At 41.4% G+C, this 144,179-nt stretch overlaps 2 protein-coding genes and 1 pseudogene across 5 annotated transcripts; 1 reads left to right on the top strand and 2 right to left on the bottom strand.

Annotated features, from left to right (window-relative positions):
• The first annotated feature begins 41,171 nt into the window (after positions 1 to 41,171).
• On the top strand, positions 41,172 to 118,135 carry CNOT6 (CCR4-NOT transcription complex subunit 6). 4 transcript variants are annotated; one of them, XM_042932347.1, is made up of 12 exons: positions 41,172 to 41,571; positions 63,570 to 63,683; positions 93,273 to 93,459; positions 95,630 to 95,715; positions 104,597 to 104,701; positions 104,782 to 104,850; positions 106,218 to 106,375; positions 107,167 to 107,321; positions 107,914 to 108,068; positions 108,997 to 109,227; positions 111,025 to 111,227; positions 114,106 to 118,135. In XM_042932347.1, exons 2-12 carry the CDS (start codon positions 63,572 to 63,574, stop codon positions 114,316 to 114,318), a joined length of 1,674 nt encoding a protein of 557 aa, XP_042788281.1. In that variant the 5' UTR covers positions 41,172 to 41,571; positions 63,570 to 63,571; the 3' UTR covers positions 114,319 to 118,135. The 4 variants fall into 4 exon arrangements, 3 of the variants coding, with proteins under 3 accessions (XP_042788281.1, XP_042788272.1, XP_042788290.1); XR_006200694.1 differs by lacking the exon at positions 41,172 to 41,571 and having other exon boundaries at positions 114,106 to 114,387; positions 115,918 to 118,135; XM_042932338.1 differs by lacking the exon at positions 41,172 to 41,571 and having other exon boundaries at positions 104,597 to 104,686.
• Positions 76,337 to 76,996, bottom strand: LOC122224515 (annotated as a pseudogene).
• An 8,491-nt stretch (positions 118,136 to 126,626) lies between the features above and the next one.
• Positions 126,627 to 128,134, bottom strand: SCGB3A1 (secretoglobin family 3A member 1). Its single transcript, XM_042905425.1, has 3 exons — positions 128,038 to 128,134; positions 127,095 to 127,384; positions 126,627 to 126,771 (listed from the first exon to the last, which is right to left on the bottom strand). Exons 1-3 carry the CDS (start codon positions 128,090 to 128,092, stop codon positions 126,748 to 126,750), a joined length of 369 nt encoding a protein of 122 aa, XP_042761359.1. The 5' UTR covers positions 128,093 to 128,134; the 3' UTR covers positions 126,627 to 126,747.
• Between the last annotated feature and the right edge of the window lie 16,045 nt (positions 128,135 to 144,179).

Below are 144,179 nucleotides of genomic sequence, written 5' to 3'. Positions count from 1 at the left end.
TTTGTGTGTATTAGCAATGAATTATTGCAAATTAACATAGTAATTCTCCTCAAGTTAAACTATAGATTCAATACAATCCCAATTAAATTCCAACAGGCTTTTTGTAGAAATTGAGAAGCTGTTTCTAAAATTCACATACCAGGAATAGCCAAAATAATTTTGAAAAAAAAAGAAACAAAATTAGAAGATTAACACTACCTGATTTTAATACTTCTTATGAAGCTGTATGATCAAAATTATGTGATATTCACATAATAGAGAAATAGATTAATGGAACAAAATAGTTGAGAAATTAGACTTACATATATGAAGAACTGATTTTTGACAAGTATGTGAAGACAATTCAGTGAAAAGTGGATAATTCTTTTAACAATGTTGCTGGAGGGGCACCTGGGTGTCTCAGCTGGTTAAGCATCCAATTCTTGATTTTGGCTCAAGTCATGATATCACAGTTCATCAGTGTGCCGATAGCATGGAGCTTGCCTCAGATTCTCTGTCTGCCCCTCCCCTCCGTCTCTCTCTCTCTCTCTCTCTCTCTCTCTCTCTCTCCCTCTCTCAAAAATAAATAAATAAACATTAAAGAAAAAAAATAAATGTTGCTGGAAAAATTGGACGTACATATGGGAAAGCAAAAACATCAACATATACCTTACAACTTACACATAAATTAACAAAAAACGCATCAGAGACATAAGTGTAAAATGCAAAACTATAAACCTTCTAGAGGTAATGTTTGTGACCTTGAGTTAGGCCTAAGGCTGAGTAATTAGGTATTTCCCAGTTTTGTATATAAACAATTCTGAGTTTTTAGTTAAAGATGGTGGATTGAACACACACAATGGACCTCTTCTCCAAACAGACATCTCACTACATGTAAAATAACTACGCTTTTAAAAATGCAAAGATTAGCAAATTAAATGCGAATAAAATAGAAGGAAGGAAATTATACTGATAAGAGCAAAAACGAGTGAACGTAAAAGAAACATACACATAGTGAGAATTTGCAAACTCGAAATAGAGCTATTTGAAGACTATGGCATTGATAAACCTCCAATGAAATTAAGGAAAAAAAGGGAAGAGACACAAATAACCAGCAACAAAAAAGAGAATGTCACTACATATTCTTATTTTGAAATACAAATTGTGTATGCTTAAGGTAAACAATATGACATCTTTATATACATGTATATAGTGAAATGATTATTATAGTCAAGCTCATTAATATATGCATCTCCTTGCATGGCTACCAGTGTGGGGTGTGTGTGTGTGTGTGTGTGGTGAAAGTACCTGAAATCTATTCTTGGCAATATTAACTATAATCACCATGCTGTACATTAGACCTCTAGACTCATTCATCATACATAACTTTGTACCTTTTAACTAATGTCTTCTCATTTTCCCCCATTTCCTTGTCTCTGGTAACCACCATTCTACTTGCTGCTTCCATGTATTCAACTTTTTTAGATTCCACATATCAGTGAGATCCTGCTGTATTTTTCTTTCTGCGTCTGGCTTATTTCACTTAGCATAATGTCCTCCAATTCATCCACATTGTCACAAATAGCAGGATCTCATATTCTTTAAAAAAATTTTTTTTAACGTTGACTTATTTTTGAGACAGAGACAGAGCATGAACAGGGGAGGGGCAGAGAGAGAGAGAGAGGGAGACACAGAATCTGAAACAGGATCCAGGCTCCGAGCTGTCAGCACAGAGCCCGACACGGGGCTCGAACTCACGGACCGCGTGATCATGCCCTGAGCCGAAGTCGGATGCTTAACTGTCTGTGCCACCCAGGCACCCCTCATATTCTTTAGACATTAAAAATATCATAAGATGTGGGGCGCCTGGGTGGCTCAGTCGATTAAGCGTCCGGCTTTGGCTCAGGTCATGATTTCGTGATTCGTGAGTTGGAACCCCACATCGGGCTCTGTGCTGACAGCTCAGAGCCTGGAGCCTGCTTTGTATTCTGTGTCTCCCTCTCTCTCCCTGCTCATCCCCCACCCCCATGCACTCTGTCTCTCTCTCTCTCTCTCAAAAATAAATAAGCATCAAGAAAAATTTTAAAATGTCATAAGATGTTATATAAAAGTTCATGACAATAAATTTGAAAAATGAAGACAAAATAGATTCCTGGAAAACCACACATACAACCCAGCAAAATAGAAAAAGGAAGATCTAGAAAATTTGAAGACTTTAAATATTAAAGAAATTTCACTCATAATTTAAGACCTTTCTACAAAACACTCTAGGCCGGATGGTTTTGCTGGTGAATTGTCCCATTTAAGGAAGACATTGCAACCATCTCTCTTCCAGAGAATACAAAAAGATGGAACACTTATATGAGAAAAAATAACAGCAGGTGGCGCTGGAGTGGCTCAATCGGTTAAACCTAACTACTCTTGATTTTAGCTCTGGTCATAATCTCAAGAGATTATGGGTCCAGCCATTGGGTTCTGTGCTGACAGTGCAGAGCCTGCTTGGGATTCTCTCTCTCCCTCTGTCTCTGCCACTCCCACAAATGCACGTATGCTCGCTCTCTCTCTCTCTCTCAAAATAAATAAACTTAAAAAAAAAAGATGGGGCACCTGGGTGGCTCAGTTGGTTAAGCATCCGACTTCTGCTCAGGTCATGATCTAGCTGTTTGTGAGTTCAAGCCCGGTGTCAGGTTCTGTGCTGACAGCTCAGAGCCTGAAGCTTGCTTTGAATTCTGTCTCCCTGTCTCTCTGCCCCTCCCCCACTCATGCTCCGACTCTCTCCCTCTCTCTCAAAAATAAGTAAATATTAAAAATTTTTTTAAAAAAAGAGAGAAAGAAAGAAAGAAAGAAAAGAAAAGGTAACAGCAGGCCTGGACCCTTTCTTCACAGAAGTAAGCCTGACTGGAAAAACGACCTGGAGTTTCCTTCCTTAGAGCAGTGTTTCCTTGGAAGATGTGGAGTCAAGATACAAGTGAAATGCCATTCATGAACAATTGTTGATGAACCCTGTTTACAGTGAACCACCCCCCCCCCCGTCTGTGTGACTGTGCCTGGACCCAGAGAGCTGTGAATTGGCATGGGGGGGCCAGGACCACAAGTGCCTGGAGGAAAACCAAGGTGGTGGCTTCTCTGTGTTGAAGTGTGGTGGATTTGCATCCCATCAAGTTAGCTGAGCTAGAATTGCTTCCCAGAATTCCCATCCCCGTGAAGTTCCAGGTCCGTGTGGGCTACAGAGACATTTCACCAGAGATCATGGAAGTGGAAGTGAAACAGCAGCCATATTCTTTTTTTTTTTTAAGTTTTTAAGGTTTATTCATTTTTCAGAAACAGAGAAAGACAGAGCATGGGAGGGGCAGGGGAGAGCAGAGAGAGGAGATACAGAATCTGAAGCAGATTTCAGGTTCTGAGCTGTCAACACAGAGCCTGATGAAGGGCTTGAACTCACAGACTATGAGATCATGACCTGAGCTGAAGTCAGATGCTTAACCAACTGAGCCATCCAGGCGTCCCAGCAACCATATTCTTTGATGCAATGCCCTGTTGTGGCCCTCACAGCATGCTTATCTGCTGGCTCACTTGGTTGGTATAGGCAGCTGTTCCAAGCACACAGCTCTTCTAGCTCCTGCCAGAATCTCCTTTGGCTTCTCAGGCTCTGGGCCAGGTACATGTATAGCTCCATGATGAAGGGTGCCAGGAGGTCACTTTCCTCATCTAAGCTGGAGGCTTCAAGACAGAGATAGATGGACATGGGTTCCAGTCCATTCTCATAGACTCTGATCCATGCCTACAGGTCTTAGCTTGTCCTTATTTCCCCCTCTTCACATTCAAATCTCTTCTGATTGCCTGGTCTGCTGACTTCAGGTTCTAGCACCAGACACAGAAGCAAGAGTTGACCCATTGTTCAACCAGCTCCCATGCTGCGTGAGGTGCAACTCCTCTAACAAATCCCTATAAGCACCTGCACGTTCTGCTTCTCTGATCAGATCCTGACAAATACACAGTCACCTTGATGTAGTCTGTGGCAACCATAAATTCTTCCCTGTGAGTGTGGGGTGGACAAGAAGCTGCATACACAATGGGCGCCTGGGTGGCTCAGTTGGTTAAGCGTCCAACTTCGGCTCAGGTCATGTTCTCATGGTTCATGAGTTCAAGCCCTGCGTCGGGCTCTGTGCTGACAGCTCAGAGCCTGGAGCCTGCTTCAGATTCTGTGTATCCCTCTCTCTCTGCCCCTCTCCCGCTCATGCTCTGTCTCTCAAAAACAAATTAAAAAGTGTTTAAAAAAAGAAGAAGAAGCTGCATGCATGAATAGTTGCCGAGTCCTTCCCCCCAGTGCATCCTACCAGGAGGTACATGCTGTTGATGTGTCTCATCACTGCTAACATCAGCCTTGGTCACTTGCTTAAGGTGGTGAATGCCATTTTCCTCCACAATAAAGTTACTATTTTCACCTTTGTAATTAATAAGCACCCTGTTGGGGGAGACTTCTAGATTACTAATGTTTAGCTGCCGGCATGGTTCCTTGCTGGCAACAATTTTTACAGCGGTGCTTGCCAAGTAGTGATTTTCTATTTCCATCATTACTTCTACATTGATGAATTAGAATGCTGTTATAAGAAAGGGCTTCCCCTTCTCCCCTATTTAATTATATTTTTAAATACTTATTTATATCAGATTGATGGATATTGATTTTATCATGTGGGTTATAACCCATTATTTATTTTGTTCCTCAAATGTTCCCACATTTGGCCATTGGGACCCCTTCAAGCTGACTCCTCTGTCAAAAGACCATCTTCTGGTTTGTGTATTTCCTCTATTGTTTATATATTTGCTGTTTTATTTGCTTTTAGGCAAGTGATGAGTTCCTTTTCCTTCTAATTTATTGCTCTTTTTCCCTAAATTTGCAGGCAGAAACTCAACAAAGTTGACTTTAAATTTTCACTCTTGTACAATATAAACATCTAAAGTGTTGGGGAGCATATATGGAATTTGAGAAACTTAACAGAAGACCATTGGGAAGGGAAGGGGGAAAATAGTTTCAAACATAGAGGGAGGCACACCATAAGAGACTCTTAAATACAGAGAACAAACTGAGGGTTGATGGGGGGGCAGGAGAGAGGGGGAAATAGGTGATGGGCATTGAGGAGGGCACTTTTTGGGATGAGCACTAGGTGTTGTGTGTAAATGATGAATCATGGGAATCTACTCCCAAAGCCAAGAGCACACTATACACTGTATGTTAGCTAACTTGACAATAAATTATATTTAAAAAAAAAGAACTGGATCTTGAAAAAAAATAAAGCACTGGGGACCAAGCATTCTTGTCCCCTCAAAGGTCCTTCTGGCTGGACTGAGAAACAAATTGTTACGAGATAGACTAACAGGAGAAAAACAAATTTAATAAGCATATGAATGGGGAATCCATATAGACATGGAAATTCCAAAACAGTCAGGCAAAATGAGGTATATATATATCATTCTGAACTAAGAAGAGAGTAGAGGTCTGGGACTTCAGAAGAAAGGAATACACTTCACAGGATGATAAGAAGATCAGGGGTTTGATAATTAGATGTTTGCCCTGCCATACAGATGGGCCACTCAGATAAAACTTCTCTCTGTTAATAACCTTTATTCTGGGAAAGACCTCCAATTTAGATTCTTCTGTGTGATTAAGAAGGATAAAAGTTTCTCTTAAGCCTGAAGGATCTCACGTGCCTTTAGCTCAAAATAATACACACGCCAAAGTGGCATATTTGGGAGGAAGGGGATCTGTCCTGAATCCCTATGAAAGCTATAAATTTCTCTCTAAGCTCTACATTAGCTGCATTTCACAAATATTGCTATTTTGTTTTTTGTTTTTTCCCTAGCTTTCAGTTTAAATACGTTCTAATTTTCCACAGCATTCTTTCTTTGACCCATTCATTATTTGAAAGTGTGCTGATCAATTTAACATATTTAAGAGTTATCCAGATTGTTTTTTGTCTTTGATTTCTAATTTAGTTCCACTGTGGTCAGAGAACATGTGCTGTATGATTTCAATCATTTTGCATTTAGTAAGATTTGTTTTCTTGACCAAAAAGTGGTCTAGTTTGATGAATGCTACATGTACACTTGAAAAAAGTTTATATTCCAAGGTTGTTCAGTGTACCGTTTTACATATATCAGATTAAATTGGATGATAGTAGTGTTAAAACTATTCATTTCTTACTGATTTTTTTTTTTTGGTCTACTTTGGCTTATATCAATTACTGAGGGACAGTGTAAAAATTCCTACCTATAATTGATGATTTGTCTAATTCTCCATTAGATTAGTCAGTTTTTGCCTCCTGAATGTTAAAAGTTCTTCTGTTGAGTGTACACACTTATAAGTATTATATCTTCCTGATGAACTGAACGTTTTATCATCATGAAATGTCTCTATCTATGGTAATAGCCCTTATCCTGAAATTTACTTTGTCTAGACACTCCAGCTTCTTCCTAGTTTCTTTATTTTTTTATGACAACTGACAGTTTCAAGAAAATAAGGAAAACCATGAAATGTGGGGTTTACAACATATATTAACATAATAACAATATTATAAAGTATATAAGAGAGTAAAAGGGACTATACTATTTTAAGTTTCTTAAATTATATATAAAAAGTATAATAATAAACCAAGGTGGCTTGTAAAAAATTGAAGTTGAATATTGTAATCCTCAGAAAGCAACAAAAAGTTTAAAATACACACAGCTAAAAATCCAATAGAAGAGATAAAATGGAACTTTAAATTGGCCTCTAGGAAGGTAGGAAAGGAAGAAAAAGGAAACAAAGACTACATGGGACAAATGGAAAGCAAACAGAAAGATGCTTGACAATAAACTCATTATATCAATGATTAACAGAATGTAAATGAACTAAACACTTCAATGAAAGGCAGGGCTGGTCAAACTGAATAATGCAAGATCCAACTATGTGTTTTAAATATATGGTCGTTGAATATACAGAAGGAAAAAATGTGAGTTTTTTTAAAAAACTGGTTTTTAAAAAACATGAAAGATTAAATGTATGATACCATTTACATTTGGAATATTAAAAAGCCCAAACTTACAGACACCAAGAACAGATTGGTAGTTGCCAGAACTGGAGGGTAGAGGGTAGGCAAAATGGGTGAAAATGGTCAAAAGATATGAACTTCCAGTTATAAGACAAATAAGTCCTGGGGATGTGATGTACAGCCTGGTGGCTAACGTTAACAAGACTGTATTGTGTATTTGAAAGTTACTAAGAGAGTAAATCTTAAAAGTTCTCATAATGAGGAAAAAGTTGTAACTATGTAGGGTGATGGATATTAACTAAACTTCTGTGGTGACCATCAGATAGTACACCTGAAGCTAATATAATGTTATATGTATATTATAGATCAATAAAACTGGGAAAAATTAGAAAAAAATTTGGCCATTATTCCTTCAAATACTTTTTCTGCCCAAATATCACTCTTTGAAAACTCTAATTACATATATCTTAAGAGTGCTTGATATTACCCCCTCCTCCCAGGTCACCAGAGCTCTATTCTTTTTGTTTTTCTCTGTGTACTTTAGTTGGGGTAGTTTTTATTGACCTACCTTCATATTTACTAATCCTTTTTTCTGTACTGTTCATTTTACTATTTAGCCCATTCTGTGAATTTTTAACTTCAAGTATTGCATTTTTTTAGTTCTAGAATTTTAATTTTTCCCTTTTTTCATGTTTTCATTTCTGTGCTGGACCTCCATCTTTTCCTTGAATTTCTTGTGATAGCTGATTTGAAACTCAGTCTACTAATTCCAGAATCTTTGTCACCTTTGAGTTGGTTTCTATTGACTTTTCCCCATCTTTTTATGGGCTTCTTATGCTTAGTAAATTTTGATAGTATGATGGACATTGTTATGCTACATTATTGTGGGACTAGATTATGTAGTTTTCCTTTAAAGAGCATTGTGTTTTATTTACCTTTGTGGTTTTCCATCTGATTGCCTGACATTCAGCAAGTTCTTTTTCTTTTAGCTGTTTGAAATTGCAGTTCTTTCCAATACTGTATGATCTTAGGAATCTCAATTCAGCTCAGTTTCCTAATCATTGTTCTCAGAGTGGCCTCACAAAGACTTACCCTCAGGATGCCAGCTCAGTGTTTGGCTGAGGACTCAAAGGGACCATCATAAAGATTTCTATGTGTCTTCTCTTCCCAGGTCCCTCCTCTCTGTTATTCTACCTCACAGATTCCAGCTACTGTAGCAGCTCTAAACTCAAATCCTCATTTCATCCACCTAATAAAACCAATGCCCCTATTTCAGCAACAATCTGTGGTGCTATTAGGAGGAAAGCTGGGATAGGTGTGGGACTTCCCATGCTTCCCTTTTTTTGAAGGTCACTTCATATTTCTTCCACAGTGTGATAGTTGTCTAGGAGAGGAAGATAAATGTAATACTTGTTTGTTGTGGCTGAAACTGAAAATCCTCCATTCTACTTTCCCCCATTTTAGATGTGAGTGGATAGTCAAGGATTACCATACATATGAGTAAATTTTCCTATATCAAGTCAGGATACCAACACTAATAAGCAAACAAACAAATAACTTGAAGGAGGCAGAAACCATGCATGGAAAGAAAAACTTAAAAATATGATCCCACTCGGACTTCAAGCTGTGTTACAAAGCTGTAATCATCAAGACAGTATGGTACTGGCACAAGAACAGACACTCAGATCAATGGAACAGAATAGAGAACCCAGAAATGGACCCACAAATGGATGGCCAACTAATCTTTGACAAAGTAGGAAAGAATATCCAATGGAATAAAGACAGTCTTTTCAGCAAGTGGTGCTGAGAAAACCGGACAGCGACATGCAGAAGAATGAACCTGGGCCACTTTCTTACGCCATACACAAAAATAAAATGGATGAAAGACCTAAATGTAAAACAGGAAGCCATCAAAATCCTCAAGGAGAAAGCAGGCAAAACCTCTTTGACCTAGGCTGCAGCAACTTCTTACTCAATACATCTCCAGAGGCAAGGGAAACCAAAGCAAAAATGAACTATTGGGACCTCATCAAAATAAAAAGCTTTTGCTCAGCAAAGGAAACAATCAGCAAAACCAAAAGGCAACCAACAGAATGGGAGAAGATATTTACAAACGACATATCAGATAAAGGGTTAGTATCCAAAATCTATAAAGAACTTATCAAACTCAACACCCAAAAAACAAATAACCCAGTGAAGAAATGGGCAAAAGACATGAATAGACACATCTCCAAGGAAGATATCCAGATGGCCAACTGACACATGAAAAAATGCTCAACACCACTCATCATCAGGGAAACACAAATCAAAACCACAATGAGATACCACCTCACACCTGTCAGAATGGCTCACATAACAACTCAGGCAACAACAGATGTTGGTGAGGATGCAGAGAGACAGGATTTCTTTTGCACTGTTGGTAGGAATGCAAGCTGGTGCAGCCACTCTGGAAAACAGTATGGAGGTTCCTCAAAAAACTAAAAATAGAACTACCCTATGACCCAGCAATTGCACTACTAGGTATTTATCCAAGGGATACAGGTATACTGTTTCAAATGGGCACATGCACCCCAATGTTTCTAGCAGCACTATCCACAATAGCCAATGTATGGAAAGAGCCCAAATGTCCATCAATGGATGGATGGATAAAGAAGATGTGGTATATATATACAATGGAGTATTACTCGGCATCAAAAAGAATGAAATCTTGCCATTTCCAACTATGTGGATGGAACTAGCGGGTATTATGCAAGCAAAATTAGTCAGACAGAGAAAGGTAAATATCATATGACTTCATGCATATGAGTACTTTAAGATACTAAACAGATGAACATAAGGGAAGGGAAGCAAAAATAATATAAAAACAGGGAAGGGGTCAAAACATAAGAGACTCTTAAATATGGAGAACAAACAGAGGGTTACTGGAAGGTTGTGGGAGGGGGGATGGGCTAAATGGGTATGGGGCATTAAGGAATCTACTCCGGAAATCATTGTTGCATTATATGCTAACTAATTTGGATATAAATTTAAAAAAATAAATTAAAAAAAAACAGGATTAAAAAATATGATCCCAGAAATATAAAGTTCAGAAGACAGATGGAAAATATAAGGAAAAAATTTTAGATACATAATCCAGCCCAAGAAGTCTAATGTTTGGATAACAGGAATTTCAGAAAGAAGAAACAGGAAACAGAGAGACCAAAGGAATAATTCAAGAAATTATTGACACAAGTCTCCCAAAAAAGAGCACACCTTCCTCAACAAGTTCTCTGCACAATTTATGAAAATACACCAAACCAAAATACATCACAATAGAATTCTAGCATACTGAATAAAAAGTACATATTTTATAAGATCCTAGACAAGAAGAAAAACAAAAAACCAGATTTCATTTAAAAAAAAACAACAATCAATTAGAATGGCTTCAGATGTCTCGATAACTACTCTGGGAAAGCAGCACACACCATCACAATAATGGGAGAAAATATACCCCTGGTTAGATATCTATATCCAACAAAGCTGTCAGTTATGTATGAGTAAATTAAAGACATTTTCAGACATGCAGGTCCTCAAAAGCATTACCTCCCATGCTTTTGGTTTCTAGAAGCTGTTAGAGAATGTGCTGATAGCACAAGGAAAAAGAACAACACAGGATCTAAGACAGGAGGTTCCAGCCCCTGTCCAGACTGAAGAGGACCAGGAGGCCCCGGGAAAGAGTTCCTCAAGAGGTTCAAGGTGCAAAGACATCTAACATGATTTTACACAGTCAAAAGGAGATTGCCTAAGTAGAAAAAAAGTTTAGGGATGAAATTCGTGATGAGTACATAGAGAAATAGATGGCAGTCATTACCTCTAGTGCAAACAAAAGGCTGTTCTAGGAAAGGAGAAGTAATTATGGCACCACATGTTCAGCTGTGAATAGCATTTACATAAACATAATGATACAGTGCCTGAATAGCAATCTAGCTAAAATGACAATAAAACTGCACATATTGGGAGATGAGGGATTTAAAGTTGAGATGGGCGCAAGAAGGAAGGGACGTGAGCGAAATTTTCATCTTACATTGTAGAAATGCAATAAATAAAGCTTAAAATGAAACAATCCAGAAGTAGCAATATAAGCATGCTATTTAGACGTATGAAAGTTAATGCCTAAAGAACCAACTAGAAAACCTGACCAGGACATGAAGGGGCTGCTGTTCTTGGTATAATTTTTGCACAATTTCTTATGTCTTTACTTTGCATGCATGCATAACTTCAATGACCAGTAATAAATTTAAAACAAATAACAGTGTGATAAGCCATTCTAGGCAGACATTTATTTATTTGTTTGTTTGTTTATAATTAAGTAGGTTCCACACCCAACGTGGGCTTGAACTCACAACTCTGAGATCAAGCATGTCACATGCTCTACTGACTGAGCCAGCCAGATGCCCCTCTTTATTTTTATTTAAATTTTATTTAGTTGGGGGCGCCTGGGTGGCTCAGTTGGTTAAGCGTCGGACTTCAGCTGAGGTCATGGTCTTGAGCCATGACCATGGGTTTGAGCCCCACGTGGGGCTCTGTGTTGACAGCTCAGAGCCTGGAGCCTGCTTCGGATTCTGTCCCTCCCTCTCTCTCTCTGCCCCTCCCCCGCTCATGCTCTGTCTCTCTCACTCTCAAAAATGAACAAATGTTAAAAAAATTTTTAAATTTTATTTAGTTAATATACAGTGCAATATTGGTTTGAAGAGTAGAATTCAGTGACTCATCAGTTACATACAACACCCAGTGCTCATCACAAGTGCCCTCCTTAATACCCATCACCCATCTCGCCCATCCCCCACTCACCTCCCTGAGTTTGCTATCATTAAGAGTCTCTTGTGATTTGCTTCCTTTTCTTCTCTCCGCCTGTCCCATATGTTGATTTATTTTTATTTTTAAAGATTATTTCCAAAGAGCAGATTCCTAGAAGTATTAGGGCAATGGTGTACTAGTTTTGAAGTTCTTGCCACATTTTGCCAGATTCTTCTCTAAAAGGCTGGACCAGTTCCATTCCAAGAGACATCTCCGCTGATTTGGACTTGCTTGGCGCTTCCTGAATGTTGTACTGGGCTCTGGGTGACACCAAGTATTGAGCATCTCTGCCCCAAATACCTGCCATTCGACTACTGAGCTGTGGGTGACAGGACTGCTGGGGAAGGAGAGGCTGTTGAGGTGGGTTTCTTAGAGAAGGTGACACGGAAACTGGATCTAAAAGAATAAAGAAGAGTTTCACATGTGAGAAAGTCAGGGAAGGACAGAAGAGAAAGATGTTTCATGGTTTGTTTGTTTTTTTTACACGATGGTCAGTCAGGGGTGACCCCAGAGGAGTCCCAAAAGAGGCTCAGGAAAATAAAGTTGATTATTCTCACTGGTTCTAGAGACAGGAGGCAGGGTACACTGTGCAGAACCACATGGGAAAGAGACCAGCATGCTCAGGAGGCAGAAGACAAGAGTGAGGTGGGAAATCTGGGCCAGAGTCTTTCTTGGGGTTTCCTCGGGAAAGACAAGGCAGAGCAAGGTGGACAGTTTAGGATGGGCTGGTTTGGCTTTAAGATACAGGGGTGGTCCCCAGTAGTGGGTCACCAGGCCTGGGATGATTAAGGCAGAGGAACACTGTCTCCTGGGCTTTAGGGACCAGGTAGAGAAGCTCTGGCTCTGGAACAGTTGGTTTGTAGTTTGCATATCAAAGGCATGCTCTCTGGGTTGGGCCCTTTGCCATTTCGGAGAATTGGCCTGCCCCAGGAGGAATAGTCTCCCTGGCCAGAAAGGTTTTTTGTTGTTGTTTTGTTTTTTTAAAGGTGCCAAAGCCTTGTAATAAACAGAAAATAAAAAATATAGGGGCGTCTGGGTGGCTCAGTTGGTTAAGCATCTGACTTTAACTCAGGTCATGATTTCATGATTCATGGGTTCTAGCCCTGCATCGGGCTCTGTGTGTCACAGCTCATATATATCATATATCATATATATATGTCTCATATATATCATATATGATATATATATATCATATATATCATATATCATATATATATGTCTCATATATATCATATATGATATATATATCATATATATCATATGTATATAACAACATATATATCATATGTATATAACAACACAGAAGCCAGATCAAATTAGGAAGGGCAGAGGAAAGGGGTCTTTAGGAAAATTGGAATCATGAGGGGAATCGGCCATCCCCTTTCCCCCTTTCTTCCATCAGTTTCTGAGCATGTGTTGGCTTTGTTCATGCAGACAGCTTCTCCCCTGGGTGGAGACATGGCAGCCTCTGTTCTAGGACTGGAGGGAAAGCCATGTCTCTCTGCTCCACATGAAAGGAGCTCCCATTGACCTGGCTTAGGTGGAAAGTCCTGTCCCCCTCTCCCACCCGCAGCATGTACACAGGGATGGGTACCATAACTGAACCAGCAGGTGTCAAGGGCCTAATTCTGTGGCTGATGGTGGTAGTACGGGGCTTGCGGGTGACCCAAAGGCATAGCTAAGAACGGACCCACTTCTAGGCCTTGCTCTTGGCCTCCTTCTGCCTGGAAGGCTCTTCTCCAGATAGAATGGCTCCCTCTCTTGCTTTCCCTCCGTATCTGCTCAAATGTCCCCTTCTCGATGGAAACTTTTCCTGTCTTCTCTCCTGCAACTGCTGCTCACGGTCCTGGCCTTTTGTTTCTCCACCACCTGGCTCCTGTGTCTGTCCCCATGTGCTTGTTTTTGTCCTGTCTCTCCCTTCCCACCCTAGAATATAAGCTCCCTGGAGCAGTGTCTTTGTCTGGGTCCTTCACTGCTATATATCTAGTGCCAAGAACAGTTCCTGGTGTGTGGCAGCTGGTCAGCAGATCTGCAGATCATGTGCCAGAACGAAGCAGTGCGTATAGCAGAATTTTCTTAAAAGAAAGAGGAATAGCACAAACACGGTGTTGTGGAAGAATGGAGGTGCCCTGAGTGGTGTCTCTTGTGACTGAGGTCCAGAAACACCACATCCCTGAGCTGGTAGAGTCTCCTCTGGCTTCATGGCCTGTGCCCTATTGGGAAGTCTCCTTCCACTTACTGTCTCCCCTGCCCAGGACAGAAGCTAGCATGGGGAATGGGGAAGAGAGTGAGCAATAAAGGGAAGGGTGATGATGGTGCCCATGGAAACAATGGATACCCACTTGGTTGGCCCCTTGCAGGAGTCAGAGGTAAAGCCACATAAACTCCTGGACACCTGTCCCGTCTGAGACATTCCTCTCTCATGTACAGGAAGCTGACTTGTGACCAGTTGTGGATGAGGTCACGGTGAGGAGGGTGATATTGTGTTAGGACTCAAGAGTGCTGCTGACAAACCCCTGAGCACTTGGGAGCAGACTCCAGCCTGGAAAAGGGAGGGCAAGTAGAAATGGAAGTTAATGAGGGATAGCCCTCCAGGTCTTCTGCCCTGCTTGGTCCTTGTCGTGAGGTGGGCTTTCATCCCTGTTGCTCCAATGAAGACGCAGAGGAGCTCAGTCCTAAACACTCACCCCCAAGAGTCTAGCTCCAGGGGGCCACAGATCTGCCCCCTTTGTTTGCAGAGGTGTGTCCCACACATGTGGCATGGGGTGGACACTTCACTGATATTCATGGGGCCATGGGGAGCATCTGGGCTTTGTAAGCAACCAAACTGAAGAGACAGTTGAGTATCCTTTGGGGTGACACCCAGGCCAAAACGTGGCCAATGTGTTCTCTTTTCAGAAGACCACTTCCCAGCAACAGGGCTGCCCAGGATGGGAGAAGCCACCCTGACAGTGGTCAGACCCTGTCTCTGGGGGTATAGTGGAGATCTTTCCACCTCAATTGGCTTGTCTCTGATGAGGTCTGAGGGCTCTGTGCTTGGGGACACTTCTGTAAAAGTGTGGACATTGATGCTCACCTGACACTGGGGAGGGTCTGTTAGACTCACCCTGTCCCCCAAAGCTCACAGGACCCCCCGTGTTCCTGGTTGGCAGAGGTGAGGGAGAAATCTCTGAACACAGGCAGCCCCCAAGACAATGGTCCTCAGGGGAGCCCTACGCTCATCAGTAGAGGTAGTCCTCTGACTTCACTAGCACCTCAGCCCCTGAGAGCTTGTGAAAGATCTGGATTCCTGGGCCTGGGAGTCTGCATCCCTAACAACCAGCCCATGGCACTGGGAGAGTGAGGGTCATGTTCTTCAAGGCTCTGCATCAAGTACTTTCAGCCACACACCAGGAAACTACTCAGCCTGGAATTGCTGCTGCCTGGTTTGTCATGCTGCAGGGTCTCTCAGGCAGCCTGTGGGGTGGAGGCCTTGGTCACCCCCAACTGGAGGGTGGGTGTGTCCCTGGGAGCTACCTCCTCCCAGAAGCCCATTCTATTTTTTTTAATTAAAAACAATTTTTTAACGTTTATTTATTTTTGAGAGAGAGAGACAGAGGGCAAGCAGGGGAAGGGCAGAGAGAGAGGGAGACACAGAATCCAAAGCAGGCTCCAGGCTCTGAGCTGTCAACACAGAGCCCCATGTGGGGCTCAAACCCACAAACCTCAAGACCATGACCTGAGCCGAAGTTGGACATTTAACAACCTGAGCCACCCAGGTGCCCCTCAGGAACCCATTCTTTAATGCCCATTGTGCTGAGCAACCCTCCAGCTCCAGGACCAGGGGTCTCCACACAGAGGGGAGGGTGGTAGGCTGAGTAATAGCCCCCAAAGATACCCATATCCTCATCCCTAGAACCTATTAACATTTCCTTATGTGGAAAGAGTCTTGGCAGCTGTGATTCAATTAAAGGTCTTAAAATGGAGACATTGTCTTGGATCATCTGGGCAGGCCCTAAATGCAACCACAAGTGACCTCATAAAGAGGAAGGGCAGATGGAGATTAGACATAGAAGAGGAAAAGGTGATGTGACCACTGACCAGAGATCAGAGTGATGCAGTCACAAGCTAAGGGATGCCTGTAACCACCAGAAGCTGGGACAGGCTAGGAACAGATTCTCCCTTGGCACACCCAGAGGGACCCAGGCCTGCTGACTCCTTGACTTCAGCCCAGTGAAACTGATTTCAGACTTCTGGCCACCAAAACCATGAGAGACTAAACTGGCATTGTTTTAAGTCACCAGTTTGTGATAATTTGTCACAGCAGCGATGGGGCATCTCTTCCAGGAAGCTGTGACCTGGTGTCCTGGCTGTTCTGCTGGCTGGTGGAGAGGACCAGGAGGGGCCTAGGGAGGAGTCCTCTGGGGGTTGAACCCAAAGCCAGCAGCCCCTGAAGACCTCTGCTCCCCCTCAGGCTGTTGTTTTCGGTTATCTAACAAGCCAGGGGCCTCCTAGACCCGCCCCAGATCAGACGTCAGCATGTTGGCACAGCTGGTTACCAAGGCCATCTGCAGCCCAGTTCCTCATGTCCCTGGGCCAGGTGGGTGAGGCCCCGGGCAACCCGGTCTGGCCTGAAGGATTGCCAGCTGGAGAGGGCGTGGGAGTCACAGCTTGTGCTCAGCTCCTCCCCAGATCCTGAGTGGGCCACGACCACCAGCTCTGGAGCCCAGGGTCCCTCTGCTGCTCCCCTGGCTCCGGGCCCATCTGACCATTTCACATATCAGGGCCCGCACATCTGCCTTTAGACTGGGCCTCCTTGAGATTAGAGACTGTCCCTTCTGCAGCAGAATGGTAGAAATTGGTGCTCATTGTGGGACTGCTGGCCCCTGCAGGGGCCTGGGCTAAGCAGGCCTTGCTGCCTGGGGACACAGGAGTGCTGGGCACCTGACATGAGGGCCAGACCCACCTCCTCTTCCCATTCTAGACCTGAAATGCAGGGTTAGGTCTGATCCGACTCCTGCATCCACTACCTTCCAGGGATGGGGTGAGTCGGAGTCTTCGCTGAATGAGCAGTCCTATAGACCTTGAGAAAGCTGATTTATTCAGGAAAGCATCAGGGCCATGTTCCCAGTCTCATTCTGCACCTTGCTGCCTCCCTCCTGCAGGCCCCTCTCCTGCCCACTCCTAGTGGCAGATCTGCGCATTGGCAGGAGAGGGAGACCCTGGTACCTAACTCTGTGAAGACTCCCTAGACTTCTCCAGCATCCTGCTTAGGACTTCTGGTTCCATCAGAAAATTCCTTCATTTCTTGGCTCAAGTCCTGACTCTCCCTCCCCCTCCCCCTTGTGCATGTGCTCACACACACGCACTTCGAGGCCACCTTTCTGTCCACTCGGCCTCCACCTAGAACTTCCCTTGTGAATTCCCATAACTATAGGACATCTAAGCTCTGGCTTCAGCCCACTGGGCTCTGAGCCTTGCTGGACTCTTCTGGGCAGGGGCACAGACTTGACCCAAGATAAAAGACATTGCCTGGTTAGTGGTTGATACCCTATCCCCAGGCTTGTGCCTCTGCTCCCCATCCCACCCTCTCCCAGCTCTGCCCTGGCTTCACACTCAAGCAGTCCCCAGTGCTTCATGTGCCCTCCTTAACAAATCCACAGGAAAAAGTCCCTACAAAAGTCCCTGAGTGGTGGTACTTTTCATCTGGGGTTGAATTTCTGCCCACCTCAGAAGCAATAACTTTGGCAGGGAATGGAATTCTCTGAGTCAGCCTTTGGGCCTGGGCCCTGTGCCCGCGGGTGCTGGAAAAGGCGATCTCAATAGAACCACATGTCCCCAGAGTAGGACAGGGGAGATCCCTGAGGGAAACATACCATAAGAGGGAGTGGATGCTGGGTGGGCAGAGAGAGCAAATTCTTCACCAAAAGATGCCCACGTTGGCTACAACCTCCTTTGGCACTGCCCCCCCCCCCCACCGCATTCCCACTGCCAACAGATTGCCCAGATCTGTTTATGGAGCTGCACCTGGCCACCGGGTGGGCCATTTGGGTTACAGGGCCTCTCCAGCACCTGCCTCAGCCCCAGCCCAATGTCTTTGTTCCTTTGTAGGGATCAGACTGAGCCAACCAAGTCCTGCCACAGGACCTTCCTCACCTTCCCCAGCTGAAAGAGGCAATGGGGGGCAGAAGGACAGGGAGACATGCCTGTTACTCGAGACTGGAGAATTCGGTCTCAATCTCTCTGATCTCAAAACGAGGGGCCCTAATTCCTGTTTACTCGCCTGCACTAGGGTTAGGACAGCTATGAAAGGATGCTTTGCGGGCTAAATGCACTGTTGAAATATAAGTTGGCCAACGGGTCTCCCAGGCGGTTCCCCTAAAGTGACATGGAGTTTGGAGAAGGTGCCTGGGCCAGGGTGTGATCCCTAGATCTGCAGCTCCAGGCCCGATTGGTCCCTGCAAACCAAACTCCCACCGGTTCATTTTCAGTGCGATATACGCCGGTCCATGAGAGGCCGCCGGCAGAGGGCGCTTTGGAGCCTCTCTGTCCTGCCTCTTGCCCCTTGGCTTTGCGGCTGATCAACCTCTCTCTCAGGCTTCAAACTTCTGTATTTCAGGCTTAATCCACTCCCAGGGGAGCAAGACTGGAGGGTCGAGAGTTCCCAAATGATTCCCTCAGCCCCGCGTAGGCCAACGTGGCTGCTCACGAGGGTCCCTGATCCGTTCCTGAGAGCAGGAGACCCTGGAGAGGTGTAGTGGGTGGGGAAGGGGCTCATGGCAGCCGCCAAGCACTGAGTACTTGGTAAGGCGCAAAGGCGAGACCCCACACCCCACAAAGCACCGAATCACTGAAAGAAATTCTGTGTAAGGCCCCATGTTATCCATTGCAGGTGCTGCTTTCAGTGGAGCATCATCCTCAGGAGGAGAGAGCCCTGGGGGTTGGGTCATCAGGGACGCTTTCCAGAGGACAGAACTGGGCCTGGGGGTGAGACAGTGGGGAGCAGCTGAGGGTGCTTGTGGGCAAGGCCAGGGTGGTGTAGGGAAGGCAGGGCGCACCGCGTGGGCTGGAGCCAACGATGATCTTGGAATTCCCCAGGGCTTTCCAGGGTGGAGTGGGTTGTCCCTCCTATCTTGCTCCTTCAGCACCAGCCACAGCTGGGAAGCTCTGGGCGGTGCCCACAGCCAACTGGCACATTCTGCCTTTCCTGGAGATTGGAGGTGGCCTGAGACGAGTAAGAGAGGTGTCCTGGGGCCCCACACTCAAGATAAGAATGGACACAGCTAAGGGGAAAGGGTGACGAAGGCGGCCACACCCCACCAGCTGTTGTGCAAGAAGAAAGGTGTGTCTCTGGTGAAATTTCAGGGCCAGTGGAAACCATTTTCTGGTCACAGGTCAGCCCCAGCAGGTCTTCTCCCTACTGGCCTAGAAGATTTGAAGTGGGGAAGGTGGAGGAAGCATTTTGCACTGATTGCCGGAGAGGAGACGCCCTCACCCCGGTTTACAGACAAGAAAACTGGAGGATCCCTGGCAGGCGGGAGCTAGCTGGGAGTAGCCTAGGGTGGGTGGAGGAAGGGCCAGATGGGACCCAGATGGGAAAGGGCAAACCTTGGGGGTAAGTGTAATTACTGATCTGGAAAATGGGAGGTCTGACAAAGTCTGACAGCAGTCAGGGAAGAGATGCCGATGTGGGCTCAGATAGGGGCGCAGCAGGTCAGGAAGGGCAGAGTCTGGTTGTGGACTGGACTGGAGGGAAAGGTTGGTCAGGGGGCAAGGCCTCAGGGCCAGAGCAGGTGGTTTAGGAGTACCGCCTAGATCCTGCTCAGAGGACTCTGGGGATTTCTGGGCCCAGCCCCATCACCCTTGCTTAGTGTTCATTTCCCAGACCCGCCTCCAGGCATTCTCTATGACTCCCATTTGGGCCTGTCAGTCTCTCCCCTCTCCATAAGTACATTCCAGTTTCATCTCACAGTTGACTCTGCCTACGAGTCTCTACTTACAAACTACAGCTTACCCAAACCCAGAGCTTTGCCCCTCTTCCAGCTTTATCTCAGGAAGGCCATCTAGGAAGTGTCTCCTGAATTTCTCTGGACTTCCTGGAACTCAATACCAGCAGTAACACAAGTTCATGGTAGGCACCCACTGCCCTCACTATGTGGAACTGATAGTTGTGGGGGAAGACAGACAATAATCAGGGGGAAGGAGCAGACACACCGTGGTGACTTTGAGATCTGGGATGAAGGAAAGGCTCTATGCATTAAATACAGAGCTAAGAGGCAAGGCATCTCTGAGCTGGGGACTCAGGGAAGGAGCCTGTTGTGATCTGCAGTCCTCCCCCAGTAGACCTGGGATGTGAAGGAAGGCGTGAGTCTGTCAGAGGACACAGTGGGGAGTACCCAGACAGAGTGTGACAGGTTACTGGGCCCTGCATCTCATACACTGAGAGCCTGGTGGCAGGTTTGGCTTTGTTCTTGGAGCCTCAGGATCCCACCAGTAGGTTCCTAGCAGAGGTGTGTGCTAACTGATTTGCTTTTGAGAAACTTGCTCTGGCTGTTATGGGCAGAGTGGATTGGAGAGGTCACCATGGCAGCCCAGGATACCACTTTGGGGTCATGGAAGTCATCTAGTTTAACATATGTTCTTGGACCAGGGCAAGGAATGCTGAGAATAAAATGTGGATGGATTTGGGGAGCAGAATTCACAGGTCTTGGGGGGTGAGGATGGGGAATGCCCAGGTACAGCCTGCATCCACTGAGGGAAAGCTGAGACAGCAGCCTCAGGGAGCAGGGGGAAGAAAGCCCCAAGTTCTGTGGAATAGATGGGGCAAAACAGGCGTGAGATGCCAGTCAAGGTATGGGTGGAGATGGCAAGTAGATAAGTTGTCACGAGGACTTGGCTACTCAGAGGAGGGGCCCTGGACAGATGGCAGGAGCCCGAGAGTCCCTGTGGCACCAAGGACACTGGTCTGAACCACAGGCAAGTCCTGGCTCTCATCAGAGTCAGAAGGGCTGTGTTCAAGTCCACTCCATCACATATTGGCTGGGCCACCCAGACACCCTCACTGCCACCCACCCTCCCTGAGGGATTTCATCTGTACTTGGGACTTGAGTCATCACAGGGGTGCTCCTGGCTCCTACACCTGCACCTCCCACCCCCAGGCTCAGGCACATGCCCAGCTCCTCGCAGATAGTGCACCTGGATGTCCTTAGGAAACCCCAAATCCCAGGGGCCCAAATGAAACACAGTCTCTCCCACCACCTGCCCTGCTCCTGTTCCTCCTGTGTCCTCTATCAGGGGTGTTGTCAAAACAGCCAGAAACCTAGTCAGCACTCTGGACCAGGGCTAGTACCTTTGGACTTTAAGGTACATACAAATCATCTGGAGGTCTTGTTAAAATGTGGTTTTGACTCAGCAGGCTTGGGAAGCCTGAGATTTTGCATTTCTGACAAGCCCCCAGGTGCTGGGGAAGAACGCAGTTGGAAGAGTGCAGCTTTTCTAGGCTTTTCTCTCCTCTCTTACTTCCTCCTTTTTATCCTGCATACTTCCTGAATCTGTCCCCAGTGTTCTCCTCCTACCAGGTCCCATCATCTCTAACCTAGATTGTTATAGCCACCTCCTCAACCGATGTTCCTTTGGTTCCTGTTGTTGATGGGCGTTCCCCAGAGAAACCAAATGTTCCATGATCAGTATGACTTATCCAGTCGTCTTGGCCAAAGTCGACAACAGGGGGAGGGTGGGTCCAGGCCTCCACCCACTGGCCAAGGGCAGGCTGCAGGGTCCAAGGCTCTCCTCACCATGGATCCTGTGCGTGGGGCTGGGGGATGCCCATAGAGCAGATTCTGGATGGACTGCCAAGATCCAAGCTGGGAAATGGACCCTAAAAGGGTCATCCCATCAGTCCCAGAGAGCATGTCCAAAGGTCCTGGGCCAAAGCAAGGGAGAGCCAAGGGTGAGGCCCCACTCCAGGGGGAGGGAGGGAGGGAGGGAGGCCTGGTCCCCCTTACCCAGTGCTCTAAATCAGTGGTCTTAGAGTTTCACAGTGTGGACTAAAATCCTAGCTTCCACCTCAGAGATTCAGATTCTGCCGGCCTGGGGAAGCCATTATTTTAAAATTAAAAACAACAAACAAAACCGGCTCAGGAGCTGCAGAGGCCCACCCAAGTTTTAATGCTGCCGCTCTGGATCACTGATGCCAATGGCCCCACCTGGTGGCCTTCGGGTGAGTTACATGGCGTTCCTAAAGGAAGGCTCCCAATGTGTTCCCTCCTTAGCTTTAGGATCATCGGCTTGCTACACACAATATCTCTTCTGATATCTCCAACAACCCTTTGTGCGAGGGATCCGAATCCCCATGTCACTGATGGTGAAACAGAGACTCAGAGAGTGGAGGTGATGGCTCCCAAATCACACACCTGGAGGGTAGAGGAATCAGGGTTAGATTCCAGGTCTGTCTGAACCCCAGTGCTGTCATCCGTGCCAATGGCTTATAAATCTGCCTGGTAGGCAAAATCACCCAGGGAGCATTTTCAAACCAGAGGTGAGGAATCAGCCATGTGCACATGGTTACTCTCCCTTCTGTGACACACACAGAATGTCAAAGACAAGACAACAATGGCCACCCAGGGTAGAGGCTGGCCCTGGAGCTAGAGTGGGCTCTGGAGACCCCTCCCTGCTAAACCAGGCCTTACCCCATCAGTTTCTGGATCATTAGGGGTGCCTGGGGGGTCTCAGGGAAGAGGTGAGGTCTGTGGGGAACACTTGGAGGCTCAAGGCACCAACCAGAGTTGGGGGGGGTCAAGTCAGCATTTTAACAACTGGTACACACGCACACACACACAGGCATACACATACACACACACACACATACACAAATGTACAAGCATGCAGAGAAGAGCAGTAATACCATTTCAAAAGCTGGAAGGCAGGCACTTGAGTGGTAACTGACCCAGCAGAGTGCATTGGCTGGGTATCTACTGTTTTCCCAAGACACTGTTAACATGAGAGTAAAGGAATAAAGGCCCTATGAGCCCCCAATACAAAGAAAAGGGGCGGGGGGTTGTCAACAGCTAAAGATTTCTGCAGAAGAATAGGGAGTAGGTGAATTGAGCTGCAGCAGCATTCTCTGGGGACCCCAAGGCCGTCCAGCCGAGAGGGGGTTCGGGTGCCTAGGCCAGGTGCAGATGCTTTCTGCAACCCTGTGCTCCGGGGACAGAGTCAACCCCGTAGTGATGGCTGTCAGCCAGCAAACTCTGCCCCCAATATCCTGGTCGTTTCTTCCCCTGTATGTGAACGGAAGAATGAGAGCTACTGGACACGTGAGGAAAGCCAGCTTCCCGAAAGGGAGAGATGGAGAAACAGAGGCCACATGGGAGTGGGCAAGGGGTCAGAAAGGAAAACGCTAATTAGAATCCCCAGAGAGGGGACACCTGGGTGGCTCAGTCGGTTAAGTGTCTGATGTTGGCTGAGGTCATGATCTCACAGCTTGTAAGTTTAAGCCCCACCTGGGGGGCGGGGAGGCTGCTTTGTATCCTCTGTCTCCCACTGTGCCCCTCCCCTGCTGGTTCTCTCTCTCTGTCTCTCTCTGAATACTTAAAGAAAAAAAATGAGAAGAATCCTCAGAGAGGTTACAGACAATAATGTATATTCTATTTTCCCCCTGAAAGATTTCTGTGACTCGCTTTTTCCTCCTAGTGTTATTTTTGAGATTTATTCATCATATGTAAATAAACCAAGTAGTTAATTTTTTCAAAGTGCCTTTGTATGCCTATTCCACAATTTATTGAATGACATTTAGGTTGATTCTGTTTTGCCTTGTTTTGGTTTTTCAGTTACAAATGATGCTTAATTGCTCTGTAATTTTGGAGAGTTACTTTGAACCTCTCTAGGCTTCTGTTTACAGGCACTTTCTCAGTTTACAGATGCTTCTCTGTAAAAAAATTTTTAATATTCATTTATTTTTGAGAGAGAGAGAGCGTGAGCAGGGTTGGGGCAGAGAAAGAGGGAGACACAGAATCCGAAGCAGGTCCCAGGCTGTCAGCACAGAGCCCAACACAGGGCTCAAACTCATGAACCGCGAGATCATGACCTGAGCTGAAGTTGGACGCTAAACTGACTGAGCCACCCAAGGCACCCTGATACTTCTCTGTAAAGAGAGGAACTGTAGAACTTACCACATAGGTTTGTAATGAGGATTAAATGCATTCATAAATGTAAACCAGCAGTGGGTCTCAATCAAGGGTAATTTTGCAATTTTGTACCCAGGGGACATTTGACAATGTCTGGAGACATTTTTGGTCTTCCTTGGGGAAGGAGACCACAGCTATTACTCGCAACTGGTGGGCAGAGCATAGGGATCTGCTAAACATATCCTACACTGCACAGGATAGCTTTCCACCCAAAGAAATCACCCAGCTCAAAGTGTTAGTAGTGTCAAAGTTGAAAAACCCTGAAATAGTGCATGGCACAAAATAAGCAGTCAGTAAATATTAGTTATTTTCTTAAGAGTTGCAATGAAAATTCTTTTTCTAGGGGGCACCTGGGTGGATCAGTCAGTTTAGTGCCCTACTTTGGTTCAGGTCCTGATCTCACAGTTCGTGAGTTCGAGCCCCAAACTGAGCTCTGTGCTGACAGCTCAGAGCCTACTTTGGATCCTGTCTCCCTCCCTCTTTCTGCTCCCTCCCCTGCTCAAGCGTCCACTTTCTCTCTCTCAAAAACAAACATTTTTTTAAAGTAAAAATTAAAAGTAAAATTGTATTTCAGAGTGGTGTCTGGGTGGCTCAGTCTGTTAAGCATCCGACTTCGGTTCAGGTCATGATCTCACAGGTCATGAGTTTGAGCCCTGGGTCAGGCTCTGTGCTGACAGGCTGCAGCCTGCTTTGGATTCTGTGTCTCCATCTCTCTCTGCCCCTCCCCCACTTGTGCTCTGTCTCTCTCTCTCTCTCTCTCTCTCTCTCTCAAAAATAAATAAAACATTAAAAAACAGCAGAAAATTCTTTTTATCTTCCATATATAATCATAGAATCTCTCACAGAAATGTTCACGGCCTTCAAATACTTGTGGAACATTTACCAAACTTGTTTTATTCAGCCATAAAGAACACCTCAGTAAATTTCAAAATGTAGGAATTATACAGAGCATTTTCTTACCATGAAGAAATAATTGAGAAATTAAATTTTTTTAACATTTATTTATTTTTGAGAGAAAGAGACAGAGTGTGAGCCAGAAAGTGGCAGAGAGAGAATCCGAAGCAAGCACAGAATCTGAAGCACACTCCAGGATCTGAGCTGTCAGCACAGAGCCTGATGCGGGGCTTGAACCCACGAGCCATGAGATCATGACCTGAGCTGATGTTGGATGCTCAACCTACTGAGCCACCCAGGTGTCCCTAACTGAGAAATTAACTACAAAAGGAGAGCTTCTTCCTGTTTCATCCCATCCTCCCACACCTACCAGAATTCCAGAGCCATCTAGAATTTTTTAAATTTCATAAGTAACTATTTTTAAGGAAGAAACATAGAATAAAATATTAATTTATAAAGTGATATCAATGATAATATCATATATTAAAAGCCATTGCATGTAGCCAAAGGAAAATTTACAGAAAAAAAAAAGCAGAGTCTTAGGAAACTTTATCAAATAAAAAAAAAAAGAAAAGAAAAACATGAAATAAGCAGTCATTTCTAGAAAGAAAATGATTAATAAATACCAACAGAGTAGGAGGAGGAAATTAGTGAACTTAAAGAAATTAATGAAATAAGAAACAAAAGTAGCCCTGATAAGTATTTTCTAAATACCAATAAAATAGACAAAACTCTGACAAGTATGCCTTCAAGAGGGGGAAAAAGCTGGAAACAAGGGACCCCTGGGTGGCTCAGTCGAGTAAGCATAGGACCCTTGGTTTTGGCTCAGGTCATGATCTTGCTGTTTGTGGGTTTGAGCCCCACATTGGGCTCTGTGCTGACAGTGTGGAGCCTGCTTGGGATCCTCTCTCTCTCTTTCCCTCTCTCTCTGCTCCTCCTCCCTCTCTCTATCCTTGCATGCACTCTCTGTCTCTCAAAATAAATAAACAAACTTAAAAAAGAGCTAGAAACAGAAATAGGTAAATTTAGGAATGACGAAAAAGATAAGTAAGACCATATGTATGTAGAAGATAAAACATTGTAAGAAAGACAGCTGTGCGGACAGCTCAGAGCCTAGAGCCTGCTTTGGATTCTGTGTCTCCCTCTGTCTCTACCCCTCCCCCACTCATGCTTTGTCTCTCTCTGTCCCAAAGATAAATAAACATCAAAAACAAAAACAAAAACCTCAGAATCTAGCCCTGGCACCACAACCCCGGCCAGTGGATCCATGGGCAGGAGCAGAGCTACAAAGTCCCCAGCCAGCCCAGTCTCACTCCACAACCAGGGCACTGGGACGGTGCTCTATACCTGCAGTGGCAATGGCAGTGGTAAAGCCTTGGGGTGTTCTGGACCCCACTCCACAACCAGGGATTTGCGAGTCCCCTGAAATGGGACAGCAAAGCAGCTATGTCTCCCTGCCTTCTACCCAGTGGCATTAGGAGACCCAGGTCCAGTGGCTTCGGTTCACCCCCATCCCCTGCAAACAAGTCACCCAGGAACAGCAGTCAAACCCAGGAAGTTCCTCCTGACCCCAAAAGGGTAGCTGGCACTGAGCAGGGGCCCAGAAGCACCAGAAGGACAAAGCCAACGAGAACATGGTAAGGGTTCAGAAAACTAAAGCTGCCACCAGAACTAAAGACATAAGTAGACACAACTTACATACTAAACTTCGTGACTTCCTGCTGACATCGAAGATTCAAGGGGGATTAAGAGTCCTCTCACACACTAACCAAAATATGAAAGGCACTATAGAAAATCATTTGTCATTCCCAGAAGAAGGAAAATCACAATCCAATTGAGGGAAGACAATAGACCAAGGCCAACACTGAAATAAATCAGTTTCTGGGAATACCTGACAAAGATTTTAAAGTAGCCAGCATAAAAAACGATTCAACAATCAACTACAAGTCCTCCTGAAACAAATAAAAACTTGAAAGTCTCAGCAAAGAAAAAGAGGTTATCAAATAAAAAAGAAGAAGAAGAAGAAGAAGAAGAAGAAGAAGAAGAAGAAGAAGAATCAAATGAAAATTATGGAACTAAAAGATACTATACCCCAAATGAAAACTCACTGGATATACTTAGTAGAAGAGTGGAAATGAAAGAAGATAAAAGCAGTGAACTTGAACACTAACAGAGCTTACTCAATCTGAGCAACAGAGAAAAAAATAGACTGAAGAAATAATGAGCATAGCCTCAAGGACCTGTGAGTATGATAAAGGATTCATGTCGTAAAGCTCCCAGAAGATAAGAAGAGTGTGGGACTGAAAAGGTGTTCGTAGAAATAATGGCTGAAATTTTCCCAAATTTGAAGAAAGACATAAACCTACAGATTCAAGAACTGAAGAGAACCCCAAATATGAAAACCCAAAGAACTCCACACCAAGACACATCGTAATTAAACTTTTGAAAACCAAAAACAAAGAAAAATCTTAAAAACAGCTGAAGAGAAACAATGCACTACCCCACAAAGGAACAGTGATTCAATTGACAGTGGATTTCTCATCTGAAATTATGGGGGGCCAGAAGGAAGTGGCTCATTTTTCAAGTGCTGAAAGAAAATATCAACTCTGAAGGCTAAATCTAGTAAAAATTGTCCCTCAGAAATTTAGGGTGTATAAAGACATTCTCTGATGAGATAACAACTAAGAGAATTTGCTAGCAGACCTACCCTTAAAGAATGGCTATGGTGCCTGGCTGGCTCAGTATTCAGAGCGTGTGATTATTGATCTAAGGGTTGTGAGTTCAAGCCCCACGTTGGGTGTAGAGATTACTTAAAAAAATAAAATCTTTAGGGGTGCCTGGGTGGCTCAGTTGGTTAAGCATCTGACTTTGGCTCAGGTCATGATCTCATGGTTCCTGAGTTTGAGACCTGCGTAGGGCTCTCTGCTGTCAGCACAGAGCATGCTTCAGATCCTCTCTCCCTGCTCCCCGCCCCCACCCTTTCCCTGCACACGTGTTCATGCACATGCTCTCTCTCTCAAAAATAATAAATAAATAAAATATGAAAAAAGAAAAAAGAATGGCTAAGGGACACTCCCCAGAAATGAAAAAAAAAATGACAGAGGAAACCAGAGCCCTCAGAAAGGAGTGAAAAACAATGGAATTGGTAAACAAAATAGATTATCCTTCACCTCATCAGTTTCCTTAACCATAGTTTATGACTGAAGCAACAGTGATAGCACAATCTGCTGTAGTGCTCAATGTATGTAGAGAAAATACTTAAGAAAATTATATTTTAGGGACGCTTGAGTGACACAATTGGTTAAGTGTCTGACTCTTGGTTTCAGCTCAGGTCATAATCTCATGGTTCATGAGTTTGAGCCCCACGTTGGGCTCTGTGTTGATAGCCTGGAGCCTGCTTGGGATTCTCTCTCTCTCTCTCTCTCTCTCTCTCTCTCTCCCTCTTCCCTACTTGCTCTGCCTGTCTCTCTCTGTCCCATGAACCATGAGATCGTGACCTGAGCTGAAACCAAGAGTCGGATGCTTAACTGACTGAGCCTCCCAGGTGCCCCCAAAATACATAAAATTAAGAAAAAGAAAAGGAAATTATATTTTATAAATTGGAAAGATAAAGGAACCTAAGTGGAGGTAATTGTTCTATACTTTACACAAAATGGTAAAATGTTGACACCATCAGGCTATGATTAGCTTACATATGTGGACATATATGATAACACCTGGAGCAAATGACTAAAAAAATTATGCAGTGATACACTTAAAAGCTTTATCAATAAATCAAAGTGAAATTCTAAAAAAAAATGTTCAGGGCATTGAAACACAAAGCAAGGGGAAAAAACAGAGGAAGAAGGAGAAAGACAGAGAACAGACAGAAAAATAAAATGGCAGACTTAGCCCTAATGTATCAATAATTGCTTTAAATGTAAATAGTTGAAACATACCAATTAAAAGATTTGGAAGGGTGGCTTAAAAAATGATAATCCAACTATATATTGGGTATAAGAAATTCACCTCAAACATAATGACATAGATAGGTACAAAATAAAAGAATGGAAAAATAGTATCTCCAGGCCAAGATAGTTTCACTGGAGTATTTTACTGAACATTTAAACAATTAACACCAATTTTACACAGTCTATTTCAGAAAATAGGAGAGGAGGGACAGACACTCATGAACTCATTTTCTGAGCTGGTATTACTCTGATACAAAAACCAGACAAACATAACACAAAAAAGAAAACTACAGACCAATATCCCACATGAGCATAGATGCAATCAGCCTCAAGAACATTTTAGTGAATTAAATCCAAGAACACGTGAAAAGGCTAATATGTCACAACCACGTGGGACTTATTTCAGGTATATGAGGTTGCTTCAATATTTGAAAATCGTGAAGGAAAGATTGTATCAATTTACACTGGAAAAGCATTTTCTTGAACTCAACCACCAAACCATTCATGATAAAAAGTCTTAGTACACCGAATAAAGAAGGATTTCCTTAACTCCATTAAGAGCATCTACAAAGCCTATTATTGCCTACTTTCCCTCTAGGATGGAGAATAAGGCAAGGATGTCTGCTCTTACCAGTCTCATTCAGCATAGTACTAGAAGTTCTAACCACTGTGACAAAGCAAGAAAAAACAAAACAAAAAGCACACAGATTGGAAAGGAAGAAATAAAAATGCCTCTACCTGCAGTAACATGATTGTCTACATAGAAAATTCCAAAGAATATACAAAAAATCACCTGGAACTAATTTGTGAGTTCAGTGATGGTAGAATACAAAATTGCCATGCAAAACTCAATCATACTTCTATATACTGACAATAAATAAGTAGAGATCAAAATTAAAAATACCATTTAAGATTGCTTCAAGGCAACGAAATACTTAGGCATAAATTTAACAAAACATGCACAAAATATTATCTGTAGGATGAAATTTACAAAATGATGATGAAAGAAATCAGTGAAGACCTAAATAATTAGAAAGACATACCATGTTCAGAAACATAGTAAAGATGCCAATTTTCCCAAATTCGTCTCAAAATTTCAGCAAGGTTTACTTTATAGATATAGAAATGCTTATTAAAAATATTTATTATTTAGGGGCACTTGGGTGGTTCAGTTGATTAAGTGACTCTTGGTAGCAGCTTAGGTCACAATCTCAGGGGCTGATATTGATCCCCACATCAGCAATGAGCCCCTGCTTGTCATTCTCTGCTTTTCTCTCTGCCCCTTCCCCGCACTCACTCTCTCTCTCTCATAACAAATAAACATTAAAACAAATACTTACAATTTATATGAAAAGGGCTCTACAATGGCCAAAACAATTTTTATTTTTATTTTTTTATTTAAAAAATTTTTTAAGGTTTATTTATTTTTGAGAGAGAGAGACAGAGTATGAGCAGGAGAGGGGCAGAGAGAGAGGGAGACACAGAATCTGAAGCAGGCCCCAGGCTCTGAGCTGTCAGCACAGAGCCTGATGCAGGGGCTCGAACTCATGAACCACAAGACCATGACCTGAGCCAAAGTAAGAGGCTTAACCAACTGAGCCACCGAGGTGCCCCATAGCCAAAACAATTTTTAAAAAGAGAAATAAAATTAAATGAGTGAGAATTAAATTAAATGAGTGAGAAATAAAATTAAAGTGAGAATAATCATTCTTCCAGATGTTAAGACTTTCCTATCAGCTACAGTAATCAAAGCACTGTGATATCAGCAAAGGGATAGTCACATAGATCAATGCAACAGATAGAGAATAAAAAAAAAGTAGACCCACACAAATGGTCTCAATTAATTTTTGACAAAGGAACAAAAGCAATTCAACAAGAGAGGGCAGCCTCTTCAGTAAATAGTGGTGGAGCAGTAGGGCATCCATAACTAAAACAAACAAATAAAACCCTTGAACGAAGCCATCCATTTTATACAAATTTTAACTCAAAATGGATCATGGACTTAAATGTAAGATGTAAAGCTATAAATCTTTCAGAAAAAAAAAATTAGAGAAGATATTCTGGATTCTGTATTTTGGCAAAATATAGTGGCAAAGAGTTGTTAAATTTGACACCAAGAGTGTGATCCATGAAAGGAATAATTGATTAATTGGACCTCGTCAAATATTAAAGCTTTTGCTCAGCAGTAGACCCTGTTGAGAGTACGAAAACACACTGGGGCACCTGGGTGGCTCAGTAGTTTGAGTGTCTGACTTCGGGTCAGGTCATGATCTCACGGTTCCTGAGTCTGAGCCCTACGTCAGGCTTGCTGCTGTCAGTGCAGAGCCTGCTTTGGATCCTCTGTCCCCCTCTCTCTCTGCTCCTCTCACGTTCGTGCTCTTTCTCTGAAAAATAAATAGAACATTTTTTTAAAAAGAGTATGAAAACACAAATACAGACTAGAAGAAAATATTTGCAAATCACATATCTGACAAGGTACTTGTACTTAGAATATATAATGAACTCTCAAAACCTGACATTAAAAAGACAAACAGTCCAATTAGAAAGTGGGCAAAAGACACACAGAGGCGTTTTATCAAAGAAGACATGTAGATGGCAAATAAGCAGATAGCAAATGGAAAGATGTTCAACATCATTAACTATTAGTAAAAGGCCAAATAAAATCACAATGACACATACCTATCAGAATGATCAAAATAAAAAATAGTGATAACACAAATGCTAGTGAAGATGGGGAGAAACTGGATCACTCATATGTTACTGGTGAGAATGTAAAATAATACAGTATAATATAATTTTTAAAAATTCTATCTTGGGGCACCTGGGTAGCTCAGTTGTTTAAGTGTCTGGCTCTTGATTTTGGCTTGAGTCATGATTTCAAGGTTGGTGAGATCGGGCCCCGAGTAGGACCCTGAGTTGGACTCCAGTTTCGGAGCTTAGGGTTCCATCTCACAAATCATGAGATTATGACCTGAGCCAAAATCAAGAGTCATTCGTTTATCTGACTGAGCCACCCAGGTGCCCCCCCCACCAGTTCCTTTTAAAACAAAAAATGTAGTTATCATATGAACCAGCAATTACACTCTTGAGCCTTTATCACAGAATAGTGAAAACTAATTTTCACACAGAAACTTGTACGTGAATGTTCTAGTAACCGTATGCATAATAGCCCCAAACTAGATATGATCTTAATGTCTTTCAACTGATGAATGGTTAAAGAGTGGTATGTCCATACCATGGAATACTACTCAGTGATAAAAATGACGGAACTATTGACACATGCAACAACTCAAATGAATGGCAAGGAAGCTATGCTAAGCCATCTCAAAGGGATACAAACTGCATAATTCCATCTATACAACATTTGTGAAAAAACATAATTAGAGAGATGAGGTTAGTGGGTGACTCGGGCTAGGGATGGGTTGGGGAGAGGAGGATGTGGCTGAAAAAGGGCAGCACAAGAGAGTCTTGAGGTGATGGTACAGTTAAGCATCTTGATTGTGGTGGTTCCATGAAGCTACACGTGTGACAAAATTGCACAGCTACACACATACATGCACATGTAAGTGCATGTAAACTGATGAAATCTGAATAAACTCAACGGTTTGTGCCTGATGTCAACCTTCTGGGTTTGATATTGCACTGTTAATATCAGGGGAGGTTGGGTGAAAGTTGCATGGACCTCTCTGTGCATTTCCTTGCAATTTCATGTACATCTATAATTATCTCAAAATGAAAAAAAAATTTTTAAGGAGGAAAGGAACTCCTATGAAGGAAAATAAACAATGAAAAACTTCAAAAATCCTCAAGTCTCAGAAATTGGCATCAGCTATATCTTCAACTGAAAATTATGGTTTTTTGGTTTTGCTTTGTTTTTGTTTTTGTTTTTTAATTGTAAAGGAGGCTAAAACCAAGAACAGGAGAAAGCACTCAGAAGAAATTAGACCCAGGTCCCCTCCCCTGCTCTGCTCAGCCAGATGTCTGCCCCTCCCCCACCCTGTTTTTTTGTTATTTGGTTTTTGTTCTCTCAAGAGAGTAAAGCAGAGGGTTTCTCTATATTTATTCATATTACTCAGCTGTAAGGATGCTGGCAAGTGAAAGGAGGTTGGAAAATTTAATCTTTATTCCGAAAGAAGAGTTATCCTATGGTCCCAGTACAACATACCTCTTAGGCCTCTTTAAAAAGCTTTAAAAAAAGGAAAGCAAGATGATGGTGGATATACGGCAGTCACTGGTTCTTGTCCATCTGGTTTTCTAGGAACACTGCCGTCTCCCTTCTCCAGAGTAGAGTAAGTTATTGGCCAGCCCAACTGGTAGTCCTTTGTCTGCTGCCCTCTACAGCTTTGTCCCCACCTACTGGAAGGTATATTTTCTTTTGTGATCACATTAGATTTGGAAAGTAGAGCACCTACTCCCAGCTGGTGCAGGCTTGAGAAATTGGGTGCTGCTTTCAGGGTTAAATAATTATGGAGTTATGGGCCATATTGGTGGTTCCTTTGGCAATACATTTCCCTCCAAAACCTACTAGGTTTCCAGTCTCTTCTCATTTTATTCATTCCATATAAAAATACTCATAACCAAAGATCTTGCCTGGACATGGTTTTAAAATCTTGAGACTTGAGTCATTTCCTTATTTGCTTCTGTGGTCTGCTCATTACCAAATTTCACAACCTAATGAAATTGAGGCCATTTTTTAAATAATCAACTTAGTTTGGAAGGGCAAACTTGCTGGTGTTGCCCCACACCAGCAAGCTGTTGGTTTCTGCATGACAGGGCATCAATCTTATCTCCTGCCAAATACATACCTTGATTCTGGAAGAATTCAGCCTAGAGCTGGGATGGTGTCGCTCCTCCACAAAATGCTCAGAAACTAGGCTTCTTCCAGCTTCTATTCTTACTCTGACACTGTGGGCCTCTTTCTCCTGGTCAAAGACAGCAGCTTCCAAGTTCCAGGAAGCAGGACAGAAGAAAGGCTAAGGGAAGGAGGCAGTGATAGATGGGGCCTTCCTTGGGGACAGGAAGAGGAGGTACCCTTTGTTGGAAGAAGTGTGCATGTGGATATCTCATATACAGAGGGGTGACCGTGACTGAGATGGTTGTCTGCTTAAACAAATTCATGCTGTTCCTTCCATTGTATAGACTGGTTGCTGTGAAGCACAAGAATGAAGTAAGTTCTTTCTAAACTTATGAAATCTTTCCCGTCTTTTTTTGCATTTGGTGGTGATATGAGACTAGTTCTCAGCAGTGGAGTGTGGGAAGTTCTGTGGGTGACTTCAGGCTGAGCTAGTGAAGAAACACACAAGCACAAGCTTTCTCTCCACCTCTTCCCTGTTGACCAGATGGACCAAAGCCTAGGGCTGGGGTTCTTGGCATTTTTTTTCTTTTTTAATTTAAATTTTAGTTAGTAAACATACAGTGCAATATTGGTTTCAGGAATAGAATTCAGTGATTCATCACTTACATACAACACCCAGTGCTCATCACAAGTGCCATCTTAGTACCCATCACCCATGTAGCCCATCGCCCACCCACATCCTTCACTCAACCCTCAGTTTGTTCTCTATTGTTAAGAGTCTCTTATGGTTTGTTTCCTGCTTTCCTCTCCCCCCCCCCCCATTATATGTTCATCTGTTTTGTTTCCTAAATTCCACATATGAGTGAAATCATATGTTATTTGTCTTTCTCTGACTTATTTCACTTCTTGGCGTTTTTTACGTCACGAACCTTCTTGGTAATCTGATAAACTCTACAGACCCCTGGTGCACCTGGGTGGCTCAATTAGTTAAGTGTCCAACTTTGGCTCAGGCCATGACCTCATGGTTCATGGGTTCAGTCTATGAGCTCAAGGTCTGCATCAGGCTCTGTGCTGACAGCTTGGAGCCTGGAACCTGCTTCAGATTCTGTGTTTTCCTCTCTCTCTGCCCCTCCCCCACCCAAAAAGTAAATAAACATTAAAAAAAAAAGTCTATAGACCCCTGTGCAGAATAATGTTTTTTAAAAAGCATAAAATAGAGGTGCCTGGGTGGCTTAGTCAGTTAAGCATCTGACTCTTGATTTCAGCTCAGGTCATGATCTCATGGTTGTCAGATGGAGCCCCACGTCAGACTCTATGCTGGGTGTGAAGCCTGCTTTAGATTCTCTCTCTCCCTTTCCCTCTGCCCACCCCCCAAATAAATAAAAAGCATAAAATACAATACATAGCATTAAAAAGGAAATCAGTTATATTGAAATACAGTTATCAAAATATTCTAAGTGTTATGACATATTTATGCATTTAAATAGAGTATCAAATAGCAAGATCTACTTGTGGGTCTCATAGCTACCACATTCTCAAAGTATGAATGAGTGAAAATGATATTTCAAGATATCCCCAACATTTTCTGTTAGGATGATGAAAATGTTTTCGATTGAGGGAGAGGGGATTGCTCAACATTGTGAATATACTAAATACCGTTGAATTGTACACTTTATTTTTTTATTTATTTAAAAAATTTTTTTAACATTTATTTACTTATGAGAGACAGAGAGAGACAGAGCATGAGCAGAAGAGGGGCATAGAGAGGGAGACACAGAATCCAAAACAGGCTCCAGGCTCTGAGCTGTCAGCACAGAGCCCAATGAGGGGCCCGAACTCATGAACCATGAGATCATGACCTGAGCCGAAGTCAGACACTTAACCGACTGAGCCAACCAGGCACCCTTTGAATTGTACACTTTAAAATGGTTAATTTTAAGTTATGTGAATTTCACTCTAATCAAAAAGGAAAAAAAGATTAATTGGGAGTGGGGGAGATCTCCCCAATGACTATGACAGAATAATGAACTGTCAGGCTGGGGTTTCCACTGGGGATAGTCACAGGTACTACTCATAATACTGGGATTGTTACCTAGATTCAAAATGGCAGCAAATGTGAAAATCTTCCCATCTGGCTTCATAGCATCCCACCTTGAGTTCTATGCACAGATCCCTTGGGAGTACTTGCCCCACATCTTTACCTCCCCTCCCTACACCCCCCTCCCCCATAAGAACTCTTGTCCTAGGGGATGACAGAGCCATAAGAGGAAGGGGCCCACACCCTGAATCACTGCATGGAAAAAAGTCATCTGCTGTAAGGGTTGTTACATGAGCAAGATATTTTGTATCTGTTTATTAAAGCAGCCAGCATTACCCGGAGGCAGTAAGTTACTATTTCTGCCTAAATTATGAGTCAGGTCTCTATCCTAGAAACCGAATAAATCCTAATAAATTCAGAAAGTGACCCACAAATCAAATTATACATAAAGACCCTTGAGACTCTGTCACCTCAGCCCCTCTGGATGAATCCCCATGGCCCCAACTATCTCTGGAGGGACCTGCATTCAGACTCCTGCTAATCACCCCATGTATCCCATGATAAGTAGCAAAGTAACAAAATATTTTTCAGCCGAGGTAGTATCCGTGATTAATCTCCCCTTAGGCTTTAAATCAAACACCCCTAATGGCTGCCCTACATTTGGATTTTCAGTCTTGGGAGTAAGTACTTCATCCAGTAAGCGTATTTGAAGGTGTTTGTGTATGCTTGTTTGTTTACTTTGTTATTTAAGGCCAAAGCATCATAATCAATTCACATTTTTAGGGAGTGTGGCTGGGATTAGACAGAGAGGAGATATTCACTTTCTTCTTCATGCCTTTCTGCTGTTTGATTTCAACCATTTTTTAAACTATGACCACAAATTACTTTTACAAGGAAAAGGGTGGGTTGATCTTAGAAAAAAAAAAAAAAAAATCACATGCACTTAAAACCAGAAATGGATTTGCAGCTTTTCCCTGTTCCCATTATATCTCTAAGGTGAGCCTTCAGGGAGAGCATCTGAGTTCTGAAATGGGAGAACCCCCTCTGCCTCCCACGTTCTGAGGCATCAAGGAACCTTCTAACTCTGTGCACTGGGAGTGAAATCAGGACTAGATGGATTCCTGGAGAAGCAGCTGACAGGGTGTATGAGTGTGCGCAGCTCAAGGCTTGATAGAGAGACCTTGGACCTCTGCTTCTTTCTGCCTTTCTACATCTAGTCCTCTTTCCTCCAGCAAAAAAATCATCAGTTTTGAGTGAGGTTGAAGACAATCCAGGTCCAAGAGTGGGTGTGTGGCTTCTTCTTGACCAGGGTAGGACATTGCCCTGAATGTGGCATTTGGTTCAGGGATGGAAATGAGAGTCAGGCCCAGGATGTCTGTTCATCTGTTGAGGAAAGCTCTCCCCACTGGCTCTGAACTTGGTAGGAGCTGGCACCCATGGCCTCTGATGATGAAATCAACATGGAGGTGAGCAGAGCTGAGAATGGAATTAGCCCCCAGATCAAGCCACACCTGAAGCTGGTGTATTATTTCCTCACCCTTTAAAGCTATTTGGGCCAGCTAATTCCTTTCTTATCTTAAAGCTGTTTAAGTTAGATTTTTCAATCAATCTCAGGCTAAAACAATGGACAAAGGACATTATAGGGAGATATGACTGGGATCTGAAACTTCATCTATTGTATTATGTCCTATGTGAAGAAAACTGTGGTCTGGAGGCTTCGAGCCCAGAGAAGATGAGCAGGGTGTATCCATGTTTTTGGCACTGAGTGGGGATGAGGGATCTTGGTCATCAGTTCTGGTCCCTAGCTAGCAAGTCTCCACCCTGAGAGAAGGCATCAGATTATCGAAGCTGAGTGGCCAGGGTCCATATTTCAGGCTCATGCAGCAACCTCTCGTATGACTTTGTGTTTACAGGCTGAAGGTGCATGGATTTTCCACTGCAAGCACTCTGGTCACACAGTGGTTGGGGCTTATCTTGCAAATAAACCTGGGAACCTGCTTCATTTGGAAGTCTCCTGTGGATTTTAGTTATTGGAGTCAGTCTGATCAACACTGCTCATTTCTGGGGACCCTGACAACTCCAGCTGCTGGACCCATCAAGTTATGGTCCACATCCAAAATTGACCCTGAGTTTGAATTCCAATGCTCCAGGCATGTGTGAGAAATAGACACCACACCAACATTGGTGATCATGGCCAGCACTCAGTTGTTTGTCTTCCTTATTCATCCACCCACCCATTATCCAATACATTTAGTGAGCATCACATTATAAGTATTTTGTTTGCAAGTGACAGAAGCCCAACTCTTTGAGCAGAAAATGCATTGATTGGACATGTACCTGAGATAGGTCACAGGCTAAAAGGAGAAACTACTGAAACTGGGACCTTGGCACCCAGCACCAACATTCTATGTCACCAAGACAATCTCTGTTCATCACTGTGTCATCTCTCCATGTGGTGGGGAAGATGCACTGACTGACACCAATTCATACTGTCCTAGCTTAGCATCCCAATGGAGCCAGAATTCTGTTCCTGTGTCCACAAATCAATCCCAGATTGGTCCTGTGTCGGTCACATGCCTGGACCTGAGGGGCAAGGTTCTCCTAATAGAGGAAGAAAGTGGGAAAGCCTGCAGGTTGGAAAGACTCAAAAGCAACCCCAGTTGGTGGCATGGAGGCAACATGAGTTAGACTCACGTGAGCAGCTCAGAGCCTGGCAGGGGAGATAACAGCATCATCTGTTAAGTGCCCTTATAGAGGCAAAGATGGAGGGGGGTCTGAGGAGAATGGCTAGCTCTACCAAGAAGGCCTTCCCAGAGGGATGAGATAGAATCTGCTCCCATTCTCTGGCTGTCCCCAACTCTCCCTGAGGAATCTCTTCCTCACTCTCAATACATCTAGTTCACATGGGGCTAACCAGGGTTAGAGATGGGGCTTAGGCTAGGTCAGTGAGAGCCTGTCCTGGGCTTTTTGCTGGAATGATTAGGAAAGAGGTACTCTGTCCAAGTGGAGAAACTGGTAGAATCTGGTAGAAGCAGATGCTAGTGGCCATCTTCCCTACCTGGTCACAAAGCCTGTGTGAGGACCCTGGTGTGGAAGTGCAGAGTGGAGGGTGGGGGAGTGAGATCAATTCTTGGTGACATCTTATGATGCCCGAACTTTTCAGTTACATGACACCTGAATCCATAAATGACCTCTTTCTGCATAAAGAAAGTCTTTATGCAGAAGTCTTTCTACTTGGGTTGGGGTTTTACAACTTGCAGCAGGAGGTCCTGCCTAATACATGGGTCTCTTTGATCTGGAACTGGAAAGGTGAGGCATTTGGTGGGTTTCTCTTCAGAAAGAACAGGACGTGGGCACCTAGGTGGCTCAGTGGGTTAAGCATCCAACTCTTGGTTTTGGCTCAGGTCATGATCTCATGGTTGGTGGGTTCAAGCCCCACATCGGGCTCTGCTCTGACAGTGTGGTGCCTGCTTGGGATTCTTTCTCTCCCTCTCTCTGCCCCTCCCCTCTCAAAATAAATAAATAAACTTAAAAAAAAAAAACCAGGAGGTTCTCAGGCAAGGGACCACCATTGGTACTCTCTCTGTGGTAGTCCCCCGAGATGGCATCAAATAAGCCCATCTTCCCTGTATGTACATGCAGCTCCTGCCTTGCTTATGTCTTCCCTTCTTGAATCTGGACTGGGCATGTGACTGCTTTAACCAATAGAATAGAGAGAGTAATATTCCTTAGAAGGCCTGCCAGCTTCCCCTTCCTCCCTTGTGGAGCCCTGGGTTGCCAAGTAGGACATCCAGGATAACCTGCTGGAGGGAGAGGCCACAGAAAAGCAGGAGGATGAGACATTACACAGAGATAAAAGGTCTCACTGGGGGTGGGGGGGGGAGTGCTCTAAGGGGGCAGACAGCCAATCCCTAGCCACCATCCCAGGTGCAGGCATGAGAGACCCCCAGTGAGACCAGTAGAGCTGTCTAGCCAGGCACCGGATTCATGAGATTTCATAAATTAGTTGTTTCATGCACTAAGGTTTTTGTTATGAACTCCCCTCCTCCATCCCCACTGTGCCAATTGTAAAAAGTAGCTCCCTCTGGAAAGATCAATTACAAAAATGGCACCTCACTGTCCAGGCTAGAGCACAGGTTGCCAGGGCACAGTACTCAAGGCGGGTGCAGAGACCCAGATAGATGTGAGCTCCTCAGCCAGGCTGCACAATTCCAGTACTCTGTGGTCTGGGGCTGGGAGATGTGGAGGGATGGGCAAGTGTAGGTCTGCACTTGTTTTATCAATCCCTTACCCCTGCTGGGCTTTGCTGTTGCCCTGCCTTGCCTGCCCAGTGTCCTCTGGCACTTGAAGATGGGGCTGTCACTTGAATTCTTGGAAGAAGACAGGTAAGGACAATCCCACCGCGGTGCTGGAGAGGCAAGTATGGAACTCAAATGGCTTTTGCCCTTCCATCTTTTCCTGGCTCTTCCAGTTCTCCTCTGCCCCAGCAGCAAGCTGCCACCCATTTCCCATGTCCTGTAGCCCAAGACAGCCTTCAGTGTGGGGATGTCTCACTTTGCTGCTATTGTTAATTCCTGGAATCAATTTCACACATTTCTTGGGTGTTGATTTTTCAAGAAGGAGCCAGTGGCCCATCTTAGTTTGCCATGTAGGTCTCTCACATCACGCCCCTGAGCATGCCTCTCTAATGGATTTGTTTGTTGGGGGTCTCTCTTTTCCCTAGACTTTGAGCTTACTCAGGGCAGGGTGGGGTGTTTCATCTCTACGTCCTGGCTCCAACACAGGGGCTCCAACCGCCAGTTAACCGACGTGCACTGATGCAAGCATCATCAATTAGCCCAGTCCTTTTCCTGCTCATCTTCAATCATCACCTGAACAGAATATCTGGATTTTTGAAGGCAGCCTCGGACAGTTACTCCGGCTGGGATCCCACCACCAGAACTGTCCCTTAACTTGCTGGACTGAACGACCATTAATGGGCCGAAACGGGCCATTAATTTTTTTCTGCATATGTGAGGCAAGAGGAATCGTGAGACTGTTCACGATTTAATGTCTCGTCTTTAATCAGATCAAGGCACTGGCTAAAGTCAAAAGTCTGAGAGCTGGTCCCTGTCTTCACGTGATTGACAGGAGAACGAAGGGGAAAGAGATCGAGGAAAACGAGGGAAGAGAGGAGACAAAAGTGAACAGCCTGAGACACACACAAAAAAAGGGGGCGTGGGGAGGGTAGATGGAAAAACGGAGGACCGTTAAGGAGAGGAGAGAGTAGGGACCGAGCAGGAAAGGAGCGGAACAGAGCGGGAAGAGCAGCGGGAGGGCTGGCCTAGGAGCGCGCCGGACAGGCGCACCGCTGTCCAGCGCGGGGGGGTGAGAAGGCGGGGCTTGGGAAACTACGAGAGGGGAGCGACCCACCCCGTCGGACACCGAATGGTCGCGCCCGGCGGCGGCGGCCAATGGGCGGCCGGGATGTTGGAGCGGCGGCGGCGGTCGGGGTGCTCGCTGGCTGGGGGACGGCGGCCGCCGCCATGATGCTTGTTTGCTTTCAATGAAAACGAGGGGGGCGCGAAGGAGGAGGCGGCGGCGTCGGTGGCGGCGGCGTCGGCGGCGCGGAGGCGAAGGCGGCAGTGGGCGCAGCGAGGAGGGCGAGGCCGGGGGCCGAGAGGGCGGGAGGGCATAGTGGCGGCCCGTCGGGGCGCCTGAGGCGGGCGGCTGACGCGGTGGCGCTCGGAGGGGGAACAAAGAGCGGCGGCTGAGGCGGCGGAGGAGCGGCGGCGGCGGCGCTGCAGCAGCGGGCGGGACTGGTATGGTGGTTCCACAGGTCAGACCCCGCTGCACTCACAGGGAGGAGGCGGCGGCAGCGGCGGAGGAAGGCGGCGCACCCCGAGAGGTGAGGGAGACGGACCCGAGGCCTGGCCGGGCTCTGCTGCCCGCACTGGTCGCGCACGGCCCCCGCTCGGTCGTGCCCCCGAGACCGAAGCGCGCGGGGTCTTAGCGCGGGCAACTTGAGTTTTGTGGGTAGCGAGCCCGTAGCTTGGCTGAGCTGGCGGCTGTTTAGGGGGGAAAGCCTTTCTCCGATCGGGCTGGGTCCCAGGCCGCGCCCCCGCGCCCAGCCCGGGGGCGGGGGGCGTTGATTGACGGCGGGGACTGGGGGGCTCAGGGCGCGGGGGAGCGGCGCCCGGGCCTTGGGACCCCGACTCTGGTCATCCCGAGGAGGCGGGTGGGTGTTGGGGACTCTTGGCCAGGATGGGTGGCAACTTTGGCGGAGTGGCTGTGTGGGATTGTGCGCCGTGGAGTGTGGAACTTCGCAGTTACCGCAACGCGGGAAACCAACTGTTGACCCTCTACCCCAAAAGTATTTAAAATTCAGTTTAACGCAGATTTGGGGGGAGGGGGTAGGTGTGACAATGACCTGGTTGAAGAGGCACTTAGCACCAGATTTGAAGATTTATAGTATTGCTCAGAGCTCGGAGATAGCCCTAATTAATTACTTGAAGCCGTTTTCTCCAGTAACCCCGAACCTCATCCTCCTTTTTATATTTAAACACCAATCGTTATTGTCTTTGTAAACTTTTTGACTCTTTTTCCTTTCTCATCTTCTCCAGAGGGTCTGCTAACACCTGTAACCTTTTCTTTAACTGTTACTGCAGATGACAACATTGTGAATAGTCATCTTGCTTGATCTTCTTGGAATTACTGTGTTAAGCTGACATTGTTTAAATCTGCTTGAATTTGAGTTCCTGCACTTACCATTTTCTAGGTGGATTGTATTGTTAGTGTTAGTGCGGAATTTCTTGCATTCTTGTGTCTGGAAATTTAATTTTGGAGAGGAAAAGAGGGAATATGAACAAGTGGCAAATAAAATGGCATCTATTAACACTTTTTTTTTTTCACAATCACTAGGGTTTACTATTTCAAAACAGTGTTGTTGGCTCTAAGAGTTGATATGGTCATTGATCAAGAGGTTTTGAAGACTTTTGTAATTGCTGTCAGAGCGGTTATGACAGTCTTCAGAATGGGATGACTTTTAGAGTTAAAATTGCTTAATATTTTTAGACCAGTGATCTGGCCCAGTCACCTTGCTTTAAACAAAATATTTGTAAAGCTACATGTGGAAACTGAGACCTAAAAAGGTTAAAGTGATTTGCCCAAGGTACTTTTAAAGGGAAAGGACCAGGTTTTGTGTGAGTGTGAAAGCACATCAAAGAGTGATGTAATTGGTGGGGAGGGCAGAAGGTGTTTTAATGGGTAGAAGTTATTTGGGATAGATGTGTCTGTTCAGTTCTCAGGTGAACAAGATACTTAATGAAGTAGTGAAAACAAGGATGGGCTAGAAGACAGACATTTTCAGGAAGATTCACTCTCTGAAAGTTGATTTTTGCATAGTTTCAGAAGTGTCTTGATCAGTGGGATGTAGATGAAGAAGCCCTTTTGAATGCCTGTTTTGGTGGTAGGTGTATTCAGGTTTCTTAAATCTTGGTAGATCAAAACTACAATTATTGGAAAATTTCAGACTATTTTCTCTTGACTAGGAATGAAGTTGGTTATAGAACTTGGTCCTGACTGCAAATAAAGGCATTGTAGGAATTTGCCTACTGTACTGGTTTATAAATACGAATTTTGGTCCATGCTTAGGCACTGCCAGTGCAGGACCTGATATGGGGCTTGAACTCACTAACCGTGAGATCATGACCTGAGCTGAAACCAAGAGTTGAATGCTTAACCAACTGAACCACGCAGGTGCCCTGAAGCATAAACCTTTTTCATATCGTAGTGCGCTGGAAAGGGATAATATATGTAAGGCATACTGGAATAAATGGTCAACATTACTCACAGCCGTAGCCTTTGGTCCATGAGGGGTGAGGGACCACTAACTTTCCTATATGCTTGCTCATTGGGAAGCTGTGCTTTTAAAATGCTTATCATTTTGGAAAAGTCCAAATAGGTTCAGTAAGGATATATATTTTAATGCAGAAAAGACTTAGATTTGTGGGCCTGCAGCACTTATTTGCGTTTTTTTGTTGTGAATGGAATTCAGTGCTATGTAGAAAAAGGTTCCGATTTCAGTTTTCAAATCCTCAGCTTCCACTTTTGGCTTATTTTTTTTTTTGCTTTCACCTTGCCTGCTACTCACTTTCCAAAGGTAGCCAGTTTACAACAAGTGTGATTAAGGAAACACCATGTGAAATTAAGATATACTTGATAAATTAAACTGTAAACTTCCTGTACACAGAGCCTGGCGTGTTAAAGTACAATGGAATGCACCATATTTTGGTTTTTGAACAAGTAATGAAAAGGAGTAGGTTGTTTGTATCCAGAATGAGGACCCATGTGTAGGCTGCCTTAACCTTACCCTTCTCTGGCCTTACCTCTCCGTCATCAGTTTATATTTTCTGGATAACTTCAGTTGGATGTCAAGGAATAAAACGTGCTGGACACGGTATTGGACCCTGAGAGTTCAAAAATGAACACTACCTAGTTTTTGTCATGTAGTCTCTAGTAATCATAGGCGCATGAAGTGCTATGAGAGAATAGAAGAAAGAATAAATTCGCAGAAGGCGTGGGGCCAGTTTACAGAAAATAACAGCAGAATAGGTGTTTGTCAAACTGGGGAGAGGGGTCATTTCAAACAGAAGGGAACGGTGGGTGCATTCAGGTGCCAAAAGTTGGGCTAAGACCCAATGGTGAGGTGTTAATGGAACAGGAAGAGTGGCCTGCAAAGGTGTGTCCAGCCTAGATTTTGAAGGACCATGCTTGCTCAACTAAAAATGAGGTTTATATCTTTATCCTGTAACAAAGGAAGGAACCAAAATATTTTTAGTATGGGAGCAAGGTGATTTATAGACCACTTTGGCATCAGTGTGGAGGATTGAGTGGAGGCCCTATATATAAAAAAAGTCACATTTTAGGTACTGTGGAGTTAATGATTCTGAATCTTTTTAACTTGGATATAGTGTCTGTTGTGTTCTGTAGTTCCTTTTATAGTGGACTTGAGGGTTTGCCCAATTGCTTTACAATGCTGGGTAATTTAAAATCAAAATGTCAGGATGTTTTGGAAGAAGTTAAAAGCAGTCAAAACAATGAAACCCATAAAATGGTACACTTGAAAATTCAGGCACTGAGAACTTGTTTTTTGAGTTCTGCTTAGGCAGACTGTAGAGCTTAAGCTGGAAAAAACAACTCTCTGCTCACCAGAAGTGGGAGGCACCAACTTTTAAAGATTGCAACTCTCCTAATAGTCTATTGGGACATAGGCCATATGTATGTGAAACTTGTAGGAGGGCAGAGTTTTCTCTCCAGTAATTTACTGCAATTGGAGCATTGAAATTAAAGTCTCTGAGCTCATGATACAGCTAGCTGTTAATTTATGTAGTCTATTCTGCTGTGTAGCAACATACAGGTTCCCAAAAGCTACCATGGTATGCAAGATTGTGCAGTAAAAACTACAGGCCTTGTGGGGGAAAATGAGATTGGAGTCCAACACTCAAAAACTTAGTGACTTATTTTGAAAAAGGAACCTGATGAGAATGGTAGCAAAGTTTTACACATGTGAAATGGCTAAGGAGTATCTAAATATTCCAGTAAATGTGGCACTTTACATTGAGAAAGACCTCATTTGCTTGTGGAAATGGGCATCAAAATGTTTGCTGTTTGTTACTTTGAAGTGGTAGCAGGCAGGTTATCTGAAATCAAATGGAATGTTTAGTAACACCAGATGTGGGTGGGTGGGTGGGTGTGTCTTGTATCACACACATGGAGAACTGTCTGGAGGGTGGGTGTTTAAGATGTGTGTGTTTTGTGTATTTCTGCTCAGCTCAGTTTGGCTGGGTGCAGTTTTCTACCTTCGTTTAGTGCGGTAGATGCAGATGAGAAATGGCATGCAAATGGGAATTTTGCGTTACGCTTAAATTCCCTAATATATCAATCACACTGGAACAAACTCACATTTCAGAACAAGCAATAAAGCAGAATTAATTATACTTGAATACAGCATTTTAAAATAGTACTGAAACGCGGTTCAAAAAATACCCAAACACCCATATGTTAGGCACCATGTATAGACTTGCTATCCTTATGGGGCTTATGGTCTTTTGTCCCAAGTGGGGTTTATAGTGGGGTGTAAAGACAAATGGACCAATAAAACTCTCACAGGTTATACAGTAATAAGGAGTATACAAAGCAAGTGCTAAGAAAGGAACAACTAATTCTGCTTGGGAAACTTGATAGAGTCATCTCCGAGGTCTTTGAGCTGAGTTTTTAAGGGTGAATAGGCACTTGCCAGGCTGAGTAGGACTTTTCATGGAGAAGGAATGATATTTGCAAAGTCAAGTTACATACGACTTTGGCTGTGAAACATAGGACGCAAGGATGGGAGGGATAGGAGGAGGGGCCAGAAACAGTTTGTGAATAGTCTAAGGCTCTTTCTTAAAGTGTTGGGACTTCTGTCTGTATATCCTGAGGATCCACTGAGAGGTTGAGTGGATAGTAGTGGGGCAATTGTGTGTGACACACTTTTTTCAGGAGAGTAAAAATACGGACAGTGGATGAAAGGGGTCAGAGTTCATTTAAGTCCTTGTGAGAGGCTAAGGATATCAGCATAGGAGCTGGACAAGAATAGGATAAATTTGAAAGATACCAGAATTAGGGACAGACAAGCAATGAGTTATAAAAATAGGGAATTGAGTACCACTCAGAAGGTTTTTAGCTTGGGTAACTTGGTATGATTTAACTTGGGGGAAGTAGAGGAAGAAGAGCAGATTTGGAAAAGGGAAGTGGAATAGGTTGCTTTTGCATCTGACTTTCATATGCCCATTGGGTATTTAGGTGCACTATGTCTTAATAGGTATCTGGACCAGAGAATGGTTGGGAATTTTAAAGACTTGGTTAGTATATAGTTAGTATTGGAAGTTTGGAGATCACTCAGGAAGAGTGTATGAACAAATGCTTTTTACCTTTTTTTAGGGAGGTAGAGTCCCCATTTGAGAATCAGTTGAGAATTATGGCTCCTGCTGAACAGAATAAAAATATGCATACACTTAAGTGTGAAACTTACTTAATGAAACACAGGATAATATAGGACAGGAAGAAGAGGTGACCAAGGGAACCCTTAGGAACAGCCAAAAATTACATTTTGGACACAACGGCAATAAAATGGTTAAAGAGATAGGAGAATAAGAGAGTACAATTACAGATGCCAAGAAAGGTAGGAGTGCCGAGCAAGAGGGAGTTTTCAGTGACGAGTGACGGCCAGGTTTAGGGTAGGATGAGCTCTGAGAATAGTTTAATAGGATTTGGCGGTTAGGTGAATATAAGCAGAGCAAATTTTTCTGGGACCAGGGAGGTGGAAGTCAGACTGTAGGTTAGGCTGGGGACAAATGGGAGGTTAAGATGGAAAAATGTTATAGACTGCTGTTTGGAAAAGTTTAGAGTGGGAAAGAAGGAAAGGGGGTAATATAAAGAAGAGGACAGGGTTGACTGAAGGTAAACACCTATATTTGTTGCCTACCTTATGTTTTCCATAAGCCCAAAACTTAGGAAATTTCTATATATATTTATATTTCAGACTTTTCCCTGATATATTAGCTGAAATGATGAACTTTTTATTGGATCACATAAAGCTTTTTCTTTGTGGACTTTTATGTGATTTAAAAAACAAAGGAAAAATTTCCTCATTGGAGGTGGACCTGATGTGAAATCATAATATTAGAACTTTCAGTCTTCAGTTACTGAAAGCCTAAAATTTACTCTTCATATTCCCTTGCTAGATTTGTATTTGTCCTGTGCTCAGCAGTCTGCAGTTGAGTTAAATGTTTGATGTACTTTTAAATGTAGAATAGTAGCAAAGAAGGCATAGTCATTTTCTTTCAAAATTATTTGCTACACATATATACCTTACAAAGTAAGCATATGGAGATCTAACAAAACAAAAATTAGACAGTGATCTTTGTATCTAAAAGGAGTATTACAGGTGATTCTCTGGATACATCTAGCTGTCCCATATAGATTTTTTTTAACTAGGCAGATTTTGAGTGGGGGTGGTGTGGAGAGATAGATGAAAAAGGATATTAGAGGAGTCCTTGCTAATTAAGACCAAATAGAAACGAAGATTTATTCAAGTTAAGTCAAAAATATTTCTTGCATTCAGCTTTTTGGGGGGCAATTTTTTTTTCTTCCGTAAGATTGTGTATGGTTGTATGCAAACACCACAGCATCATAAAGCAGTATCTGATGAAGCTAACTGCCATGTTTTGTGGACTGAAAGCTTCTTTTGTATATTTTCATCTAAAATTGTTGAAAATGAAAACTGTACTTTATTTGGGACATCTAAAGAATTATCATTTGGTTTCTAATTTTAGGGAGACTAGAGATATTCAGACTTAGGGATTTGCAGTCAAAGAAAGAAGGAGCTTTGTTGAATGCTAATGATGTGGTACGCATTGTGCTTTACATGTGTTATTTTATTTGATCCTCATACCAAAATTGTGAGGTAGATATCATTTTATAAATGAGGAAGCTTTAGCCTTAAAGTTGAACGTAAACATATCTTTCTTGATATCGGTCTGTTTGACTCTAGTTTGTGTGTTTTTGTTTTTGTTTTTTTTTTTGAGAGTGCAAGTGAACAGGGGAGGGGCAGAGGGAGAGAAAGAGAGAATATCTTTTTTTTTAATTTTCTTTTTAACATTTATTTTTGAGACAGAGAGAGACAGAGCATGAACGGGGGAGGGTCAGAGAGAGATGGAGACACAGAATCTGAGGCAGGCTCCGGGCTCTGAGCTGTCAGCACACAGCCTGATGCGGGGCTCGAACTCACGGACCGCGAGATCATGACCTGAGTCAAAGTTGGACGCCTAACTGACTGAGCCACCCAGGCGCCCCCAAGAGAGAGAATATCTTAAGCAGGCCTGATGTGGGGCTGTGTCTCAAGACCATGACATTGGTCTCAACCAGAGTTGAGATCAAGAGTCAGATGCTCAACCGGCTGAGCCACCCAGGCGCCCCTCTAGTTTGTATTAATTTCACTGTACATCCCCCACTTCTGTCCTAACACACTCTCATGGTGCTGTGGCTTAGAATGGACCTTTGATATACATTTGATGATATAGGGAGACCCAATTGCTTCCCCAAATTTATAACCATTTACATTGGTGGCTGATCTTGTTGATAGAATGGAACTACCTGGCAGATTCTTAATATTTGTGATCCTCTTAGGTTATGGATCAAAAACTTCATGAGAGTCCACATAAGAATACTATTCATGCTGGCCAAAAATCCAGTTTTAAAGCATTTCATTGTTTTAGGAAAAGGCAGTCACTTATGTGGTCAGAAAGCAGTGCATAATGGAACTCCATTTCAACAGAGTTGCTTAAGATTTCTTTCCAAATCTTCTGAAACATCACTAGGTAGCTTCAGAGCAATATTGTAGTGTTATTATTGATGATTTGTAAGGTCAGCATTTCATGAATAATTTTCTTGTAGGGGAAAAAAGGACTAGTGGGTTAAAACATGGCCAGGATATTAAAACCTCCTAAGTGATTGGATATATAAATTAGAATAAATGTTGAATGCCTCAAAGGACAAAATCACCACTAGTTGGTGGTAGCTAGACTATCATGAGTTGTAAGAGAGAGAGCAGCAAATTATGGAAAATCTGACAAAAGATAAGAAGGAAATGAAGAGATTTCTGTTGGCATCCATCATTTGGTGCTGAAGCTGTAAATGAGATGGTTGTTTACAGCTTATCTCATGCTAAGGAGCAGATTTAGGATTGGTGGCCCCCCTTACCTTGCCGTTTTGATCTTGGTGAGGTTTTGACTTACTTACCCTGCTTATTAGTGGGCACTTACTTAGCTTTTGCTGATTAGATGGCAAATCTTACTTGTCTTAGTATGTTGTACTTTAACTTCAAATATAGAATAAAAATCTAACCTAACCTGTATTTGCTGTATTTTCATAGTTGTGTTTTGAGTTAATTTATTGGATTGACTGAAATTGCTAGTATTTCAACAATTTTTAAAAATATATTTACTTATTTTTTTAAGTAAGAGAGCGCAAGTGGGATAGGGGCAGAGAGGGGGGGACAGAGGATCTGATGTGGGCTCTGCGCCAACAGCAACAAGCCTGTTCTGGGGCTCAAACTCATAAACAACTCACAAACCACAAGATCATGACCTGAGCTGAATTTGGATGCTCAACCAACTGAGCTGTGCCCCCTGAACCATTTTTGACCTTTCAAATTGGTAGTTTCCTATGGTTGTTGCACAGGAAACTTCTCTCTCTGCTTCTCTGACTATATTTTATACTCACTCGTGTGTGATTGGGCCCATGCACACAGTTAGAATTGCGTTGTGACAGGAGTCTGGTAACAGGCTGTTGCAGGCTGTCTGTTACGGGCTGGGCACTGCGGATGCAGATGGGTATGCCGATCTTTTCCTGTTAGAGCTTGGTTTTGACTGCTACATCTGCTGTTCAGCTCTATGTTTTGGAGGAATATTTTACCATAATTTAAAAATCGCTCCATTTTCACCAAGGTCTTTTACTGATTGGAAATTTTAAACCAATTTGGACTGGAACTTATTTTTGTACTACTTGAAAAAGGATTTAAGGAAATTGTGTGTGAGATTTTAGGAGGGGGAGGTGGCTACAGAAACCTTAAGTTCTTAAAAATATTACTAAGATGTTATTTGTCTTTTTCGTTCTTAATCTCTTAATGAGTGTACAGTGGAGTTTTCCAGAAGCTAAAAAAAATGATGTGTGGGATCTGATCAGATTGACTTCGGAGCAGATATGCAAATCCAGCTGTCTTCTAGTATGTCAGACTTAATTAAAGAGACTTGCAAAAATGCAAGACAGTGTCATTCTTCTCACAAAATTTTACTTTGTTTTCAAAAATAGTTCCTTTTCATAAAAATGTTTTAACATGGGATGGTTGTATATTTAACAAGTTAATACATATTTAAAATTTTCTTAGTTCTAATTTCTAGGATGACAAATGTTGATAGGTATAACCTACATAAATGAAAGCTCTTTGGGGGTATTTGTGAGTTTTTAAAAGTATGTAAGCATTCTGAGATGATAGTGTTTGAGATCTGCTGTCTTAGAGTATTAGGCAGAGGTTGGGAGTAGAGAAGGCAGGTGGGGAGTAGCTTGGAAAGATGATACATCTGTGAAGGAAACTGGAGGGCTGATGGTCTCAACCACACAATATTTGAGGAATGAACATGAGATCTTGGCTTTATCAGTGACAGAATTCTAGAGTAGTGTGAAGAGCTAGATTGTCCTAGGTTCAACCCCCCCCCCCCCCCCCTGCCCCAGCTCTACTACTTAACAAGCATGTATGACCTTGGCAAATGATTTAAACCCTTGTGTCTTCATCTAAAATACAATGCGATATTATCTGACTCATGGGCTGCTTTGAGAATTGAATTGAGAGTAATAAAAGTAAATGAGTGCATAGTGGTTAGATAGAGCAGACTTGTGGATCAGACTTGGGTTAAAATCATAGTTGTGCCACTGGTATCTCTGTGACCTCGGGTAAGTTACTCATTCTCTGGACCTTCCCTTCTGTTTGTAAGGAGAATAGTAGTATTTACTTACAGGAGTCCTGAAGGGTTAAATGAGACCATGTATGTGAAGGGCCTGATAGGCCTGTCACGAGGTGAGTGCTCAGATAACATTGGCTGTTACTGCCAAGTGCAGAGTGTGGCAGATGGGCAGTGCAACACAGTTTTGCCGTTACCCCCATCTGTTTGAGGTTTGCTCTTAATCTGCTAGGGCATGTCACTAAGATTATGTTTATACAATTTAATCTTTAAGTTTGTCCCCTTGATTCTTGTCCTAGAACCAGTACTCTCGGTTTTTGGTCCTTTCTGTCTGGTTTTTCTAGATTTTGCTTTCAAGGTTAGAAGTATAGATGTTAGTTTTTCTTATTGCTGGTAAAATGGGCCCTGCTTCTGTTAGCACACTTGTCTCTTACAAATGTTTGCTATCTCTTTTTTTTTTTTTTTAAATTATCACAGCTTCTCTCCTTGAATTCTTATAATTATTCACCAAGCACTTACTATTTGCCAGGCTCTGAAGAGAAAAAATATTAAAAATAGAAGTGCAAGGAGCTATATTAGAGTAGGTGAGTGAGACATAAAAGAAAAAGTCAGGTGTGGTTAAAGATACTCTTATAGAAAAAATCTTCAAGGTTCGGAAAAGCTCAAAGCAGGGAATGATAAGCTCCGTGTTTGGGAGGGATAGGGAAGGAAGGACCTGTTTGAAGTCGGATATCTGATTTGGCATTTGAAGATGACCAGAGTTCCTTAAGGTATCTGGAGGAGAGGGAGAGATGGCATTTCAGGCAGGAGCGATAGCATATGGTAAAGCACAGAGGTTTGTGAGAGGTAAGTGGGAATTGGATATGACTGGAGAGGCACACAGGGGCCTGTTTTGTAGATGAGCCTGGGGTTCCTCTGTTTAATTCAACTCATATTTGAGCCTCCTTTGTGTCAGGTGCACTGTCAGTCCGTGGGTACAAAGATGAAGGAGATGTGGTTTTAGGACCATGAGTTAAGTACTTGTGTTTTTAGGAGGTCACTTTGGATAGTGTCTAAGGCTGCATTCAAGTTGGGGTGCAGCAGAAGAACGTGGGTCTGAGACTGTTGCATTAGCTCGTATCTCAGGGAAGAGCCTGGGAGGTTGAGACAGATTGGGTGAGACGAAGATTTAGGAGGTCAAGTGGACTAGAACTAGGGAACTGGATATGAAGGCTGGGATTGGATAGGAAAGAGTTAAGGATAATACTCCTATTTCTGGCTTGGAAAGCTAGTGTGGGGATCATAGAGGAAGGGCAGGTTGGAAGACCAAGATGACAATTTCACTTTTTAGTAAGATCTTTTTGGTGCCTTGTTTTTTTCTATTATCTCTCCTGTGCAATTCAGAAACCTGTTTTGAGAGATAATCATGAAATGTAAGATACCTGCAGTATCTTTGGCTGTTTATAACAGTAGCCTTGAACTCAACAGATCTCACAGTTTGGATTTAAGTTTTGCTTTTTAGGTAAGAGTAGTCTTCTTGCAAAGGTTTTTTTATGCTTGGCTTGCCACAGGGCACTAGTGATAGACAGGGTGATAGTTTTGCCACTAAGGACAGCTCCTGAATGAGGCTTATCATCTGTGTAAACTTTTAATTGGCCCATCAATCGTGGTGGAAATCTGGATAGAAAAAGAAGACAAATGTGATGACATTGAGAGTCAGGATGATTGGGGTTTAAAGTGAGATGGAGCTGTGCCTTAACTGACTTGAAGTTCTAAAAAAAGACTTAAGAACGTAGTCCGCGGGAAGTAGCTGATTTCAGTTACAGAGAGTCACATGTTTCTCATGTGTAGAATTCAACTAATACACCTGGAAGAAACAGAAGGTAAGGTACAGGGTGTGCTAGGCCTGCCATAATTACTATCGATTTAAAGTTCCAGAGTGTTTTCATATTTTAAAAAAGCATCGAATTATTGTGTTTATGTGACATTTTACATGTCTTATTACATGTCTTGGTAGGAACAGAAAACAGGTTAAATTAGTATTTATTGTTATGCAGATTTTTAATGTACCTGTGAATAAATTGGATTGTATTCAAAGAGGGAGTAATTTTTTTCTTTTTCATTTCCTTTTTCTTTTCCTTTCTTTTTCCTTTTTTTTTTTTTTTTTTTTTTTTTTTGGTGGCATTCTTACAGTGGCTTGGTGTTTTTGTAATGGTAATAGAAGATAGTGGAGCATATTTGAAGGATGGCAGTTATCTGCCAGTTGCATCCAAAAAAAAAAAGTATTGGATAAAATCTGGAAAGGGAATATTTTGAATTCTAAACTAAGAAGTTTGAATTTGTTTTCTAAGGAGTAGAAAGTTTAGGTGGGGGGCAGTGATGGGAGAGAGGATGCCATAGAATCCCAGTTTTAAAGCTGATATAGGACCAGAAATCATTCCAGAAGACTTCCCAGTTTTTTACAAAGAATGGTTCTTTTTCCTGAATTCTGCAGTGTAATTAGGACTCAGCTTTAGAAGTTGAGAGTGTTATGTAGGTTAATAATAATTAATAATTTGAGTGTTATGTAGGTTAGTTGTAATCTATAAGGCATAAATACCAATTATGAGAGTTTATTATAATAGTTGAAAAAAGGCAAAGTCCTAAATTAGAGTGATGACTGTAAAAATAAGAAAGGGTTGTAGTGTGATTATATGATTGTGAAATTGTTGCTCCCCAAGCAGATAAAGTGCCATGACCATGTATTTATTTATTGTTTATTTCTGGCACCTGACAGAGTACTTGACACAGAGAAGGTGAGTAGTAAGCATTTGGTGAATGAGTGATTCTGTAAAGAAAGCTCCCTAAGGAAGCATGGTTCAGATGTACTGAGTTGCTTTGGGATTTTTCTTCTGTGAATACCTGATTCTGGGTCATGAATGAAAGAATGTTTAGACCAGTTCATTAGTGGAATGTTCTAGTAGTACTTCCACCAGACTCCGGGAGATGCAAACTGTTTGGGTGTTCGGTGTGACAGATGGTGGAGAAAGTGTTTGGTGTGCAGAGGAGGGAGTAGTGAACATGTGCTTTTATTGGGAAGGGTTTGCAGAGGCTCCAACATGTGACTTGGGTTTGCTTGAAGGGCGAGTAGAAGTCTAGCGTGAAGGTTGTCTTTGGTGAAGGGGTTAGCACATACTAAAATACTACCCCTTAGAAGAAGGTTTGCTGTAATCAATTTAGGACTTTATAGGGTGGCATGAGTGTAAGTGGATGAAGAGGAATGAGAAAATAGTTGGCTAAGTCTAGATAATAAAGGAATTTGAAATTTGGAATTTAGGTAGGTAAATCGGTGGAAAGGGCCATCTTTGGTTTTTAAGCAGGGGAGCAACATGAGCAGGCATCTATCTGGAAGGTAGATGTGGATAGAGGAGATTGTTAGTACTTGAAGGTGAGAAATAAGGAGCGTGTAAATTAGCTTCAGTAGCAGTGAAAATGGAGAAGACAGGTTTAGAAATTATAAAGAGTTAAAAATCAGTCTGATTTAGTGAAAAATTGGATTAGAAGAAATAAATTGGCACCAAGGTTAGTGTCACTAGTTTTTCAAATACGGTTGTCTCAACACGGGTTTGAACTGCACAGGTCCATTTATGTGTCGATTTTTTATAGTACAGTTCTGTAACTACTTTCTCTGCCATATGATTTTCTTTTCTCTAGCTTTATTGTAAGAATACAGTGTATAATATATAACATACAAAATATGTATTAATCAGACGTTCATGTTATCAGTAAGGCTTGAGGTCAGCAGTGGGCTATTAGTAAAGATTTTGGGGAGTCAGAAGTTACACATGGGTTTTCAGCTGTGTTGTTCAGGTGTCAACTGTACACCCTAACTTGTAGCTCTGACAGGGGCCTGATAAGTCAATGAAAAGGGTCTTTCTGCGCATGAGTTTCTTTCTGCTTCCCTGCCTCCCTTTCCTCTGCCCCAGTCCTTTTCTCCTTCATGTTTGAGAAAGAATACACAAAGAATGGATATGAAAATGTAAAAAGGAAAAAAGAGATGTCAAATTTAGCATTTTTTGTCAGTTGAGGATGGCTGTAATTCAACTTCATTTTCCTTGAAAAAGATCTGGCCAATATAATTAAATTCTTCAACTTCAGAGTGCCTCTTAACATTTTTGTACATGGCCAAAATAACATGATTTCATAATTATTCATTAATATTAAAATTTTTTCATGTTTATTTATTTAGCGAGAGAGAGCATGAGCAGAGGAGGGGCAGAGAGAGAGAGAGAGAGAGAGAGAGAGAGAGAGGGAGGGAGGGAGAGAGAGAGAATCAATCCCAAGAATCTGTCAGCACAGAGCCAGACACGGGGCTCCATCTCACAAACTGCAAGATCATGACCTGAGCTGAAATCAAGAGCTCAACCAACTGAGCCACCCAGGCATCCCTTATTCATTCATATTTTAAATATGAACTAGGTATTAAATGTTTCCCCAGCTGCCCACAAAATGTCCTTTATTGCTGATTTGTGGGTCTTAGATAGGGACCATTTATTACCTCTGATTATGTATCCCTTAATTCTCTTCAAATCTAAAATAGTTCTGGCACCAGCTTGTTGAAGCAGACCAGTTATCCTGCAGAAGCTCCTGCATTCTCACTTTGTCTGATTGCTTCTTTGGTGTTATCTGGCCAGTTCCTCTAGTTCTTCATCAAGGTGAACATTGTTGATGTGCACTTGGGGTTCTGTCATATCAAGAGACTCAGTCAGTGTCTGGTTCTCCCCCCCATTAGTGTCGTGAAGATTGAAGAAGGTAACCTTTTATTCCTCCCTTTAACATTTTCTACCTTGTGATCCAAAAACAATTTGGATGATGGTGTTACCTTAGCATTACACCAGTGCCAGTGATTCATCTAATGGTTTTAACACAATTTAGAATCCTTGCCTAAAACAGGAGTTATAAAATGATACTGCTTTTTTTTTATTATTATTATTCATTTGTTAGCTGTCATTCTTTTGTAAAGTGGGGCTGTTCTTCAACTGGAACTGTTTGGTTAACTCAAATGCGGTACTTGCTGAAAAGTTAAACACCTAAATCTTTCTCTTTGGTGACCAATTTTCTTAGTTTGAAAGCTGCCTCCAATGGTGTCTGTCTAACTTGCACCTTTGGCACTCCCTTTCCTCCTCCTCCCCCTTGCTTTTTTCTTGCCTTGATTACTGCAGTAGTTTCCTCTGCTGCTAATCCACCTTTTACAGCACTGCCAGCTGTTTTCTGTAGCACAGGTACTTACATTATCTACACATCTTTGTTGATTCAGTGTATTTCATTCCTTTATACTTATGATTCTTTTTGCTCAAGTTGTCCACAGTTTTGGCCAGTGAGGACCCCTTCTAACTGGCTCCTGTGTCCTGTTGACTTAGGTTTTTGGCACTAAAGGATGTCTCAGGCTTTATACATTTTATACATTTCCTGCCCCAGACTTGTAATTGTCCATTTTACAAAGAACTTTGCTTTCTTGGTATTAGAGATCAAAACTGAGGATTAGAGGTGCTGTTATTCCAGACATAGCATAGCTTCTGAAGCACTCCAGTGCATTGTTAGAAACAAATTTAAAATCATTGGTTTATATTGATATTCTCAAGTCAGTTTTGGTGTTGGTGTTTTCACTTGATTTATAAATGCTTTCTTACCCTGAAAATCTTGGTTCTTAACATCATTGACATAAGTCATTCTTTGCTTAATCCTAAAATACAAAGTAAATAATTCAATGTAATGCCAATACTTACCATCATTCTTCCTACAGCTGCATGATTTCCCCTAGTGTGGCTGTAGAGTGACTCATTTAATTGTACATTCTTGTTAATGGCCACTTAAGTTGTGTGCACTTTTTGTCATAATGCTATAATGAGTAATTTAGAAAAGTACATGGGTTGTATGTTTTGTTAGTAATTGCTTGAACATGTCCTTTTGTTTGTCTTCACACCTGACCAAGTCTTTGAGTACAGAAGGTTTTTTAGGGGCGCCTGGGTGGCGCAGTCGGTTGAGCGTCCGACTTCAGCCAGGTCACGATCTCGCAGTCCGTGAGTTCGAGCCCCGCGTCGGGCTCTGGGCTGATGGCTCGGAGCCTGGAGCCTGTTTCCAATTCTGTGTCTCCCTCTCTCTCTGCCCCTCCCCCGTTCATGCTCTGTCTCTCTCTGTCCCAAAAATAAATAAATAAATAAAAAAATAAAAAAAAAAAAAGAAGGTTTTTTAGTTAAGGTAAAATTTATATAAAGTAAAATGTATAGGCCTTAATTGTACAGTTTGAATTTTGGTACATAATATATACCATATAAACCACACCTCATTTAAGATATTGGGTATTTTCATCATTTCCCATTAGGGCAGCCATTGTTACCACTGCACATTCATGTAAATGGAATCTCTTTTGGGTCTTTTTCATTCAGTTTGTAATGTTTGAGATTCATCTGTATATGTGTGTTATGTATCAATAGTTTATTCCTTTTTTATTGCTGAGTAGTATTTATCCTTTGATTATCCTTTCATTGTCGAGGACATTTCAGTTTTCAGGTTTTGGCGCTTATGAATAAAACTATTATGCAAGTTTATATAAATGTATTTTTTTGGAAATGCAGTTTTTTTTCTCTTTGGTAAATACCAAAGCGTAGGTTTATTGAGTTATGGCATTACTCAATTACTCTCTTAGATATTATGTTAATCATCTCTTTTCTTTTGTTTTTCCATAAAAAAGTGTATTTAATTTTCACCTGTCTTTGCTTCTTGTTTTAGTAGGAATTATGTTTATGTAGTCTGTGACTTTCCTTTTTTGCCTTGATTTTGTTCTAGAGATTCTAATATTCAAATATTTTTTCCTCTACACTCTTTTTATCTCACTTTTTGTTGTTGCACAGTTGACTTCTTTATTTGTAGTTTTTGTTTATGTAGTTTTTTAAGCACAAGAAACAATTTTTTTGTGGAATATTTTTCGATTTCTGTAGTATTTCTTTTTTCTTTTGTATGATTTTGTATAATCATTGTGCTGCGTGTATTATGCTTAACTTGTGTTTGACATTGACCGCTCTGTTGACTTGCATTTTATACAGATATGGTGTGGGTGGGTACTTAAGCACTTCTGTTGGCTTCCACTCAGACTGATTGTGAAGGTTAAGTACAGATGAGGGAGAGGCAGGCTGTGGCACACCTATTGGCTGCGGGTAGTTATGATTAGTGGATTTCAGCCCCCAGTTGGTGGTTTTTATAATTACGTTTTCCTTCCATGGGAACATTCAGATACCTGATTGTCCCTGGTTTTGATTGGTAGAAGTTTGGTTCCTAACAGGAAAAAGACCAGAGGTTCCTACCCCTTTCTTTATGTTCCTGTTTCTAGCAGCTGTTTCTTTCCACTCCTAGCCAGAGGATGGTTAAAATAGATTTAATATAAGGCATTTGATTAGGGAACTATGAATCTTTTTAGGGCTATAGGGGTGGGGTATAACTTTTTGCAAGGACCTTTGTATCTTCATTCTAGTCTGTTTCCTATTTAGGTGTTCTTCTTTTATTTTAGATTCTGATAAATCCCTCGTAACCCCTCCCTGTGATTCCTGCCCCAGGCCCCTCACTGCACCATATCCATACACACACACACACACAGACCATTTCTGGAAATGTTAGGTAGAGAATCTGTAGGTTCCTAATTTTTTTTCCTCATTTAGATAGCTGTTTTTCTAAGTTTATGGTATGCGGTTAGGCCACTCTTAGTTTAAACACTCCAGGATAACCTTATTAGTTGTGTTATGGTTTGTAACTCTGCTTTGCAACGCTAACTTTCCCACTGTGATTATAGTTCTGTATTTTGAGGCCATTTCTTAAAATGTTTAATTATGAAAGCCTGTCTTTCTATGTTGGTAAATTAATGTCCTGTGTTTCTTTAAGGCAAATAATTATTCTAAGATAATGAAAAACTGTTTCTCAGATCCAGTGTGGGGGTGGGTTTTATGCTGCCAGGGTCAGTAGTGATGTCTGGTGTTGGGTTGGAGGGATAGGGGATTGACTAGTCAGGTGCTGCATAGCTGCTTACCCTGGCCTAGCTGTTTCTAATTCTTTTGTAATCCTTGACAGTTTTAAAGTCTGTTTTGGAAACCTTTTAGTCTTTTTAGATAAAAATAAGGTATGCCACTGCAGATTATTTAGAGGAGAGATCTGCTTGTTGATTTCAAAGTCTTGGGAAAGATGCTAAATTGTGTGCATTCTTATATCCTTTTCCCTACCAATGCTATGCTTTGCCAGAGTCAAAAAAAAAAAAAAAAATGGGGAGGTGTTCAGTGGGCAGATGTGCTTGTCTTGCTGCTTCTGGAGTTTGTCCAGTTTGCTACTTTTTTTTTTTTTTAATTTGACTATAGTTGACACAGTGTTAAATTAGTTTCAGGTGTACAGTATAGTGGTTGGCCAACTTCTCTGCTGTCATACACCTCCCCCCACCCCCACTTCCGAATCCTCAGTCTCAGGGATTTGGAAATAAAGATGATCTCCTCACTGCTTTCACATTTAATGAGCTGTCTCTTAAATTTTAAGACAACCCATCCCACATTATGAAAAATCAAGAAAGGGAGTGGTTGGCTACCTATGCAGAAATTATGACCCTCTAATGGAATGACCCCAGGTGCAGGACCTAGTTTTCAGATTTCTTATTAGTTCAGTGGCACTTCTGTCCGTTCTCCGAAGTGGAATCAAACTCTGGACCTTGACTCAAACTAAGCTCACATGTAGTTGGCAAATCAGACTTCTGAACTTTCACTAAGGAGTCAAATGATTAATAATAGGACCAAGATACTGAACTCAGCTGGAGAGAGCCAATTTCTTACCATTGTTAAATTCTATTTGGAAAAGCCAATGAAGATCAGATGGTTGGTTTCTAAATTTTTTTAAATGTCTTATTTATTTTTGAGAGAGAGAGAGAGAGCATGAGCATGGGAGGGGCGGAGAGAGACACACACACAGACACAGACACAGAGAGAGGGAGACGCAGAATCTGAAGCCGGCTCCATCCAGGCTCTGAGCTGTCACACAGAGCCCAGTGTGGGGCTTGAACTCATGAACCTCGAGATCATGACCTGAGCTGAAGTTGGATGCTCAATCAACTGAGCCACCCAGGTGCCCCCAGATGGTTGTTTTCTAAGTAGAGTCTGGTCAAAATCACGGCATTTGGGTGATCTTAAGCACTGTTACCATCAAGCTTTGGTAGCCTTACACAACGTTTTATATTTTCTAGGTTATTACTAGGATATTCATATCATTCAGAAAAGGCACTTGCTTTGCCAGATTGTCTTCTAGAATAGGAACAGTTTTCTGACTGTATAGCTCTCTGTTAGGTATTTTGTAACAGTCTAAAAACTTCAGACCTTGTATTTCTCTTTTCCAGAAGTTAACATGTAAGACAACAGTTTCATCAATAATATTTAAGAAAACAAAAAATAGATGTGCTGTTTCTTGTGCAGATGATTAGTCTCATCATTTATATTTTTTAAAGCAGCTTTTTAAGGATTATTTACTTCTATGTTTTGACTGCCCAAAGCTCATTTCTGTTTCAAAAATAGCTCTACTTCCCATCAGTTAGGAAGGCAGCATAGAGTTGCTTTGGCTTTTTTCCAGTCTTTTTTTATTGTGGCAAACGTACATAAAATTTATCATCTTAAAACCATTTTTAAATGTAGCATTCAGTAGTATTAAATACATTCATAATGTTGTACAACAGTTACCCCCCCCCCCCATCCATCTCCGTAATTCTCGTAAACTGAAACTCTGCACCCATTCAGTAACTTCCCTTCCCCAGCCCCTGGCAGCTGCCATTCTACTTTCTGTCTCTGTGAGTTTGACTACTTTAGTACCTCATGTAAATGAAATAATGTTTGTCTTTTTGTGATTGTCTTATTTCACTTAGAGAGTAGCTTTAACTTTTTAATCAGATGCAATCAAAGCCTGACTCTGCTGCTTCCCAGCCTTATAATGCTGGTTAAATTTCTTAAATGTTTTTGGGCTTCAGGTTTCTGCTGGTAAAATGGAGTTAATTCTGACTGTAGGAAGAACTAGCAAAAGACTAAATTTAGTAAGATAAGAGGAAAACCAAGAGAAAAGATATCCTGGAAGCCAACTGAGTGAGTCTGTCTAAGAGGGAGTGATCATCTACATCAAATACTGATCGTAGGACAAGCAAAAGTAGGTCTAAGAAACGAGCATTGATTACAACAATGTTGGGCCACTGGTTTTCTTCCTGGCAGTTTTTGGTGGAATGTTAAAAGCACATACTGATTTGAATGATTTTAACTGGGAAAAAGGGAGGAGGAGACAGCATATGTAACTTCCAAGGATAATTTATTTGTGTGTGTGTGTGTGTGTGTGTGTGTGTGTGTGTGTGTGTGTGTGTGAAGAGAATGAGAAAAAAAGTGTAACTGGAGGGGGAAATGGGGTCAGGACTTTTAAATAAAGGAGATAATACCATATATATGTATACTGAAGATAAAGATCTAGTATAGAGGGGGAAAGTGATGTAAGAGAGAATTGCCAAGTAATGTCCTTGAACAGGCAAGATGATGGGGATGAGATTGAGTGTTCAGAGAGGCAATTTGTCCTACTAAATGAGAGTGTAGATGGGTGGGGGTGGGAGTTCATAGAAAGGCCTCTTTTGGTTGTTTTCTGTTTCAATGAGAAAATGGAAGTAAGAAAGGGAGGATGGAGGGTAAATGTTAGAAGTTTGAAGAGAAAGTCATGTGGAAGGGACTAGGAGAATTTAAAGTATAATTTCTTGGCGGCATAAATAGTCCATTTGAGGTAAGTGATTGCTGAGTGATTCCCTTTAAGTTCACATGGTGTAGTAGGTTTTTCTCTGGCTATATTTAGCTGGGTATGTATCCGTAGTAGGTGGAGAGTTGGCTTAAGTGGCTTTGGACTCATCCAAACAAATAAGGTGAAGACTCAGGCAAGGAGTTTGGGGGATATGCAAGGGTGTGAGACTTCGTTTCATGTAAATATGTCAGAATGTATGGATAACAGATAAGGATTAAGGAAATAACCACAAGTGAAATGAAGAGTAGTCTTTCAGTATCAACTTACATTTAGTTTTTCAAATTCTCAAAAATTTTTATGCTTGGTTTGTTCAAATTGGACCCAAACAAGGTGTGGGTATTGCATTTCATTGCTGTGCCCTGTAAGTTGTATAATCCATGTCAATTTGGTCTCCTGTTTTTCATGTCCTTTATTTTTGAAGAAATTGGATCTTTCTCATGTAGAACTTTCTATATTCTGTATCTGGTTGGCTATATTTTTGTGGAGTTGTTTACAATTTTTTAAAAAATTTTAATTGTGGTTAAATATAACAATTTGCTGCCTTCACCATTTTTAAGTATACAGTTCAGAAGTGTTCAGTATGTTCACGTTGTTATGTCTTGTGTTATTTTTTTTAATGTTTAGTTATTTTTGAGAGAGTGCATGCGCACAAGTGGGGAAGGGGAAGAGGGAGAGGGAGACCCAGAATCTGAAGCAGACTCCAGGCTCTGAGCTGTCAGTGCAGAGCCCAATGTGGGGCTCGAACTCATGAACCACCAGATCATGACCTGAGCCACCCAGGCACCCCGAATGTATTATTTTTAACATATTCCTCTATCCCCTTCATTTTGTGTCATCTGGTACCAGGAGTAGGAGTGCTTGATTTGATTCACGTTCAATTTTTTTATTTTTACTATGTTTAGATGAGGGGGCAAAATACGTCGTGTTGGCACATGAGTTTAGTCATCCTAATGATGAGATGGACCATTGTGTTGACATCTCATAGCCTGAATATCCATTTGTAATTTTTCCATTGTATTCTTTTTTCACCTAATGCTTTCATTAATCATTGGTGGTCATTGCCTCAGTCCTTTTTTTTTTTTTTTTTTTTTTTTTTCATTTTGGGTTGTGAAATAGTAATTTTTCTAACTATTTAACTTTCTGCATTTATTAGATGGAATTCTATTAAGATTATTCCCTTATTTAGTTTTGGCCAGAAATGCAGGATAAATGCTTAATTCTTTCCCTTCTGCCACTTTTTAGGTGACTGAATTTTTTTTTTTTTTAATTTTTTTTTTTTTAATAGTTACTCTTTTGATGCTCATGTTGTCTTACTTGTGGCCAATGGAAGCTTCTCCAAGCTGTCTGCTGTCACAGCATCTTTGTTAGCACCCAGCCTTGTTTTATATTTTTCTGATCCTGGACCTGCAATTCTCCATTTCTCCGAGAAGCTTCTTTTTAGTGGGAAGTGGTATTTAGAGATGATAATATGGGTACTTACTTTTAAAAAGATGTTGGTTATTTCCAGTTATTTGGTTCTTCAGAATACTGATTGCTTTTTTCAATTCAACAGGCATGCCCAAAGAAAAATACGAGCCTCCTGACCCTAGGAGGATGTACACAATTATGTCCTCTGAAGAAGCAGCAAATGGAAAGAAATCACATTGGGCAGAGCTTGAAATAAGTGGTAAGACATGCACGCATAAATTTAATGGTGTGGAAATCAAGATGGTAGAAATTAAGCTTTCTAATGCCAGTGCACTAAAGAGGCAGTGTTGTATTTTACCAGTGCTAATTATCTTAGAAGTGGGAAGGTTCAGTGGAAAGAATATGGTTTTGGTCAAAGTTCAAAACCCATTCATTGCTTATTTCAGTGTCAGTGTCCTTTTATAAAAATGGGAATGACAAGGATGAAATAAAAATGACACATGTGAACTGCCTAGTGCATAAAGGTTTGTTCTGATACTTAATTCTCTGATAAAGTAGGATTGAGCTTTTGTATTATCAAATTACAGATTTCCAGTGGGATGGGAAATGCCTGGTCTAGAATAGGTTATGTGATAGATTTGTTTCTCCTTATTTTCTTCATTTGCTTTTCAGTCTGAGTCTCTAAGGATAGCCTTATTCAGAAACACAAAATCTTTAAAGAATTCAAAGCAGATCTCAAAGTTCCCTTCTACCTTAATGCAGTTTAGACCTAGTCAAAGAAATAGGAGAGCCCCTAGAACCAGAGCCGCAGAGATATCCCCATCATCCCTGCGGGGGGGCCTGCAGCCTCTTTTTTAATACTTCAAAGGTGGTGAAGGGATACACCTGGTTAATACCAGGTGCCTTATTCTTAAGGCAACCAGTGCTAAAGAGGTTTTGTGTTAATATTGGCCTAATATGCCTCCTCATACTTTTCTTCCATTCTGTCTTGAGTTTTGCAAGGTTTCTCCTCTTTTTCCTGACTGTCCTTAATTTTTTTTTTTTTTTTAATTTAATGCAGCAAACATACTGAACACATGCTATGTGTATAACATCTTGCCAGGTGTTGTACTAGGTATATGGAAGATACATAGGATGGAAAAAAACACAGTCCCTGCATTCTGAAGCTTATGGTATATTAGGGAGTGAGAAGAACGGAGTGCACCAATATAAGTAACTAATAGACAAAATATAATTGCCAAGACTAGGCAGGAAAATATTTACAGGAAGCAAAAAGAAAGTAATGATAGTAGTATTCTTTCCTTGTCAGCTCAAAATCTCTATGAACCTATTCAGTAAACCTAAACACTCTCCCTGGGTACCCACGCGAGTCTCTCTTGGTTTCCCTCTCTCTTTAGAGTGCTGGTGGTAAGTAAGGGGTGTTCAGTTTCATAGAGTAGGTGTGGTAGAGAGTAAAATTTCTCCGTCTTCTGTCAGATATGGCTTTCTGGATCAGGTAAGCCCAAAGGGAAACATGCTGTCTGATTTACCAGTTACCTTTAAAGCTCAGGCAGTCACCCTTTCTTGCTTTTCCCTTTTAATTTCCTCATGATAGGTATTTAACTGTATTTTTCTCTTTTTTTCAGCCTGTGTTAGTGGTTTTTGAATTATAAGTCCTTTGGATGTAGGGAAGTTTCCATTTTCTTACAATACCAGGATAAGCTAAAAAGTACTCACTTTGGTCAGTGAGATTATATCTCTGAGGTTAAGAGGATTCTCCTCTGCTCTTTCCTCCTACTACCTCACTCTTCCCCCCCTTTACCTTATGTTGAGAACTACTTGACAATTTTGAATCATTGTTTTCTGCTTACTCTGAGCTTTGGTAAGAAATCTGTATACAAGATAGGAAGGAAGAAAGGATTCCTGTGAAATAACTTTCTTAACAAATAGTTGTATCTTTACCAAGTAACACGGAGGATAAACTGTTGGTTGAAATTGGTCTGTGGAACAGGACCTTGTAATAAAGCCGCTATCAGAAAGGTCACTTTTTGTCTTAGCAGTCTTGAATACATAAGCTCCTACATGTAGAAATTGTCAAGGCCTGAATTCAGTTCATGCAAAGACAGTTCATGTATATGCTTTAGCACCAGTTCCTTAAGATTCTTTGATGCAGAGTTCTAGGGACCTGAGGTCAGTGAATCCTGGACCCACAGTTATCTCATATGCTCCTCTGGTTCCAGCGGGATGGGTGGTGAGTTCCTTTTGCCATTTGGTATTAACCAGATAAGCCAAATAGCTATTCATCATTTACTTCTTAAAGAAAACCTTTTTTATTGTAAAATGAAACACAGATAAAGAAAACCACACAGACAAATCTGTTAATGAATTATTATAAGGTCAATAGCCTTGTAACCACTATCCAGGTCAAGAATTAGAACTTTTTCACCTACCCCAGAGCCCCTTCCTTTGCCACAGCCAATTATAACCACCTCTGTGCTCTCAAAAGTAACCATTACTTTCTTTTAATCACTTCCTTTGTTTCCTTATAGTTTTAATAGTAAATTATGTATATCTAAGCAAAATAGTGATACTCTAATTCTGTCATCTTTTTTCATTAAGTGAGCTACATCTACAAAGACATGCTTTCCCACACTTACTGATTAATTAGAAAAGAAAGCTTGTTTCCTTTTATTTACCAGTTTTCAGTATAAACTATCATTCTTTGATGGTGACTAATTAGGTTTTAAAAATTTTTTTTTTTAACGTTTATTTATTTTTGAGACAGAGAGAGACAGAGCATGAACGGGGGAGGGGCAGAGAGAGAGGGAGACACAGAATCGGAAACAGGCTCCAGGCTCTGAGCCATCAGCCCAGAGCCTGACGCGGGGCTCGAACTCATGGACCGCGAGATCGTGACCTGAGCCGAAGTCGGACGCTTAACCGACTGAGCCACCCAGGCGCCCCTAATTAGGTTTTTTTAAAGTGTCATTATTAACTACTATATCTAAACATTTTAGTTTCAAACATATGTTGTGGATTGTGATTATTACTTTTATTTTGATGCTTAAATTGCCCTGTTGTTGGCCAGTGGGAGAGCTTCTTAAAGGATTTATGAGTTTTTGATACAACCCTGTCTTTGGTAGTTTCCTTGCTATCTGATATAATAAGATTTTCTTGACTCATCTTGTGTATTTACTGCCTCAAACCTGGAATTTATAATTTTTTCCAAGAAATCTTTTGTTTTTTTTAAGTTAGAAATGATATTTCAAGACCAAAATATCTGTTGCTACAGATGCTTGTTGCTATTGGGTTGGTCACTGTTTCTAGGTCTTTTCACTGGACAGAGCTGTGAAATAAGACTATATGCATCATAGCTTTTCATCATATATGTATAGTCGTACACGTTTATGATTGAAAGATATATACTTATATGATATATACATACTTATAAAATTTTTTAAAAATATATTTGTATATTTACAGTTAAAATATAAAAATATATTGAGACTTTTGATTCAGAATCAGAATAACAGGGATTTTAGTTAACCTTTTCTGTAATTACATGTGTATCTCCTTTAATACTGGGTGTCCTAGTTCTCAGGGACATGGGATGATGGAATTTGAATATCCCGTAATTACTTATTTGGTTTATCCCATATTACATTGCAGTCTCAGAATAACAGTACTAAAAATACTACTACTAATATGAGTACCAAAAGCGGGTAAAACTGCTTGGAATATTATTCCCGTTTCCCTCCTCACTCCCATTAAGTAGTTGTTTTCTGTCTATACTGTTAGATAGAGTATGTAGTCATTATATACTATCAGCCTTCCCATTTAACCTGCATAATTCCCCATTTAGACTTTGTTTTGTAGGTAAGTATATATTCAGTGCCTCCCACCAGTTTGTTTATTCCTAATCATTTCGGTTTTCTGGAAGCTTGTTCTCTAGATGTTTCCTTTTAGAAAGGGCTCATGGGAGCAGTATTTTCTGTATTTCTTGCATGTTGATAACAGTTTGTGTCCTTTATATTTGAAAGTCAGTTTGGCTGAATATAAAATTGGTGGCTCACATTTTTTCTTTAAATATTTTATGTATGTTACTTCAGTTTTGCTATGGCCTTGATGCCAGTATAATTTTCTTTCTTTTATTAGTTAGTTGCTCTTTTTGCCTAGATACCCAAAGGATTTTTTTTTTTTTTTTTTACCTGTAATTTTACTGGAATATATCTTGGTGTTGGTTGTTCTATCTTGATATTCTCAAGTACAGTATATAAAGAAAAAAAATTTCAAACTATACATTATTTTTAAAGAAAACCATTTCAGTGTAGTTTGGATAATATTTTTTTATTCCAATTCCTTTGTGTTTTTTCAGAGATTTATTCTCTGAATTTGCATATTGGTCTCTTGAATCATTTTTAAAACTTAAAAAAATTAAGGTATAATTTACAGTAAAATAAAAATACCGTAAAATTAACTTTACTGTTGTACAGCTTTTAAAATAAATACACAGTTGTATAACCACGACCACAGTTACAATATGAGCTTTATCACCCCCAGAAAACTTCCCCATGCACCTTTTTTAAGCAGACCTCCTGACTTCCAGCCCCTGGCAGCCACTGATCTAGATTTTTGTTTTTTTAATGACTTTACTTTTTAGAGCTGTTTTAGGTTCACAGCACATTTGACAAAGTATAGTGCACGACTCCCTCCACCTCCTGACTATCAACATCCTCTACCAGAATTATGCATTTATTACAGTTGATGAACTTGGAGTGACATGTGATCACCAAAAAGTCCATACTTTACATTAGGGTTCACTCTTGGTGTTGTACATTTTACGGGTCTAGACAAATATATAATGGAGTGTATCCACCATTATGAGTCATAGAGAATATTTTTACTGCTCTAAAAGACTTTGGTGCACTGCCAATTCATCCTCCTTTCCCTCTCCTTGAACCCTGGCAACCTGTGATCTTTTTACTGCCTCCATAGTTTTGCCTTTTCCAGAATGTCACATAGTTGGAATCATGTAGTATGTATGTAGCCTTAAAGATTGGCTTCTTTCACTTAATAATATGCATTTAAGTTCCTCCATGTCTTTTCATGGCTTGATAGTTCATTTCTTTTTAGTGCTAAATAATATTCCATTGTCTGGGTTTACTACAGTTTATTTATCTGTTCATCTACGGAAGGACATCTTTGTTGTTCCAAGTTTTGGCAGTTACGAATAAAGCTGCTATAAACATCCATGTGCAGGTTTTTGTGTGGATGTAAGTTTTCAACTCCTTTGGGTAAATGCCAGGGAGTACAATTGCTGGATCATATGGTAAGAATATGTTTAGTTTTGTAAGAAACTGCTAAACTCTTCCAAAATGTCTATATCATTTTGCATTCCCACTAGCAATGAATGAGACTTCCTATTGCTCCACATCCTTTCCAGCATTTGATGTTGTCAGTGTTCTGTATGTTGACCATTCTAAATGATATGTGTGGTGGTATCTCATTGTTACTATTTTTAATTTTCATTTCCCTGATGACATATGATTAAGAGCATAACTTTTCTTATGCTTATATGCTAAAAAAATCTTTTAATGTTTATTTTTGAGAGAGAGAGTGAGCACTAGTCGGAGAGAGGCAGAGAGAGAGGGAGACAGAGGATCCAAAGTGGGGTCTCCACTCTCAGAACAGAGCCCAATGTGGGGCTTGAATTAATGAACCATGAGATCATGACCTGAGGCAAAGTTGGATGTTTAACTTAACTGAGCCACCTAGGTGCCCTCTTTTGCCCAGTTTTAAATTGGGTTGTTTCCTTATTGTTGAGTTTTAAGAGTTCTTTGTGTATTTGATTGACAGTCCTTTACCAAATAGGTCTTTGCAAATGCCTTCTCCCGGTCTATGACCTGTTTTTTCATTCTCTTGACAGTGGCTTTCACAGAACAGAAGTTATTAATTCTAATGAAGTCCAGCTTATTATTTCTTTCATGGATTGTGCTTTTGGTGTTATAGCTAAAAAGTCATTGCAAACCCAAATCACAATAGATTTTCTTCTGTGCTATCTTCTAGGATTTTTATGGTTTTGTGTTTTACACTTAAGTCTGTGATCCATTTTGAATTCATTTTTATAAAGAGTGTGAGGTATCTACTTTTTTTTTTTTTTGCTTGTGGATATCCAGTTACTCCTGCGCATCTGTTGGAAAAACTTTTCTCCATTGTATTGCCTTTGTTCTTTTGTCAAAGATCAATTGACTATATGAATGTATTGGGGTTCTGTTGATCTGTCTATTCTTTTGCCAGTACCACACTGTCTTGATGATTGTAGCTTTAGAGTAAGTCTTGAAGGCAGCTAGCATCAATCCTCCAGCTTCTTCTCCTTCAATTTTGTGTTGATTATTTTGTGATCTTTTGCCTCTGCATATAAGGCTTTAAAATTAGTTTGTCAACATCTACAAAATAACTTGCTGTACTTTCAGTTGAGATTGCATTGAATCTATAGGTCAAGTTGAGAAGAGCTGACATCTTGATAATATTTAATCTTCCTATTGCTGAACATGGAATATCTACCATTTATTTAATTCTTTGATTTCTTTCATCACAGTTTTAGTTTTCCTCATACAGGTCATGTGTATATTTTATTAGATCTGTATATAAGTACAGTAAAACCTTTGTGAGTAACTTGTTCTGTGAGTGTTCTGCAAGATGAACAAACATTTCTAATAAATTTTAACTTGATAAATGAGCAGTGGCTTGCAATATGAGTCCTTCGTGATGCCGAATCTCACATGATCACAGCTGAGCCAAGGGTTCTTGAAATTCACTGATATACGAATGCTTTGGATTATAAGCATGTTTCTGGAACAAATTATGCTCACAAATCAAGATTTTACTGTATTTCATTTTTGGGGTGCTAATGGTATTGCTGTTTTTAATGTCAAATTCCAGTTGTTCATTGCTGGTGTATAACAAAACAATTGATTCTGAACCCTTAGTTCTTCATTTATTTGTGATTTTTAAAAATTTCCTCTTTTTGTAAAAGCATACTCTTTTTGTGGTTATTCATCATTAAGTTCTTGGTAGTTTAGTTTTCCTTTACTGAGTTTTTCTAATTCTTATTTATGTTTTTTTTATCGTTTCTTAATGTCAAATTTTTAGCTCCGTTTGAAATTATAAGTAGTTTTTTGAGCATGTTTGTGGTATGCTTTCCTTGTCCATAGGGAGTTTAGTTATTCTGGTAACTTTTAAAAAAACTTAATAGCTTCTATGAGATTTGACCATATAACTTTTCTGTTCATTTTTATTTAAACTTCATTTTTCTGAACTTTTAGAAGGTGTAATTCAGGATTGTTTTTCTAACTTTAGAGCTTCCTCTTCTGGTTTTTGCAGAGTGAAACTTTCTGATTCTGTTCCCTGCTCTCATTTTTAGAGAGTGTCCGTGTCCCCCCTGCCCCCCCCCCCCCAGTGGGGGGCCTTGGCTGGCCAGTTTTTGGAATTCCTGGGGTCCAGACTGCTTTTTTGACTTATTGTGGACACTTTGCTCTCATAATTGAGTTGCACTAAACTCCTCCCAGTTGTGATGATGTTCTCAGATGTGCTTCCAGTGCTTCCAGTGGATACTAGCTGGTTTCTCTCTTTTCAGTTCTTTTAGTTGGGCTTAAATCTGTTGTCATGTGATTTATTTTCCATTTTCATAATCTTTTTTTGTTGCCTTTTTCATGTTGAATTAACTCAGTATTTTTTGTAAAATTGCATTTTATCTCCTTGTTGACTAGTAAGCTATAATTCTTTGTTTAATAATGTCTAATTCTTTAGGGTTAATAATATAAAGTATATCAAGTTATATTCTGTTACTTCATATTTAGTATGAGAGTTTTAACAGTCTGCTTGTTTCTTTTCTCCTGGTGTTTGTGCTGTTGCTGTCATATATTTTCCTTATATGTGTTATAAATCTCACAATATATTGTTATTTTTGCTTTAAACACTGAAGTATTAGGAAAAGTTGTTTTTATTTATCCATGTACTTACTATTTCCAGTGTTCTTGATTCTTTGTGTATAGGCAAGTTTTTTCTGTTCTCATTTTCTGTCTGATTGAAGGACTTCCCCTTAGTATTTCCTGTGGTGGAGGTATGCTTGCTGGTTTGTTCAGGTTTCATGTTTGAAAAGTCTTTTTATTTTGCCTTCTTTTTTGTAAGATAATTTTTCTGGGTATAGAATTCTGGGTTAACAGTTTTCATCTTGAAGTACTTTAAAGATCCTGTTCCATCTTTGTGCTTGCATTGTTTTTGATGAGCAGTCTGCTGTTGTTCTTACCCTTGCCTCTTTTATGTATGTCCCTTTTCTGTGGCTGCTTTAAGATTTTTTCTTTATTACTGGTTTTAAGCAATGTGATTATGATGTACTTTGGTGTCTTTTTTTTTCTTGTGCTTAGGTTTTGTTGAACCTCTTGGATCTGTAGGTTAATAGTTTTCAGAAAATTTGAAAGAGTTTAGGCTACTCTTTAAGTAATTTTTTATATTCTCCCCTCCACTCCCCACCTTTTTTGGAATATAGTTACAGTAAAACCTTGGTTTGTGAGTATAATTCGTTCCAGAAACATTCATGTAATCCAAAGAAAGCACTTGTCTATCAAAGCAAATTTCCACATAAGAAATAATGGAAACTCAGATGATTTGTTCCACAACCAAAAATATGCATATAAAAATGACTACAATACTGTAATATAATACAAAATAATAAAGAAAATACAAAATTATAAAGAAAAATAAACAAATTAACCTGCACTTACCTTTGAAAACCTTCATGACTGATGTGAGGTAGATGAGAGAGGAGGGTTATTGTGTAGGACGACGTCCAGTATCCCTAACGGAATCACTGTTATTTATTGGCTCAATGGAATCTTTTTCTTTTGGTGCAGCTTTAACAAGGAACCTATCCAATGACACTTGGCTTTTGTCATTGAGGATTTCTCAGAAATGGAATATTGTATTATCGTGAAACAGATTCATCACTTGCACTGCCACAGCCTTATTCAGGTGGTGCTTTTTTACAAAATTTTGGACTGTTTCCCACATTTTACACATCTCCCTGATCTCATTTGAAGTGAGGGATTCCTCCGCCTTTTCTCCTCCTTCTCTACAGATGAGATGCACATGTAGACTTCTTACAAAATCTTTCAATTTCGGCCACCCTCATACCTCATTCATGCTTCTGGATGATTTTCTTTTTTTTGTTTTAAATGTTTATTTCTGAGACAGAGACAGAGCATGAGTGGGGGAGGGGCAGAGAGAGAGGGAGACACAGAATCAGAAGCAGGCTCCAGGCTCTGAGCTTTCAGCACAGAACCTGATGTGGGGCTCAAACTCACAAACCGTGAGATCATGACCTGAGCTGAAGTTGGTCGCTCAACTGGCTGAGCCACCCAAGGCGTCCCTCCATGATTTTCTTCTTAACTTCCACTGTAATCATCTCCTTCTTACAGCCTTTCTTTTCAACCTTTTTCTGCATGGGAGCCATTGTATGTGCTCCCATGGATGTGTACTACAGTATAGTATTAATAAACTCTTGTTACATACTGTAGTTAATGTAACTGGCAGTAAGACAGAGGAAAGGGTCCCTGCAGGCAGCCTGACCTAGAATGAAGCAAAGAATTCCTAAGCTTACTCTTTTGTGGAAAAGGACTGTCCATGGGTGCTTTGAAGTGACAAAAAATACACTAGTGCCCTTCCAACATTCTAAAAGAAATCACTGATTTCTGCAAGCACCACAGCCATGGGAGAGGATCACCCACAATCCTGCAATGAGAGAGAGAAAGAAGAATCATTGGCTCAGTTGTGATCATGTGACGTTCAGTGTCATATACTACTCTTATTGCAAGACATGGCTCGTTTTTCAAGTTAAAATGTGCTAGAAATGTTTACTCATCGGTGCACCTGGGTGGCTCAGTCAGTTAAGCATCTGACTTCGGCTAGGTCATGAACTTGTGGTTCATGAGTTTGGGCGCCATGTCAGGCTCTGTGCTGATAGCTCAGATCCTGGAGCCTGCTTTGGATTCTGTGTCTCCCTCTTTCTCTCTGCCCCTCTCCCACTCATGCTCTGTCTCTCCTCTCTCTCAAAAAATGAATAAACATTTAAAAAAAATTTTTTTAAAAGAAATGTTTACTTGTGGAACACTAAGAGAAAAAGTTACTCAGAATCCAAGGTTTTACTGTACTTGTATCTTGAAGTTGCCTTATAGCTCACTAATCCTGTTTATGAATTTGTTCCTTTTTTTCTTTTAGACAGTTTTTATTGCTGTCTTTAATTTCATTAATCTTTACAATATCTAATTTGCTGTTAATCTCATCCAGTAATAGTGTATTTTTCATAACTAGAAGTTAAAAGTGTGTTGTTTTTTTTTTTTAATCTTCCATGCCTTTACTTAACATTTTGCCTCTACCTTTTTGAGGGTATGTAATACAGTTAAAATAACTTTTAATGTCCTTATTTGCTAATTCTATCTTTTTAGATAGATTGGATTGGTTATTGGATACCAATATTGGATACCAATATTGGATACCAATCCAATAGATTGGATTGGTTATGATTCCTTTTCACTTTCCCTCTACCCATTGCTCTTTTTGTTTCTCTCCTTTTGCATGTCTGGTAGTTTTGTATTAGTCACATTGCATTGTGAATTTTACTTTTTTGGGTGCTTGATGGTTTTGTACTCCTATAAATACTCCTGAGCTTTGTTCTGGGATGCAGTTGAATTATTTGGAAACAGTTTGATTTTTCTCAAGGTCTGCTTTAAGTACTACCTTTCTAAATTCTCTGAATTACGAAATTTTCCATCTGATGGGAACACAAACTATTCCTGGTCCTGTGTGATCTATCTAAGGTTTGTTTCCTCTGCCCTTTTCTGTTTGTCCTCCCCCATCTCTGGTCTCAGATTCTGTTCATATGCATTTGCCGATCATTACTCAGCTGAAGACTCAGGAGGATCTTCAGATCTTTAGAGCTTTCTATCTGTGTAGCTCTCTCTGGCACTTTGCCCTGTGAACTGTAGCCACCTTGATGTCCCTGGACTGACAGCTTCATCTCAATTCACATAGACCACCAGACTCCACTTCGGTTCCATCTCCCCACACCACTCTAAGGAAGCCATCCAGGCACAACTGTCACAAAGGCTCACCTTGTCTATGTCCCATCTGTCAATGATTATTGTCCCGTGCTACTTGATGTCTAATGTCTGAAACTCAATTTTTCATATATTTGTTTGGTTTTTAGTTGTTTTATGTAGGAGGGTAAATCTAGTATGTGTCACTCTTTCTTGCCTAAAATGCAAGTCCATCATAGGTTTTTTTTTTTTTTTTCAATGTTTGTTTATTTTTGAGACAGTGCAAGTGGAAGAGGGGCAGAGGAGGACAGAGGCTCCAAAGTGGGCTCTGTGCTGACAGCAGGGAGTCTGATGTAGGGCTCAGACCTATGAACTGCAAGGTTATGACCTGAGCTGAAGTTGATTGCTCAACCAGCCAAGCCCCCCGGTGCCCCCATCATAGTTTTTTTTTAAGATTGTGTCTGATAACTCCAATATCCAAATCTCCTGGGAGTTCTGTTTTGTTGTTTTTCTTTTTCTTTTGGTTTTCAATACTTTGGTAATTTTCTTTCTTCTTTCTCTCTCTCTCTCTCTCTCTCTCTCTTTCTTTCAGAAAGAGGGAGAGAGTGTGCCTATGCACATGAGCGGGGGAGGGGCAGAGAGAGAATCTTAAGGAGGCTCCACGTGAATCCTGCTGCAGAGCTTGATCTCATAGCTGTGAGATCATGACCTGAGCCAAAATGAAGAGTCAGACACTTACTTGAGCCACCCAGTCACCCCATTTTGGTGATTTTCATTGAGTTCTGGAAATTGTATGAAATGGTAGAATAATTTGATAGTCTGGATGGTGTTCTTTTTCCTTACGGGTGGATTTACTTTTGTCCTTGGGCAGGTAGTCACGGTAGGAACGGCTGACCATAATCTAATCAAGGATTTATCTCCTTTTGTGTGGTGTTCATTGGGTTGGCTTATTGCAGGTCATACTTACTACATTTATAGATCTTCTTTTTTTTTTTTTAAGTTTATTTATTTATTTTTGAGAGAAAGTATGAGCATGAGCAGGGGAGGGGCAGAAAGAGATAGCAGGAGAGAGAGAGTCCCAAGCAGGCTCTGCGCTGTCAGCATGGGAGCCCTATGCGGGGCTTGAACTCACAAATTGTGAGATCATGACCTGAGCTTAACCACCTGAGCCATCCAGGCACCCCCCCCCCCCCCCCCCCATTTATAGATCCTAACTAGAATCTTGATGATTTAGCAGGGTCTTCTGTGATGGTTCCCAAATTCCTGTGTTGTTTCCCCAGCGGTGGAAGAGGGATTAAAGCTTTGCTTAGCACCTCAGCCTCTCTGCTTTTGCCTCATCTACTTGCCTTAGCTGCTTGTGATTCTGCATATTTTGCCAAAGGTAATGTGGGACCTGTCCTACCTGGTACTTCTCTTCTGAGCTCTTTGTCTCTCATCTCTTTGCTGCCTTGGTAGTTCTCTGGTGCTTTCAAATTCATTTTTGTGTTTTGTACCCAGTTTTCATCTAGTTTTTCTTTCCTTCAGTAGGGTGGTTGGTCAACAGCAAATTATTTTGTTGTTACAGGAAGCTGAAATTCAGATATATACACATTTTTAAATTCTACGTAAAGAATCTGCAGATAACAAACAACTTTCATGTTCCTCTTGTTCTTCCATTGTGTTGTGGCAGCACTGTGACTGCCTGCTTTTGAGGTACATCTGTAGCCCAGAACAGGTACTTGTTCCAGGCCCTTGAGGCGGCAGTGCAGGTAGGGAGAGAGATACTGACCAGAGTCACACTAAGGAACCTTCCAGGATATAGGAACTTAGGTCTGGACTCCTTGGGAGTCTTTTTTTTTTTTTAAACTTTCAAGACTGCATGTGTCTCTAGGAGGTAGGCCTGTTCTGGCCTTTTTACTTCGCATACTTGGGGAAGCCTGTGACTCAGGACTTCCACTTCTAAGAATCTGTCCAAACTCCTGGTTGGGGAGATCTCTCCAGTACTAGACATCATGCTCTGGCGACTAAGTGTATGCTGACTCACCACTGCTACCATCTGCCCCGGGCCTTTCCTCCTCATTCTTCAAGCCCACAATACAGCTGGCATATTGGGTGTTGTTTCTTGATAGATTTCTAGCCAAGGATATATGTGGTTCAGAAGTATTGTTGCTATAGTTCTGGTGATCTGGATTTTCTTCTGAATCTTTGGCTCTTTTGAAAATATCACTGGGAACTTACATGTATTCAGTTGCACCTTTAAGGATATCAGCTTTGCTATGCTTCCTGCTCTGGGGAAGAAATAGCACAAGTGCCTTCAGTTTGGCAAAACCAAAGTTCAGATTTTTTTATCCGCTCATACTCTTTGGTGTTGGCCACGTGCTCCTGCTCCAGCACCAGTTGGAGGTAACCACTTGAACTGGCAGATGGTGGCCAGCTAGGGCAGCGGCTCAGACTGCTCCCACAGCATGTCCTCCAGCACCTTTGCCTGCTGAGCACCCAGGAGAGTGGGTGCAGGGGTCATGGAGGGTGGGGGGTCCTCCTTGGTAGTTTTTAAATGATCTATAAATCAGGTGCCTTTAGCTGTAGGGTCACACATTAGCCTTTTCTAGTTTGTGACACTTTCTGACATTTTGAAGGCTTCAGTTGAGTTTGAGTCTAGTTTGAGTAAGCTTTCTTCATGTTTTTCCATGGAGAGTGGTAGACCATGTCGCTCAAATTCTGGATCAGGTTCTTCTGATTTTCTTTTTTTTAAATTTTTTAAAATTAACATCCAAGTTAGCGTATAGTGCAACAGTGATTTCCGGAGCAGATTCCTTAATGCCCCACACCCATTTAGCCCACATCCCCCCTCCCACAACCCCTCTAGTAACCGTCTGTTCTCCATATTTAAGAGTCTTTTATGTTTTCTCCCCCTCCCTGTTTTTATATTATTTTTGCTTCCCTTCCCTTGTGTTCATCTGTTTTGTATCTTAAATTCCTCATATGAGTGAAGTCCTATGATATTTGTCTTTCTCTGACTAATTTCACTTAGCATAGTACCCTCTAGTTCCATCCACGTAGTTGCAAATGGCAAGATTTCATTCTTTTTGATTGCCGAGTAATACTCCATATTGTGTGTGTGTGTGTGTGTGTGTGTGTGTGTGTGTGTGTGTGTGTGTGTGTATACATACATACATACACACACACACACACACACATGCATCTTCTTTATCCATTCATCCATCGATGAACATTTGGGCTCTTTCCATACTTTGGCTATTGTTGATAGTGCTGCTAGAAACATTGGGGTGCATATGTCCCTTTGAAACAGCACACCTGTATCCCTTGGATAAATACCTAGTAGTGCAATTGCTGGATTGTAGGGTAGTTCTATTTTTAATTTTTTGAGGAACCTTCATATTGTTTTCCAGAGTGGCTGCACCAGTTTGCATTCCCACCAGCAGTACAAAAGAGATCCTCTTTCTCCACATCCTCGCCAACATCTCTTGTTGCCTGAGTTGTTAATGTGAGCCATTCTGACAGGGGTGAGGTGGGATCTCATTGTGGTTTTGATTTGTATTTCCCTAATGATGAGTGATGTTGAACATTTTCATGTGTCAGTTGGCCATCTGGATGTCTTCTTTGGAGAAGTGTCTGTTCATGTCTTTTGCCAATTTCTTCACTGGATTATTTGTTTTTTGGGTGTTGAGTGCGATAAGTTCTTTATAGATTTTGGATACTAACCCTTTATCTGATATGTCATTTGCAAATATCTTCTCCCATTCTGTCGGTTGCCTTTTCATTTTGCTGATTATTTCCTTTGCTGTGCAGAAGCCTTTTATTTTGATGTGGTCCCAGTAGTTCATTTTTGCTTCTGTTTCCCTTGCCTCCAGAGACGTGTTGAGTAAGAAATTGCTGCAGCAAAGATCAAAGAGATTTTTGCCTGCTTTCTCCTTGAGGATTTTGATGGCTTCCTGTCTCACATTGAGGTCTTTCATCCATTTTGAGTTTATTTTTGTGTATGGGGAAGAAAGTGGTCCAGGTTCATTTTTCTCCATGTCACTGGCCAGCTTTTCAAAACACCACCACTTACTGAAGAGACTGTCTATTCCATTGGATATTCTTTCCTGCTTTGTCAAAGATTAGTTGGCCATATGTTTGTGAGTCTATTTTTGGGTTCTGTATTCTGTTCCGTTTGTCTGAGTGTTTTTGTGCCAGTATGATTTTTTTTTTTAATGTTTATATTTGAGAGAGAGAGAGAGAGAGAGAGAGAAAGCATGCATGAGTGAGGGTGGGGGGCAGAGAGAGAGGGAACAGAGGATCCAAAGCAGGCTCTGCACTGACAGCAGAGAGAGCTCGGCATGGGGCTCGAACTCATGAACTGTTAGATCATGACCTGAGCTGAAGTTGGACGCTTTATTGACAAAGCCACCTAGGCGTCCCAAGTTCTTCTGAATTTTTTAAAGATAGTATTACATTTAGCTCTTTTCGGTAATTGTGGTAAGTGTAACTCCAGAGTCAAGTAGGTTTCAGAATGTTAACAGCTTGTGCAGCTGTCCACCCTCTCGGTGACCCTGATGTCTACTCTAGGGAAGTCTAGACTGGGGACAGGTAAACAAGAGAGGAGGGAAACTCAAGTGGAGGCAGGACATGCACAATACTAGTTTTGAGGCCATCACTAACTTACTGGAAATCACTTACATGTTATTCATTTACTCTGAGACTTCTGATGTGGAAGGTGATGAAACATAAGGTTTCAGGAATCTTACAGGCTATAGAAGACTCCCACAAGAAGATAATTATAAAACCATGATAAATACAGGACAGAAAGCTTGACCTATTATCTTTTCTTTAAGACGGTCTTAGCCAGCTTGGCAGGATCAGGGAAAACATCCTAGAATAGCTGACTATTGAGTTAATGATATTAGCCAGGGGAAAGTGGAGTTAAGGACATCACAGGAAAAGGGGACATGGAGAATATAAAGTATACAGTGGAAGTCTCCCTTTCATCCCCCTTTTCCCGTTATACCTCCCAGCATGCACACACGTATGCATTCATATACAGGGTTATTAGTTTCTTTTATACACCTCTGGAGTCCTTCCATACATATGTAAATACAAATATAGTTTCTTATTCCACATCATATTTAAAAAAATTTTTTTTTAATGTGTATTCATTAAATATCTCAGAGAGACAGAACATGAGCAGGGGAGGGGCATAGAAAGAGGGAGACACAGAATCTGAAGCAGGCTTCAGGCTCTGAGCTGTCAGCACAGAGCCCAACGCAGAGCTCGAACCTACAAACTGTAAGATCATGACCTGAACTGAAGTCGGACACTTAACCAACCGAGCCACCCAGGTGCCCCTACACCTTATTTTTAATTCAAAAGATAGTATATTATGTACAAATTTCTGCACTTTGCTTTTTTTCCCATGTAACATTGTACTGTGGAGAGATTCTAAATAATAGATAGTTCTCTTATCACTGTAATTTTTCCTCCCTCCTTCCCTCTCCCTCCTTCCCTCCCCCTCCTTCCCTCCTTCCCTCTCCCTCCTTCCCTCCTTCCCTCTCCCTCCTTCCCTCCTTCCCTCCTTCCCTCTCCCTCCTTCCCTCCTTCCCTCTCCCTCCTTCCCTCCTTCCCTCTCCCTCCTTCCCTCCTTCCCTCTCCCTCCTTCCCTCCTTCCCTCTCCCTCCTTCCCTCCTTCCCTCTTCCTCCTTCCCTCTTCCTCCTTCCCTCTTTCCCTCTCCCTCCTTCCCTCTCCCTCCTTCCCTCTCCCTCCTTCCCTCTCCCTCCTTCCCTCTCCCTCCTTCCCTCTCCCTCCTTCCCTCTCCCTCCTTCCCTCTCCCTCCTTCCCTCTCCCTCCTTCCCTCTCCCTCCTTCCCTCTCCCTCCTTCCCTCTCCCTCCTTCCCTCTCCCTCCTTCCCTCTCCCTCCTTCCCTCTCCCTCCTTCCCTCTCCCTCCTTCCCTCCTTCCCTCTCCCTCCTTCCCTCCTTCCCTCCTTCCCTCTCCCTCCTTCCCTCTCCCTCCTTCCCTCCTTCCCTCCTTCCCTCCCCCTCCTTCCCTCCTTCCCTCCCCCTCCTTCCCTCTCCCTCCTTCCCTCTCCCTCCTTCCCTCTCCCTCCTTCCCTCTCCCTCCTTCCCTCTCCCTCCTTCCCTCTCCCTCCTTCCCTCTCCCTCCTTCCCTCTCCCTCCTTCCCTCTCCCTCCTTCCCTCTCCCTCCTTCCCTCTCCCTCCTTCCCTCTCCCTCCTTCCCTCTCCCTCCTTCCCTCTCCCTCCTTCCCTCTCCCTCCTTCCCTCTCCCTCCTTCCCTCTCCCTCCTTCCCTCTCCCTCCTTCCCTCTCCCTCTCCCTTCCCATTTTCCAGAGAGAGAAAGAAAGAATCTCAAGTAGGCTCCATGTGTGTAGCCCGATGAAGGGCTCAAGGCACCCCTGTAACTTATTTAAGTAGTACTATATTGATGGTCAGTCTATGACAAACCACTGCTACAGTGAATAACCTTGTAGATTGTTTTGCATCCTTTCTAATGTATATGTAGGTCAAAAGGGTATATGTGTTTATAATTTTGACAGATGATAGTTGGCAACTTTTTTCAATAATGAAATTCAGAATCAACTTATCTGGTCCTGGCATTTTTATCATGATCATGTTGTTTTATAAATTAGGGTGATTTGTAGGATACTTTTTTTTTTTTTTTTTAATGTTTGCTTATTTATTTTTGAGAGAGAAAGAGAGCACAAGCAGGGAGGGGCAGAAAGAGAGGGAGACACAGAATCTGAAGCAGGCTCCAGGCTCTGAGCTATCAGTGCAGTGCCTAATGTGGGTCTCAAACTCACAAACTGTAATATGACCTGAAGTCGGATGCTTAATCAACTTAGCCACCCAGGCTTCCCTATAGGATGTCTTTCCATTTGTTTTTTTTGTAGAAGTCCTATATACTTCTTGGTAGATTTATTCATAGGTATTTTACCTTCTGGTTCTTCTTATGAATAGAATCTTCTGTTACTTTTCCATCTAATTATTGTATACATGCAAATTGTTTTGCATATGTTATTTTGTGCTTTGTTCTCTGTTATGCTATAAACCGTTTTATGTAACTGTTTTATTGAGATATAATTCACATATCCTATAATTCATTAAAGTGCACAGTCAGTGGGTTTTTGTTTATTCACAGGTGTGCAACCATTATCACATTCACTTTTAAAACATTTTTAGCACCCCAAAAGAAACCCTATACTCATTAGCAGTCACTTCCCATTTCCTTCCGGTCCCCTAGCCCTAGGTAGCCAGTAGTTTATTTTCTACATCTATAGATTTGCCTGTTCCAAACATTTTCTTGTGGTCTTTGTGACTGCCTTCTTAATACTTAGGATAATGTTTTCAAGATTCATCTGTGTTGTAGCACGTATTAGTACTTCATTCCTTTTAGTGGCTGAATAATGTTCCATGTGTGGATATCATTGTATTTATTTATCTGTGTAAAAACACACTCCTGTGTGTCTTGTCTACTCTCAGTACTCTACTACAATACTACTTTACTTCAACACTGGATGTGCCGGTTTTCTACACTTAAAGCAATTCTGTGACACCACCTCAGCTGGGTGTCACAGAACTCAATTCTGACACTAGTGTTGGGTACCACAAGTTAAGGGTTCAGTCCCATGGAACTGCTCCCCTCAACTTCAGACACTAGTCACAAGTCCAGGTTATCTTGTGCTTTCAGTTGAGGAGCTACAAATCCAGAGGTTCCCAGGATCATCCTCTCCTTGGGTTTAATTAATTTGCTATTATCAGCTCACAGAACCAGGAGAAGAGTTTACTTACTAGATTACTGCCTTATTATAAAAACTCAGGAACAGCCAATGGAAGAGATCCCATAGAGCAAGGTGTAGGGAACAGGTAAGAAACTTCCATGCTCTTTCCAGACCCCTCGCCTTCCCCATACCTCCCTGTGTTCCCTACTCTTGAAAGCTCAGAACTCCATAGTTAACAGATTCCCTCAGAGGCTTCATTAGGCACGGTCGATTAAATCTGGTGATTGATACAACTTCTCCCCCCTCTCTTCTCCCTGGTGGTTGGGGATGGGGGCTGGTGGGGACTGAAAATTTCAATTCTCTAATCCTGCTTGGTGTCCCTGGCAACAAGTCCCCATTTATGGGGGCATTAAAAAAGTCACCTCATTTAAGGTTAAACTCTGGTGTCCTTGAAAGGAGCACCTGTAATAAAAGACACCTTTACTGTTTTAATCACTTCAGAAATTCCAAGGATTTTAGGAGCTCCATTCTGGAAACAGAGATGAAGATCAAATGTATATTTTTTGTTGTAAATCAAAGCATCACAGATTGTTTCTACTTTTTGGCTCTAAGAATAATACTGCTGTGAACATTTGTGTACAAGTTTCTTTGTGGGCATTTTCATTTCTGTCAGGTAGGTACTTAGGAGTGGAATTACTAGATCATATGGTAATGTTTAACTCTTTGAGTAACTGACAGACTGTTCTGAAAGTTTCTGCATCATTCTACATTCTAAACCGCCTTGTACAAGGGTTACAATTTCTCCACTCCTTGGCAACAATTGTTACATATGTCTTTTTGATTTAGCCATCTTAGTGGGCATGAAAGAAGTATTGTGGCTTTGATTAGGGTTTCCTTGATGGTTCATGAAATCGAGCATCTTTGCATGTATTTATTGACCATTTACTTATCTTCCTTGGAGATGATACAAGCTTTTGATAGAAAAAGTATGTAATGAGTGGATGGGGGAAATGTACAATGATGGTCTATTTCACTTTCATTGTAGGCAATCAAGTTCAAAAGCAAAACATGCAGTTAAAACTAAGATTTGTAACCTTTAATGTTTAGAATCTCTGTTAATCTTAGATCAGTTTTAGAAAATCTTTTATAGCAAACAAAAGTTCTATGGTTCCATCATTTTTTAATTTTTTTCTTTTTTTTTTTTTAAATCACATTAAGGAATCATGTATAGTTTAATTTTGTTTCCTGTTTGGTTTTTTTTATATTAACACGAATGTGATATAATGGTAGTTACACCAGGTGATGGGATTTGGTATTTTTAAACAGTGTTGAATTATATAAATAAGCATGTTCATTTAAAAATAAATTTATTAGGGGCGCCTGGGTGGCTCGGTTGAGCGACCGACTTCGGCTCAGGTCACGATCTCACGGTTTGTGAGTTCAAGCCCTGCATCGGGCTCTGTGCTGACAGCTCAGAACCTGGAGCTTGCTTCTGATTCTGTATCTCCCTCTCTCTGCCCCTCCCCCACTCATGCTCTGTCTCTCTCTGTCTCAGAAATAAATAAACATTAAAAAAATTTTTTTAAATAATAATAAAAATAAATTTATTAACAGGGCACCTAGCTGGCTCAGTCATTTGACTCTTGATCTTGAAGTTGTGAGTTCAAGCCCCATGTTGGGTGTGGAGATTACTTAAAAATAAAATCTTTAAAAAATGAAGTTAGAAAAGTGCAAAAGGTGTAACTGGTTCAGATGTTACTGACTGAGCTTTGCAACAAACATTTCCTTTTATTAAGGTCAGTTAACCAGATGGTGGAGCTCCTTAGTGGTAGAGCACAGACTATTGTGAGTCCCCTTACCTGAGTTCAGCCCTTTCTTCATCTGCATCACACCACCTCCACTGTCATTCTGTTTTAAGCCTGATATTCTCACCTTTCTTTGTTCTTTTGCCTTTTTCCTAATACTCGTCTCAGTCTTTGCATTCTCAGGTTCTAGGCTTTTTACCTCCAGGCCTAATCTTCTTTTACTTAAACTAGATCTCTTTAATTTGAACAAGCGACATTCTTTCCTTGCATTTAAGACCTGAATTCTTTCCCACCAAAGTTTGATGAGGGTACCTTTGCAGATGTGTTTTCCTTCACGGATTGAAACTGCCATTTGTTAACTCACATGCCCTGTTAAGGCCGTTTCCTTCCCCATCAACTTTGCTATTTTTAAATTAAGCACTATCAATGGATTTAATCTGCCAAATGTTCTCCTTAGTGCCCTTCATGTAATTTAATCAGGTCTCTCTTCTTCTTCTTCTTAATCCAATTTGCCATTCTCACAGCACAATCCTCTTCCTTTTGTGAAGCTTACCTTACCATGACCCCGAAATCCTGGTCTTTAACTTCACCAGGAGTTGCAAGTGGGGAAATTTCAAATGGCCACCGTTTCCAGTTACAGTGGATTCTTGTTACTCACAGTAGTTATGCTCTATATGGTCACCTTGAGCATGGAATTAGCAAGTACTGAAGCATTGCTCCGAGAGGAGATACATGGTTAGGTTCCTGTGAACCTCTAGTCACAACACTTTTCATCAACTAGTCAATACATAAGCTTGTTTTATGTGTGTTTATGTTTAAAGACACCTTATTTAATGTATATTGTCAACTCATTAACCTTGAACTCTTGGACACTAACGAATGCCTGAGGGAAACTTAGCTCAAACACTAGACACCTCACAGCCTTGCAGCTGGCATTTCAGCCCCATGCTTTGGGGCCATTTAAAACCTCAAATTCACCACAAAAAGCACAAATACGCAAAAAACAAATATGCAGAAACAAATATAGCACTAAATTATGAAGAAGACACTTGTTCACATTGTGAAAAGTGGAGCAAGAAGCCAGAGTGTTACCTTGTTGGACCTCATCTGGGAACTGTTCTGGGTGACTACAGTTTTTTGCTTCTCTGTGCATGTTTATGAATGAGTGTAACAGAAATACAAGAATTGCATTTGGAGTTACAAGTAAACTGGAGGGGATAGGGGAATTCATAGATACAGAATCTGGGAATAATGGAGATAAGTATAATTCCCTTTTCTTCTAAAATGTCAGTTTTAAAGATTCAAGTCAAGATGTTTTCTTCCTTGCTTTCTCTAAATCTGCAAATGTAGAGGTAGCAATTTTGATTTCTTCATAGGGATGTTAATTATACCTGGTCCCTAGAGTTTGCTAATAGCCCCTCTGATTTGAGGGAACACTAGTTAGATTCCCCCTGTCTCTTAGTATTTAACAAATAAAGGATTCTGGATATGTTAGAATGAAATTACTTCTCAAAACACAGCTCTTAATTTAGGTCAGGATAATCTCAGCATTTCTCAAGCCACAAAGCTGCTTAAAATTGAATGCACATTTTTGGATGCAGAGGAATGTACAATTTTATGGAGAAGTAAATATCCTCAGAATTTCAAAAGGTGACTCTCTTTTATTCTCAAAAATTAGGAACCTTAATTTCTTAGGTTACATAGTTCTACCAGTAGAGTTTTAATCTAATTGAGGAATTGTGATGGGGCAAAGGATATTCACATTTAAAATTTTTAGTAGCTATTTCAGGATTGGTTTCAAAATATAGTTGTGTTTTTCCCCATAATTAATGAAGGTGTCTCAACCCTCTTAGCCTTGTGAATATTGGATACTAATCTTATTTTGTTATTTGCATAAGTAGAAGTGAATTCTTTGTTTAAATTTGCATATGTTTTATTGTTGAAATAAACATTTTTTTATAACTAACCCTTTTTTCTTGAGGACTTTATATTTACTGTTCTGTCCCCACACCAGCATACTAGTCACTGAAAGTTGACCGAATAAATGAATGTTATCTCTCTCTTTGTTTTTGTTTTTGTTTTTTTTGTTTTTGTTTTTTTAAAAGAGAGAGCGGGCACTCATGCAGGGAGTGGCTGAGGGAGAGGGATAGAATCTGAAGCAGGCTCCATGTCCAGCGTGGAGCCCTTTGCAGATCTGTGCACGGAGCCTTATGTGGGGCTCAGTCTCACAACCGCGAGATCATGACCTGAGGCGAAATCAAGAGTTGGATGCTTACCTGACTGAGCCACCTGGGTGTCCCTGAATATTATCTCTTTGGCTGCTGTACTTGTTGGCATCTCCACATTAGAGAGGTTTTGAATTTTAATGTACTCAAACCTGACAGTTTTTGGAATCTTGGGTTTATGTTTAGAAATAATCTCTTCCATTACTTTTCTGGTTTTTTGGCATTTAGAAATTTATTTGTGTTACTTATCTGTGTATGGTAGAGATCTGATTCCTCCTTTCCCTCTCCCTTAAATCTTGTATGATTGATTTATTTAATACATGACTCCTTATACTTGATTAAAAATTTTTTTTAATGTTTATTTTTGAGAGAGGGACAGGAGTGGGGGCAGAGAGACAGGAATAGAGAGAGAATCCCAAGCAGGCCCTGCACTGTCAGTGCAGAGTCCAGTGCAGAGTCTGAACCCACAAACCATGAGATCATGACCTGAGCCAAAATGAAGAGTTGGATGCTTAACCAACTGAGCCACCCAGCCCCTCATCCTTTCTTCTTGGTTTTCTTTCTGCCTACTTTCTTGAGAATTAATTTTGTATCCTTCCTATTAAGTTGAAGTATAAAAATGTATTTCTCAAGCCCTTCTACCTTTTTTTGTTAAGTGTTATCTTGAGGCTGAAACATATGTTAAGACATGTACCCAATAAGTAGTTTGTGATATTTTAAGTGCTTTATTTATTTATATTGAATATTAGCTGTGTGCTTTAGTTTTATGAACTGAAAAGTAAATAAATTTGTTTTACAAATAGGAAATGATGTAGTTTCTACTGTAATTATTACACAGTAAGGAAAAATACTTTCTTAGACCAGGATAGATTTTATTGCATAGCTGTATTGATTTAAGTTGACATGTAATAATCAGCATGTATGCAAAGTGAATAATGTGATATATTTGGACATCTATACATCCTTGAAGCCATCACCACATTCAAGGGACATATCTGTCATTCCCCTGAATTTGTCATTCCTTTCTCTACCTCCTTCATTTCTCTGTCCCTTCCCCCAATCCCAGGTAATCGCTGTTCTGTTTTCTTTAACCATAGGATTGGTTTACGTTTTGTAGAATTTTTATTTAAAAGAAGTAATACAGTATGTACTTTTTGTTGTTGTTGTTTAGTTTTGCTACTTATTTTGATATTCATCCATGCAGTTGATTTTTAATAGTTCATACTTTTTATTACTGAGTAGTATCCTATTACTTGTATATGCCAGCATTTATTTATCCATTTCTTTGTTGATGAAAATATTTGATAATTTCTACAAATAAAGCTTTATGTACACTTCTTTATAGAGGATATAACTTTCATTTTTCTTGGGCAAATACCTAAGAATGAAATTGATCATAAGGTAGGTAAGGTTTAACTTTTTAAAAACCTCAAACTAGGGGGTGCCTGGGTGACTCAGTCGGTTAAACGTCCGACTTCATCTCAGGTCACGATCTCACGGTCCGTGAGTTCGAGCCCCGTGTCGGGCTCCAGGCTGATGGCTCGGAGCCTGGAGCCTGCTTCCGATTCTGTGTCTCCCTCTCTCTCCGCCCCTCCCCTGTTCATGCTCAATTTCTCTCTGTCTCAAAAATAAATAAACGTTAAAAAAAAAAATTAAATAAAAACCTCAAACTATTTTGCAAAGAGGTTGTCTCATTTTACATTCTTACTACATATCTTTGATCCATATCTTCACCAACACTTGTCAAGTCTTTTTAATTTTAGCCACTCTTCTGGGTTTGTAGTGGTATCTCATTGCGGTTTTAATTTTCATTTCCCTAATGATGCTGATGTTGAGCATTTTTTCATATGATTATTTACCAGTTGTATGTCTTCTTTGGTGAAGTGTCTATTTAGATGTTTTTCCTGTTTTGAAAATTGGATTGTTATTACTGAGTTTTGAGAGTTCTTTATATAATTTCTAAAATCAGGTAGTTTTAGTCTTCCAGCTTCTTTTTCAAAGTTGTTTTGAATTTTATAAGGCCTTTAAATTTCCATGCAAAATTTAGAATCCATTTGCCAGTTTCAGACATGCTGGTATTTTGATGGTGATTGTGTTGACTCTAAACCAATTTGGGGGAGATCTAATATCTTAACAACATTAAATCTTCTGATCTGTGAACACTGTATATATCTCTGCTTCTTTAGGACTTCTTTACTTTCTTTCAGGGTGTTTTGTAGTTTTTAATATATTGGTCCTACACATATTTTTGTCATATTTTCCTCTACTTTGTAATTTGGTACTAATGTAAATGTTATTGTAAATATGTTTCTGATTATGCATTGCTGTATATAAAAATACAGTAGATATTTTGTATATTGATACTTTATCCTACAACCTTGCTAAACTCATTTATTGGTGGTATTTTTGTAGATTCTTAGGATTTTACATGATGATTGTGCCATTTGCAGATAACCATGACTACTTCTTTCGACTTTTTTTCTTATTGCATAGGCTAAAACTTCCAGCATAATTTTGATTGGGAGTGGTGATAGTGGACATATCTTGCTTTGTTTCTGATCTCAGGAGGAAAGTGTTCATTCCCTTACCACTAACCTTCTTATACATACCCTTCTTCAAGATTTAGGAAGTTCTGTTCTTAGCTTACAAGCAAGCTTTTTTTTTTTTAAAATCAGGATTTGATTTGATTAAATGCTGATTTTTAAATGTTGATTTGTCATATGCTTTTTTACATCTGTGTATATGATTTTCTTTTCTAAGAAAAAGTTTTTTGAAAAATTATTTTGAATGTTTAACAAACCTTGAATTTGCTAGTGCAAGTCTTACTTGGTCATTATCTTTTTAATCTGTTGTTGAATTTGATTTGTTAAAATTTTGTTAAAATTTGCATTTTTGTTCATGAAGGATTTGATTTGTAGTTTTTTTGGTACTAGTTTTATCTGGTTTTGGTATCAGAATGATGTTGGCCACATAGAATGAGTTCGAAAGGATCTTCTTGCTTTCACGTTTTTGGATCAGTTTGTGTAGAATTGTTATAGTTATTCCTTAAATATTTGGTTGTATTCACCAATGAGCCTTTCTGGTTCAAGAATTTTCTTTGTGGGAAGGTTTTTGTCAAATATATTCAGGAGTACCTGGGTGACTCAGTTAAGCGTCCTCCGTGGTTTCAGCTCAGGTCATGATCTCAAGGCTCATGAGTGCAAACCCTGCATCAGGTTCTACGCTGACAGTGTGGAGCCTTTTTGGGATATTCTCTCTCTCTCTCCACCCTCCTCCCTGTCTCCCCCCTCTCTTTCTGCCCCTACCCTGCTTGTGCTCGTTCTCTCTTAAAATACACTTAATTAAAAAAAAAACAACAACACTCATAATGTTGTGCAGCCGTCTCTACCATCCATCTCTGTAGCTCTTTTCATCTTCTAACTTGTCTTCTTTTTTGAAAGGTATTTTTATTGGGTTGCTAGGTTCATAGTATTTATTTTCTTTCAGTATATTAAAGATTTTGCTCTGCTTGTCTTCTCTCTCGTACTGTTCACAAGTAAAAGTCTGCAGACATTTTATCTTTGTTTCTCTGTGTAATTATTTTTCCTTTGGCAGCTTTTAAGATTTTCTGTTTATCATTTGTTTTAAGCCATTTGATTAAGATGTGCCTTCCTGTAGTTTTCTTTTTTATTCTTCGTGGAGTTTTCATATACTTGGGGGTTAATTGAGCTTTTTGTGTCTAGGTTTATAGTTTTCATGAAAAGTAGAAAATTTTTTGCATCTCTTCATTGTCTTCTTTTTTTTCTTTTTGGTGATAGCCCAAGATATAATTCACATAATTCATCCACCTAAATGCACATTCAGTGGTTTTGTATATTCACAGAGTTGTGCACTCATTACCACAGTTAGTTTTGACAACATTTTCATTGCTCCAAAAGAAACGCGATACATATTAGCTTTCATTTCACCTCAGCTAGCCAGACCTTGAAAGTGTTAATCTTTTTTCTGTCTGAATGGATTTGTTACTCTCCTGGACATTTCAAATAAATGGAATTATGTAATGTGTGGTCACTAGCTTTTTCCATTCAGCGAATTATTTTTAAGGTTCAATCGTGCTTTAATATGTATTAATGTTTCATATGTTTGAATACACCACATTTTATTTATCTGTTGACAGACATTTGGATTGTTTCTGTTTCTTGACTCTTGATAATTCTGCAGTGAGCATTTAAGTTTTTGTATGGACACGTGTTTTTCTTTCTTTTGGGCATATTCATCGGAATGAATTGCTGGCTCATGTGGTAACTTGTATAACCTTTTTGAGGAACTGCCATACTATTTTCCAAAGTGGCTTCGTTAGTTTACATTTCCACCAGCAGTATGTGAAGGTTCTAGTTTCTCTACTCCTTGCCAATACTCTGTCTTTTTTATTATAGTCATCTTAGTGGGTATGAAGTAGCGTATCATTGTTGTTTTTGATTTGCCTTTCTCTGATGGCTGGTGATAATGAGCATCTTTTCAAGTGCTTGTTGGCCACTTGTGTATCTTCTTTGGAGAAGTGCCTATTCTTTGCCCACTTATAAATTGAATTATTTGTCTTTTCTTACTGAGTTGTATCAGTTCTTTATATATTCTAGATACAAATATCTTATTAAATTTATGACTTTCAGATAGTTTCTCCTGTGTGAACACACTTTTCACTTTGTTGATGGTGATCTTTGAGGCACAAAAGGTTTTAATTTTGGTGAAGTACAGTTTAACATATTTTTTGTTGCTTATGCTGTTAGTGTCCTATCTAACAAACCATTGCATAATCTCAGGTCTTGAAGGTAAATGCCTCTGTTTTCTTCCAAAAGTTTTTGAGTCAGTTTTTGTATATGGTGTAAGGTAAAGGTTTAACTCCTAAAAGTTAAAACATGTGGATATCTGGTTATCTTTTGGGTTTATTTCCTAAGATATTTTTTTCTGTCCCCAACTCCCCTATTTTGGGGACTCCAATTACATATATATTAGGTTTAAAGTTGCCCAAGAGTTCATGGACGTGATTTTTTTTAATGTTTATTCATTTTGAGAGAGAGAGAGGGAGAGAGGGAGAGCACGAGTGGGGGCGGGACAGAGAGAGAATCCAAAGTAGGCTAGCGCAGAGCCTGAGGTGAGGCTTGGTCTCACAGACTGTGAGATCATGACCTGAGCCAAAATCGGGAGTCGGATGCTTAACCAACTGCGCCATGCAGGTGCCCATGCATGTGTTTTTTTCTAGTATTTTTCTCTCTTTTCATTTTGAGTAGTTTTGTTGCTGTATTGTGAATTTTGCCCTGTTGGGCAATGCATATTTTTGTATTCCTATAACCAGTATTGAACTTTATTTTGGGATACAGTTAGGTTACTCAGAAACAGTTTAGTTCTTTTGAGGCTTGCTCTTAAACTTTTTAGGTGAGACCAGAGCAATCTTTAGGGCTGATTTTTTTTTTTTAATGCTTTTATTTATTTTTGAGAGAGAGAGAGAGAGACAGAGAGAGAGAGAGAGAGACAGAGCACGAGTGGGTGAGGGGCAGAGAGAGAGGGAGACACAGAATCCGAAGCAGGCTCCGGGCCCTGAGCTGTCAGCACAGAGCCTGATGCGGGGCTCGAACTCATGGACCGTGAGATCATGACCTGAGCCAAAGTTGGACGTCTAACCAACTGAGCCACCCAGGTGCCCCTGATTTTATACCACTAATAAGTCCAGCACCTTGTGAGTTATGATACATTTCCTTCTGGTAGTTGGCAACACTAGCTAGCTTCAGTTCTGTGTAAATGTAGGGATTGTTTCTACTTCTTTTGGGTGTTTTTCCTTCTGGCTCAGGCAATTTCTCACATGTTTATACTGATCAATACTTAGCTGAAAACTTGAGGGGGAACTTTTTCCCATCTCCAGACTTCTTTGTTTATCTCTTCCTCTCTGGTACTATCTCTGCCTTTGTAAATTCTGGTCATCTTGGCTTCCCTGCTCCAGAACTTGGGGGAGATCACTGTGCTGCCCTTGGGATCTCCTACCTGTGCAGTCCAGGAAGCTGAGACAGTTGTAAGGCCTGCCTTGTTTGTGATCATTTGGGGATCACTGTTCTGCACTGGTTGAAGTCTAATCGCTGAAATTTGTTGATTCATATATATTGTCTGGTGTGGTAGTTGTTCAGGTAGGATAGTAAATTTGGTCTCTGTTACTCCACCTTGATTAGAAATCTTAAGATTGCTTTCTCAGCCAATAGAAAATCAGTTCTCAAAGACTAGTGTATTTCCATTACATCTGTTTGTTTCATTCTGTCTCAGAGTAGATCTTAGACCATTAAAGAGATTGGAGGAAAGTTCTTAGATGGATTGTAGAAATGATTGTCATCTTACCAAGAAGTACCAAAGTACTGATTTAATGTTACATTGAAAGAGATTACTTTCTTGGTTACTGAACCCGGGGTCTATTACTGTTTGATTATGACTTCATATCTTTGATGTTTCTGGGCAAGTATTTTTGCTTGTAAATTATTCAGTACAGCTTTTGTTTAGTTATATGATTCTTGATGCAGTTATTACTTGAGTACACTGGTCTTAAAACTTTGTTAAGCTGAGAATATATGGTTTACCTTTTGTTTGCAGGCAGAATTCTTGTTTTCTAGAGTATAGATAGGAACAGCCTCCGAGAGAGGATTTGATTTTTTTTTTTGCGTATCCAAATTAATCGTGGTGACATACTAGATTTATCATTACTATAAATCATTCATATCTTTCTTTCGTGTCATAGCTGAGGCAACCTTAAAGGATAAAGTCTTAGCTGTTGTGCTCTTAAAAAACAATGATGCATTTTAAACACAGATTTTTTTAGTTTGCTAAGTAGAGCTTACAACCTAATCATAGCAGTACGTTGTCCTAGAATAGGTAAGCTTTCTCCTGTTAAACCCTTCCTCACAATGTTTTGAAAGATAGATTATTATTCATTGAAACATCTAAATGTTATTTGATCCAGGGACCAAATTGTAGACAACACCATATTAATCCTTTCCCCATTTTTTCCTTCTCTTACAGGAAAAGTAAGAAGCTTAAGCTCATCTTTGTGGTCACTAACTCACTTGACAGCTTTGCATCTGAGTGACAATTCCCTGTCCCGCATTCCTTCAGACATTGCCAAGCTTCACAATCTGGTGTATCTGGACCTGTCCTCTAATAAAATCCGGAGTTTACCGGCAGAACTCGGAAACATGGTATCACTCAGGTGTGCAGATTCGACTTCTTTTCTGACTTTAACCCCCTACAAACAAAATAGAATACTTATTTTGCTAGGAAACTGCACTACCAATTAAATGGTATTTGAACAAGAGCAAACATAATTGTATCCCTTGTAAAGTTTTCTGGGGAAATTGAATGTCAATAAATAATAAATTAGGTAGATTCATTGCCTAAAATTTGTTTTATTGCTATGTTATGTGTAATATACTTTATTCCTAAACAAAAATTTTGGATAAAGTGGGGGTAAATAAATAAAAGGCAGTTATGTTAATCCTACATATGGACTCTCCTGTGACAAACGATTGTGGTGCTTTCCCCTCTAAATTCTGGGGTACCATACTATGCTTAACACAGGGTCCAGGATACCACTGCCAAGGAATGACACCTTTTTGGCCATCCCAGGGCTTGTATGCATGATAGTAATAAAGCCTGGACTCAAAAAAAAAACTAGAATTAGTCACTGCATTTGGAGGACTACAGTGCGGAGTAGAGGAGTAGATAGGATATGGAGTCACACAGTTCAGTTTGGAATCCTGTGACTTTGCCATTTACAAGTTGTGTGATTTGGGGCAATCTCCTTAACTTTGCTGAATGTTTTGTCCTCTGTAAAGTTACTGTAAGGCCTACCTAGCCAGGGCTGAGATTAGAGATACCTGAGATAATGAGTAAGAAACTACTAGCACCCTGCTGGACACATATTGTATTTAATAAATGGTAATTGCTATTTCTTTTATTATCCCTGTTTTTTTGTAAGGTAGATGGGATCCATCCAAGTTGAAAGTAAAGCTAATTTCTAGTTATTATGTTAATCCCAGTGGAAAAATCTTGCTCCATATCGTATTACTTGCCTTTTCTTTTATTCCCCTGGCTGTTTTGCTGCTTCCTACCATTTGCTGCATAGTAAAAAGGAATAAGGACCTCGTGAGAGTTTCTTTACCTTTGTTATTCCCACTCCAGCTTTTTGACATTGTTTTGGGCTTAATTACTGAGTATATACCATGACCATTTTTAATCTCCTTAAAAGACCTCTTTTCCCATGTGATATATGTGGAAATAAATGGGAACAAATTATTTAGACTTGTTTAGTTTATGGCCTCACCAGCCTCTGGTTCACTAAGTAGTAACCGAGGTTCATTTAAATTCTAAGAACCAGGGATTATACTGGTTCTTCTTTTTTTTAGAAGTAGTTCTCTTCACCTTTAAAAATTGATAAATAAAACTTACCGCAGAAAATTGTAAGTATCTCAGTGTTGGGTCTTTGTTTCTTTTCACTACTGAAGATTCTTTTGATAGTTCATAAAAAAATATTAATTGTTAATAAAGCTTCCATTATGTCTAATGTGAAACTTTAAAATTTGGAGAAATATTAATGGTAAACTTAATTTTTTAGCTGTCATAAGCTATTTTCAGTTGGTGCTACATGATCATTTTAAATCTCATTTAACAATTCACTTGTTAGGCTGTTTTATCATTTCCACTTTCTTAAAGTTGTGTAGTAGACTCCATGTGGCTGGATCAGTGCTGCTCTTGGGCAGTCTGTGGACTGTGCCCATTTGTAAACTGTGTCATCAGCCTGCAGTGGAATAGACAACGTGTGAGAGCAGTTTTGTATCTATTGAATCTAATGCACTTTAAAAATATGACTTGTGCTTTGTTGGTCTTTTTTTTTTCTCCTCTCTTTTCTTGAATTAGAAATTAAAAAAAAAATTTAAAAATTATTTAAAAATATTTAAAAATATTTTAAAATTTTTTCAATATTTATTTTTAAGAGAGACAGTGTGAGCGGGGGAGGGGCAGAGAGAGAGAGACACACACACAGAATCCAAAGCAGGCTCCAGGCTCTAAGCTGTCAGCAGAGAGCCTGACACAGGGCTCAAACTCATGAACTGTGAGATCATGACCTAAGCTGAAGTTGGATACTAACCCAGGTGCCCCAGTTTTCTGTTATTTTTAAAATGTTTGGTCTGTGGCAATCTGGGGTTTTTTTGTTGTGTTTTGTTTTTTTGCTACATCATTGTTTGAGAAGCACTGTACTAGACATTGGAATATAATATAAAATTTTTCATTCTGAGAAGAATATTAGAAATTATAGTGCTGATTTTAGCCATGGGTTAAAAGGCAATATATGTTCTGATGTGGAATTTTTACATCCACAGGGAACTCCATTTAAATAACAACCTGTTACGAGTTCTACCCTTTGAGCTGGGAAAACTGTTTCAGTTGCAGACTTTAGGCCTGAAAGGTATGATTTCTCATATTTGTGCTTCTTGTGGTTTGTATGTTGTGTCTTTGAGTCTAAAGAAGCTGTAAGAGGGGGATCTTGTCGCCAGGGATTTGCAGGCTCACTCTTCCCCAAACTTCATCAGTTTTTTAGGTACATCCCAGTGGTTTTCTCTCTTGTCCACCTGGAGACTGTCTGCTAATCTTTGTATTCCTTTTTACTCCTAGCCCGGCTTTTCTTTCTTCTATCCTTTGTTTCAGTCAGTTCAGTGTTCTGATGATACATTCCTCAGATCATACTTTATGTCATCATACTATAAATGGCTTTGTTTAAAAAATTTTTTTTTATGTTTATTTATGTTTGACAGAGAGAGTGCAAGTGGGGGAGGGGAAGAGAGAGAGGGAGACACAGAATCTGAAGCAGGCTCCAGGCTCTGAGCTGTCAGCACAAAGCTTGACACGGGACTGAAACTCACGAATAAATGGCTTCTTTTCCCTTGTATTCAAATCTCAAAAAACAAACTCACAAAGTACAGAAATTGAGTAGAAAATTTTCATCCATTGGGACATGTTAATATTCAGTTTTTAGCATTTTTTAAAACTTGATGTGTAAGGACTTCATTAATCTATTAGAATTTGAGGGCATAATTGATCCAGTAAGAATTATTGGGAAATATGTTTTTTAAATCAGTAAGATTAAAAGCTCTATTTTAGTAATAGGTCAATAAGAATTTTTTTTTTTTAACACATTAGATGATTGTTTGCTAATCTCGTATCCACCTCATTCTTTAATCAATTCCTAAAAAAATAGTCACATAATGAAGTCTTAAAGAATTGTACTTTTGTTTCTTAAGACTACATTTAGAAAATAAGGTTTTATTCCTGTAATCCTTTTCATTTCATAAAGGTAACAGTAATTTTACAAAAACAAATGGGAAAATATAAATAATACATTTGTAAATGTATACAAAACCATATTCATCAAACATCAGCTTTATAAGGTTTTCTTTGGAAAGTGTAGGCTGGGCTTGGCTGAGCTTGGCTGAGGATTCTTCTTTTTTTTTTTTTTTAATGCGTATTTTTGAGAGAGAGAGAGAGAGAGAGAGAGACCGAATGAACAGGGAAGGGGCAGACACACACACATACACACACACACACACACACACACACAGAATCTGAAGCAGGCTCCAAGCTGTCAGCACAGAGCCAAACATGGGGCTCGAACTCATGAACTGTGAGATCATGACCTGAGCCGAAGTCAGATGCTCAACCAACTAAGCCACCCAGCTACCCTTTGGCTGAGGCTCCTTAAATTAGGCCCTTTAAAGTTTTCTTGTTTTAACTTTGAAAAACAAAAATATAAAATGTAGCAACATCAGAATGAACAATTAATATTGTGTCACTTTTGTGTCTGTTTTCTAATACAAAGAAATAGAACATTACAGAATGTAAAAACCCTCTTTGTTTCTTCTTTAGGTCCCTTTCTCATCCCAGAAGCAGCTACTGTTTTATGTCCTCTTAGTTTCAGGTTTTGTAATCTTAACAGTATTTATTTTACAAAAATGTGTTCATTTCTCTAAGGATTCACAAACTTTATTTGACATTAGGGTCATTGGTCACACATGTCCACATTGTGTTAATGTGTATGAAAGCCTTGGAAGCGTTGGGGAGTGATAGGGCAGTCTTTGTGGCACCTTAGTTTTTGAGGATCCCTTGCTCTTTCATTTCAGAAAGATCCTCTAAAATGTTTGACATCTAGGTTTTAGGTTTCTTTCTTCGAAATAGAGTTTCACCGATTTTTTGGACAAATCCATTACTTTTCTGAGCTTGCCCCACTCACTTGTTAACTTCTGACAACCGCTGATTTGTTCTCCATTTCTAAAACTTTGTTATTTCAGGAATATTGTTAGTAGAATCATGCTGTATGTAACCTGAGATTAGTTTTTTCCACTCAGGTTAATTCTTTGACGATTCTCGCAGGCTGTTGCATGTTTGCTTCTTTATATTGATGAGCAGTGTTCCATGGTATGGATGAATCATGGTCTGTTTAACCAGTCACCTGTTGAAGGACATCTGGCTGGTTTCCAGTATTTGGCTATTGTGGATGAAGCAGCTATGAACAATTCTGTGTACAGATTATTATGGCACATAAGTCCTCATGTCTCTAGGATAGATGCCCAGGAGTGCAATTGCTTGGTCATATTTTAGTGTTGTTTAGTTTTTTAGGAATCTGCCAGACTTTTCCAGACTGGCTGTACTATTTAACATTTTCACCAGTAATGAATAAGTGATCCAGTTACTCTGAATCTTCCCCAGCTTTGGTGTTGTCACTATTGTTATTTTTAGTTTTTCTGATAGATGTGCAGTGACATCTCATTGTGGTTTTAATTTGCATTTTCCCGTTAAGTAAAGATATTGCACATTTTTGCATGTGCCTACTTGTCATCTGTATGTCATCATCTGTGGAGTATTCTTCATGCCTTTGCCCGTGTCCTAATTGAATTGTTTTTTTACTGTTGAATTTTCAGAGTCCGTTATATTTTCTGGATATTAGGCCTTTGTCAAATATGTGATTTGCAGACATGTTTTCCCCAGTTTGTAGTCTTTCCACCCACTTAACACACCCAGTTCCAGCACTGTGGGGCTTTCCCCCACACCAACAAGCAATTCTAGGATACCAGCTAGATGTCCTGTAATTCAACTAAATTCTGACACTACCTACCCAAAGATAGCCTCAGATTCCATGGATAAAAGGTTCAGTCCCACAGGACTGCTACTTGCCCATGCCTCCCTAACTTCAGATTCGTCACAAGGCCAGGTTGTCACCTGTGCTCCTGATCAAGGTTCCCGCAGTCCCCTCCTTGGGTTTGATCAGTTTGTGACAGTGGCTCACAGTAATAAGGAAACCCGTTTACTCACAGATTCCCAATTTATTATAAAATGATATAACTCTGGAGCAGCCAGATGGAAAAGATGAGTAGGGCAAGGTATGGGGAAAGGGCACAGAGCTTCCGTGCCCTCTTCCTCTCTCCGAGAGCACCACTCTTCTCGAGTCTCTATTTGTTCACCAACCCAGAGGCTCCTTGAACCCCATGCTTTTGGGTTTCTGTGGAGGCTTCATAACATAGGCATGACTGATTAAATCATTGGCCTTGATGATTGAGCTGACTTCCAGCCCCTCCTCCTGGGGGACTGGGACTGGAAGTTCTAACCTTCCAGTCACATGGTTGGTTCCTGTCAGCCAGCCCCCATCCTCCTGTGGAGGCTGAAAGTTACTTCATTGACACCACAAGAGGCACCTCTACAACTTCACTTTGGAAGAAATCCTTGAATCACTTTCAGGATTTTAGGAGCTTTAGGGTTCAGATATGTATTTCTTATTATAAATCATGATGTTACACAGGGTCTTTTCTGTAACAAAAGGTTTTGGTTTTGATGAAGTTGTTTACCATATTTTCCTTTTATGGATCCTGTGTTTTGTACTGAACGTTTCATGGCTTTATGTTTTACATTTAAGTCTGTGATCTGAGTTAAAATAGAGCTAAAAGAAGTAAAGGATTAGTTCAAGTTTCATTCCTTTGTCTGTGAATGTCCAGTTGCCCTAGCATCATCTGTTGAAAAGTCTACCCGCCATTGAATTTCCTTTATACCTTTCTCTCGAATCAGTTGGACATATCTGTGTGGATCTATTTCTGGATTCTCTCGTCTTTTCCATTGATGTGTCTGCCCCTTTGCCAATAGTTACTTGAAAGTTGAAATAAGGTAATTAAGTCTTGAAATAGGATAGACTGATTCCCCTACAGTAGTCTTTTTCAAAATGTTTTTAGCTATTTTAGTTCCTTTGCCTTTCCATATATATTTAGAATAGTCCTGTCTATAGTTAAAAGAAATATTGCTGGGATTTTGATCAGAATAGTGTTAAACCTGTATATCAAATTAGGGGAGAATTAACATCTTTAATATGTTGAGTGTTCTGATCCGTGAATATGCCATGTCTCCTTATATTTAGAATTTTGATTTTTTTTTCATCAGTATTGTGTAGTTTTTGGTATATAAGCTACATAAATGTTTTGTTAGATTTATTTCTAAGTCTTTTTGTTTGTTTGTTTTCAAGTGGTTGTAAATTATAATTATTAAATTTTGCTTTCCATGTGTATGTTCCTGGACATAATACAGTGGATTTTTTTTTTTTTTTTTTTTTTTTTTTTAATTTCACCCATCCTCCCAACCCCCACCCCCTTCCCTCTGACAACGACTAGTTTGTTTTCTGTACTTAAGAGTCTGGTTTTGTTTGTTTGTTCATTTGTTTTGCTTTTTAGATTCCACATATAAGTGGGATCATGTATTTGTCTTCTTCTGTCTGACTTATTTCACTTAGTATAATAATATTCCATTGTATGTACATACCATATCTTCTTTATCCATTCATCTATGGATGGATAATTGGGTTGCTTCCATATCTTCTTGGCCATAGTGAATAATGCTGCGTGGAATATTACTTAGCCATAAAAAGAGAGAAAGCACAAGATCTTGCCATTTGTGACAACATGGATGGATGTACAGGATATTTTATACTCAGTAAAATAAGTCAGACATGGTTCATATATCTTTTTGAATTGGATGGATTTTTATATTAGAGTCTTAGGAGTTGCTTTTTTTGGTATACTTAATGGTAAAATTTTTGGGAATTTTCTATGTAGAAAATTATGTCATCTGGAAATAGGGATAATTTTATTTCTTCCTTCCCAATATGTCTGCTTTTTCTTTCCTTTTCTTGACTTATCGTACTGACTAGAACTTCCGGCATCATGTTGAATAAGAGTTGTGAGAACAGACATCCCTCTTTTTCCTGATATATGGAAGTATTCTGTGTGCACTATTATGTATAACGTTAGCAGTAGGTATTTTGTAGATCGTCTTTATCAATTTGAGGAAGTTTCCCTCTGCCCGTTTGCTGAGAGTTATTAATCATGAATAGGTGTTTAATTTTGTCAAATGCTTGTTTTGTATCAGTTGATATGATTTCTTTGTTAGCCTTGTAATTGATTTTTAAATATTGAACCAGCCTTGCATTCCTGGAACAAATCCCACTTGGTCATGGTTATAAATCTTTTTATATATTGCTTAATTCTGTATGCTAATATTTTCTTAAGGATTTTTGACTCGATATTCATAAAGGTATTTGTCTTTAATTTTCATTTGTTTTATGCTCAATTTGTCTGGTTTTGGCATCTAGGTAATGCTAGCTTTCTGAAATGAATTTGAAAGTGTTCCCTCATCTTTTGTTTTCTGGAAGAGAGTCTATAGAATTAGAGTTAATTCTTAAAGTGTTTAGTAGAATTTTCCAGTGAAACATTTCGGGCCTGGAGATTTCTGGTAGTTTTTAAATTTTGAATTCATTTCCTTTAATAGGTATAGGGCTATTTAAGTTTTGTACTGGGTGAGTGAGTACAGTTTGTGTATTTCAAGGAAATGGCCGCATTCATATATGTTGTTAAATTTATGTATCTAGAATTGTTCATGGTATTCCCTTATCCTTTTGATTTCTGTAGGGTTTATATTTTTTATATTGGTAATTTTTGTCTTCATTTTCTTTGTGAGTCTTGGCATAAGTTTGCCAATTTTATTGATCTTTTCAAAGAAACCGCTTTTTAAAAATTCCTCTTTTTCTGTTTTCAATCCATTGATTCCTATTTTTTAGTGTTTTTAATCCTTCTTTTTGCTTTCAGTTTATTTTGCTCTTTCTAGGTTCTTCAGATGGGACTTAAATGTTTATTTTGAGAGAGGGAGCACTCAAGTGGGGTAGGGGCAGAGAGAAGAAGAGAGAGAATCCAAGCAGACTTAAGGCGGTCAGTGCAGAGTCTGATGTGGGGCTCAATCTCATGAACCATGAGATCATGACCTGCGCCGAAATAAAGAGTTGGATGCACAACTGACTAAGCCGCCCAGGCTCCCCTGAGACTTTTCCTTTTCTAATGTATACATTAGGTGCTATAAATGTCCCTCTTGGCTCTGCTTTAGCTGTGTCCAGCCACAAATTTTGTGTCCCTTGGACACTGGACAAGAATATGAATTGGGTAGAATCTTCTATAAATCTCAACTGGATCCTCTGTATTAACACTAGGGTCTGTTAGATTGATGGTATTTAGAGGATTTTTTTGTCTAGTTCTTTTTTGTTGTTGTTTGTTTTTGTCTAGTTCTGTCAGTTGTTGTGAGATGAGTGCTGAAGTATCAGCATAATTGTAGATTTTTCTATTGTCCTTTCAGTTCTATCAGTTTTTGCTTAAAATATTTTTTAGTTCTTTCATTTTGTGGATGCATGTTTAGAATTGCTGTGTCTTCTCCTTTATCATTACATAATGTCACTTTCTCTAGTAAATTTATTTTCTCTGAAATCAACTTTATCTGATATTAGTCACCCTTGCTTTCCTTTTGTTAAGGTTTACATGACGTATATTTTCCCATCCTTTTCTTTTCAGCCTGCTTGTATTGTTATATTTGAAGCAAGTTTCATGTAATAACATACATAACTTATCAAGTCTTGTAGGGCTATCATTTTACATTTTGAGTGAAATAATAGAATCTCTAACTCTGTGACCTTTCATATGCCCCCTGTTTATAGTATCATTGTCTTAATATTTTCTCTACCTATATTTAGAACCAAGTCAGTGTTACAAAGACATTTTAACGGCTGAACATGAGTTAGAAACCTTAAGTGAAGGAAAGCCTATGTTTGTCCCTTTTTAAAGACCATGGTCTTTTTTCTTATGTTCCAGGGTTCCTTCTTTTATCATTTCCTTTCTATTTAGAGAACTTCTGTTCTGATTCTTTTATAGTAGGCCTGCTGGCAACAGATTCTCTTAGTTTTCAGTCCTCTGAGAATGTCTTTATTTCTCCTTCATTCCTAAAGGCTGTTTTCACTGGGGATTGGTTCTGGGTTGTCGGTTCTTTTCTTTCAGCACCTAAAGTTATTGTGCCACTTCCCTTTAACCACCATGGCTTGTGATGAGAAATCTGCTCATTCAAGTTGTGTTTCCCCTAGTTCTTACTCTTACCTAGAGGGAAGGTGTTTTACTCTGGCTGCCTTCAACATTGTCTTTGTCTTTAGTTTTTAGAAGTTTAGTTGCTGTGTGGTTTGTTGTGGGTTCTTTTGAATGTGTCCTATTTGGATTTTATCAGACTGTTGAATCTGCACGTTTGTGTTTCTCCAAATCTGGGGAGTTTTTCAGCTGTTATTTGAGTACTGTTTCAGCTCTGTGCTTCTTGTCTGTTTCCATAACTCTGAGGACATGAACCTTAGAATTTTCTTGTGGTCCCACAGGTTCCTGAGGCTCTTTTCATTTTTTTTTTTTTTTTCAGTTTCCTTTCTGTTGTTCTGTTGTTCAGTTTCCTTTCTGTTGTTCCTTACTGTCTTCCAGTTCACTGATTATTTCCTTTGATGCTTTATTTTGCTGTTGAACCCATCCACCGAGCTTTTTATTTCATGTATTCAGTTTTTCAGTTTCAATATTTCCATTTTTAAAAATATGTTTTGTTAATTTGCCAAAACTTTTTCTTGGTTGAGTCTTCCTATTTTTTCATTTATTTCAAGCATGTTTGTAATTTCTCATAGAAGTGCTCATTGAAACGTGCCTGCTCTATTTAGGTCAGATTATTCTAATGTTTTTGTCATCTTGGTGTTGAGTCTTGTTTATCTTTATTCATTTAGTTTGAATTCTTCCTAGTTCTTGGTAGGATGAGTGATTTTCACCTGAAACTGGAAGTACTCATATTATAAAACTTTGGATCTTACTTAAACCTATTTTGCTCTTTCTAACTGCTCTGGCAGAGAAAGTGAGGGGGGCAGTATCTTTTGAACTTTCATTTGGCATGGTTAACATAATCACTTTATAATGATTTATAAATCATTTGTCCTTTTCAATTTATAAAATTTATTATTAGTCTTTCTTAAAGTGGAGCTATGGTATCCAGGACCTTCACTGTTCAAAACAGTTCATTATACTGTTAATTTTCATAAGCACATAAGAAATCCTTCTGAGAGGATTTGAGACTCTTGTAGATACATGTAAATCATTCCATTTGCTTTCATTTTTAGCACTTATGAAACCGTCATTGAATTTACAGATGGCTCACAGTCCTGAGGTTTTCCCTTTTCCTTAGTGACTACATCTTTTTTAAAATTAAAAAAAAAAATGTTTTTATTATTTTAGAGAGACAGCATGAGCAGGGGAAAGGGGCAGAGGGGGAGAGAGAAAGAGAATGAAAGAATCTCAGGCAGGCTCCATGCTCAGCACAGACTCTGACAGAGGGCTCAATCCCACAACCCTGGGATCATGGGATCATGACCTGAGCCAAAATCAAGAGTCAGATGCTCAACCGATGGAGCTACCCTGGCGCTCCAGTAACTTGATCTTAAATCAGATCTGTCCCATCTTGTTATTGCTTTATTTAGTAGAGTTTTTAAAAATCTAAATGAAGACTACATCTGTCATGAGGATATCTTCGTGTTAGCTTTGTTGCATCTTAACTTTTGATTCTCTGATCCATTATAGTGGCTGTCCTCTTTCCCTTGTCCTCTTTCCCATTCTTCTCCATCCAGTTTCACTTGCTTTTGATTGTCATAAAAGTGTTGATGACACAGGGCCAGATACAGAGCACTATTAGATATCTTCTAGATTGACATTAGTCCACAATAATTGTTTTCTGGATACTTCTGCAGAACGTGGTTTCAATCATTTTTATTCTTCATGTCAGAAACTGAAAAAATATTTCCTCTAGTTTGGTATCTTACTAATAACTACATATATTGTGATAGGTCTGATAATTTTGGTATGTTTTTTCACTTTTGCAATATTTTATTACCTTTCTTGGTTTCATTTTACCTTTTTAAAAAATATTTCCAGGAAATCCACTTACCCAGGATATATTGAACCTCTATCTGGAACCAGATGGAACAAGAAGGCTACTGAACTATTTGCTTGATAATTTGGCAGGTACTGCAAAAAGAAGTAAGTGGTCATTTGCTTAAATGATTTTTTTAAGAAGATGTGTAAGAATATTACTTAATTTTGTGTTTATATTCAACTAGTTTCAACAGAACAGCCACCTCCAAGATCTTGGATTATGTTACAAGAACCGGACAGAACAAGGCCAACTGGTTGGTAGCCTTATATTTTTTTAACTTATTTTTACTTGATGTTACATATCTAACAGTGTTGTTGGCATTCTTTAGATTATGATTTTTACTTGATATTACATACCTAACAGTGTTGTTGGCATTCTTTAGATTATGGGCTGTGTTACATTTGTATGCTTGAGATTGATTTGGCTTGGGAGATCATAATAAAGACTAAATTATTGCTTACCTGACCTCTGTAATATGCTGTAGGTCTGCTGTAGAGCAATGCTTCTCAACCTCCGGCATTTTTATCCCCTGGGGGACATTTAGCAATGTCTGGAGACATTTTTTGATTGTCACAAATAGGGGAAGTGCTACTGACGTCTCATGGTTAGAGATCAGAGATGCTGCTGAGCATGCTACAGTGCACAGCATAGCCCCCCACAGCAAAGAATTTACCCACCCGTAATGTTAGTGATGCCATTGTTAAGAAATTATGTTGAAAAGATGCCTTTGCACACTATTTTTTAAAAATTGTTTTAAATGTTTATTCATTTTTTGAGAGAGAGAGGAATGGGGGGAGGGGCAGAGAGAGAGGGAGACACAGAATCCAAAGCAGGCTCCAGGCTCTGAGCTGTCAGCACAGAGCCAAACATGGGGCTCGAACTCACGAACCGTGAGATCATGACCTGAGCTGAAGTCAGACAGCCACCCAGGCGCCCCAGCTTGTACACTATTTTTTAATTGGGCTGTAAAGAATTGATCAGACTCATTTGTTATAATAAATATACCAAAATCTTTAGATTGGAAGTTTTCAAACCCTATTATGTTCCAAATGTATTTGATACTACAGAATTGTAAGACAGCTAAAGCACTTACTTGAGAGAAATGGAACTAATGACCCCTAATTTCCTTTTAACTTAAATTGTATGAAAATAGTTTGGGAATTACATGATGTGTATAATAGGATTTAGTCTATGATACCTTTTCCTTTTGTGTGAATTAATAATAGTTGCTCTTTAAAAGAAAATAAGCCATGCCTATTAAGAGGATTGTCAGTTTTCCACGTTGTACATTAGCAGTTAGCAAAGTGGTAGGGGGAGTATAGAAATGAGGAGCCCTGGTCTTACAGACCAAGGGACTCAAGATCTTAGTCTTTTAGCTTTGAGCCTTCTGTGGTATCTCTGTAGCATTAGATAACACATTGTGTTATAATTTGTTCACCTATCTGACCTTCCTTCCTTATCCAACTTATATCCGCTGTGTCTGGCAGATAGTAGTAGCTTTTCAATGAATATATATTGAATGAATAAAATCAACCTTAGCATTTAAGTGAAAACTATTGATATTAATTATGTTTTTTTTTCTGCCACGTGTGTGAATAAGTAAAGTTATCTTTCCTACAGCCTTGTTTTCTGTCATGTGCTATAATGTTCTTTGTGATAAATATGCGACCCGGCAGTTATACGGCTACTGTCCATCTTGGGCACTAAATTGGGACTACAGGAAAAAGGCCATTATTCAAGAAATTTTGAACTGCAATGCTGATATCATAAGTCTTCAGGTAAGTCATCGGAACAGTGTTTAAATTGCACAAATGCCCCAGTGTTGATAAGCAAGGAGCAAAATGGGAATGCATTATCCTGACACATTTAAAGTTCCAGCTTTAGCACTTCTTAAAGTATTGGCTTTTTCTGTTTTTAGTGAATCCTGGAACATTCACTACCTGCTTCATTTAGCTGCGCTGTGCTGCCACATTAAGCAAATAGGTTATTTTGGGTTTTAGGCATTTGCTTTGACAGTTAAAATATTCATCTTTCCCTCTCAAATGCCCTTGCACACTATTTTTTAATTGGGTGGCAAATATTATTGAAACTGTGGCATTGTCAAGGTATGGTTTTGCTTTACCATCAGCAGTAATAGAGGAATTAGGACATGGTGGAAAGAGCGTTGAACCTGATGCACAGTAACTTTGGGGTCTCAGTCCTACTCTCCTGATAATTCATACGACCTTGGGCAAGTCACTTTCTCCCTGTGGTCTGAAAGTATGATCTGTGATGTTCCTTCTACCTCTGTTGATTCTTGTTCCCCATCTATTATAAAATATAAGAAAATATACACACATGGAGGTGTATGTCTTTCCATTATTTACTCCTAAGCAATAGGATACCAGCAGGTATCTATAAAAAGACAAGTAGGGTTTCAGATAAAATATGTTGGAAAGATGTTATGTTCCTCATTGTGCATAGCAGTCCTTTGAAATTATTTGAGCCCCTCAAACTGTACACATAAAGTTAATGTGTAGGACTGATTTTTTTGTCTTATGAAATAACTTTGCCATTTACAATTTTTCAGGAGGTTGAAACAGAACAGTATTACAGTTTTTTTCTGGTAGAACTGAAAGAACGTGGCTATAATGGATTCTTTAGTCCTAAATCTAGAGCTAGGACAATGTCAGAACAAGAAAGAAAACATGTCGATGGCTGTGCAATATTCTTCAAGACGGAAAAGTAAGTCCTCTTACATTTAAAAAAGAAAATTTTTTCAGTATTTGCAGGGAGTCAAGGGTGTGGAAATTAGTTGACAAATAAGAGAATGAAGCATTGTTGTTATTGCTCAGTAAAACAGTACTCTTCAATAGTTTTGTTTTAAATCATCAGAAATAATCTTGTTTTGGAGACTTGTTGAAAGTGCTGCTGTTTCTTCAGGTGTTTACTAGGGTTTAACTCCAATTGTTAATTGAAACTTCTTGTAATTAACATTCCCTCTAGGATGGTAGAGGGATTCTTAAACCCAGATTTTGGAAAAGATTTATTTAAAAATTACAAGACGGACTATTCCAACATGAAACTTACACAGAAGATGACTACCTTATCTTACATTGTAAAAGTATTTCAAGATGTTATTTATATCAGTAACAGACTAAGAATAACTTGAAACAGATGTGGGAAGCTTGGTGTTAAGTGTGGACGATTTTCCATAATGTGATTTACTTGCCATTGTATTTGTTCAGGAAGTTCGGGAAAACTGCATTTCCCACAAAGCTAATACTTTGGTATTCCCAATTCTATGTTTGTGTGTGTGTTTTTGTTTGTGTTTTAGATTTACTTTGGTTCAGAAACACACTGTTGAATTTAATCAGCTAGCAATGGCAAATTCAGAAGGGTCTGAAGCCATGCTGAACAGAGTCATGACAAAAGATAACATTGGAGTTGCAGTACTGCTAGAACTTCGAAAGGAATTGATTGAAATGTCATGTGAGTGACCTTTTCACTTCCTGTAAAAATTGACCTCCAAAATCTGATAGAAAGCAGAAAATTTGTTACATATTAATAGTCTTGTCTAACACCTGAAGAAACTCAGTGAGAATTTAAGTCCTTTCTAAAATATCCTATCCGTTTCTCTCTACCACAAAGCTTAAGATTGAGAAAGCAGTGCCCAGAAAAGTATTCCAAATTTTGAAAGGCATAAAACCAGAGGAGAAAATGGTGTTTTTGCTCCCCACTATTTTTCACACAAAAACAATGTTGAAGTAAATATTAGTTAAAATAACTGCTCAGAGAGAAGAACTCCATACAGTCCCGTAATTTCTTAACAGCAAGGATACTCTGTAAGCTAACTTCTCTTCCTGACCTACTTGTAATCATTACTTTAAATGTCTTGCGTTTTGGATAAATGGACCACTTATTTCAAATTAAAAGTATATTTAGAGTGACCATCGTGCTGAGAACTGGAAGTTCTGTCACTTGAGGAACAGTTGGAACTAGAGATACTTAACCTGAAGAGTCAAAAATGAAGATGGAGCTTGGTGACTGTATTAAATAGATCTAGGAAAAAAGGCTGTAGATTTGATTTTGTGAGACTCACTTTAGGACATCTTGATGAAGCTAGAAGTTTCAAGGAGATAGCTGTTTTGGCGGAGATAGAATGGGCTTTGTTCAAGTAGTGAATGCCCTCTACTCAAGAGTATTCACCCAGAGGCTATTCACCCACAGGCATAGATGACTGCTTCTCAGGTTTGTGGTCCTGTTGATTGATTTAGTTGTCGGGAGATTGTTAGGTAAATTTTAGGGTCCTTTTTTGTTTGGAAACTCTGAGATACTACTTGCTTCCAGATCCTGTAAGAATATATGGGCTGATGGGCGGGTTTTGTCTGTCTGTTTCTTTTCTTTTTATCTAATATAGCTGGAAAGCCCCATCTTGCAACAGAAAAACAACTTATTCTTGTGGCTAATGCTCATATGCATTGGGACCCTGAATACTCTGATGTGAAGTTGGTTCAAACTATGATGTTCCTCTCAGAAGTGAAGAACATTATTGATAAAGCCTCACGAAACCTCCAGTCCAGTGTATTGGGAGAATTTGGAACTATTCCACTGGTGTTATGTGCAGATCTTAATTCTTTGCCAGATTCTGGTAAGAAAAGTTCTTTTATATAGAATGCTTTTTTGACTTAAAATGTTTTTGTAAGGTATCATTTCTGATAATCCCAAATTTAGTCAAAATGAATATTCAGTTTGTAACGTCAACTATGAATCAGGTTTAACATATTTTGTGTGCAAATAGGGAGACTATTTTAAAAATGAGATGAAAACCTAAGAAGGAAGGACATTAATCATCTTCGATAAACACGTGGTTGATAACTTGAAAGAATGTGTGATTAGATTTCCGTATCCCCAGGTGACATATAATCCAGACTGAGAAGGTTATTAAGACCATTTCTTTGGGATTCCAGCATGTAGTAATACAAAACAGTTTAAATTGGATATTTATAGGATTTCCGTTTTGGTGGGCTTGATTAGAAAAAATAATCCTTATGGGTGCTGGGTGGCTCAGTTGGTTAAGTGTCTGACTGGCTCAGGTCCATGATCTCACGGTTTGTGGGTTCAAGCCCCGTGTTGGTCTCTGTGCTGACAGCTCAGAGCTTGGAGCTTGCTTCGGATTCTGTGTCTCTTTCTCTCTCTGCCCCTCCCCCACTTGTGCTTTGTCTCTCTCTGTCTTTTAAAAATAAATAAATGTTAAAAAAAATTTTTTTTTAATATAAAAAAAATAATAATAAACCTTAGGTGGAAATTGAGATCCTTTATTTACACAGATCGGGCAAGTGATTTGAACAACAACAACAACAACAAACAAAACACCAAAAAACAGGGATCTTGATTTTTATTACAAAGCAGAAGAATACAGAAAGGCTTATTTCTGAATACTTTTCCATTAGATAGTACAGTGAACAAGCCGTAGTTCTTATAATATCAAACTAAGTACTTACTCCTTTTTATTTTCAGCTCCTCCTTGATTATAGTCTCTCATTCACACAAAATACTTTCCCTGGCACTTGTGTATGTGTGTAAGCATGCATGCACACACATACGTCCACTTGGGTTGGTTCAGTTCACTAGTACATCACTGCCGTCATGATACATGGGAGCTGTAACTATGTTAAAATTCATTTTCAGGGCAAGTAAAGGTAGCTGAGGTCCATAATTCTTTAGTCCATCTCATCAAGCTATCTGGGCATTACAGCTGCTAAAGCAGTTGAGAACTATTCTCTAGTAGTTGCTGTATGTGTGTTCTGCATTCTGTTTAGCTACAAAGTATCTGAGGGGCAAAGAGAGACTCTAGTCAAATAATACATAGTAAGTCTCATTTCAGTGTTAAAAATAGTGGCAGACGCATGGGGAAGTGTCCAACCTTGTTAACTAATGGAATGCAAAGTAAAAGAAATATTTGTAGAGCCCATCTAACCGGTGGCGTTCTCTTATGTAGTGGGCAGTATGTATAATGGCACATTAATCCTAATCTTGGTATTTTATACCAAGTAAATAATTCAGCATAAGCAGAAACCTACATACTAAGATGTTGATTATGGTATTAATTCTTTTTAAAAAGTAGAAACAACCTGAAGTTTTTTAAGAAATAAGGAACTGGTTTAACAATATGAAACACCAGGGCAGGTTGTATTAAGCAGCCATTAAAAAAATGGTGATCGAAAAGACACGAGTTCATGTGCCACAGCAAAGTATAAAATATGCAGTATACTATGATCAAAACCATGTAAAAATGGATTTAGATAGGTTCTAGCAGACGTAAAACAACCAACCAAATATTTTAGAAAGGAGGAACGTGCTGTTTAAAGTATTTACTGTTACATTATAGTTTGTACACTGCATATTCTACTTGACAGTGAGCCAAGGACCTGTATCTTCATTATAGGTGTTGTGGAATACTTGAGTACCGGTGGAGTAGAAACAAATCATAAAGATTTTAAGGAACTGAGATATAATGAGAGTCTTACAAACTTCAGCTGTAATGGGAAAAACGGGACAACCAATGGAAGGATCACTCATGGTTTCAAGTTGAAGAGTGCCTACGAGAGCGGCCTGATGCCTTACACAAATTACACGTTCGATTTCAAGGTGACTTTTGAGATTGAGAAACTTTTCAAACCTCCAGTTTTTTTGGAGAGTCTTGTAACTTTACTATGTCTTTAAAATGTGGATGTGTAGAGGTGCCTGGGTGGCTCAGTCGTTTGAGTGTCCGACTCTTGATTTTGACTCAGGTCATGATCCCAAGGTCATGGGATCTAGCCCCACGTTGGTCTCCTTGCTGAGTGTGGAGCCTGCTTGGGATTCTGTCTCCCTTTCCTCTGTGCTACCTCCCTCCCCGCAACCACTCATGTGCACACATGCGTGCGCTTTCTCTCTGAACACAAGTGTGGGTGTGTGTTCAGACTGGAAGCAAGCCATCTTGAATCACTTCACAGCAGTGTTCTCTTATCACTCTTCTGTGGAATTTGATGTGATCCGTGTCCCATTCCTACTTGAGAGGTACTTGATAGAATCATTTCCAGGGTGAGAAATCATATGAAATAATGATAGTAAATCCTGAGTTAACTGTTACTGTTTTGGGGCAGATACATTTCTTATATGCTCAGCTGTTCGGAAAGTACCGTGTAGTATCTAATTTGGTGTCAGCTGGAGTGGCATATTTCATCTCTCATATTATAATTTAAGTGAAACTGTACTCCTCAAGTGCCAAAATGTGTTTTATATTAGCCATTTTAAAATACATCTTCTATTTATTTCATACACAGTTAACGGCTTATAATATGGAGCCTTGCCTTAGAGCTTCTCCTCATTTTTAATATCGGTGATTGTTGGGGCGCCTGGGTGGCTCAGTCGGTTAAGTGTCCGACGTTGGCTCAGTTCATGATCTTGCGGTCCGTGAGTTCGAGCCCCGCGTTGGGCTCTGTGCTGACCGCTCAGAGCCTGGAGCCTGTTTCAGATTCTGTGTCTCCCTCTCTCTCTCTGACCCGCCCCCATTCATGCTCTGTCTCTCTCTGTCTCAAAAATAAATGTTAAAAAAAAAAAATTAAAAAGAAATAATAATATCAGTGATTGTTTAGGACTTGCATTCATCTGTCCTTTTTAACCATCTTTTGAATTTCTGCTCTCCTAAATCTTAGTTTTCCATTTCTAAGCTCCTGGAAAAATAATCATTCAGATTAGATTATGTGTTAGAGTGAAAATACTAGCGTTAGCTGGTTCTTAATTTTAGAGGGGGAGCGCTGTTTAGACTTAGAGCTTGAAATCTTTTTAATTTGACTTTGGAGGAGCCACAGTACTATAGATAATGATTTAACCCTGCAAACAAATGAGTGTGTCGGGTTGAAGAGAGGCTAGAGGAGACTCTGGGGAAAATGAACATGTGAACAACAGAAGAGTAATCAGAGAGAGGAAGAAAACCAGGGCAGTGTAGGAGCCTACCTGACAAGGAAAGAAGGCCTTTCTAGGGAAAGAGGAGTGTGCTTTGTGCTTCAGAAAGATGTTGGTGAAAGATGCTTCACTGGAGAGCTAGGCACAGAGACTGGAATGTGGTGAGTTGAAGAATGAGGTGATTGATAGTGAAAACCAATTTTTTAGATTTTTAAAAATTTTTTTTAACGTTTATTTATTTTTGAGACAGAGAGAGACAGAGCATGAACAGGGGAGGGGCAGAGAGAGAGGGAGACACAGAATCTGAAATAGGCTCCAGGCTCTGAGCTGTCAGCACAGAGCCCGACGCGGGGCTCGAACTCACGGACTGTGAGATCATGACCTGAGCCGAAGTCGGACACTTAACCAACTGAGCCACCCAGGCACCCCTAGATTTTTGTTTTAAAGAGGAGGCGAGGAGGGCACCTTCGTGGCTCAGTCAGTTAAGCATCAATTTAGACTCAGGTCATGATCTCACGGTTCATGAGTTCAAGCCCCACGTCGGGCTCTATGCTGACAGCTCAGAGCCTGGAGCCTACTTCGGATTCTGTGTCTGTCTGTCTCTCTCTCTCTCTCTCTCTCTCTCTCTCTCTCTCTCTGCCCCTCACCCGCTCATGCTCTGTCTCTCTCAAAAATGAATAAACATTTTTAAAAAATGTAAAGAGGAGGCGAGGCTGATAACCAAAAGGTAGGAGAGATAGGGATTTTTTCTCTCTTGTTCCTGTTGCTGATACAGAGATAGGAAGACACCTGAATGTGCTTAAATATTTTTGGCTGAAACCATGTTGAGGAGAGGCTCAAGTTACAGGGAGGAGAGGGGCAAATAGATGCCAGGTGCTGTGCTGGGTGCTGCTGAGGATGTGAAAGGCAGAGATGGCCCTGCCCTCATGGAGTTGACAGTCTGATGGGAGAGGCAAGTCTCGACCAAGCAGATGAGTGTGTAGTTACACCTGGGGTACGCCTTAGCAAGAGAATAAACTTGGAGGTGGTAGCAGGTATTAAGTGGGTGAGGGCAGGATTCAAGAAGGTATTTGGAAAGTGAACTCAACACGCGAAGGCTGAGAAGAAATGAACCAACCGACATGTAGAAAGAAGAAAGTGTTCCAGGCAGAAGGAACAGTATATGTGGAGGCCCTGGGGCAAGAAAGAGCTTGGCATCTTCAAGGAATGTCTCCCCCACCCCCCGCCCGGAAAAAAGAAGGCTAGTGTGGTGATAGGGTAGTGAGCATAGGAAAATACTACAAATCAAGTTAGGGCAGAGAAGCAGAGGCCATACCATGAAGGATCTTGTAGGTCTCATTAAAGATTCTAAAAAGTCCAGAAAGGAGGAAGAATGCATGATTATTATTCCTACCTAAACTGTCTTCATTCTGCTAGATTGGACATTTGGGGGACAATTTGGTTTATGTCTTCCTACCTCTCACACGCCAGCCACTTTCTTTGTTTACCAAACATGACTGTAAGGGTATGTCTTAAAAGCTCTCAGTGTTTCAGTATTCTCTTATGTGAGGCTGTATCTTTTTTTCCTTCTATTTTTCAGGGTATAATTGACTACATCTTCTATTCTAAACCTCAGCTGAACACTTTAGGCATCCTGGGACCTCTGGACCACCACTGGCTAGTTGAGAATAACATCAGCGGCTGCCCACATCCACTCATCCCCTCCGACCACTTCTCACTTTTTGCACAACTGGAGCTCTTACTGCCTTTCCTGCCCCAAGTCAACGGCATTCACCTCCCTGGCAGGAGGTAGTCAAGTACCTTCAGAGGACAACCTCAATTTCACTTGTAAACTCATAAAATCTGAATGTGGGGGAGTGAGGTATGGCCACCAGGGTTTTGTTTTGTTGTTTTCTTTTCCTTGAGGATTTGAATTTTCGATCTTGATTATTTGATAAGGATATCGTATGAAAGCCAGGTGCTAGCAACAGACAAATTCTGAGCCCAATATGCTTTATATACTGTTAGACAGGGATCGGTGTGTTTACACCTATCTTTAATTTGTTACAAGTAATTTTCCTGTTTCTTCTATCCAATGTAATATTTTCATGCCTTGAAATAGGAAAATGTTTAAACAGCATATTCTCTTTGCACAGAAATCTGTAGCACTACTTTTTTGAGGCCAGTAATAACATCCAGAAACCATTCTTCCATACTCTACTCCCTCCCTTTTCAGACTTCTTTGTAAAATAGAGACTTTGAATTTAGCCTTTATGATTGTATATGATCCACAGAAGACCTGATTTATGAAATTTTGTACTAAAAATTCAGATTTGGAAATGATTGTATTGTAAACTAAGGCTAAGTTTTTTTACTGTTTCATGTGTTATAAAGGCCAGCTTGTAAAAGAAGTTGCAACAGACTTTCTCTGCTGATGATTTGCACTGTTAGGGTTTTGTTAGCCCTTTTGTACTACTTTATTTTTAAACTGAGAACATTGCTCTTTAAATCTAAATCTGCTTAAAGCTTTGGACATTTTCTCAGACCAGAGGCAACTTATTCATGAATTCCTGGGTTTTTACAAAAACTATCTACCAGGACAGATAAGCTGAGCAGTGAATGATCTGTAGGCATTTATGGACTGAATGTAATGGTTGATATATGTACATTCTGATATTTTTTAATCTTTAACTTTTTTAAGTTAAAAAATTCCAGCTGCTTGGATACAGCTTCTTAACTCCTTTTTGAGACACTTCCTGTCCTATCTCCACTGTGCCTGCCTAAATTTGTTCTCACCAAGCACTGCCTGTGCATGCAGAGAAAATCTGTGCATCCTCTTTTATATTTTTTAAATACTGTTTTAACATTTGTGGGAATTTTATGAAAATGCTTTTGTATGAGCTGTGGCTTTTTTTCCATTGTGAAGCATTGAATATCCCATTTTGGAACATGTTCATAGGGTGGGTCCCTGGGTCTTTGCTCACCAGACCCAAGCACTGCTTCTTGGTGTCTGTCATTGCACAGTGCTGTTCGTCACCCAGAATACTACTATCATGTGAATTCTTTTTGTTTTCCATGTGTTTTTTTTTAATCATTCCTTTTTTTAAAAAAAAAAGAAAATAATTTTCCATTTATGAAACAGTATAAATGAGATGTATTTTCAAAACAGGTCCCTACGACAATTCTTCAGATCATTTATAAAGTGACTGAGTCATTTTAGTAGGTCAACCAAGATAAAGGTTCTGTTGTACCCTGTATTTTGCCCATAGTGCCAGTAGTAGATTAGAGATTAAAGCCAGCTTTTAACTTTGCAAAGGTAACTTGTATGTATTCTGTTCTCATTCATTCATTCTCTCAAAAGTCAAATGAATTCAGAGGGAACGTGGTCTAACTGCTTTTGTTTCAACTGCAGGCAGGGGAGCAAAAGGACACCATGTGAGCATTAAGAAAAAACGTTGAGATGTTCTTAATTTTTATACAGAGAATGAGTCATTTTGGATAATGACTTAAAATTTTATGAAAAATATTCAGCACTTAAATGTGCTTATTCTGTTTTTAAGAGAAAATAAAATTACATGCTGTTTAAATAAATGATTTTTTTTCTTTTTTAAAGAATTTTCCAAAAGGTGTTGATCTTGAATCTTTGTCTGGGACCTGGTTTTTCCTTTGAGGGTTTTAAAGATTTTGTTGTGATGACTTTTTATTTTTTGCTTTTTGTTTTAAGTTGTGCTGACACCAAACACATCCAGTTTATAATCAGTACATTGGAAAGCTGGTATTACTGATGTAGAACCAATGCATAACTTTTTATGGGGTTTTTGTTTTGTTTTGTTTTATTTTTTTGTAAAGTGTGAATAAAAGGTGTGTTTACTCATTTTTCCTAAACACTGTGTTGGTAACGTGCATCATGACAATTTCCAGCGAGGGCGAGCTGGAGCTGGTTGGACTGATGAGGCAAGGGAACTGCTTTTCCTATGATCTGCATTACGTGAGAACAGGTCCAGAGAGCTTTATGGACAGGGGAGGGGAGAAGCACTTACTCATTTGTATTTGTTAACAGAGGATGTATTCTTTTTGTAGATGCTGGAACTAGAGTGCACTTGTTAGATGCTAAAGGTTTGAGCTTTACACAAAATGTTTTCATCTGTATTTGTTATTGTCTACAATATATTCGAATTTGGGGGCAGCATAGTAAGATATGAGGGCCTGTTGTGTCTCAACTATTTGTTCTTGCCTCTTCTGGGCACACTGCATTCTGTGGGCCAGTTTGAACAGCTTCTCCATCTAGTGATAAATTGAACCAAGGGTGTAGATTTACAAGTGTCACCTTCAAAAGAGAAAGAAATATTTTGGGTCCGCAGGGACTGAATAGTCACACCAAAATAGACTGATAACTTTTGTTAAGCAAGGTTTTGTGTTTTAAATCTTTTCTGTGTCCTGAGTAATTTCCAATAATCCATACTCCTTAAAATGCAATAAAAATTAGTATGTTTTCACAGTATAGACTTTTTTCAAAATTCTGTAACACATATATTTAACGTGGTGTTGCCATAATGTAATTTCAGTGTTCTTGCTGGATAAATCCATTTTATGAATGTTTTACAGAGAATTTTGGGGTATGTTTTCTGTTTTTACTGATCAGAAATTTGGAGGCACTCAATTCCTTGTAAATCTCTTGAAGTACATTTTACCGTATTACTGGTAATTATTTATGCTTTGAGAATTTAAATAATGTTCATCAAAATTAACTTATGGCATAATTTAAACTAAAGTTGTAGAAATTGTTGATTGAAACTTCAATAGTTCTAGAAGACAGGCAAGGAACATCTCCAAGGAATGTGTTTTCATTCTTGATTTGGTGACTGCCAGGAAAACTTATTTTGAGTTAGCACTTTGAAACCTAAGGACATTATTAAATTGGGTGGAATGCACTTCTAAATGTTGAAATTAAAATTTCAAAGCTTTTCTAAGATTCAAGCTTTCAGTGACAAATTCCAGTTGTAGTATTCCAGTTTTTACTATTTCAATTCATGGAATTCGTTTCCATAGTGACTTCTAAGGTCTTGGGGTCATGTCATCTGTAAGACAAAAGCCAACCTAGGCAAAGCAATTACAGTAGTTTGTTCTTTTAATGAACCTATCAGAGTATTCCATACAAATGCTGCAGATAATTCAAACAACACCTTTAGCAAGTGTCTCTCCCCTACTCAGAAACAGTATTTTAAGATGTTCACTTGGCTCTTCTTTTTGGTTACATAAAGTTTAATAACCGGTATGTTGAAGTAGCGTCTAAAATAGAAGATCTAGTCTTTATTCACAGTACATTATCTTGTGTAATATGCACTGGGCTAATTTGTGTTTACCGTTCATGTAACAGAACCCAGCACATTATCTGCACTAAGCTTGAAGAATGTCGCATTTGCCTAGGCAGCTCTTTGATAAGGGTCATGGGAAACTGAATATGTACCTATGGACTGGTGGTAACAAGGGCTTTTACTGTTCTTTTCAGTGGAACCTTCTTGGTCAAATTGTAACTAGCTAGTATTATATTTATATACAGGGTCTCTTTTCTTTACTGATGTATTTTCCTACTCATAGCCAACCAATAAATTCAATATCTGTTTCAAATATCTTAAAAGTGTAATTTGTAGTAGTACTGAGGTTTGAGAAGAATAAGTGTTAGCAGACCATATGATTAAAATTCTGAGTCGTCTGGGACAGGGTTGTAAGTCATCCTCTGAAAGGGTGAGTGAATGGGCCGTGATATGGGAGACCATGTACTGACTGTGTTTTCTGTATAACACTCCTATCTTTGCCAAAGTTCAGTTTGATATTTGGGCAACTGATGGTCCATTTGCATTTAGGAATTTTGTTGTTGTTGTTGTTACCAATATACCTCGTTCAATATAAGAATTAGGCTCATGTGTCTTCCGTCTTTTTTGGAAGGAGTTTGACGTATTTTAAATAAATGCTTTTAAACACGGTAACAAACATTGTGTTGGTGGGGTTATACTAATTCATTAGATAGTTTGCTTTTCATGTGTGTTATTTTATTGTATGTATATGCTTTAAAGATGGGATTTCCCAGCTCTTCAGAAAAAGCCCATTTGCTTTTTGGGAACTACTTCGATAACACATGTGAGTTTTTATGTATGCTAGAAAAAGTCCTTTAAAATCAGATGACAATGAGCATTTGCCAAGACTGTCCAGTTTTTAAAGTAGGCATTTTCTACTTAATCCTTAATATGTAATTTTGTCTATAACAGAAAAGTCTTGTTCCTCGTAACTGTCAAGAAGTAAGTGTGTAAAAAAGTAAATGAAGTATTATGCCCGTGTTTCTTTATAAATTCTAGTTTATGTTCTTTAGAGGAACCAAGTACCTAAGGGAACATGAAGTGAAACATATTTAGAATAAAGCTTTGTGGGTTCTAGGTAACATGTATATACGGAGAATTCCCAATTTGGGGTGTTATTTAGGTATTCACATTTTAATTGATTTTAGAATAAGCTTTCACGGGCACCTGGGTGGCTCAGTTGGTTAAGTGTCCCTCTCTAGGTTTCGGTGAGTTCCAGCTGCACGTGGGGGCTGTAGACTGACAGTGCAGAACCTACTTGGGGAATTCTCTCTCCCTTTCTCTCTGCCCCCCCCCCATATCTCTCAAAATATAAATAAACATAAAAAAATAAGCTTTCACAAGTACTGTAAAGACAACTTCAGTAAACATTATGTGTTAGAAGAATCATACAGAAAATAGTTTTTACTAGAATTTTACGAGAGGTTGAGAAACATTTCTCTAAGTTAATTTCTTCCAAATAAAAAACATAAAATGTTCAAAGTGGATTGCTCTCCAAATGACTCTAACTGACCAGTCTGTAGGAACTGGGAAAACTAGTGGATTACAAGGTGGATTGTGAACCAGTTTTCTGTGGTTTCTTTAGCAACATTAACATTTTTAATCAAGTAAGTAAGGAGATGTCAGTTTTTAAAAAGTTTCTTGAACTGCAACCCTCAGATCACTCTAATATTCAAAAGCTGTTCAATTATTTTGGGCCTGTCATAAGAAATTTTGCTCACTACACTAGTGTGACTCTGCAGAGGCGAGCAGGCTCAAAAGTTCTCAGGCCATCCTAGCACTCACTTTGAGTAAGCTGCAGGCCCCAAGGAGCCCATCAGCACAGCCGTGTCGTAATGTCATATCCACCAGTCCTTCAACCCTGTGAGTTCCGTGTCTACCCTGCATGGCAAACCCACTTGTAGTATCTATTTTGCAATTTTACGTAATTCTTGAAAACCTGGTCTGTTAAAGACTGAAAAGGAATGATGGCATGACCAAAGCTTTCCTTTTAATACTCCTGCTGATGCAGGTGGCTGGTTCTCAGGGCAGTGACATAGGTGTGAGGGGTATATGCTCAACACTCTGAGCTTTGTGAGTTAGCAGAACCTTCTCTCCTCATTGATACGATGCTTGTTAGTGGTAACTTTGAACAGGCCTGATAGTGGGAGCCCTATGTCCATTTTGGTGAATCAGAGTTGTTCTTAATGTACTTTTCTTGGTCACCATACTCATCAATACTCATTTGAAATTTCTTCTTGTCAGACATTATGCTAAGATTGGAAATACAGATTTATCATCCCTGGTCTCTGACTTCAAGTTGCTCTTTGGTCATTATAATCCAACGTAACATGTGCTACAGGTACACCAGGCATGGAGGGAGCAAATCTCTGTGTACATGAGCCTATAAAGTTTTCTTGAGGGGACCTTAGAGCTAGTTTTGAAGGACTAAGAACTTACTTCCCAGGTGAATAATAGCTACAATAAAACCCTTTGTGAAAGGTGCATAGTTATGAATAGAATGGATTTAGAACATGTGGGTCTTTCAGTGGGAAGTGCACTAGTGAGTGGCTGGGACACAGTAGATGCCTTTGGAACCTTGAGCCATAGGTGGTGAACTTAACTCTGTAGGTGGTGATAAAGAGCCACAGAAGGATTTTTAACACCTTTGTTAATGTTTATTTTTGAGAGAGAGTGAGCAGAGGAGGGGCAGAGAGACACAGAACCTGAAGCAGGCACAGGGCTCAAACTCAAAAACCTTGGGATCATGACCCGAGCCGAAGTTGGACACTTAACGGACTGAGCCATCCAGGTGCCTCTAGAAGGGTTTTAAATAGGAGCAGCATTACCAGTCTTATGTTTTAGAAAGGCTGCTGTAGTAGTGCTATGGAGGGTGGATTAAAACAGTAAAACTAGGGGCACCTGGGTGGCTCAGTCGGTTAAGCGTCCGACTTCGGCTCAGGTCATGATCTCACAGTTCGTGAGTTCGAGCGCCGCATTGGGCTCTGTGCTGACAGCCTGGAGCCTGCTTCAAATTCTATGTCTCCCTCCCTCTCTGCTCCTCCCCTGCTCATCCTCTGTCTCTCTCCTTCAAAAATAAATAAAAACATTTAAAAAATTAAAAAAACAGTAAAACTAGTTAACTGGCTTCTGCTGTGGTCTGTAAGCTGAGGATGGCTTGCGGGGCAGTAAGAGAAGAGAAGAAAGAAAGGAGAATTTGAAATGTTCAGGAAATAGAATTAGGAAGAACCGTGATTTATCCCTCCTCATTTGTGGGTGAAAAGCAAGTTTTGTTCAGTCACTCCTTACTTTCATTAGACAAACCCTGACTCCATGTAAGAGACGTGTTTGCCTCAAAAGCAACCTGTTTTTTTTCCTTTACTGACCTCACCGAAACATTTAGGCAAACAATTTTGTTTCTCAAGCTACGCTTTACTACATTTCACATTATTTTTCATGCAGATTTTAGTCTGCAAAATAGATCCAGTGTGTCTCTCTACTGAACAATTAAGTAATTAGTAGGCATTAAAAGATACTTTAAGGACCACCTGGCTGGCTCAGTCCATTGAGCGTCCTACTTCAGCTCGGGCCATGATCTCACGGCTCATGGGTTCATGGGTTCACGGGTCCTGCGTTGGTTGGGCTGACTGCTGACAGCTCAGAGCCTGGATCCTGCTTCAGATTCTGTGTCTATTTCTCTCTCTGCCCTCCCCTGCTCATTCTCTCTCTCTCTCTCTCTCAAAAATAAACATTAAAAAAATTTTTTTTAAGATACTTTAATACAGCAACACATAACAAATGGAAGGAATCCAAAAATTCCAAACCCAAGTAAGTATCCCCTCACACCGAGGATTAGACCTGTGTTCAGTCTGGTAGCTTCTGGCCACACGTGACTTTTGAGTACTTGAAACATGGCTCGTGTGACTGGAACTAAAATGTTTTTCTGTTAAATGAAACCCTATTGTGATAGGACCAAATTTCCCTGTATCTGACACATTGTGTAAGATATGAAACCACTGTATTGTGTTAGACATAATAAACACTTCACCAGTTGATGTCAAAGAACTGTTTCTGCCCTATTTTACTAACCAAAGTAACACTAAGATGTGTTTGAGTTCTTTATGCTGGCAACAGGAGTTACTGTGCCTGTGTAAATCATTAGTAATTGAGATCCCTTTGTTCATTTTAATATAAATTATTTTTCTGGTTTAAAAAACTATGGTCAAATTACTAAATTTAAAGTCAGTAGTGATATAAATAGAAGTGAGCGAGTCCCAATAAAGACTAGAAAGTGAGTGTGTCACTGAATTTCATAATGAATGACAATTGGAATTTACTGCACCAGAGGAAAAGGAAAAACCTCTGTTAGGTAATAAAGTGAACATTAAGATACATTTTCTTCAAATACTTACTGAATTCAGTGTTCTGTTAACAGTCAAAAAAGAATAATAGATGAAATTAATCACCTGAAATGAAAGTCCCACAGAAAGGTGTTTTTCGTTTTTTTCTAACTATAATAGGATATGCGCTTGTAGATTTGGCCAGCTATAAAAGGGCTTGTATTCTTCCACAGGAAAAGAATTTTTTAATGGAGATATGGTATAAAAATATATTTGTTTGGAAATTTTGTTATAAAATGAAGACAATATTTTACAAACATGAAATACGTTCAGTTATGCCAACAGTTACCTATAGAATACAAGATCTTCCTAATACTATTAAAGATCAATTGGTTCAATATTTGAAAAGTTGAAAGTACTTACTAGCTTTAGAGGAGTTTTGTGATATAAAAGGCACTAACCAGTTAATACTTAGTGTATGCTATTTCTTAGCGGACTTCCAAATTTACCAAGAAATGGGAATTCTCGGCCTAAAATCAAACTTACAGCCTAGATATTTTTGCATCTTTTACATCTGCCAAAAATTTTCTTCTAGATACGAAGAAAAATTGTTTCTGTCACTACAGATGGTACTCTAGCTATGTTAGGTTAAAAATCTGGGTTTATCGGAATTTTTTTTATAAGCCTTGATTTCCTTTATTGTGTTTCACCTTATGCTTATTGAAATTTCCGAAACAGACTGAAAAGTGTCATAGCTGATAAGTGTATATAATTTCAAATCAAAGAACCATCACCAGTTAAGACTATTCAGAGAGACAGAAGACAATTTAATGATATTGTCTTCTTTTACTAATAGTAGCTCATTGGTTGAATTATGAAGAAATTTTAACAATGGCTTACAGTTCTTTTAATACCAATTTAAGGTTATCTTGCAACGAAAGGAATGCTTGCCAAATATTCAGTAATCAAAAGCAAACCATATCAGTATGATACACATTTTCTCACCAGTATCAAGCTGCATATGAGTGAACAAAAATTGAAACTCCAAGGAAAGTATTTGTGACCTTCACAGATGGATACAAAAAAATTTATGTTGTATCATGATACAAGCCAAGAATGCTGATTTTTGTACATTTTCTAACAAATTTTAATCGTAATCACATTTTGTAAGTTGGCCACTAAAACTACAAGAAAAATTTGGAACAATTTGTTGGTATCTTGGTAAGTTTAGGGTTGCTTTTCAAGAACAACTAGGCAGAAGATCAACAAGGAAATAGCATACATGAACAACACATAAAACAAGTAGACCTAACAGACATGTATAGAACACTCTACTTCTTTCTCCTTCCCCCAACCCTTAAAAACATTCTGGTCTGAACATTCTGGTAGGTGCCACTGTGTGCTAGCTTCTCTAGAAGGTTGGAATTGCTAGGTGTTGGGGGCACACATGTGATTTTTACTAGATATGCTCATTCCTGTCCAAAGTGTTTCTGCTTACTCTCCAATCAGAAGTTTATGAGATTTTTCCCATTGTTCCACAACTTTACCAATGCTTGTTTTTCTCCAACTTCGTTTTTGGCACTCTGGTGGGTATAATGGTATGTCATTGTGTTTCTGTTTATCGTTCCTTTATTAATAGACATATTTTTGCTATTTCAGGTTCTCTTATGATTTTATGCCTATTGAGGACTTTGTCCTTTTCTGGTTAATTCACAGTTCTTTATGTACACAGGATGCTTACCCTTCATTGGTTAATGTGTCTTGCATAATTTCTCAGTTGTCTTTTAAATTTTTCTTAACTTTGTATTTTGAAATATTTTTCGGTTTTCAGAATGATGAACTGATTTTCTTGTGTCCTCAAAATGTTACCAAACAGGCTACTTTTTTTCTCTCTGTTTCAAAAACACACAGTTTAAACATATTTGATTAATGCCATCCATTGCACTTATTACCATTACTGACGTTCAGATTACCCCATTTTTGGCCAGTGAGAGATTTATTCAGACTGTTCCCTGTGTCTTTTTGGCACCATCCTGGTCGTCTTCAGTAGCTTACTTCTATTCTGGTATGAAAAGATGTTCTAGGTTCTGGAACAAGCCATTTCTCCAAAGACTCCTGGCTCCTTCAGTGAGAAATGGTGTCTAGAGGCCACAATCCAGGTGTGAGGATTCTCATTGCTACTGGGTTTGTGAGTTTCTAGAAATTTTCAGGGGACAGAGATAAGAGATTTTTTTTCCTCTGAAGATAAAACACACCAGGTAATTATAATTGTTACTTTCTGCCCTAAAGTTTTTACTGAACCTTAATAATCTTATATCAGCACCTTCTTTCCACTTTGCCAGAAATCTCAAGTTTCTTCAATAACACTCAGGTAATTAGTCATTCATCATATCACAGAATATGCAGATATAGCCTCAATATAGCAACACCACCACCAAGAAAAACTTGATTGTTTTTACTGTTCTCATTCTTGGGGTGTTACTCCCCCCCCCACCCTGAATGTAAAGTTAAATTACTGTATTTTCATGTTACTTGGAATAGTTTATTTATTTTTTTACTAATCTATATGCCCAACGTGAGGCTCAAACTCATGAACCTGAGATCAAGAGTCATATGCTCTACAGACTGAGACACCCAGGTGCCCTGGAGTACTCTTTGGGGCTTATACCACCATGAGAAATAAAGTTAGGTTTGTTCCTCTTTTTTTATAATTTCAATTTTTAGAGTGCTTAAAAATTTTTTATTTGGTCTTTTAGAATCATGTAAAATATTTATATAGTTACCAAGTCAAATGGGCAAAAGATTTTTTTAAAATTTTTTAGTGTTAATTTATTTTTGAGAGAGAGAGAGACACACAGAATGCCAGCGGGGGAAGGGCAGAGAGAGAGGGAGACACAGAATCCAAAGCAGGCTCTAGGCTCTGAGCTGTCAGCACCAAGCCTGATGCGGGGCTCAAACTCATGAACATTGAGATCATGACTTGAGCCAAAGTCAGACACTTAACCGACTGAGTCACCCAGGTGCCCCACAAAGTAGGATATTTAAGGAAATCTAGCCTTCTGCCATATTCCTTCTTTCCCTGGGATTATGGTTGGTATCTTCCCAGGAATCTGCAGGGTGGAGGAAGCTAGCTAGCTATTGCTGTTAGGCTTGGGGTTTCAAGTAATTCATGAACTCCCTCTTCCAGGGAGTTTTGTGATTTCCCCTCCAGTGTTTGCCTGGGAAGGCTCCAGAGATGGAAGGTAGCAGGGTCATCTCAGGACGGGGTCCTTTCCTGAACCCCCAAGTCCCCTGTCAGTTCCAAAAAGCTCCTGTAGTAGAATGGTGTTTTTCCAGTAATCCCCTTGAATAATTTAATCTAGTGCATTAATTGAGGAACATATGTAATGTCCCCAGAAATTGGCTTGTGGTCATTTCAGGTCAGGTCATGTCCCCACTGCTTTCTTCACCAGAGATTCACAATGATTCATCTAATTATTGGTTCATTTTTGTCCAGACCAGAGCCTTACACAAAGACTCAGAATCCTTGAGAATCTTGGGGGCAATGGTGTTGATTAGAGATTTAAATTTAATCTGGATCCCAGTGGCTGCCTCCCCTCTTCTAGGTTGATGTGTAAACTTGTCAAAATACAGCCGCTCCCCGCCCCCCCCCCCCATTTAAAGCCCTGAATGTCCTTGTCAAAATAGGAACAGAAAAAAAGCCAGATCCATGTTTTCATATAAAATACGTACAAGTGGATTCGATTGTCCACGGTGAGTTGATAGTCAAACCAGGGAGAACCCTTCCCAGAAAGCATGAAGCAGAGTTATATTTTTCCTGGAGTTATAATTTATCAATCAAAAAGGAGTTTTCTGGGAAGTTTCCCTCAAGACAGACATCAATATTCAGGCTCTGGGCACCTTCCCACAACACTGGGGATCAGTCCAGGAATGGTGGGTCTTCTGGTAGAATGGAAGGACCCAAAGTCACTAAATTATTTCAGTAATAAATTACCAGAAACCTAGAGAAAAACCAAACATGACATAGTCTTCCCTTAGTCCTGCTCCATTCCAGGAAAGAAAGCTGTCAGAGGGAAGATAACAAAACTTTCAAATATGAGCAACAAATGGCTAGCTTTGGAGGGTTCTCACTGATTTCCAAGGATTAGGTAATTCCCATGCTTCATTAACAATTGTGGAGTGTAACAGGTGGGGGAAAAATCCATTTTAACTAACTCTAATACTTGTCCAATCCCCATCACCTTTAATTGGTGGCTCTGAGTCACCTGCCAAATGTCAGTAGTGTCTTTCACACACAGGCACGCACCCTCACATAATCTGGGGCATGGTGTACCTCCTGAGGCGTAGGGACCATCCCACCTTGCAGGCCCCTTTAGCACCATCACTTACAGCAGGGGGAGGAACAGGCATTGGTATCAAGGCAAGAAGAAATCAGCCTCAAAGCTGCTCTTATCCATGTTTATTGAGAGAGTAGGGGAAGGAAGGCTGGATGTTCAGGGCTGGGCAGCAGGTCCCCAGCCTACAGATGGCAGCATCGTTGTCCCCAGGCAGAGATACTCCAGCCTCCGCTCAGCCAAGGTACATCAGGGACCCCTGGAAAGGAGAAGCCAAGTTTGAGTGTGCTCTCCTCCATCCTACTGCCACTGGGCACTTGAGGGCACAGATTGACTCTGGACAGAGTCCCCAACAGGGTTATACCTTACCCCCAAGTGCCCTCAGCAGCCCCCTTGCCATTCGTATGTGGTCAACTTGGTTCCCAACCAAGGACATCCTGTTTCTGGGGGCCAGCAATGAGGATTCCCTGACATGGGACTGGGGTGCCTTTGTGGCATTTTGAGGAGCAGATCGTTCCACTCTGGGAGGATGGCTGGGGAGGACTGCCTTCACAGGGAGGGTGCACAGGGTGCCCACATTACCAGCAGAGACTTCACAGCTCCCACGGGCTCAGGGCCCAGCTCAGCCACACACTTCCTGGAACCCTCAATGAGATGTTCCACTGGGATCCCCAGGATGGTCAGGATGAACTTCAGGGGGCTGAAGCCTTTGAGAAGGGGGTTGGCCATGGCCCCTGCCCCAGCCAGAGCTGCTGTCTCAGTCATGTCTTCTGCCCCAGCCAGGGTCTCTGCCCCAGCCTCCACAGCAGGGTTGAGGTCGGTCAGAGCTGAGGCCACAGGCTTGATCATTGTGTCCATGAAGAAAGTGGCAGCTGCAAACACAAGTAGAGAAGAGCCCTCTGTCTGGACTGGGCCTCTATGGAGACCTGCTAAGGGCCTCTCTCCTCCAGGTTGTGCATGCTCCCCTAACCACCCACTGACAGCTACCCTGTCTGAGTTGGGGGAGGCCCAGCCCTGAGGAGTCCTCTGCTGGTTGGGAGAGGCAGTCATGTAAGCAGATTGCTGTGGCCCAGCAAGCAAGCAGCTGGACAGAGGGACATACAAGATGGCTCGAGGGTGGAGGGAGGTGAAGAAAGCTCTGAGTAGGATCCAAGACAGGCTTCCCAGATGAGGGGACACCTGGGCTGTGCCTTGAAGGAAGAAGCAGAGAGCAGATGGGTAGTCCTCGACCAGGGCCAGCACTGGCATTGGCCAAGGCTTGGACAGCCTGGTGTTGGGTGAAGAGAAGAAAACAGGAATGATGGGAATAGGAAAGGAAGTCTGAGGGCTGGGGCAGGGCAGACCCCAGAGGACCTTGAAGTCCCAGGAAGGAGCAGGACATCCTGTCCAGAGGGACAAAGAGCCCAGGAGGTGGTAAGCAGAGGAGTGGCCTGGTGCCCAAGGCAGGGGCAACAGGGGACCCGACCAGAGCCTCTGCCAAGGCCCCATAGAGAAGAGCTGGGAACTAAGTCCTGCAGGCACTCACCAGGATGACTGAACAGAGCCACACAGAGCACCAGGAAGGTGGCCGTGAGCTCCATGGTGGACTGAGCTCAGTGGCTGCTCCTGGGAAGAGAGACAGGCCTCGCTGTGATTCATATACCCTGTCCTCACCCCTCTCCCAGGCTGGGGCCTCACCCACCTCATCCTCCTGAGAAATGTGTTGTTTGCTCAGCTAGTAGAGCCCCAGCCAACTTCCTCCTCAGCCTGGTGGGCCCTGGGAGACCCATGCCCTGCTACACACCCAGGGCCCAAGGACTTCCTGTTGGCAGGGCCCCTGGACCAGAGGGCTGGGCTCTTCATTGAGAGCAGGAATGTAGGCTATGCTTTGTACACACAAGGCCCACCCAGGATGTTGCCTTTGCAGAGAGCTCTCTGTTCTGACCCCACCTGGTCCTCCAGCACTGCTGTGGGCCCTGTTGAGGAAGGGGCAAGTCCTTCCTCCTGCTGCCAGACCATGGAAATAGCATGCAGTGGGGGTCCTCCTAGCTCTTCTGGTCCTGGAGAGGCAGAGAGGAAACTCCAAGCCCACCCAGGTCAAACATCATTTCTGGCCACCTTCCTGGTGAGGCCACAGCCAGCTACCAGTGAGAACACAAGGACCCGGGACAGTTTTCCAACTCTGCCATCAGTCTCCATAGTAAGAGTTTCTTTAAAAGTCCTTACACATCTGTCACTACAGAATATGATAATGGAGGATTAGCAGAACATATTTAGCCCCATGACACAGGCTCATTGGTGGGGAGATCTGAGTTTTCACAGAGTGTCATAGAATACCGCCCCCCCCCACCCCCCACTTTGGTTACAAGAGGGTTTTGACCTTTGCAGCCTGGCGGGTCTCCAGCCACTCCTGAGCTCCCACGGCAGGCACTCTGCACCCTCTGCCTGCAGACAGCACAGGATTTATTAAGTAGCTGTGACCAGTGCGTGAACATTCGTGTGGTCTTCACACAATTCTTACACTTTGTCTTGATTGTCTGGGGGCGCTTTGCATTATCATTCTCAGTGTGGAACTAATTGCAATAGAATATACATTTCCAACTTGTAAAAATTCACCTTCAGGGGATTTTTCCAAAGGGTTGCTGCTCTTGAGGCAAGGACAAGACCCAACAAGAGAGTTGGATCCAGCAAGGTAGGTGTAGGGTAGGGGTAGGGGTAGGATCCAGAAGGGTAGGGGCTCCTGGGTGGCTCAGTCGGTTAAGCGTCCGACTTCGGCTCAGGTCATGATCTCACATGTTGTGGTTCAAGCCCCGCGTCGGTTCTTGGCTGACAGCTCAGAGCCTGGAGCCTGCTTCGGATTCTGTGTCTTCCTCTCTCTGTGCCCCTCCCCGACTCACACTCTGTCTCTCTCTCAAAAATAAATAAACATTAAAAAAATCGAAGAAAGAAAGAAACAGGAGATGCGGTTCATCCCTGCTTGGGACTGGAAGGAAGCCTTAGCAGTCACAGGGCCACCTAACTTGTCAGATACAGGCAGCGAAAGGACCCCAGACCCACTGGGGTCTTGGGGGTGGGTGGGGGCAATTGGAGAGAGGGAGAAGGGCAAGGTCAGGCTCTGTTCCTTGTGAACTTCAGCCATGACTTCCAAGTGGCATCTGGTTGTGGGGAATGCAGATGGGGCTGCCCTCTTGTTGGTCAAGCCCTGCATGTGGTGCATGGCTGGCTTCACCCAGACTCCGTGGCTTGTGGTCACAGTGCACCCCTTATCCACAGAGCTTGGACAGCACAACTGAACACAATTCCAAATAAGAACCAGAACAGGGCAGGATTCTGAGTTAGTGGGTCCTCAGGGCCGACTTAATTACCGACCCATTTCACGGTTCTGGGACCGCACCCTGACAGCAGTCCTGACCTCACGAAGCAAAGGACGCAAAGTGACCCTGTCATTGATGGCAGGGGTCGGGAGGTGGTGATGCTCTCCACTCCTGGTCACCTACACCTTTAGCTGTCAGGGTGGGTTTACAGAAGAAAGAAAAGGATGGACCAGGTTTCCTGCAGGGGTGGGACCCCGAGCCAAGCACCACAACCCCAGTGACCACAGCTCCTGCCAGCTGGTCCATGGCCCCTCACAGCTGATGGTCCTGCTCATTTGGTGGGTCCACTGCTCTTCCTCTTTTGTCCAGGTGGCTGTGCTTCAGCCAGTGCTGGTCCTCTCTGCCCCGTGGCTCTTCTCTCTCTTAGGTACGGGCCATGGAAGCGACCCCTCAGCCCTGCAGTCTAGGCTCTGGGCTCTGACCCAGCTTCAGGCCTCTGTGGTTTGGGGCCAAAAGGACTCCAGGGTTTTATTCTTCTCCACCATTGCTCCCTTGGGGGTTCCAAAGGGATGGCCAGAGCAAGGCAGAATTCCCTGAGTTCTTGGCCAAAACCCATCTAATGGAACTGCAATCCCAACATTGGCCTCACCAGGGACAGATGGCTCTTCACTGAGCCTTATCTGACTTTTTTAAATGCACTAAATGAGGACCAGGGCCCAACAAGAGAAGACCAACTGTAAGAGTTGACCCAGAATTACGGAACCAGGGATCTGAACTTTTGTGACCTTCCTCCCCAGAGCCAAGCCACAGTCACTGTGTTCCCAGCTGGGCTTCCATCTTTGCATCTGGTGCCCAGGGCAAGTGCCCCCACAAATATTCATTGCATCTGAGATAAGAGGTAGCAATGAAAGTATTACATGAAGTCACGTTCAACATTTTTGTATATATTTTTTCTTTTTTTTTTTTTTTTTTGTATATATTTTTTCTGATATCAAACACAAGTGCCTTTTATTTTTGTGTAATGTTTATTTATTTTTGAGAGAGAGAGAGCACGCACACTAGTGGGGGAGGGGCAGAGAGAGATGGGGACAGAGCATCTATAGTAGTCTCTATGCTGACAGCATTCAAACTCATGAACTGTGAGATCATGACCTGAACCAAAGTCGGACGCTTAACTGTGCCACCCAGGCGCCCTGAGTGCCTTGTATTTTTACTTGCTAAGTTTTGTCTACTACTCTTGCTGATTCTTCCCATGGATGTCTTCACTGGGGTCATCTACAGGATGGGGACATTTACAGAGACACACCCATGTCAAGAACTGTGTCTTCCTGCTCCATTCGGGTGAGGGGGTCCCAGTGGCTGCCCCATGCTGGGAATTCCATCCAGGGAATCACCTCCTCCTGGGTTGTGTGTGTCCCTTTGTTTCCTTCAATTTCCCCAGAGGATCAAGGTCAACTTCAGGCTCCAGCCAGGATGGGGCTTGGGTAGTCACCAGCTGTGTGTGTGTGTGTAGGGGGGGGCTCTATGCGGGGGTAGGGGACATGGGGCTTCAGCTGCTCTGCTCATAGGATTATCCATTTCCATCCATTGCCCAGACTCCCTGTTCTGAGCCTTTTGTGGGGTGGTGTCTTCACAGACCGTGGGGTTCCCCTTCCTTGGCACTGCCAATCCCTCTACCTACCACCCCCTCACCCTGGAAATGATTGTTCTATTGTTTGTCTAATAAGGTTTAAATTATTATTGAGGGGCACCTGGGTGGCTTAGTCGGTTAAGTGTATACTTTGGCTCAGGTTATGATCTCACGGTCTGTGGGTTCGAGCCCATGTTGGGCTTTATGCTGATGGCTCAGGGCCTAGAGCCTGCTTCGGATTCTGTGTCTCCCTCTCTCTCTCTGCCCCTCCCCTGCTCACGCTCTCTCTCTCAAAAATGAATAAATATATTTAAAAATTTAAAAAAAATTATTATTGAGATGAGACTCATATAACATAAAATTAACCATTTCAAAGTGAACAATGTTGTGCCACCGTAACCTCTATCTAGTTCCAAGACATTTTTATCCCCTCGAAAGGAAACCCCATACCCACTAAGTAGCCCTTTCCCATTCCTGCTCCCTCCCTGGCTCTGGCCAAACCCTCAGTCCATGGCCTGTCTCTATGAATTTGCTTATTCTGGGTATCTCATATCTATGTAATCAAACAACGTACGACATAGCATAATATTTTTAGGTTCATCCATGTTGTAGCTTGTGTGGTGCTTCGTTCCTTTTTATGGCCAATTATTCTATTGTATGGACATACCACAATTTGCTTACCCACTTATCCACTGATGAGAGCTGTTTCCACTTTTTGGTTATTGTGAATAGTGCTGCTGTGAGCATGTGTATGCAAGTATTTATTTGAGTACCTGTTTTCACTTCTTCTGGTAGATACCCAGGAATGGAAACCTGATTCCTATGGTTATTCTATGTTTAACCTATTGAGAAACCTCCAAAACTGTTTTCTATAGGAGCTGTACTGTTTTATGTGAGGTTTCCAATTTTTCCATTCTCAGCAACGCTTGTTTTCTGGTCTTTGTTTTGCTATTATAACCATCCTAGTGTGTGTGAAATTGTACCTTAATTATGTTTTTATTTGCATTTCCCTAATTACTGATGGACATTGCATATCTTCCTTGGAGAAGTTCTACTGAAGTCCTTTGCCCGTTTTTAAACTGGGTTCTTTGTCTTTTTGTTGTGAGCTATAAGAGTTCTTTATATATTCTGCATACTGGACCCTTATCAGATAAACAGTTTGCAAACATTTTCTCTATTTCTGTAAGTTGTTTTTTCACTTTCTTTTTTTGTTTGTGGTTTGTTTTTTTTCCACTTTCTTGATAGTGTTCTTTGGTGCACAGAAGTTTTCAATTTGATATCAAATTTACCTATTTTTTTCTTTTCTTGCTTGTGCTTTTGTTGTCATATATAAAAATTCATTGCCAAAGCCAAGATTTGGTCATGAAGATTTATCCTTATATTTTCTTCTAAGAGTTTTGTGGTTTTTGCTATTACATTTAGGTTATTGGTCAATTTAATTTTGAGTTACATTAAAAAAAATTTTAATGTTTATTTTTGAGAGTGAGAGAAACAGAATGTGAGCAGGGGAGGGGCAGAAAGAGAGACACAGAATCTGAAGCAGGCTCCAGGCTCTGAGCTGTCAGCACAGAGCCCAATGTGGGGCTTGAACCCATGAACTGTGAGATCATGAGTTGAGCTGAAGTCAGATGCTTAACTGACTAAGCCACCCAGGTGCCCCTGAGTTACATTTTGTATATGGTGTGAGGTAGGGATTCATCTGCATTCTTTTTCATGTGGGTATCCTGTTCATCCATTTTTTATCATTCAGAAATTTCTTGGCTTGTTTGTCATTTTATGACCATTTTTTTTGTCTTTGTGGGTTTACAACTTGAAACAATTATTATTAGTCTATTTTTAGTAGAAATTTGGGAGAGAGTAAATTAAATGCATGTGCTTAATGGAAAGCATAAGATTTAAATTTGCAAATGTCTCTGATGTCTTCCTACCTGCTTCATTCTCCTGGTGTCTCACTAATGGGAGCAAAACCTCATTTTTTCTGACCACTGTCAAGTCAAGCACAGAGAAAGCAAGCCCCAAATTTTCTCAAACAAATAATGACTAAAATTGTTTTGAAGTTTTCAACGATTTATTGATAAAAGACAATTCACCCTTTGGGGGAAAAATTACCAGTGTTTACAAAGTTCTATAGATGACAGAAATCCCTTGTGGGGTTTGAGAGGCCTCAGGGGTCAAGCCCTTTTCTTGTTAATCTCCCTCTGTGCAAATCTAATTCTAGAAATTAATCCTACAGACATAAACAGATATGCCAACAAAAATGCCTTGTGACAACGTCCGTGACAATTACTTATAAAAGGAAGCAGGCCTGCAGTGTGCCTTTTGTGGGTTCCCCAGGACTTTTGCCTTGGTGTGTGGGTGTCTTCTTCCAAAAATTAAAAAAATACATGTATATATTTCATGACTACATTGATGAATCCAGGCTGGATCCATTATACATATAATTATTATTATATTTTTTTATTCAAAGAGAAACTAAAATGAAAACCTTCTTGTGGTCTTAAGTACACCACTGGCACTTGGCTTTGGGCCTCCTGTACGTACATGGTGAAGAAACCATCTGCCATTAGTGGAAGTAACTGGAGACAACACATTGTCACAGAAACTGTGGGCTGTCTTCATAATGTCACTGCCAAAAATAATGAAGGAAAATATTCTTATCTGGACTGAGGTGGAGTGCTTGGGGGGGTCACCTGCCCCTCTGCACCGCCCCTGGCAGTGATGCTGCTCGTGTGCCCTGGTGTTGCTTGAGCACATGTGGCCTGGTCCATGGTCACTGCGCTGTAAGGGCAGGCACCAGGGCCCAGCTCAGGGTCCAGCTCTGCTCCTGACAATCAAGGTTTCAGGGTTCTTATCAAGTCCAATTCATGGTTACTGCCAGGTTGGGGTGCAGAGGGGTAGATGATCCTCCACACACCAGGCCCAGTCCAGATGAGGGACATTTTCCTGTGTCATTTTTTTAAAAGATTTAAAAAAATGTTTATTTATTTTTGAGGGAGAGAGACAGAGAATGAGTGGAGGAGGGGCAGACAGAGAGGGAGACACAGAATCTGAAGCAGGCTCCAGGCTCTGAGCTGTCAGAACAGAGCCCAATGTGGGGCTCAAACTCATGAACCACGAGATCATGACCTGAGCCAAAGTCAGACACTTAGCCGACTGAACCACGCAAGCGCCCCTCCTGTGTCATTTTGTTTAAAGTTTATTTATTTATTTTGAGAGAGACAGAGACAGTGTGAGCAGGGGAGGGGCAAAGAGACGGGGAGAGACAGAATCCCAAGCAGGCTCTATGCTGTCAGCAGGGAGCCCGACACAGGGCAAGATCCCACAAACCATGAGATCCTCACCTGAGTGGAAAGCAAGAGTCTGACGCTTAACCGACTGAGCCACCTGGACACCCCTCCTGAGTCATTTTTGAGAGGGGCACTTTTTGTGGCATTATGGAGAGGGCCACCCTGGTCCTATTCTTTATGCTAGGAGAGCTTAGAATGGACACTTAGTTGTGTTTGCTTTGTTGGCCTCATCTGCCTCCAAGTACACCTCATTACAGAGGCAGCTACCTGTTTCTCCAAAGTGGCTGACCAAGCACAGCCCCATGTGACTGAAAGGAATTGGCACTGGCCCAGGGCTGAGACCCCCGCAAGCCAGGATCCCATCCAGAATTCTGCACTGGAGAACCCAGAAGTGCTGGGGGTGATCAGTGTGGGACCTTGGGACTTGACCTGTGGACACCTTACCCTGTGCTGACAGGACTAGAAAAAGTTGACTACAGGGAAAGACCAGAGAGAAACCAGAGGCCGGAGGAGGTGGGGGCATGAAATCTGTGGGCTTCCAGCAGCCTGGCTTTTCGGTGGCATTCCAGTGGTCTCCCTGCATCCCCTTCCTGGAGTTCTTTATCTGTAAAGTACCCACCCCTCCTTCCTGCATAGTGGTCAGAGTACACCTGTTCCTGGTTTCCCATGAGTCTGAACAGTGATGGTAGGTCTCCTTCCAAGGAGATTTCCAACTCCAAAGATTTCCAACTCCAAAAATACATCCCCATAGCTACCCAGCAATGTGTGTGTCATTGTGTCCCCATTTCACCACTGAGGCCAAGAGACTGGTCTCAGGCCCCTAAATCATAGTGGTCAAGGCCAGGACTTTATTGAAGCCAGACTAACCCTTCACCTCACATAGGCTTTCAGAGCCCCCTGACTACCCCCAATCCCTAGGGAACCTTTGGCAGAAGGCAGTGGTGGGGGCAGCTGAGGGTGTGTCCAGAGCCTAGGTGGCCTGCATCGTGGGGGGTGCCTTTGCATTTGGCTCCTGATCCTGCTGCAACAATTCACCACATACTTAGTGGCTGAAACAACACACATTTATTTGCTCCCAGTCTGGAGGCTGGACTGAGCCAAAGTGAGCGCGCTGTCAGGGCCAGGCTCCCTCCAGAGGCTCTCTGGGCCTCTCCCAGCTTCTGGTGGCTGCCCAGATTCCTTGGTTTATAGTCGCACCACTCCAGTCTCTGTCTCTGTGGTCATGGAGCCTCTTCCTCGTGTGTGTGTGTGTGTGTGTGTGTGTGTGTGAAACCTCTCTGCCTCCCTCTTTCTTTCTTTCTTTCTTTCTTTCTTTCTTTCTTTCCTTTTTCTTTCTTTCTTCTTTAAAGTTTATTTATTTATTTTGAGAGAGACAGAGACAGTGTGAGCAGGGGAGGGGTAGAGAGACAGGAAGAGAGAGAATCCCAAACAGGCTCAGCACTGTCAGCGCAGAGTCCGATGTGGGGCTCAAACTCACGAAACTGCGAGATCATGACCTAAGCTGAAACCAAGAATCCGACACTTAACCGCCTGAACCACCCAGGTGCCCCTCTCTGCCTCCCTCTTTAAGATTACATACCATTGCTTGCATTCAGGGCTTACCAGATAATCCAGTCTCCTCATCTTCATTTCAAGCTAATTTTGTAACATCTGCCAATACTCTTTTTCCCCATAACATTCAAAGGCTCAGGAGATAGGACCTGGGTAGTGCTGGGGTGCATGTCCACCTCCTGCCCCTGCCAGGAGCCTTCTGCCCCTGCCAGGCCAGTGGAGGGCGTCCAGAGGGTGTCACAGCCTAGCTGGCATGAGGAGAGTATGCAGGGTGGGCGGCGGCCATCAGCATCCACCTGGGCCTCCCTGAGCCCGCTCTGGCACACACACCTGCCTCCTGCTGGCAGAAGGCTGAGTAGACACTGAGGTGTGCCTCCTGCGGATGACATGGTCAGGCTGTCCTGGGCAATGTTTGCAGGACATCCTTTGAGCCAAAACAAACATCAGCTGGTTTGCTCCTCCTGGAATGAAGTGCTGAAGGTAGACAAGAGCTTGGGCAGCCCTGGGGGTGTGGGTCAGTTACTGAGTTCAAGGCTACAGAAGGACCAAGAAATCCACCAGACACCAGAGCCAGGGATTGGGCAGTGAGCCGGCTCCTTCTGCCTGGGCCATGGCTCTGACTTCAGCAAACAACAGGCTGGGGCCACTGAGTGCTGTGCCCTCCATCCCTGAGCGCCCCCATATTCTCTTCCCATCCCCTTTTTGCCAGATCAGCATTTGGTCATGTTTGCTTTGCTGGCCTTGTCTGCCTCTAAGTCCAGAAACAGGTTTCCGAGTCCTGCCTGATAGCCTGGCTAAGTAAATTAAGCAACTTGGAGTGGATCATGATACCAATTCCACCTGTTGGGAGGTTGGCCACTCTGAGCAGGGGGCCCAGCCCTGCCCCCCCTACACTTGTGGGTGGCTGGAGCCCCCCGTTCTGGCTGGTGTCTTGATTACCATGCATCACCAGAGCTCACCAGGTTTCCAAGCCCACCTTTTGCTTTCTCTATGACAACTCACTGTGACGTGGTCCCCTTGTGGGCCACTCACATTTGGGGGCTGCTGAGGCCAGCACTGTGCAGTGTGACAGTTTGGGTTTCAGGGTGTGACTGTGAGGCTCCTCAAGCCTGAACTGCCTCTGTTTCCATCTCTGTGGCCTGTGCACACACTGCCTGGAAGCAGTGCCCTTGGTGTCCTTCCTCATTCCTCATGAGCTCCTTTCCCATGGAAGAATGGGCAAGTTCCTGAGAGGTTCCTGGATCCTGGGACCGCCCCCCATCCCACCTGTAGCCTGGTCTCAGAGACCCCCCAGAGGGCATGGCCTCCCTCTTTCCTTGCAGGGAGTCCTCCTGGGCCGGGGCCACCACACCAGACAACAGATGATCCCCTACTCTCCTGTCTTGAGACATCACCATGAGGGGACAGGCAGGGACGGCCAGGGCTTTTCGGGGGACCGAGAGGCAGCCAACCCACTGGGGCCTCAGAGTGGCTTTACCAGAAGCAGGCTGGGGGCAGGGCCAGAACAGGAGGGCTGCTGGCCTCACCTGTTGGGGAGAAGGGCTGCAGTGTCCCACCCAGGAATCACACCACGAATCTATGCTATCACCCCACCTTGGGCTCCTTCCTCTTCTTCACAGCTTGGTCATCTGGGGCCCTGGGGCCCTGAGGCTCTGGGCAGTGTTCCTGCTTCCATGGGGCCTTTGCTTGGGTCAATATTGATCTGGCTTCTTCAAGTACTTCCTTCTGCCTCTTCCCAGAGCCCTGCTGCAGGGAGGGTGGGCAGGTTCGGCAGCCGGCCACAGGGTTTTTGCTGTGTGGGCTTGAAGCATGAGCAAAAGTGACAGAGAAGCTGGTCTGCATGGCTTAAGCAAAGACTGAAATTCCAGTTTCTAAGTAGCTGTCTTCCCCAGGCCTGCAGCCACCAGCCCCGTGAGGTTCCCTGGGATCTGCTGCTCTGAGCGGCTATGCTGATCACAGCAGCTGTGGCTGAGCCATGCCCTGGATACCTAGGCCCCATTTTCCTGTTTCAGCCCGGGCCAGAGTGAGCCTCAGCAATCAGGGAAGCATCCACCGGAGGGGCTGCTGGTGGTGGCTCCCTAAATGGAACGGTATGGGGTGAGGGCGCAGATAGTACCACACTCATGATTCAGAAGAAATGTAGCCCTGAGAACATCAGCCATCTGTCTGAGGTCCTGGGACAGTTGGTGGGTCTGCACGGTCTCCTGGACACCTTCCCACAGCAGGTGACCCTCGGGGCAGCCACCTGTCAGGTGAGGGGTGAGAGTTGGATCAGACCCCAAGGGGTGTCCCAGCCCAAACTCTGGACCAGGACCCCACCAACATGGAGAGGTACTCACTGCCATCCCAAAGTAAGGCTGGCTCGAAGCTGATTCAACAAGCTTAAGACCCAAGGGTTTAATAGCAATCCCCTCTGCTACTCCCACTCCTCAGAGGCCGTGGAGGGACCAGGATACCTGGCTGTGCCCATGGGAAGGGCAGCTGGGAAAAGGAGCTGCCTCCTTCCAGGGGGCCATGCCCAGCCACCCCACTGCACTAGCTCTGATGGACTTGTGGCAGGGTCCAGAGCAGTGCAGAGATGTCACCCCTGGAGCAATAGCCACTTGGCTAACTGGAGCCCATGTCCCACAGAGGGCAGTTGAGGCCTTCAGAGATCCTGCCCCACTTTCCAAATCCCTCTGTTCTCTCTCTGCAGCCATCTGTCTTCAGGATTACCCCCACCCCAACATCTGGTTTATGGCAAACTTTGCTACCTCCAGTCCAGAGTCTAATCGTGGGGTTTCCATCTCTCCCTGCAAATGTTGGCTCCATAAGGGCCACTGTGAACTCCCCTGTGGCCTAGCCCAGCACAGGACAGACTTGATTGCTGGGTCAGTTTCTCCTGAGCTTGGGAAAAGCAGATACACAGGTGGTGTCTGCTGACTTCCAGATCTCCCCAATTCCGTTTCGTGCAAGAGACACATCTTCCCCTATTAACGTCACTTTGACCCCAATTCTTCTCAGAACAGACTTCCCACCTCCCCTGCCTGTTCTTTTCACTGAAGGCCCACCCCACCTGCAAGTCTGCTTGCTTCTAGTGCCGGCTCTCCTTGCCCTGTTGAACTTTTCCTTCTCCCTCTGGGCCTTGGCACTTTGCGAGGCCTGGGGAAGCCAGGAAGACCCCCGGGGTGTGGGTCAGGGTCTGTGTCCCATCCTGCCCTTGTCCTCCAGGCCTGCCCCGGCCCTTTGGCTCCAGGACTGAGAATGCCTTGGGTCTCAGGTGATGGGGGTGCAGCAGATCTGGGAACCCACTTTTGTAGAAGATCATGTAGGAAAATGGTTTTTTTACCCCTGCATATCCAATGTGGATAAAGACCTAGCTCACAGCTGAGCTCCTCTTCTGCTCCTGTGTCTCCCAGAGCTATTCTCTCTTCCTTCTCAGAGCCTAGCCTCTGGTGAAGCCTGGTGCCAGCCTCCCCCACCAAGCCCTTGCCCTGCTCCCAGAAGACACCACTCTGCTCCTTTAGGAGCATAGGGGCACCTGGGTGGCTCAGCCAGTTAAACATGTGACTCTTGATTTCGGCTCAGGTCATGATCTCATGGTTCGTGTGTTCGAGTCCTGTGTCCAGCATGGAGCCTGCTTGGGATTCTCTCTCTTTTCCTCTCCCTCTGCCCCGCCTCTGCTCACACTCTGTCCCCCTCAAAATAAATAAATACACTTAAAAAAAAGGAGGCTAAGGGTAAGTCAGAGCACATCACCCCTTTATCAAAACTTTCCTCTGGCCTTAAAGTAAGAAACCACCTCCTAATTTTGGGCTCCCAGGCCCACTGGGATGGGCCCTGCTGGCCTCTCCTCCTCCCATCCCCTCGACCCTTCTTTCTTCTGACCTGAGCCTTCACTGCCAATCTTCCTCCCGTGAAGAGCTCTGCCCACATGTCACTCCTTACAGCAGGGAGTATGGCCTGTGAATTCTGTGGGGACTGGGACTCTGCCATGTCCTGTTGCCCATGATGATGTGTGGCACCCTGGGTGTGGGTCCCTTGGCCTGCAGTGGCCATGTCAGAATGGAATCATTATCATCAAGGGACACTCCAGTGTGCCCTTGGCCTGATGCCCCCTAAAGAAGAGGAGTCGAGGCTGATAGCAGTGTGAGGCGGGGACGGAGGGGGAGGTGGGGTGAGGGACCCAAAGGCGGAACACACTGATGGGACACCCCCAACTGTTCCCTTGTGGCTGAGTTCTCATTCACACCTGGAGACCTGTTGTGGGGAGTGGGGCAGGGCTGGGACCTTGGGACACTGAGTGCAGCCTGAGCATCCAACCCAGGTAGGAGCAGAGGAGCCCAGGAGAATGAGCACAATCCTGTGGGGAACTGGGCGTGTGGTGGTTTCTAGCACATGTGGGTGTGCTTGGGGCTGGGCAACCAGGTAGGCGTCCTGATGGCTGACAGCTGGGTTGAGGCATCTCTCCAGGGAACAGTGGCTAAATCCACCTGTTGGGAAAATGAATAAAGTTTTACGCCATAAGATGGCCAATGGGACTAAAACAAGCTTTGGTCTCTAGCTTAGAGACCCCTCCTCCGGGTTCTTCTTCCTTTGTTTGCTGTGCATATGAAAACCCCCACAGATATGGAAGCTGAAAACTATAAATTACCTTCCCGCTCACATTTGGGGCTCAGATCTTTGGAGAAACGTCTCCTCTGAGCCCACTGGTGTTAAATCTCTGATCCACCAAGATCTCCAAGTGTTGCTTGGTTTTTCCTCCAGCATTCCAGCTTGGTTCCATAACGTATTTGGTTCCCTGACCGGGAAACCCAACTGTGCTGGCCTGTTGTTGCCACCAGTTTGGGAGAATGGCTAGGTGGTGATGGAACAAGGGATCGCAAGGGAGAAGGTGCGCCCTGCCTGAATTTCGGCAGTCTCCCGCTCAGTCGCCTTAGGCCGGCCCCGCTCTGCTGTTCCCGCCAGACTGGAGGAGAATTGGCAGGTGAGGACCCGGACCCGACATCAGAACCCGTAAGGCTGGGGCCCAGTCTAGTCAGGCCCACTCGCAAGAGTGGAAGAGGGACCTGATCACTCCCTGGAGACCTCAAAGGTCTCACAGGTAGGAATTCTATGGGAGGGAATGTAATAACCTCTGGTGTGTATGTGAATGTGGATGTGCGACTTGGTCTAGCTTGCCTATAGAGTTCGATTCTGTGGCTCCATGGGCAAGCACCCTTAAGGTCCACAAAAGCCCATGGAGTCTGAGTGGGCCCATCTGAGATTCCATGGTGAATGGCACACAGTCTACGGCGGCATCGGAACAGTTTCCGATCATAAGTCACAAAGCTGAGACTGCTACGGCTGTCACCTAAGTTCCTTTGGGACATGGCCAGATGGGCATCTGACTGTTCTCCTCATTAGAAGGGGCACCCCCCTATCCCTCTGTCTGTCTTTGCGACTCCACCTCATGGGAACATTATGGGGTTGGGACAGAGCAAAAAAGGGGTTGCTTGGAGACTATGGAATTAAGATAACCCCTGGCACGTTAAGGACCCTATGCGAGTTAGAATGGCCCACTTTTGGTGTAGGAGGGCCCTCTGAGGGAACCTTGGATATCTCAATGGTCCGCTGCATCTGGCATGTTGTCTCCGGAGACCCAGGTCACCCTGATCAATTTCCATACATCCTCCTGGCTTGAAATTGCCTGAAATCCTCTGCCTTGGGTGTGATTCATCCATAACAAGCAGAGTCAGACAAAGGTTTTAGTGGCCTTATCCGGAAACTCAAAGAAGCAACCCACCACTCCCCTAGTGTTTGCAGGAGACCCAGGGGGAAGATCCTGTCTTTCTGCCACCTTATGACTCACCGGGCTCCCTACCCCCTGCCCCTAAGCTTGAAACTCCTCCCCCGTCTGTCTCTCCTCCTCCTCCACCACTGCCACCACTACCGTGGCCCATCTCTCCTCCCCTCCTGACCCAGAAAACCCTCCCCCACAAGGACCAGTGGCCAGATTGTGCCCTCGACAAGGTTCAGACACTCTCCAGATGCTGGTCCACATCCACCGGTACCAAGAGGCTCTCCTCCTGGGGAAATCAGAGCAGGGGCTGAGAAGCCCATGAATATGCCCAGCAGCAAGGGGATTCCCCCAGGGATTATTTTGAAAGGCTATGTGAAGCTTATACCATTTGCTCCAGAGGCACAAGAGAGCCACAGCAAAAGGATGGGGAAGGTCTAGCTGCCAAAAGTGGGGAGGCCCAGAACCTCCTTAGCAGTGGGTCAGTGAGCCTACTGCAAGGAGAAAGGACATTAAAAGAATAAATGTCACAACCAGGGAAAGTCCCAGAAACCCAACCAATATCAGGAGGAACCTCAAGAAGGGGACCTTACTGGTCTGGCTGAAATAGAATCAGACTGAAGGGGACACTGTTCCTCTGCCTAATAGATGTGAGGGATTCTCCCTCATTTCCCAGGTTAACAGCTATAATTGGAGCCAACTGTGGTTAGTCTACCTCGGGATGGGGACTTTAAGGAATGTTCCCAAGCAGTTGCTTAAACTCCATTTGTTTTGGGGAAATTTCCGGTCTCCTCTGGCCTGATGTGGACTCCATATTTCCACTTTGGTGGAAAAAACATGGCGTCTGCTCCTCTGAGATAAGGTTTTGAATTAGGTTTTCCTTCTCTGCCTTCTACTGGCACCTTGCCTCTTCTGCCTTCCCCTCCCCCTGCTGTTTCTGCACCAACTTGGTTGTGGTGTCCATAACTGATTCCTATACCCTCCTCAGTGCCTCACCACCATTGGCTCTTCCTCCCATCCTCAAGGTCAAGGAGTAAATTGCACCCCCTTGGACATCTAGGTCTTTTTCAAATAGAATGAATTGCTAAAGCTTTGATTACTGAACATAGCTTTGTGTTTTTAACTTCTTATTGCAGAGAAATTAAGGCTATTTGGACCTATTGGAAAACATCCTTTGTACTTAATTGGTTTGTGAATTTAACATCTAAAAAAATTCTGGTGTAAACACCTCTCAGTTGGTTACTAAGTCCTCAATTGAAGACTAGGGTTTCCTAAGAGTTAAAGTTAAGCTTTAGAGTTAAAATTCTGCTAAGTGTATTTAAGACTGATGGAAATAAGGAAAGCAACCCTGTATGTAGGAAAGTAAGAGGTGTGTAAGAAAGATATAAGGTATGGAAATAACATTTTTGTTGAGGGTAGAAGAAAGTAATTTTGTCCTAAATGAGACTGGTTATTTGGAGAGAAATGGCTTTGGGACAAAGTTTGAAGGCAAAGGAAAGTTCTATAAGGTTCATGAAGGGAAATCTTTGGAAAAGAATTTTATGTGTGCTCAGAGGGACTAAGGTTGAGATGAATGAAATTTTAAAAGTACACTGGTATAAGGTTGAATTCTGCTTTTCTCTCTGCTCAAAGACAAAGTTTTCTTGGACTGTTGATCTGCTCTTGATAAAACAATTCAAACAAGGTTTGTCTTCTGGGAAAATCAAAGTTTTAGGTTTCATCTATCAGCTCTTTGATTACTTGGTTAAAACTTCTCAATGTTAAAGGAGCTAGGTTTTGGTAACAACTATATAATGCTATATATTCAGCTTTAGGATCTTTTATTGCCACCTTGGTTGAATAAATAAAGTTTTAAGATTTGTAATGATCTGTAATCCTATTTAGGATGTACTTATAACTTCCTAAGGTTTTAACAAACTTCCCAGGATTTAAATGATAAATGAAGTCTTTTTGACCAATTAGGCCCTTTTATTTGGGATGCTAAGTTACTTGGAAAAGCACTGTCATACAATGGTAAACCTTAGGTTGTATTGCACAAGTAAATTCCGTAACTGCCCAAATATATATGCAATTCCTAAAGTTTTAATGTTTTGATATAAGGTCATCACTTAATATTCTGATTATTTGAAGTGTTATGTGTCACAGAAA

Source organism: Panthera leo, chromosome A1 (assembly GCF_018350215.1).
Source record: "Panthera leo isolate Ple1 chromosome A1, P.leo_Ple1_pat1.1, whole genome shotgun sequence".
NCBI classification, from domain to species: Eukaryota; Metazoa; Chordata; class Mammalia; order Carnivora; family Felidae; genus Panthera; species Panthera leo.
The sequence above is the reverse complement of the archived record's forward strand: the minus strand, read 5'-3'. Positions and strand labels throughout refer to the sequence as shown.

What these genes read in the sequence shown, in the direction of transcription:
- SCGB3A1 (XM_042905425.1), bottom strand. Translation starts at nt 128,092, where the DNA reads ATGGAGCTCACGGCCACCTTCCTGGTGCTCTGTGTGGCTCTGTTCAGT. An exon ending in GGCTCTGTTCAGTCATCCTG is followed by an intron (nt 127,385 to 128,037) that starts GTGAGTGCCTGC and finishes TTGTGTTTGCAG; the next exon opens with CTGCCACTTTCTTCATGGAC. An exon ending in GAGCTGTGAAGTCTCTGCTG is followed by an intron (nt 126,772 to 127,094) that starts GTAATGTGGGCA and finishes TCTCCTTTCCAG; the next exon opens with GGGTCCCTGATGTACCTTGG.
- CNOT6 (XM_042932347.1), top strand. Translation starts at nt 63,572, where the DNA reads ATGCCCAAAGAAAAATACGAGCCTCCTGACCCTAGGAGGATGTACACA. An exon ending in GGCAGAGCTTGAAATAAGTG is followed by an intron (nt 63,684 to 93,272) that starts GTAAGACATGCA and finishes CTTCTCTTACAG; the next exon opens with GAAAAGTAAGAAGCTTAAGC. An exon ending in ATTACACGTTCGATTTCAAG is followed by an intron (nt 111,228 to 114,105) that starts GTGACTTTTGAG and finishes TCTATTTTTCAG; the next exon opens with GGTATAATTGACTACATCTT.